This window comes from Eulemur rufifrons, chromosome 20, assembly GCF_041146395.1.
Source record: "Eulemur rufifrons isolate Redbay chromosome 20, OSU_ERuf_1, whole genome shotgun sequence".
In the NCBI taxonomy this organism is placed as follows: domain Eukaryota; kingdom Metazoa; phylum Chordata; class Mammalia; order Primates; family Lemuridae; genus Eulemur; species Eulemur rufifrons.
Genome location: NC_091002.1, coordinates 24,727,444 through 24,869,539, shown reverse-complemented (window position 1 = coordinate 24,869,539; position 142,096 = coordinate 24,727,444). Strand labels below are relative to the sequence as shown.

At 46.0% G+C, this 142,096-nt stretch overlaps 3 protein-coding genes and 2 pseudogenes across 8 annotated transcripts; 3 read left to right on the top strand and 2 right to left on the bottom strand.

Moving 5' to 3' along the window:
• Positions 1 to 31,405: 31,405 nt before the first annotated feature.
• COMMD7 (COMM domain containing 7) lies at positions 31,406 to 51,566 on the bottom strand. 3 transcript variants are annotated; one of them, XM_069495627.1, is made up of 9 exons: positions 51,412 to 51,566; positions 42,071 to 42,124; positions 41,869 to 41,971; positions 34,822 to 34,878; positions 34,701 to 34,738; positions 34,149 to 34,239; positions 33,784 to 33,833; positions 33,336 to 33,384; positions 31,406 to 32,773 (listed from the first exon to the last, which is right to left on the bottom strand). In XM_069495627.1, exons 1-9 carry the CDS (start codon positions 51,493 to 51,495, stop codon positions 32,697 to 32,699), a joined length of 603 nt encoding a protein of 200 aa, XP_069351728.1. In that variant the 5' UTR covers positions 51,496 to 51,566; the 3' UTR covers positions 31,406 to 32,696. The 3 variants fall into 3 exon arrangements, with proteins under 3 accessions (XP_069351728.1, XP_069351730.1, XP_069351731.1); XM_069495629.1 differs by having other exon boundaries at positions 42,071 to 42,121; XM_069495630.1 differs by lacking the exon at positions 51,412 to 51,566 and adding an exon at positions 42,798 to 42,909 and having other exon boundaries at positions 42,071 to 42,121.
• Positions 51,567 to 56,343: 4,777 nt separating this feature from the next.
• LOC138401329 (U6atac minor spliceosomal RNA) lies at positions 56,344 to 56,492 on the top strand (annotated as a pseudogene).
• A 19,465-nt stretch (positions 56,493 to 75,957) lies between these two features.
• DNMT3B (DNA methyltransferase 3 beta) lies at positions 75,958 to 101,227 on the top strand. 4 transcript variants are annotated; one of them, XM_069495444.1, is made up of 23 exons: positions 75,958 to 76,009; positions 78,101 to 78,248; positions 79,072 to 79,133; positions 82,106 to 82,213; positions 83,199 to 83,318; positions 83,988 to 84,209; positions 85,145 to 85,303; positions 87,365 to 87,472; positions 88,419 to 88,563; positions 89,094 to 89,153; positions 90,302 to 90,427; positions 90,513 to 90,557; positions 91,635 to 91,714; positions 92,018 to 92,130; positions 92,632 to 92,815; positions 93,357 to 93,441; positions 93,990 to 94,135; positions 94,458 to 94,548; positions 94,894 to 95,042; positions 95,824 to 95,909; positions 98,601 to 98,670; positions 99,421 to 99,539; positions 101,086 to 101,227. In XM_069495444.1, exons 1-23 carry the CDS (start codon positions 75,995 to 75,997, stop codon positions 101,225 to 101,227), a joined length of 2,583 nt encoding a protein of 860 aa, XP_069351545.1. In that variant the 5' UTR covers positions 75,958 to 75,994. The 4 variants fall into 4 exon arrangements, with proteins under 4 accessions (XP_069351545.1, XP_069351546.1, XP_069351547.1 ...); XM_069495445.1 differs by lacking the exons at positions 75,958 to 76,009; positions 89,094 to 89,153 and adding an exon at positions 77,892 to 77,921; XM_069495446.1 differs by lacking the exons at positions 75,958 to 76,009; positions 89,094 to 89,153; positions 98,601 to 98,670; positions 99,421 to 99,539 and adding an exon at positions 77,892 to 77,921.
• A 7,876-nt stretch (positions 101,228 to 109,103) lies between these two features.
• Positions 109,104 to 137,284, top strand: MAPRE1 (microtubule associated protein RP/EB family member 1). The gene is made up of 7 exons (XM_069495581.1): positions 109,104 to 109,152; positions 113,854 to 113,974; positions 122,337 to 122,482; positions 124,787 to 124,994; positions 127,764 to 127,885; positions 132,947 to 133,099; positions 135,401 to 137,284. The coding sequence occupies exons 2-7, from the start codon at positions 113,854 to 113,856 to the stop codon at positions 135,455 to 135,457; spliced, it is 807 nt and encodes a 268-aa protein (XP_069351682.1). The 5' UTR covers positions 109,104 to 109,152; the 3' UTR covers positions 135,458 to 137,284.
• LOC138401085 (serine/threonine/tyrosine-interacting protein pseudogene) lies at positions 116,050 to 116,717 on the bottom strand (annotated as a pseudogene).
• Positions 137,285 to 142,096: the final 4,812 nt, after the last annotated feature.

The window sequence follows — 142,096 nt, the reverse complement described above, 5'->3', positions numbered from 1 at the left end:
AGCCCAGGAGTTTGAGGCTGCAGTAAGCTATGATGATGCCACTGCACTCTAGCTGGGGCAACAGAGCAAGACCCTGTCTCAAAAAAAAAAAAAAGCACAAAACTTATATTCTGAAAACTATAAAACATTGTTGAAAGAAATTAAAAATGACCTAAATAAATGGAAAAATATCCCATGTTCATGGATCTGAAGACCTAATATTGTTAAGATGACAAGACTCCCCAAATTGATCTTCAGATTCAACACAGTCCCCATCAAAAATTCCAACTTGGTTCTTTGCTGATCCTAAAATTCATATGGAAATTCAAGGGACTCAAAATAACCAAAACAATCTTGAAAAATAAGAATAATGTTGGAGGATCCAATTTCAAAAATTACTACAAATCTACAGTAATCAAGTCAGTCTGGTATTGGCATAAGGACAGACATAGAGATCAATGGAATAGAATGAGAGTTCAGAAATAAACCCTCATATTTGTGTTCGGTTGCAAGGGTGCCAAGACAATTCAATGGGGCAAGGACAGTTTTCTCAACAAATGGTGCTGAGACAACCAGATATCCACATGCAAAAGGAAGAGCTTTGCTTGCACCCCTACCTCACACCATACACAAAAATTAACTCAAAATGAACCAAAAACCTACATGTAAGAGCTAATACTATAGAACTCTGAAAAGAGAACAGACATAAATCTTCATGACCTTGGATTAGGCAATAGTTTCTTAAATATGACATTGAAAGCACAAGCAACAAAAGAAAAAATTGATAAATTGGGCTTCAGCAATATTAAAAATTTTTGTGCTTCAAAGGACACCACCAAGAAAGTGAAAAGACAACCCATAGGATGAAAGAAAAGGGTTGACAATCATTAATCTGATAAGCGATTATAACCAGACTATATATAAACTCTTACAATTCAATAATAAAAGACAAATAACCCCATTTAAAAATGGGCATAGGATCTGAATATAGATTTCTCCAAAGAAGATATACAAATAATCAAAAAGCACATGAAAAGAAGCTCAACATCATTAGTTGTTAGGGAAATGCAAATCGAAACCACAATGAGACACCACTAGGTTAGTTACAATCAAAAAGATAATAACATGTGCAGGCAAGAATACGGAGAGATCAGAACCCTCATACCCTGCTGGTAAGAATGTAAAATGGTGCAGGTGTTTTGGAAAGCAGTCTGGCAGTTCAAAAGGTAACGTAGAATAAACATATGATCCAGCAATTCTGCACCTAGAAGGTATATATCCAAGAGAAGTGGGAACATACATTCACATAAGAACTCACATGACTTCACAGCAGCATTATGCATAAGAGCAAAAAAATAGAAACAACCCAAATGTCCATCAGCTGATGAATGGATAAATAAAAGATGGTATATTCATACAAGGGAATAATATTATTTAACAACAAAAAGGACTAAAGTGCTGATACTTGCTATAATGTGGATAAACCTTAACAACATCATGCTCACTGAAAAAAGTAAATCACAAAAGATCACATATTTTATGATTTCATTTATAAGAAATGTCTAGAATAGGCAAATCTATAGAGATAGAGAGCAGATTAGTAGTTGCCTAGGGCTGGGGGAGGGGACTGAGGAGAAATGGGTGTGAGGTTCTTCGGGGAGTGAGGACATTGTCCTAAAGTTGATTGTGGCGATAGCTGCACAACTCTGTGAATATACTGAAAGCCTTCAATTGTAAACTTCAAATATGAATTACATGGTATATGAGTTGTATCTCAATAAAGCTATTATTTAAAAAAAAATAAAAAAGCCTGTCCTTTGGACCTATGACTCCACTTCTAGAATTTCTTTTAGAAATCATTCAAGTGCACAAGGACATATGTATAAAGATTTTCATCACAGTATTGTTTGTAACAGCAAAAGCATGAAAACAATCTGCAGGGGAATGAGTCAGTGATGTCCACCCCTGCGACAGAACACTGGAGTCACTAAAAACAACCAAGAAGCCAGTGGTGGCTCCGGCCTGCACTCTCAGCTACTCGGGAGGCTGAGGTGGGAGGATCGCTTGAGCCTAGGAGGTCAAGTCCAGCCTGGGCAACATAGCAAGATCCCCCCAAAAGAAAAAATGATGGAGAGTCACATTTACTAACATGGATGGAGTGCAAGATACACTGCCAAGTCAAAACAACAACAATAAAAAAAAAAAAAGCAGGTTAAAAAAGTAGGCCTACAGATTAAAAGGTATTTAAGGAGACTTTTTTTTTATAAGAAGACAAAATTACAACATCTAAGGATGCACACTTGGGTGATAACAAGCAAGACAGCGATGAACTTAAAAGTCGGGATAGCTTTTGGGGGGCAACAGGGAGTTGTGATTGAGATGGGGCACACGGGCTTCTGGGGTGGCTGGCCAAGTTCTGTATCTTCACCCAGGGGGTGGTTCCGAGGGCGTTTGCCTTATAATAATTCATCAAGTTGGATGATTATTTTATATGTTCTTTCCATATGTGCTATATTTTATCATTAAAATGATTTAAGAATAAAGTATACTCATTTCAATTTTTTAAAAGCAAGTATCACAGGATTCCATTCTTGTAAAAAAAAATCTATATATGCACAGAAACACCTGGAAGTTTGGGATTTGGGGTACTCAATTTATATTTTACTGATTTTTCCCATCTTTTTACTGCAATGGACAAGAATTACTTTTACAGCCAGAAAAGATGCTACTGCTTTTTGCTGTGTTGTGGGCATTCTGTTGCCTCTGACATTGTGTGAGCAGACAGGGTTGGGCATAATGCCACTGAGCCTCGCACCTCGGGGCAATGGGGCAGGAGGAGACCAAGGTGCCTAGCCCAGCCCCCAAGGCCCAGCCCCTACTGTGGCTTCCTGGAGATTCACCCCCTTTCCCTTCAGGGAGCTGGTGGCAGCTGCCACGTAGCCACCCCACCGGCCCCATGCTCCAAAGACCTGGAAATGCAATCCTGGCTTGATGAAGGTCACCCCGCTCCCATCTGTACAATTCTCCTATCGTGGGCAAGGAGGAGGAGTCCTGGGCAGGAGGCCTGGCACTGGGCGCAGGTTCTCATCCTACCGGCACGGAAACACAGTCGTGGCTCAATGAGCACTCTGTCAGCACGCATGCCAGGTAAGTCACGTGGTTCATCTTCTTCCACCCTCCTGATGACCTGAAGCAATGGGTGGAACCCCCGTCTTCACTACACAAAGGGGCAAGCTGAGGCCCAGGGAGCCTAAGCTCAACATGGAGGTGCCTAGAACAGCCACCATCTCTGAGGCTAGACCTGGCCGGACCCCTCATGTGTGTGACCTCAGAGGGCCCTCCCAGGAACCCAGGAAGAGGGTCCTCTCATTTCCCAGATGAAGACTCTGGAAAATGAGGCTGAGAGAGGGAAGCCACTTGTCCACATCCCACAGCTACTGTGTGGCAGGAACAGGTGCACAGCCAGGGCCTCCCTTACCCGTGAGGGGCTGAGGCCGTGCTCCCCACCTCGTGGGCTGGCACTAGTAATAATAATAACAGATAACAACAATATTATTATTGCATGATATATTAAATATATTGTATTAAAATTATAACATATTATAATAATTAATAGAGTTGCTTTGTTCTAACCTCAGGAGTATGACAGTGGCCAACGTGCTGTCCTATACACCGGCTCATTTGCTCCTCTCAGCAGACCTGTAAATCGTGGGTCTGACTTTATTTCCCTTCACTTTAAAGCCTGGAGTCTGGAGAGCTGAGTGGCAGGTGGAGAGGGCACGAGGTGCCGTCACATGGTGCTGTTTCTGCCTTGCACCCAGGCGGCCTGGCAGGAAAGCGTCCAGCACCGTGCAGAGCCCTTTCCCATTGCATGGAGACAGGAGAGCAGCTCTCCAGAGGGGCTGGGCCTATTTCCCAGCTGAGCCCCCCAGCTACAGCGTGTGCCCTTCCCAGCAGGAGAAAGGACACCAAATGACAGAGTCAAGGGCAAGGTGCCAGCGACAGTGACCAGGGCCTCAGGGGATCCATAACCTTTTGCTGCCTCCTCAGCCAGCCCCAGCCCAAAATCACCCCACCCCCTTCCATTGGTCAATGGGTCAGCCAACTCAGCTGGGGAGCTTACACTGTGGACAGAGGGCCAGGCCACTGCCAACAAGAGGGGCTGCTTCTTGCCCAGTCCCCACCACCTGCCAGGCACTGACCGTGCTAGGCCATCTGGCACTGAGCCTCACATCACCCTTTTAAGAGGTCATATCGGCCCAATTCTACAGAAAAGACAATGGAGACAGAGAAGTCAAGTCACTTGTCCTAAGTCACACAGCCAGGAAGCCTCAGAGTTTCCTGGTGGCCAGTTTCCACCAATGAGGGAAAGAGGAAGGGACGATACAGGGTGTTGGGAGGGAGGAAAGAGATCTGCTGTGGAGGGAGGTGGGAAGAAGGGTGGGCCTGCATCATAAGCTCTGACCCTCTCAGGACATGACTTACTCACCAAGCCGCCGGTTCTCCGTGCATTTAAACAATAGTGGGCCGTCTGCATGTGCCAGTCTCTTTGCTGGGCATGGAGGGTTCAGAGGTGAACTGGGCCCATCTCTGCTCTCACACAGCTCATGGTATAGCAGGGCGGAATGGAAAGGGAAACTGAGGCAGGTGGCCATCACCACTCGCCTTGTCTGCTAGTATTCACTGAAGGTCTACCATAGGCCGGGCTCAGTGCTGGGCACTGAGGACACTAAGTGAATGAGAAGCTCAAGACCCAAGACCCCTGCCCTCCTGAAGTGTCTGATCTGGTGGTGTCCAGCCCCAGCCCTCCAGAAACCCTGAGCCCTGAACATAAGGCAGAAATTTTCTGGGAGGACTGAGGAGCAGCAAACCTAGGGGTCTCCATGAGTCATCCTCAGGCCTGGTTCCGGGCTGCTGAGCAGGGATCCAGGAAGGGCAGGGAAACCTGATTAGTACTTTCCCTGGGGACCAAATCAGGGGCCAGGGGAGGCCTGAGCTGTCAAAAGGGGTGGTCTGGATAACCGGAAGGTCAGCTAGGCCACCCATTCGGGATGCAGCCACAGACTCCTGGGGCTGGGAACACAGAATCTCAGAGCCAGGAGGGCTCCACAGCTCTAACAGGGGGGAGGTGCTCACCCAAGGGCCCTGGGCGAGCAGAGAGCAGTTCTGACTCGGAGGCAGCATCGTCTCATTCCATTCCGGCCACCTTGGGAGGCCAGTGTCAGCACGAGGCCCATTTCCCAGCCTACGAAACGCAGAACCCGTGCTGGGAGAAGGCTTGTCCGAGAGCACGCCGTCAACTCGTGGCGCGGGCAGAATCTGAGCTGGGGGCTGCGTGGCCCTGTCCACCAGCAGCTATGCCCCAGCAGGACAGGCAGGTCCAGACCGGTGGGCGGTGTGGGGCGGCACTCAGTCCCGGGGAACCCTTTCCCTGGGCTTCCCCGGCGGTGGGGAGGTTGTACTCTTTATTTTTTGGTCTTTCTACCTGCTAATCCTTTGCAGTCAGCCTGGGATGTTACACTGAGGGGCTCTCAGTGTGAACGGCAGGCAGTATACCCTGGAACTGCTCCATCTGGGCAGTCAGAAAGGAACAGCTGAATTTATATTTTTAAGTGGAATTTTTAAAACTGTTTAATTCCCTTGGTAAAAAACGAAAGTCAAAATAGGAGAATGAACAACAACAAAAAAAAAAAAAAAAATACGAGACTGGCTAAATAAATTATTAATAGAATATTTTAGAGTCATTAAATAACTTTAAAGAAAATGTTACTGCTATGAGGAAATCTTCACAATATAATGTAATGTGGGGAAAGCCAGCCGTAGAGGATGCTTACAGTTAAAATGCACACATATATACATATGCATGATCTGTATAGAAAAATAGAGCCGGAGAAAAATATAACAACACAGCAACCACAGTTCTCTGGGCAGTGGGATGACAGATGATTTTCATTTTCTCCTTTCTACCTTTCTTATAGTTTCCAAATTTTACAGTGACTATGAATTGCTTTTACAATTAGACATAAAACAAAAAAGCCCTCTCTGGCCAGCCCAGCCGGGCCACAGGAGGCCCAGGGCTGCCTGCAGGGGGGTCGCAGGATTCACCAGTCCCCTCTGCCCATACGGAGGCCGCAAGGTGCACCAGCTAGGGGACACTGCCCTCGCAGAATCTAGCTCCTGCCCTGGGCCCTCCGGAGGGTCACTTGAGGCTGTGAATTCCCTGGCTGGGGACACTGAGAGATGAACCTGTCAAGGGCTGGGAATCAGAACACTCATTATCTACTGTAGGAGAGAAGCTGTCATCTTTGTTCCTTGCTTTTCTTTAGGAACTGCTCAGTGTGGCAGGAGGGCCGGGGAGAGCTGGCCTCCTCGTCCTCTCTGCACGTGGCAGGCCGTCAGCTAACCCACATGGGCATGGGATGCCCGGCCCACCTGGTCTCCCTGGCCCCTCTGACCCTCATACTCTGGGTTTCTTCTAACCTGGGAGGTGCAGGCTGGATGGTCGCTGTCTTGTGTCGTAGAAAAGCCAACTGAGCTCATCCCAAAGCAGTGTTTGCAGGATGAGCAGTAGGAACCCGGCCTCCACGCTCCAGTAGAGATCCCACCCCGTCCGTCTCACGCTGGTGCCTCCTCCTGCCCCCACCTCCTCCTTCCCCTGACCCCCAGTGGTCTCCAGGCCTGGACCCAGTGCAGGTTCCAGGAAAGGGGCTTCCTGATCACCAGAGCCAGCCGTGGAGTCAGGTGAGTTCCCAGATCGGTGCCCTTGTTTCCTTCCAGCCCTGACCCTGGCCGCCCCCTGCTTCGGGTCCTGGAAGCTCCTGCCTTCCTCCCAGGCTATTTTAGCAATTGGGTCACCCTTTGGCTCACTGTGAGCTTGTGGTCAATCCAAACCCACAGGCCTTTTCCACAGCAATGGTGGTATCTCCCCCTTCCCCAGATCCTGACAAAGTCGGGGTCCTCAGAGTGAAAAGAGAGAACAAGGTGATGACTTGGCGATCTTCCTGCAGCAAGGGGCCCCCTCCTCACTCAGGAACTGAAGCTACACACCGTTACCCATCCCCATCACTGCCAGTGGTCCTGCAGATGTGGCTGACAGCGGGGAGGGGGTGCTGGTCACAAGGACACCTGTGTGTCTCTGCACTATGCCCCGCTGGTGCTGCACACACAGCCTCACTCTGGTCCTCCAGGGCCCTAGGCAAGAGTCGATCCTCATTCAGAGCAGAGCTGAGTGACTAACCAAGGCCACTATGCTAGTGTGCAGCAGGGCCAAGACAGACCCTGGAGCTGCCTCAGCAAAGCCCGAGTCCACCCTGGCTACGCCCAGGTCCTGGTACTTGGCAGCTACTGAGTGCCTGGTCCCTGACCCAGACTGCCAAATAAGTTCTCCTGATGAAGCCTGGGCAGGGCTTCGCATCCCTGTGCTGACACAGCAGGTTGCCAGGACCCCAAGGCCCACAGCCATTCTCTGATAGCCAGAGCCAGGTGCAGAGCTGAGAGCCTGCACTTGGGAGTCCCTGCTGTATGAGGGGAGAAAGACCGTAATCACGCAGATCAAAGTGCTCTGGTGATGGTGCTACGGAAGCCCTGTGGCAGGGGCACTGACACAGGGTGGTGACAAGCTATGGGAAGAGGGAGGGACACAAGGCCTTGCTTGAGGCTGGGAAGAGCCAGGTGCAATCTAGGAACCAAATGGAAGCCAGGGTGGCTAAGGCCACTCTGTCCAGTGGAGACAATGGGAGCCATCAGTGTAAGCCACGCAAGGAATTTAAAATTTTCTAGCAGCCACAATAAAAAAAGTTTTTTAAAAAAGGTGAAACTAATTTTAATGATATATCTTATGTAACCCAATATATCAACATGTAGTCAATATTAATGAGGCCAGGCATCAATGGCTCATGTTTATAATCCTAGTACTTTGGGAGGCCGAGGCTGGAGGAGCTTGAGGCCAGGAGTTAAAGACCAGCCTGGGCAACATAGTGAGACGCCATCTCTATAAAAAATAGAAAAATTAGCCAGACGTGGTGGTGTATGCCTGTAGTCCCACCTACTAGGGAAACTGAGGCAGGAGGATCACTTGAGCCCAGAAGTTTGAGACTGCAATGAGCTATGATTACACCATTGCACTCCAGCCTGGGCAATAGAGTAAGACTCTGTCTTTAAAAAAGGAAAGTATTAATGAGATACTTTACATCCTTTTTTTGTACTCCGGCTTCAAAATCCAGTGTGTATTTCACATAGACGGTGCATCTCAATTGGACTGGTCACATTTCCAGTGCTCAGCAGCCACAGATGGCTGGTGGCCACCGGTTGGACCACGTGGGGCTGGAGCTCGGTGAGCAATGGGGGAGGTGTGAGATGAGGTTGAAGTGAAGTGATGGGCCAGGGTCACCTTGGATTTATCCCAAGAGCTTTGAGAAGCCCTGGGAGGGCGTTAGGCAGGGGCGCGATGCCATCTGATTGCTGTCTTTAGAGGTGGACTCTGACTGCTGCTTGGAGGGCTTTGGAGCAGATGAGGTTGGCAGCCTGGAGAGACAACCAGGTGGGGCCGAAGGTGGCCTGGAGCTGCACTGATGACAGCCGCAGTGGAACCACAAGGAATACTGACAAGGCCGTGCAAAGGCAGGGAGACAGGCTCGGACATCTGCTTTTCTTCTCCCTCTCTTTGACCAAAATTCCACCCAAGTAAACCCGTCCCTACAGCTGTCTTCCTTCCAGAAAGAGATCTGCACAGTTGCTATTTAACAAAGCCTAAAAGAACCCAACCAGAAATTTTTTGCCAAGGGCCCAGAATTGAAACATCTGCCAGTTTCTGTATCTCATAGAATCACTGCATTTCTGAGCAAAAGAAAGAAATCTTCTAGGGCTGGGCGCAGTGGCTCATGCCTGTAATCCTAGCACTCTGAGAGGCCAGGGCAGGTGGATCGTTTGAGCTCAGGAGTTCGAGATCAGCCTGAGCAAGAGCGAGACCCCGTCTCTACTAAAAAAATAGAAAGAAATTAGGTGGACAACTAAAAATATATATAGAAAAAATTAGCTGGGCATGGTGGCACATGCCTGTAGTCCCAGCTACTCAGGAGGCTGAGGCAGGAAGATCACTTGAGCCCAGGAGTTTGAGGTTGCTGTGAGCTGGGCTGACGCCACGGCACTCTAGCCAGGGCAAGAAAGTAAGACTCTGTCTCAAAAAAAAAAAAAAAAGAAAGAAAGAAAGAAAGAAAGAAATCTTCTAGATGCTCAATATCACATAGTGACGAGGTGGTCTCTGGGGGCAGCCCCCTGAGTGTGAACCCCTGCTGCTGCTCTAACCAGCTGTGTGACCTTGGGCAAGGTACTTAACCCTCCTGGGCTTCATGTCCTCATCTGCACACCAGAGCATTAATAATCTCTCTCTTGGGGTGATTGGGAGGGCTAAATGGGTTTAAAGTGCTTAGACACATAGGAGGCTCTCATGTTATCTATCACTGCTGTTGCTACTATTATTAACAGAGGAGAATGTCGAGGCCTGGGGATAGGAAGGGACCTGTCCAACGTCACACAGCAAACCTGAGGCACAGCAGGAAGCAGAGTCTGAATAGTCTAACTTCTGGCTCTTGCACACATGGAGCCGCCTCGCTACTGAATTCGCTGGTCCCGCCTCCATTTGGACACTTACCATGTTCTCACCATGTGCCAGGCGCCACGTTGACAGCTTGGGGAAGATGCTAAGATGGTACAGGCTCCATCTCTACAGATTCAAGGTTTTCCAGTTCAGAAGAAAAAGCTCTTTCTCTACTAGTCTTGGCCACAGTGGGAGGAAGGCTCAGTGTATGGAGAGACACGTGCTGACACCAGGACAGTCAAGACAGTGCTGATCTGACCACTGGGAGGCCCTGGGCAGGGCTCACCTTTGCCTGACAAGCTCTGTGATGCAGACAAAACCTTCACCTCTTTGGACCTCAGTGCTCCTGGCTGCACAGATGTTAACTGAGCACCCTCCTCTGTGCCCAGCCCTGACTCCAAAGTTCTCACAGCTGGCCTGGGGAGGGGGCACCAACTGCCAGTCAGACAGACTGGGATGTGGCCTCTGAGGCCATGGACGCCATGGCCCAGATCCTCTGGAACATTTCTGATTGATCCACTCCCCTCATAAGAGCCACGTGCATACCGGACCATTACATCCTACTTTTTATAATATAACTTGTCACATAATAAAGTCATGAGAGTCTGGTTCAAAGGATTTCACAGACTAGTAACACTTCCAAAGAAATTGTAAAGAGCCAACAAAGGACTGAAAAATTATGATTCTGCCAAGGAAGGCCCTTAAAACCAAATGACAAATGGTGCTGGGAAAACAGAATATCCACATGCAAAAGAAATGAAATTAGATCCTTACACCACATACAAAAATCAACTCAAAATGGATTAAAGGCTTAAATGTAAGACCTGAAACTATAAAACTCACAGAAGAAAACATAGGGGAAATGCTTCGTAACATTGGTCTTGGTAATAATTTCTTGGATGTGGCACCCAAAGCACAGACAAGGAAAGCAAAAATAGGTGGGAAGAGATCAAACTAAAAAGCTCTACACAGTGAGGAAACAACCAGCAGAGTAAAAAGGCTAAGATGGGAGGGAATATTTGCAAACCACATATCTGATAAGGAGTTAATATCCAAAATATATAAGGAACTCCTATAAACTCAATAGCAAAAAAATAAATAACCCAATTAAAAATGGGCAAAGGACTTGAATAGACATTTTTTTCCAAGAACTCATAAAAATGGCTAACAGGATATGAAAACTGTTGCCCAACATCACTAATCTTCACGGAAATGCAAATTGAAACTACAATGAAGTATCACCTTACACCTGGTAGGATGGCCATCATAAAAAAAAAAAAAAGACAATAGACTATAACAAGTGTTGGCAAGTATGCGGAGAAATTGGAACCCTTGTGTATGGGTGGTGGGAGTGTAATGGCGTAGCTGCTACGGAAAACAGTATGGAGGTTTCTGAAAAAATTAAAAATAGAACTACCATATGATCTAGCAATCCCACTACTGGGTATTTATCCAAAAGGATTGCAGTCGGGAGCCCAGAGAGATATCTGCACTCCCACGTTCCTTGCAGCATTACTCACAATAGCCAAGAGGTGGAAACTGTATAAAGTTCCAGCGACAGGTGTATGGATAAAGAAAACATGGTGTGTACATAAAAATGGAATATTATTCAGCCATAAAAAGAAAGAAATCCTGTCATATGCTACGACATGGGTGAACCTGAGGACATTACAATAAATAAAATAAGCCAGTCACAGCAGGACAAATACTGCACAACACCACTTATGAGAGCATCTAAAGTAGTCAAACTCTTAGAAACAGACAGCAGAACGGGGTTGCCAGGGGCTGGGGGGAGCGGGAAGTGGAGAGCTGCTATTCCGTGGGTATAGAGTTGTACAGATAAACAGTCTTTAAAGGTCTGCTGTACACTGTGCTTACAGTTAACAACACTGTAGTGCACACTCAAAATTTAAGAGGGTAAATCTCCTATATGTTTTTTACCACTATAAAATTTTTAACAACCAAAGTATCGTCTAGAAAAGAACATTATAAAACCCCAAAAATAGGAAGGCCACCATCTCAGAATGAAGAATAGTTCTTCAAATTAAATAGCTTTAGTTGTGTGTGGGGGGTGGAAACGAACTAGAGTGTGCATGTTGTTCTCTCTCCTGCTCTGTTCTCTTCTCCTCCCCCTAACTTCCCCTACACTGGGCCTTGTGTTTGGAAGTCCAAGAGAAGAGGCCAAGGGCTCTGACCACCTCCACTCTCTCCTCTGCCTCTGCCAAGCCCACAGCACTTTGCACGTAGTTCCAGGAAAGAGCTTCTCCCCCGACTCTGGCCTGGCTCTGCTGTCTCCCTACTGGGCTCTGAGCTCTGGTGGCAGGAACCTTTCCCCACGCCTCGGTAGCCCCACATCTAAGCAGAACTGGCACAGGGTCGGGGCCTCGTGGACACTGCTGGGTGGGGTGGCCATGCTGCAGTCAGGGACTTGGGGAGAGGAAGAACTGGGGACTAGCAAAAGCAATGGGGCTGGAAGGAGTGTCCATAACAGGAGGGGTCACACCCCGAGACCCCTTGGTAGCAAGAGCTAAGCACCACTTTGTCCCACCTCACAGCCTAGGGGTGGGTGGGGAGAGGACTGGGGAGCAGCCTGGAAGGACTCTGAACTGCTAAGACCGAGGCAGGACAAGGCTGAGCTGGGCCCTCAGAGACACATAGTAGAGAGGGAGTTAAGAGGCCCTGCAGCCCCTGGGGGGACAGTCCCACTGCCCCTCCTGCTCCCCTCAAGACTGGTCCAGGATGTCTCAGCCCCAGCACCAACCACAGGGAGAGCCAAGGGCGGAAGTGGTGGTGTGTCAGCCCTGGCTGCCGGAGGTGGGCTCAACGGCCACACGGTCCCCACGTCGGGGCACCCCCGGGGCACAGAGGCCCAGGTGGGGCTCCAAGGGACGTGGGAGGGACAGGGAGTCTTGGACAGCGGTTTCAAAACCACACACTGATCTTTTTGCTGGCCCTCTCCCTCAGTCACCACACCGTGCTCTCAGGACGGGGACCCAGGCGGTATCTGGGCCCACCTGCAGGCCCCACTTCCCATGCTCATCTGTGCTGCCTGCCCCTGGCCATGTGGCTTCCTTTGCAATGACACATTTGTCTGTGAGATTCTTCAAGGGGACAGGGGACACATCTGCCTTTGCTCACGGTGGCATCCCAACACGGAGCAAAGAGCCCTGGCCTGCAGGACAGCAGCAGCTGGAAGGGCTGGGAGGAGATGGGCGGAGTGGGGCCAGCTGAGGGTTTGGGTATCAGACAGGCTTGAGAAGAAAATGGCCGACACCCACTGGCCGTGTGACCTTGAGCAGGTCCCTTTGCCTGGCCAGCCTGTTCTCTCCAGCCTCTGTGGGCTCAGCTGTAAATGAGCCCAGCCACGCCCACCTCAAAGGTCTGTGAGAGCAAAACAGGGGAGACAGTGTCCAGAGAAGACTGGGTCCCTCAAACTGGTGGCTGTTGTCATTTAAGTCAGACCTTTCATTTTATGGACAGGACACTATGGGGAAGTGACCTTCTCAGTCTCAGTGTTTTTTTTTTTTTTTTTTGTTTGAGACAGAGTCTCACTCTGTTGCCCAGGCTAGAGTGAGTGCTGTGGCGTCAGCCTAGCTCACAGCAACCTCAAACTCCTGAGCTCAAGCAATCCTCCTGTCTCAGCCTCCCGAGTAGCTGGGACTACAGGCATGCACCACCATGCCCGGCTAATTTTTTCTATATATATTTTTAGCTGTCCATATAATTTGTTTCTATTTTTAGTAGAGATGGGGTCTCGCTCTTGCTCAGGCTGGTCTCGAACTCCTGAGCTCAAACGATCCGCCCACCTCGGCCTCCCAGAGTGCTAGGATTACAGGCGTGAGCCACCACGCCCGGCCAGTCTCAGTGTTTAATGTGGCTTTCTTCTGTTTTGTTTTGTTTTTGAGGCAAGGTCTTGCTCTGTTGTGCAGGCTAGGTGCACTGATGTCATCATAGCTCACAGCAACCTCAAACTCCTGGGCTCAGGTGATCCTCCTGCCTCAGCCTCCCAAGTAGCTGGGACTACAAGCAGGCACCACCATGCCCGGCTAACTTTTCTATTTTTTTAGACACAGGGTCTCACTGTGTTGCTCAGACTAGTCTCAAACTCCTGGACTTAAGCAATCCTACCACTGTGGCTGCCCAAAGTGCCAGAATTACAGGTGTGAGCCACCACACCCGGCCTCATTGTTTAATGTTTAAATGCAGCAAAAAGGGAGTGCAAATTGGTGCAAACTTCTTTGGAAAGAGACTTTGATGCAATCTGCCTAAAAGTAAAATGCTTATGTCCAGCAACTCAGCCATTCTGCTTCTAGGAATTTGTCCTACAGAAAATATGTTGTATTTGGATTTATCAGATTGGTACTGGCCAGGTAGCACAACACATTGCTTCAATAAGGGGAAAAAGCAAGCCAGAAAACATCCAGTATTCTTAGAACCAACCACCAGGAGGCGCTTTTGGGTTGGGGTCCCCTCAGGTTAGCCCAGCACCTGAATTGAAATGACAAAAACAAATGACAATATCCAGCCCTTCTCAAAGAACATTCCAGCCTTTTACTTCATCCCACCCTTGAGGCTTTCATTAGAGACAGTATCTCTGTGTTTTGTGACCTCTCTGCTCTTCCTCCCAAACAACCCCGCTTCCAGAAAAAAGAAAACCATTCCATCTGGAGAAAGTCTAGGGGCCCAGTGTAAACCAAATGAGTTAAACGTTAGAGTAGAACCTGGACCTCGGCTCCGGGTATGTGCGCACCCGCCATTCTCTCCCGATGCCTCCCTTCATGGCTCTAAATCCAGTCATTCCTTCCTGTCTTCTGTGACCCGGCCGTTCTTCCTTCTCCCTTGGGTCCCTGTGTCTTCTGTTGGCCTCAGGTTTGGGGCCCCCCAACTGGGCCACAGTTCCTGCCACCTGCCCCCACCTGTACAGTTTTTGCCTCCACCTGAAGGTGTCCAGGCAAGCCTTTCTCACACCCATGAGGAAGGGCTTAGATGAAATCACCAAGAGGTTGCTCCCCCCACATCCCCTGCCAAAGAGCCCAGCCCAGCTCCATCTCCTCCTGACCCTCCCCAGGCGGGCTGCCGTGCACCCCTTTTCCAGGTGGAGGACGCTCCTCACCTTCACTTTTCCAATCACACTGGTGAGTGGGGTGCCCTCCCCACCCTGAGATGCGGGGGATGCACTTGCCCTGGTGGTGCCTCTCTCTGGGCCTCAGTTTCCCAGTCTGGAGGACCCCCGTGTCCCTCTCAGCTCAGACCTGCTGTACTTTTCACTACCCCCAGTGCAGTAGTTTTTCACTATGTTAGTCTTTCACAGAGGAAAAAAAGAATAAAAAAAGAAACTTTCTTGGCCGGGCGCGGTGGCTCACGCCTGTAATCCTAGCACTCTGGGAGGCCGAGGCGGGTGGATCACTCGAGGTCAGGAGTTCGAGACCAGCCTGAGCAAGAGCGAGACCCCGTCTCTACTAAAAATAGAAAGACATTATATGGACAACTAAAAATCTATATAGAAAAAATTAGCTGGGCATAGTGGCGCATGTCTGTAGTCCCAGCTACTCGGGAGGCTGAGGCAGTAGGATCGCTTAAGCCGAGGAGTCTGAGGTTGCTGTGAGCTAAGCTGACGCCACGGCACTCACTCTAGCCTGGGCAACAGAGTGAGACTCTGTCTCAAAAAAAAAAAAAAAAAAAAAAAAGAAACTTTCTTTTTCCTGGCCTTTAGACTATTTACAATGACTGTTACTGGGTTCTGAGCTAAAAACAAAAAACAAAAAAACTCTCCACGTTGGAGAGGGAAGGTCTGGAGGGGAAGGAGGGAGATGGGGAGGAGGCTGTGGCAGCCTCTCCTCCTCCGTGACAGGAAGGCCTTTAATAGCACAATTCTGGTTCTGATATTGCTGCCTCATTCAGAATCCTTCCGCCTTCCCCACTCTCCAGGAGTAGCACTGGGTGAGGTGATCAAGGCCCCAGGGGATCTGGCCTGGACAGCCACCCCTCCAGCTGTGGCTGTTCCCTCCAGCTCTGGGAGCCCTGAACCTCGAATATGGCATGACTCATCTCCCACCTTCCCCACCAGCCTAATTCCTCTTTGGGCTGGTGAGACTCAGGCCAGGTACCACATCTTCTGAGAAGCCTCCCTGCCCCACCCTGGCTTCAGGGCCAGGGCTCCAGGTTTCTCCCATGCCAACCCCCACCCCGCCCCATCCTGCACGCGCACACACACGGCCACCTGGGCATTCCAGGGAGGGGGTGCTGCAAGGGCAGCAAGGACCCCAACAGTGCTGACCCCCATGGTGGCTTCAGAAAGGCCTGTTCCTGTCCTGGGCCAGAGGCCCATGCAGCGGTGTGCTCCCTGCCAGCACGGCAAGGTCCAGGGGAAGGGGCTTCTGTGTGGAATCCCCCGACTCTGCCCCATCGGCTTCAGAATGAATTGCGTCCACCCAGGGCAATGAGTCACAGATGTGGCTCATTTGAGCCCCACAGCACACCAGCTTGCTCATTCATTCATTCATTCATTCAACAAATATTTATTTGGTGCCAGGCTCTGGGCCAGGGAGAGAAAGATGATAAAAAGGGCAACAAATACGTTGTTGCAGGCAATGTCAAGTGTCATAAAGCATAATGGAGCATGAGAGGATGCAGAGACAGGCGGTCAGGGAAGGCCTCTTGGAAGAGATGACGCTTGAGCTGAGACATAAGGAGGAGGAGTTAGCCTGGGAGGCCACGGGAGGCCACAGGAGGCCAGGCCAGCAGAGGGAGGGAAGTCACGGAGAGGCTGGTCAGACATGAGGCAAGAGAAGCAACAGGGGGCTGGATCATGCAGGACTGCCTGATGGGGAAACTGAGGCACAGAACCAGGTGACTCGCACATGGCCCTGTAGCTACTTAGATGCTCTCTTCTTAACTGCTGTCTACCCCGGGCACCCACCCCTTTGTTCAGATGGTTCTTAATCACCTGCTGTGGGTCAAGTGTCCACTCTGGGGTTTCCCAGGGCAGGGGCTACATCATATCCACCTCTGAAGCCCAGTTCCTGGTGTGTAGTAAGTGCTTAATAAATGCTTGTTCAACTGGATCTTGGTATCTCCAGGATGTAGGCCAGTGCCTGGGAGGTGGTGAGAGCAGACACTGCCCCAGGCCACACGGCCCCAAGTGCCAGCAGAACAGGTAGACTGTCTGGCAGCAGCTGTGTGTCATCTGTGCCCACTGTGTTTTCTAGCTCTCACTGCCACCGGTTAAGAGCTGTCGCAGACACGTGGGGTCGCTGGGATTATGTGCCCCAGAGAGCCCTGAATCCAGCTCCTTACTGCAGTTCCACCTCCACTTGTTATCCCTGTAGCTCCAGCCTGGCTCAAACCTCAGTGGTGGAAGCCTGCGTGTCAAGGTGTCTTTGGCAAGTCAGAGGACATTCCTTAGTCAGCTCTCCTATCTGCCTTGTCAGTGCCTGGGAGAAGCATGCAGCCAGCAGCCACATATTAAGCACCTCCTAAGTTCAGGCCTTCTAGAACGTCAGGCTGGGGGAGGTGCAGTAGGCAGTGGCTCTGGGCCTCCCCCTGGGTCGGTTTATCAGCTCCCACAGAGGGACAGAAGCCCCCAGTTCAGGAAGCTGCAGGTGTGCATGGAAGAGGAAGTGCATGGGCCACAGCCACTCTTCTCCTGGGCAATCTGGGTGACATCCCGCCTCTTCTGGTGTCACAGGGTTTCTGAAATGGCCACAGCACCCTCACTCTCCAAGGAGAAGCCTGAGGTAGAAGGGGAGGCACAGAGCAGTGCAGGGGGAGGGGTCCCCCTAAGACCGTCCAAACATCGTTCCAGCAATAATCGGTGTCAGCTGTGGGGTGTCGGACTTCCAGGATCCCAGTCCACCATCCGGTCGGGAGACAGACACCTGAAGAAGTGCAGTGCAGGCATCCGATGCTCGATGGAAGTCCCATCAGGGCACTGTGTCGTTGCTCAGGGGACAGCGTGCAACGCAGTACAAGAGGTGGGCTGAGCAATGGCTGCACACACTTGGCTGCATTTACTCCTTCAGCAGCCCAAGGAGGCACTGCTCCCATTTCAGAGATGAGGACACTGAGGCATGGAGAGGCAGCAGCTTGCCCTTGTGCCTCCAGGCAATAAGGACAGGGCTGCAAGGAGGAACCAGCACGCTGGTTCCAGCGAGGTCCCTCCTAGGTAACACTGAGAGGGGCTCCCAGGCAGCTGGTGTGTTTAAACTTGCCAACTTGCTCAAACTGCTGTCACATAAGGACCTCGGATCTTATTTCCAGCATTGCCAGCCTCCCTTGCTGTTTTCTACCCTCTCCTGGCTGGCAGGGTGGGGGCTCTTCTCAGAGACTTGGTACAAAGACCAGGATGAAGGAGCAGGCTTGACTTGGCCTGCAGACAACACGGTAGAGGAAGACCTGGACCCTGTTGCTCGAAATCCGGAGACTAGATTTTCTAGGCCCTCCAGAGGCTGCCTCCTCCCCCCTGCTCCCACTGCCTGTGGCCCGCTTGCAAACTGCTTCCAAGTGTTGACAGATACAGCAGGCCAGGCCCAATCAGCACTGGAGAGGGAGGAAACAGGAGGCTCCTCCTTCCATATGCCTGGCCCAGAGCCCTCTGACTTCCATCTTCTCCCCTGAGCCCTAGGATGGAGGCAAGATAGGATCACGGTCCCTGTCCTCTGAGGCCCAGGCAGACCAGGGACGTGCCCAAGTTCACACAGACCAGGGCAGGCAAAGCTGGGATTAGGGCTCGGCACTATTTACCAGCCGTGCCTTTCCCTTTCTGAGCTGAGCGAGCCTCAGGGGGCGCATGAAAGCGTGAAACAAGAACCGCAGCAAGGTGCTCTGGCAGGTGGAGATTTTCCAAGCAAACCAGCATCTGGGCCTCAGGGAGGTCCTCTGAGGAGGAAAGAACAACATGGCACTAGCAGGGATCTCAAACGCACCTGGCCCAAGCCGTCTGTGGTATAGATGGGGTAACAGGGGCAGAGAGAGAACGCAGGCTACCCCTGGTTGTGCTGCAGGTTAGACCTAAGCCCCTGACTCCCCATCCACCACTTCTCTTCTGGTGCCCAACAAGAGAGCATCTACCTCCCAATTCACCTTCTTCCCAGGGGCTTTCCCTCCAACAGGCAAGGAATGAAGTCTAACGAATGGCTTTGGGACTGGGCAGACTTGATTTGAAGCCAGACTCCCCCATTTAGTTGCTGTGTGACTTTGGGCAAATGAATTTCCCTCTCTGAGCCTCTGTCCTATTCTGTAAAATGGGGAAATAATTGCCTCTTTTTTTTGGAGGGGGGACAGGGTCTCACTCTGTTGCTCAGGCTAGAGTACCGTGGTGTCAGCCTAGCTCACAGCAACTTCAAACTCCTGGGCTCAAGCAATCCTGTCTCAGCCTCCCGAGTAGCTGAGACTACAAGCATGCACCACCATGCCCGGCTAATTTTTTCTATATAGTTTTAGTTGTCCATCTAATTTCTTTCTATGTTTTTTTTTAGTAGAGACGGGGAGTCTCACTCTTGCTCAGGCTGGTCTCGAACTCCTGAGCTCAAACAATCCACCCACCTCGGCCTCCCAGAGTGCTAGGATTACAGGCGTGAGCTACCCGCGCCCGGCCAATAACTGCCTCTTAATGTAAGCATTCAATGAAACACAGGCTAGAGAGCTCTGCACAGGCTGATGACAGGCATTCCTAAAGCCTAATAGGTGGTTAGACATTCCACAAATTCCCTTCCCTCTTTCCCTCCCTGATGGCACATACACCCAACCTCAGGGACACATGTCTTCTGCCTGGTCTTTGAGATAGGCCTGAAAACTCTCCCAGGCTGGCCACAAGCACTGAAGGGCATCTCTTTGGAATGATTTTCTGGCCCCAAGGAGATGACAGAGCCAGTGCTGGAACTGTCTAGGGAGAGGGGTCCTGGGGCTGGTGCATGGCGGGAAAAGGCAGAATCCCTCCCCATCTCTGTCTCCGGATCTCCCAAGAGCTCAGTCCTTGCCCACCCCGCAGGAGCTTCCTGGGTTCCAGGACTGACTGCAGAGGCCTGCTGGGTGGAAGGGTTCTTGGGGAGCAGCCTTCACTCTCCCATAGACACATCTGCTGGAGGCAGCGCAGGCAGGCGTGAGGCAGGCAGTGGAGCTGAAAGCTGCTGACAGCAGGCCTCCAAGGAGGAGGGGGAGAAGGGAAACGGGGAGGGGGAGAGGCTGGGTGGGTCCTGGCCCCTCCCCCACAGCCCACCCCGGACAAGCTAAGAAAAGCTCTGGGGGAGAAAAACTGCCAAGATGCACAGTTGCCCTCCCCTCAAAGCTGGGGGCCCTTCCTTCCCTCCCACCAGCTGCCCCAGGCAGATTAGTACTCAGCTCCGGAAAAGTAGGCCTGCGCCAGCCCATGGGAGGCAGCGGGCTGAGTCAGCTTCTCTACCTGGCAGGAAATCATTCATAAAAAATGACACCTGCCCAGCGCCCAGCACCCGGCCTCACCCAGCCACTGTCCTCAGCCGCGCAGCCACGCTGCCTCTGCCACCTCCTTCTTGCCTCCCCCCAGCCACTTCACAGAGCAGACCTCTTACTCTTTCTCCTGGGATGAAGAAGAATGAGACCGATGTGAAATAAGGCCAGCTCAGCCTCAGTAAATCAGTATTTACTGGTTGCCTGCCCTGGGGACAACAGCAGAGTCAAGAAGAGCAATGGCTTCACTCAATTATGAACAAATGTCAGCGATGTGGCTTCCAAAAGGCTCTCACTGCCCCGGCCACACGCACAGTGGGCATTTCTTTATCTTCAGTTTATGTGTGGATAGCTAGAGGCTCCCAGGACGCCTCGCTCGACATAGCTAGACATAGATAATTGGGCTAATCCTACCACAAAAGGAAACTGAGGTCCACAGAGGAGCCGTGACTTGTCCCAGGTCACACATAAGTTCAAACCTTAAGGCCATGTCCCTGAAACCTAGATGACATTCCATGTTCTTACTTCCCATCACCCAAACTTGATGCACTCTCTTACTGGCAGATAAAAATGCAGGTTACACTCCTGCTGAAGTTAATTCCTAATCACAGCCCCCCCTGACATCTGCCTCATTCACTCTCCCTTGATCTCCTCTGGCTGCTCTGGCCTTGCTTCTCAAACACAGAGCACGCGTGTGTCTCAGGGCCTTTGCAGATACCATGCTTCCTATCTTCCACTCATTATGTATCAGGCTCTTCGTCACCCTGCAGGACGTCCCCTGTCAGCTCCTCACAGTGACCTTCCCTGGCCCCCGATAAGCAACCACACCCCAACACATACACATTATTCCCTGTCCCTGCATGAAGACAGCTCCCTCCTAACTCCTTATGTACTTCTCTACCCATCTACTGTCTGTTTCCCCAGGCAGAGTCAGTCCATGAGGTTGGTTTTGGTCGCCCTGATGTCCCCCAAGACCTAGTACAATGCCTAGCACAAAGTAGACACTCACTGAATATTTGTTAAATGAATCACTAAATGACGTCTCATTGTAAGCAATCAGCTCCTCTTTAGCTGGCACTCAAGCCCCTCTCTCCTCTGACCATACCGCCAAGTTAACCAGTTAAATGATCAGAACACGTCTTGTTCATTTGTTTATTCTTATCCGATGTTCGCGAGAGAGGCTCAGAAGAGCACTGGTGGGTGAGTGTGAAGCTGGGAGTTTGGAGCCCAGGTGCAGGGCTATTCTACCCCACCTGCCCAGGTAAGCCCCCTGAGAGCAGAGCCTTGGTGATGGTGGATGGCAGCATTCTGTAGAATACTCCACAAACTGCCATCATTTCTCTCTCACTTGCACTTTTTTTTTTTTTTTTTAGAGAGGGGGTCTTGTTCTATCACCCAGTCTGGAGTGATCATAGCTCACTATAACCTCTAACTCCTGGGCTCAAGTGATCCTCTGGACTCAGCCTCCTGAATAGCTGGGACTACAGCTGTGTCCCACCATACTCTGCTAATGTATATATATTTTTTTGGAGACGAGGTCTCACTATGTTGCCCAGGCTGTCTCGAACTCCTGACCCCAAGTGATCCTTCTGCCTCAGCCTCCCAAAATGCTGGGGATTACAGGCATGAGCCACTGTGCCCGCAAGTTTGCCATCATTTCTATTTTCCTCTGTGACTCCAAGAGTGGCAGAGGTCCTCAAACACTTGCTGCTGCATGAGAAGGGTTTCACACTTCTGATCTATCTCTAATCAGCATTTACCAAGCACCCACCCAGGACTCAGACCTCCATTAGAAGCCCAGGACAGTATATCCAAAGTATAGGATCAAGGGTTCTCAACATGTACTTGTACATTAGAATTACCCACGGAGCCTGTTAAAAACACAGACACTCTGGCAGTCCCCAGCCCGTCCCATTTTGATTTTATGGGTCAGGGATGGGGCAAGGTGAGCTCCCCAGGGGATTTCAAAGACTGAGAACCGCTGGCCTAGGTCAGTGATTCCAGACCCTGGCCATGCAGGGGAGCTCCCTGAGGATCTTCTGCAAACACTGACCCCAGGCCCCTGTGCCACCAGAGACCCTCACTGAAAAGGCCTGAGCTGGGGACTCGACAGTGGCATTTTCCAAACATTCCCCAGGTGCTTCTATTGTGCAGCCAGAATTAAAAACCACTGGCCCAGATGTGTGCTTTCTAGACTATTCTAGTGACCAAGTCAGAGGACGTGGATCATCTTATGAGAGGTGGATGTTTAGGGTCAAGACCATCCAATTGCTCTCACCAGCCCCACTGGTGAACACTGACCGGGTACTTGCTATGGGATGTGCTGGACACATGCCTGCCCTGCCCCGAGGCCTTCAGATCCCCCCCTCTGGGTGCAGGTAGGAGGAGAGCGGGGCCAGACGGCAGAGCATGGGTGCTCCTGCCACTCACCTGCCACACACCTGGCCGTGACTCCTTTTAGGACCCTAAGGACCACCTGGGAGGCTCTGGCCCCTGACTGTCCCCTTGGCCTTCTCTCCTCTTGCCCAACACTCACCCTGGCCACCGCTGTGCCATGCTCCTCTTGCTCCCTGCAAAGGCAGGCAGGGGTCGGCAGCAGGGGGTAAGAAAGGCCAAGTTGTGTTTCCAGAAGGTTATTTTGACCAGGTCCAAAAGATTTTGTACTGGATGGAGAGCATCAGGCAAGGCCCTAGGAGGAGACTATTTAGTACCAACTCTAGGACTAGAAGGTCGCCATAGGAGTGAAAATCCAGGAGTTGACCAGCTAGAAGGTATTGAGATACCTTACCACTTGGTTAAAATCCAGACTCTACCACACATCCTTTGTGGGCCTTTAGGCAAGCGATTTAACCTCTCTGAGCCTCAGTTTCTCATCTGTACAATGGAGATAATTATCGTTCTAACTCAGGGTTGGCTAAAAGCAGTAAAATAAACGAATGTATATAAAGCACTTAACACAGTGCCCAGCATAAGGAATCATTCAGCAATTGTTGGCAACTATTATTGTTATTATTACTCACAGAACACCAGTGCTGAAAAGGCCTTTAGAGATCATCTAAATTAATTCCCGTGTTTTACAGCCAGGAACTGACACAGGAAAGAGGAAGGTCCTGCCAGCACCTCGCAGCCAGGCCTTGCCAACCCAGAGCGGTTCGGAGTCAGTGGGTCTCCTTCAGGGCCGCCGGTGAGAGCTGGAGAGCAGCTGGGGTCAGCCGAGGCGCCAGCAGAACCCCAGCCTGGAGTTCCTCCTGACTGGGAGCCTGACGTATTCCCAACCTCTCAGCTCATCTCAGGCAAAATTGTGGAGCATATTTTAGGATCAGCAAAAACCCACAATGCCTTTGGCTAAGCACTTTCCCTCTTCTTGTTGAAGCCCAGGGGTATTTTCTAGGAAATTGAGTCCATCTGTTTCTGATTCATTTGTACTTAACTCATCACCAAGCTGTTTTGTAAGAGCCCTTTGAAGTGAAAGCTGCCTTATTCCATAAGCCTCTCTAAGCCTTTATTTAGTCAACAGTAGGTAAATGGGTCTCTCCAAAGAGGCCAGAGGCAGCTTCTCAATCTCCCGCTACACAAAGGCCACATGACGGGACAGTGTGGCCCAAACGCCTGCCCTGTGGCCCTGAGACTCCCCAACTCTGACCCAGCCTCGGGTGTGGGGCTCAGCCACCCCAAGGACTCACTGCCTCTCTTCCCTGAGTGCTGCAACCCCAGCATCCTGTCCTCCTCCTGTATCACCCACAGCCTGTCTACATAGATTTACGATTTCCTGGATGTCGCTCAAGAGTTTCTTAAACTTGATTTCAAGTCCCTTGAGGATGAGAGGCCAGGTCTCTTAACTCATGGCATCCCCCCTACCCAGGCACCATTCCTTGTACATAATTACAGGGACCATTACTTCCAAACCAAAAACCTGTGCAAAAGCTCTAACCAGTACAAGGGTTCCCAAAGGACAAGGGGACAGCAGCTTTGAATTGGAGTTGCTTTATACACAGTGAGCATCTCATTAACTGTTGATTGAATTGGACTTACCCAGGTATGAAGGGAAGAGGCCCCTCCCTGACGCCCAGCCCACAGTACCCTATTAAGTCTCAAACCTGCCATATGTCGTACAGCAAGATGAAAAAACTGAAGAACTCTCTAATCCAAGAGAATGGAGGAAACTCTTCACTAATGTCAAGGGTGACTGAGTCATATGGGAAGCCCAGGTGTTTTAGGGGCTGTCTCTAACTTGGGGGTGATTTCAACGCCCCACAACCCACCAAAGGCATCTCTGTTGGAGGCAGAATCTTGGCAGGGCTCTCATTTGGCTGGTCATATTGTTTATTAAAGATGTATTTAAGGGGTCTCTCAAAGGCAGGGGCTGGTATAGCCTAGTGGTTCTCAAACTTGAATGTGCCTCAGAAATTACCCTGGAAGGGCTGGCTAAAACAGATCACTGGCTCACACCCCAGAGTTCCTGACTTAGTAGGTCTAGAGAGGGCCCCAAAATGTACATTTCTAGTAAGTGTTCAGGTGATGCTGATGCTGCTAGTCTAGGGACCACACCTTGAGAACCACTGGTCTAGCCATTCATTTAGTCCTGGGGTGGGGAAACTACCTACTGCCAAAGAATTTGCTTTGCTTGGTTTGCCTTTTTTTCCAAATACTGTGGCTTAGTAGTAAGAACCCGAAGATGAGTGACGGAGGTGGCCATGTGCCACTCTGACACGGGCACTGGGCTTGGGGTCCCGCAGAAACTGCTTCACTCAGTCCTCACATTTACCTTGGAGGGAGACACTATCGCTCTTTCACAGATGAACCTCAAAGGCACGGAGAGGTGGAGCACACCTCAAGGTTACACACTGCTTGGCAGAGAAGCAGGTGCACAGTGGGTGGCCGACATATTCTGACTGAACAAGTGCATCATGGGGATACAGATGGTAAGGGGTGGGTTTAAATCCAAGTCTGACTCTAAAGCTCAAACTCTTCTACCACATTAGCAAGAAGCATTAAATGAGGTAACGCAGACTCTGGGAGGAAGAGTCCTGCCTCCTCCTCCCTCCCTCTCATTTGATTTTTTGAAAGTACCGATACAACTAAAGCTTTTCTGAGTCTTGAGATGCGTAGGGTCTGACCTAGGAAGCAGCAATGAACAGAGATGGTACCGAGCTGGTTCCAGAGGGGCCACAAGAGAAGCAGGACCACCTGCCGGAGGAATTGAAGATGACTCCCAGGTTATGAGCCCAGAGCAGCCCAGGGGAATCACTGTGGCCTCCACAGGGACAAGGCATTTGAAATAATTTATCAGTGGCAAGGAAGTTGTTTTGGTTGAAAAAAGTTTTTTACAAAAATAATAGATGTTCTCAGTATCTAAGAGGTCTAAGCAAGTAAGATGATGGATCCTAGGCATATATCTAATAATTAATAAAACAAGGAGGTAGAGGGCTACAGTTCATATACCACAAAATAAAAGGCATAGTAATCTTGTATAAAGGTAAGAATCTCACTGGGCAATCCTAGCACTTTGGGAGGCCGAGGTGGGAGGATCACTCGAGGCCAGGAGTTTGAGATCAGCCGGGGCAAGAGCAAGACCCCATCTCTGGGGCACATGCCTGTAGTCCCAGCTACTCGGGAGGCTGATGCAGGAGGGATCCCTTGAGCCTAGGAGCTTGAGGTTGCAATAACCTATGATCTATGATGACAACACTGCACTCTAGCCAGAGTGACAGAACAAGACCCTGTCTCAAAAAAAAAAAAAAAAAAAAAAGGGCAGGGGGGACATAAGAATCTAAAATAGAAGCTATGAAAATAAAAAAAATTTAAAAATAAATAAAATAAAATGGAACTACGGACAGTGGCTACCTCTGGGGAGTAGATTGTTACTTTTCATCTTTCTCAGTTCTATAATGTTTGAATTTTTATTGTGTACGTTTCATGTATTGTCTCTATAAATAGAGCACACTAATTTATGCTTAAATTGGAAATTTTAGAAACTACAGATAAGAAAAAGAAAAAAATTAAAAATCTGTAATTCCACTGCCCAGAAATAACCACTGATAACATTTTCCTTTATATCCACTTTCTCTCCTTCCTTCCTTCTTTCTTTTCTTTCTCTTTCTCCTTCCTCTCTCTTTCACAGAATCTCACTCTGTTACCTATGCTGGAGTGCAGTAGTGTGACCACAGCTCACTGTAACCTTGAATTCCTGGGCTCAAGCATCTCTCCTGCCTCAGCCTCCCAAGTAGCCAGGACCACAAGTGCGTGCCACCACGCCTAGCTAATTTTTTTTATGGAGACTGGGTCTTGCTATGTTGCCCAGGCTGGTCTTGAACCCCTGGTCCCAAGTGATCCTCCCATGTTGGCCTCCCAAAGTGCTAGGGTTACAGGCATGAGCCATGGCCCAGCCTACTTAGTTTGTTTCTATGTAAATTTTTTTTACAAGAGAAGGTTCACCTTGATCTTACTGTTCTGTGACCTGATCTTTTTGCTTACACATCATGATCCTCTTCATAATACTGTCTTCTTCAGTATCAGTTATTCTGATACTGAAACAGGAGCCACTTGCATTGGTAAACAAATTTTAAAAACTGGGATGTATCCCTACTATGGAATACAAGCCAGCCATAAAAAAGAAAAAACTACAGATGCATTGGTAACATAGATGAATCTGAAAAACATTATGCTAAGTGGAAGAGCTAGGCACAAAAGTACAAACAGAATGATTTATTTATTTTTTTATTTTTATTTTTATTTTTATTTTTTGAGACGGAGTCTCCCTCTGTTGCCGGGGCTAGAGTGCCATGGCATTAGCCTAGCTCACAGCAACCTCAAACTCTTGGGCTCAAACAATCCTCCTGCTTCAGCCTCCTGAGTAGCTGGGACTACAGGCATGCACCACCATGCCCGGCGAATTTTTTCTATATAGTTTTAGTTGTCCATCTAATTTCCTTCTATTTTTTAGTAGAGACGAGGTCTCGCTCTTGCTCAGGCTGGTCTCCAACTTCGAACTCCTGACCTCGAGCGATCCTCCTGCCTCGGCCTCCTAGAGTGCTAGGATTACAAGCGTGAGCCACCATGCCAGGCCTAAACAGAATGATTTATATGACATTCTGGAAAGGCAAAAATCAGGTCAAAGTGGGGACAAAAATCAGGTCAGTGGCAGCCAGGACTGGGGCTGGGGGAGGGGCCGACTATAACCACAGAAGAGAAAGAACCTTTTGGGGTGATGAAAATAGTTTACGCCTTGATTGTAGTGGTGACTTCACAACTGCAGACATTTATCAAAACTCACTGAACCGTCCACTCAAAAAGGGTGCATTTTACTATATGTAAATTATGCTTTTATAAACTTGATCCCCCTCAAGAAAACAATCATGCTGTCCAAATATAAGGTATCATTAGACATTATCTGTAGCGCTTTTCACAGAAATTCTGAAATACTTTTGTGAAATGTGACAAATATAAAAATAAAAAAGAGAGACATAGATAAAATCCCAGACCAAATATCCTTCAGAAAAATGCCCTTCCAGAGCCACAACTCTGTTGTTGAGTTTTCTGCCGTTTGGAAAGGCCACTTCTCTGCTCTGCTCTAGCAAACACTCACGTGTGAGGCAGCTGGTCCCACCAGGCAGCCACTGACCACTTGGGCTATTTGAGGATTTTGTTTGTCATCACCAGCTTCTTTTTAAAGTTGCCGGAGTAAAAAGAAAAATACTACTGTCAGAACTGACCAGTGAAACCAACCTCCCTCCCTCCTCCTCCTCCACTGCCTCCCCCACCACAGCCAGACAGTCCACTTTCCTCCAGGGAAAGCATACAAGTATTTCTGGTTCCTGCTCTCTTGGCCTGACCATTACCATCTTAATGAACACTATACTCCAAAGGAAAATAAGAGTAACCTGTAGCCAAAGGCTAGGTTACCAGATGGCAGATTTCTGAACAGAATAGAAACATGAGTGAATCGATTTGAAGACGACGTGCTAATGGTAAGAAAGATCCCGCTCAAATCCCCCAGCATTGCGGCAAATCCCTGCCTAACGGTCTGCACGCCCTGATCAATGCCCCTTATTCGATAGATTATATTCGTGACAAAATTCCAATACAACACAGGCACTGGAGTGGTTGCGGAGTTCATAATGGGCTCTGAACTATGGCAAATGGGAGTGAGGCTGTAATCTACTCCTGCGTAGAAAAGACAAATTGTCAGTTATCTGTGGACGCAACTTATCCCCTGCTCTCAGGGGTCCCCGCAGAGCTCTCACCCGTGGGAGGCACTCCAGGAATGTTTGTGGCCTCAGGGAGCCAGGGGTGCCACTGCTCTTGGAAGATGGCCCGTGGGAGATGGGCACCCAGCCTTGCCCCTTACCCTGCAGAGCCACTTGCGATCAATGTTAAAACAGACCCACAATCAAAACAACCGCCCCGTTTTAGTCTTTAAAAGCCAGGCAGATTAGTTAACAGTCCTGCTAAGGAGGCTCTATGCTCCGTCTCATTTCATTTCAACAAAGGATAGGACCTGTGACAAGGCTTGGTGTGGAGGAGGAGGAGGAGTAGAGCTGAATGATGCTAAGCGTGGGGGTTATTGAGTTGAAAAACAAGACTCTTCTCGAGAAGCTCATGGGCTAGTGGGGAAGAGGACCCTGGAACAAACAATTATAATTATTTGAAAATGAGTAGTTCACCAGTTAGTTGAGCAGGCATTACGCTAAGTGATCTACCCAATTACCCTGTGATGTGAGAATTATACCCATTTTACAAATGGGGAAACTAAGGTTCTGAGAAGTTAAGGAGTTTGCCCAGGCTCACACAGTTAATAAGCAAAAGGGCCGGTATTGAAACCCAGGCAGTTCAACCCCAGAGCCTGCACTCCTGGCCCCTGAAGCAGAGGAATGAAGGCCCAAGGAGTGTTTCCTATGGCCCAGAACTGTCAGGGGAGGCCCCCAGAAGCGTGGGGAAGCATCATAGGCCCAAGGGGAGGAGAGACAGATGGCATCCTGGCTTGGTGGCTGCAAGCAGTCTGGGAGTCTAGACATTCCAGCATAGGAAGCTGCCAGGAGGAAGCGGAAACAGAGTGCTAGAAGGAGTAGGCAAGGCCAGATATTGGGGTCTGGTGTGCTAAGGAGTTTGGACTTCACCCTGGACACCACACAGAGCCATGAGCATGTGGATCTGTTGGCTGACATGAGACCTGCACCTAAGAATGCTCATGCAGGGAACAGGCTGGATCGTCAAAGCTGTGAGGCTGAAGTCTTGGGTGGGGCCATTGGGGAGCCCCTGCTGTGATACAGGTGGGGCAGCAGAGTCTGAACTGGGCAGGACAAGGAGCTCCCTGGTCAGAATCTGCCCAGCGGGCAGCTGGGTACAGCTCTCAGAGCACCTGAGAGGGACCAGCACCAGGTGGTTTGGCATGCTGGATCCCCCCAAGGCTCTCAGGAGTCCATTTCTGAAACACACAGGGTCCCATGGATCACAGGACAGCACTGTCTAACCACTAGCCAGTGATTACAGTTTCAGTCTCTAGGTCTCAGTTTCCCCATTTGTAATATGAGTGGGTTTAACTAGATTGTTATTTACTTACTTACTTACTTACTTACAGTCTCACTCTGTTGCCTGGGCTAGAGTGCTGTGGCATCAGTCAACCTAGCTCACAGCAACCTCAAACTCCTGGGCTCAAGCGATCCTCCTGCCTCAACCTCCCAAGTAACTGGGACTACAGATGCACACCACCATGCCTGGCTAATTTTTCTTCTATTTTTAGTAGAGTCGGGGGTCTCACTCTTGCTCAGGCTGGTCTCAAACTCCTGAGCTCAAGCGATTCTCCCACCTCAGCCTCCCAGAGTGCTAGGATGACAGGTGTGAGGAACCGCGACCGGCCTAGATTGTATTTATGTACTGCTTTCTGTTCTGACATTGTGCGAATTCTTTTTTAAATTATTTTTTATTTTATTATTTTTTTGTGGTATGAGTTCCTTTTACATTAGATCTCATGGTCTTAGGCACATGAGGCTCTCAGAAACCTCATTGAACACATTTAGATACTGTCCAAAAGCACTGAAGAGGTCTTCTTTGGCACTTTTAGACGGTAATCTTGCTGGTGAAAGCATAAATTAAAACAGTCTTTGCAGAGGTCAATTTGGCACTGTGATGGTTAATTCTGTGTTAACTTGGCTGGACCACAGAGCTCAGATAGTTGGTCAAATATTATTCTGGATGCTTCTGTGAAGGTGTTTTTGGATGAGACTAACACTTAAATTGGTGGACTTTTGAGTACAGTAGTCTCCCCTTATCGATGAGGATACCTTTCAAGACCCCTAGTGGATGCCTGAGACCACAGGTAGTACCAGACCCTACACATACTGTTGTTTCAGTGTGATAACAGAGCTGGCTACTGAGTGACTAATGGGTGGATAGTGTATACAGCAAGGACACACTGGTCAAAGGAACGATTCACGTTCCAGGATGGAGCGAGACAGCGTGAGATTTCACCATGCTACTCAGAAGGCTGTGTGACTTATGATTCCTATAATTTTCCATTTAGTATTTTCAGACTGTAGGTAACTGAACCCATGAAAAGTGAAACCATGAATAGGGGGAGATCTGCTATACAGAAGATGCCCCTTCATGATGTGGGTGGGTCACATCCAATCAGTTAAAGACCTTAACAAAACAAGCCTGACACCCTACCTCTTCCTCCTCCCCATCCCCCACCCCAAGAAGTTCTGCCAGCAGACAGGCCTTCGAACTGCAACTCTTCCCTGGGTCTCCAGCCTGCCAGTGTACCCTGCAGACTAACCAAGTCTCTACAACTGTGTGAGCCAATCCTTTAAAATAAAAAAAAATAAAATAAATCTCTCTCTCTATATATATACACATACATATATACCTATAGATATATACATCCTGTTGCTTCTGTTCTCTGGAGAACCCTGATTAACACTGGCACCATTTATTAAAATTGCAAATGCTGGTTATGATCCATCCACACACCACAATATGCTGCATTTTACAGCTCATATTACAGAAGGATGCAGACTCTTTATGTACTGATACGGAAACGTCTCCAACATATATCAAGAAAAGTGTGTATAGTGTACAATCATCTGCGTAAACAAAAAAAGGGTAAAAAATAAAATAAAAATTCCTGTTCTTCATATGTGTGGGGAAAACCGTCTGTAAGGATACCTAAGAAACTAGTAGCAGACGAGAGAAACTGTAAATGGGAGACAGGATAGAATAGAAGGGACCTTTTTGCTTTATACACTTTGGTAAATGCACATCCTCTATGACTAAGCAATTCCATATCCATCTAGTTACCTTATAAATACACTTCCATATATGCAAAAATGACAGGTATACAAGGATATTCAGTTGTAGCACCCTTTATAGGAGAAAAAGAATGGAAGCAACTTAAACCCCATCAGCGGGAAATCAGTTCAAGAAATCATCCATCTGAAGAAATGCAGTGCATTTGTTACCAAGAATGAGGCAGCTCTCTGTGTTCTGGTGTGGAAGGATTTCCGTATCAGTTAAGCGGAAAGAAGCAAGGTACGGGATGGTGTGTACAGTACGCTACCATTTGTGTGGGAAGAAAAGTCAAACCATATGCATATATATATTTGCAAATGCAGGAAATATCTCCAGAACACAGAATAAACTAATAACATAACACAGTTGCCTCTGGGGAGAACTAGGGAACTGGGAGATAGCGGCGGGGAGGGGAATTACTTTCCACTGTATCTTTTGAATCCTGGGCATGTATTAGCTATTCAAAACTTCATAAAACTTCTGAGGAGGAGGGGAGAGGGAGGAGGAGGAGGAGGAGAAGCCACATGCTGGGCTGGGGGCTAAAGCCATCTAAACACAAAGTATTCATATGTGATGCTTTTTCCTGATGCTTTTAACCCGAGTTTCCCCTGAACTGCTCTCACAAATTCCAACTTTGGACCACAGCTAACGTCACTGTAGACCCAGGGCCTTCACCAAAACCAGGAAGACAATTTTTGAAGATAAGTGCACTAGCTTTCTGCAAGGCACATGACTCTTTAATCCAGAAAGACAACTGGATTCAGACCTTTTCTTCAGAATCTTTTTTATTCATCATCTAACCAACAGAGCTGGTCAGCTTGAACCCAAACAAACTAAAACCGCCTCAAAAAGGCCTGCCTCATTACAACACATCAGGGCAAAACCAGAAGTGGGGACAGAATTTGGCCTTAGTTCTTTTCAGAGAAAAACAATCATGTATTTACACACAGGTGCCTCATGACAAACTGACTGGCAGTGCACCATGGGCACAAATCTAGCTGTGTGGGAATCCTTGTCATTCATACAACCGCCTCTTCCTCAGCCATAAACAAGCTCTTGCTTTTTAGGGGGGAGGGTGACCAGTAGGTTATCTTGAGCGATGGCACCGTTTGTTTACTCTGGAACTTTGATGGGGAGGCGACAACTTATTTTCTCCTTGAATCTGAGATGCAATAGCCTGTCAGAATATCTAAAACATGTCCTAGAAGACAGGTAGGTGGCAGCGGTTGACTTAATAAAGAGCTTATAGGGTAACTGTGTAGGGCCCTTTAAATACTTAATCCTATTGTTTTTCAGAAACCCTTTGTACCTGGGCTCCAGAGGCCTGTGAGTGAGGTGCCTCTCAGAGCAGTCACCCAGGGAAGGGAGGAGGGTGGGGAAGAGGGTCTGGGGGAGATGCAGGGGACAGAAATCAGCTGAAACACTCCATGCTGGTTCTGACTCGCTCCATCTCGTGCAGGAAGCTGTAGAACTGAGGCAAGGTTAATTCTGGGGAGAGAAAATTCAGCTTCAGGGAAATGTTTCCAACTCCACAGAATCATCCAAGAAAATTAATTTCAACCCAGAGATTTTTTTTTTTCTTTTTGGCTGAGTACATCTAAGCAGCTCTTCACGGGTAATCGATCAGAATAAAGAATTGAGAGCCTTTGAACACAGAAGGCTCTCAGCTCCATAGGAAGAAAACACGGGGGTGGTGTTAAAATGGCATAACTCCACAGCACCAAGAAAAGAAAGGGCATTATTCAGGGTGTTCAATGTGACTTCTACAGGAAGACCTTCTTGCTCTTCAATCTTCTTCTTCAATCCCAGCCATTCCTTCCCCCTTCCCTTTTTGAATAAGGCTCAACTGTGGAGTCCCCAGCCTGCCAATGGCTTATTAATAATGTTCCTTGTACCATCTATTACTAGAGGAAAGGCAGTGGAATGGCTACTCCACGGCTTGCTAATGACTGTTTCCCGGGAGGAGATGATTTGTGGTGAGCTTCACAAGCCCACTGACTGAAGAGAACATGGAAACAGTGAAAAGGTTTAAATGGGAATTCAGACTCACCTATATATAAATTTTCAGTTTGATTTCCTTTCTTAACCACCAACTTTAACTGATTAAAAAGAAAAAGAAATAAAAAATTCAAATTAAAATGATGACACTTGGGCAAAGAAATTCTTAAAACCCTTTCACCTAATTAAATGTCAAAGCATTCAGCATCTAACTTGAGAGTTAATATAGGAGCAAGCTGGATCATCCATCACCAAAAATTCTGATAATTCCCATGATTACAGGAACATTCAAACTTTAATGAACAATATTAGAATCTATTAATCTGAAAGTAGGCATGTCAGTGACCACGCCCTTGGCTGACCACATTGCTCTGAGATACACAAGGCACTTCACTAAAAACATCCATTTCAATGGATGTTTAAAGAAACCCAATGTCAATTTAACAATTTTTAACCAAGTCAAAAATCTACCCATTTTCAAGGATCAGGAGAAGACTTACTTGTAAAAATATACTTCCCACTTTTTCCAATTCGCTGCTCCCAGATGTCACTGTGACACAAAAGAGAAAAATAACAAGTGGCTGGTTGAGGACTTACCCTGAAGACCCAATTTTGCAAGGTGCCCAGCAGAAGCCGTGTGGGGGTGAGTATGAGGGCAGCACAGTGTGCTCTTCAAGAAGTCAACCTAGTGAGCCACAGCTGGAAGCAGCTGCTGAAAGTGGACAACAACCAGGAGGGCAGCTGCTGGCCCAGCAGTGCCTGAGGACTGTGAACACATCCTCCCCAGGGAGGCTAGACAGGGTAAAAGCCTCTGCAACCCATCCCACATCACCCAAAGGACCCGGGACTGGCTCTGCCTAGTTACCTCCAAATTTCCACTCCATATCTATGAGCTGGTTAATCATCAAAGTCTGACCTATGGCCCATTGGGCAAGGGTGGGGGCATTCTGCTTCCACTGGAACAAAAGCAAAAGGCAAAGTCATAACAATGGGAAAATTCTCCCCCTCCCCGTTTGTTCTGCCCCAAACATAACCATGGTTAGTGTTTATACAGTCAGTGGCAAGAATGCAGAACCAAGGGCTCAGCCCACACGCACATATCTAGGGACGGGGAGAGTATGGAGCAGCAGATGACAATGTAAATGTTTTCTTTCATTCCAAGATTTAATCTATGTTGGAACAAAAACTGTATGATTTTTATATTCCAGTTAAATCAGAGAAAAACATCAGCAATACACTGAATAGTGCTGGTTAAACGCTCTTTGTATGTCATTCACGTGAAGCCAAATAAAAACCTTAAGCTGAGGAAATGACGCCTATGATGGATGGTTGAGCCTTAGTCGGCATTTCCCATTTTTTTCACTTCACAAAATAAAAGCAAGGGATCATAATTAACCTTGATTAAGAAGAATTATACCTTTTCAGAAAAGTAAGTGGCTTTTTCCTCACTAAGACCTGTAAAAGAACAAAAGGAGACATTAACCTAGTAAAAAGCCACAAAGACCAGTCACCATGAGCAACCTTGGGCAATGACCTACCCAGAGTTATAAAATCAGCCTGGACCTGCTCAGCTGTAAGATTCTTCTTCAGTGCACCTGGGAAGCAAGGGAGAAATTGGTTAAAAAGGGCAAATCACTGAATTAGTCAGCAATAAGTATTTAATGGGTGCAACCCATGTGACATAGAGGACAAAAGGAAGACCCAAAGACTCCATGAAGTCTCCAGCCAGCTGGGGGAGAAGCAGCATCTGAAAAGACTGAGAAAGACAGCACCTTTTGTTTAGGGTACAACACATCCCAGCAAGTGTGAAAGACGTTAGAGACAACAGAAAAGACTTCATGGATTTGGGGATGGGGTAAGTGGTCTGAGGACTGAGGAAGGCTGCAGATCCCTGGAGCAAAGAGGCAGGGGAGCTCAACTGCCAGGTTGGGCAGAAGGGGCAACAGCCTAGGGCTGCACCATGCAATGTGTGGCCACTAGTCACATGTGGTTATTTCAATTTTAATTAAAATTAAATAAAATTTAAAATTCCCCTCCTCAGTCACACTAGCTATTTCAAGTGCTCAATACCCACATAGGGCCACGGACCACTCCATTGGACAGTGCAGATTCTAGGCCACTTCTGTCCACAGAGAAAGTACTACTGGGTGGTGCTGTCCTAGGAAATCAGCTTCCATGCAGTACACCAAGATGGTGTAACAGGGCCGGGCATGGTGGCTCATGCCTGTAATCCTAGCACCCTGGGAGGTCGAATCAGGAGGATCGCTTGAGCCCAGCAGTTTGAGGTTGCAGTGAGCTATGATGACGCCACTGTACTCTAGCCTGTCTCAAAAAAAAAAAAAAAAAAAAAAAAGATGGACTAAACAGTTTGGCCTCTACAACTCACAAGTCACTTTCCAGAGAGGCTGTCAAAACTTTCTCTCAGAAGCCCTAGGAACACTTCCCTGTGGGGCCACTTTGTTCTGCTGGGCTCCAATTCCTGATAAAGCCTGGCTTCTCAATGTTTAACCTGCAGGCTACAGCCTAGAGTCACAATTTGGCAACCACTTTAAAAATTTCCACTTCTTAGTCTGCCAGAAAATGACTAATTAAAGAATGAGAAGACATCCACCACCAAGGGAAGGCCCTAAACCTATACCCTAAACCCCACCCCCACCTCACTCTAGAAAAACAACCCTAAAAGCTGTTGTACCCAGTAAAATCAACCATGTAAACAAAGGGAGGAAATCTTTTATCTCCAAAATCAGACTGAGCGAGGAAGCCACAGGAAAATAAAAAAAGGCAAGACCCCAGGAAACCTTGGCCGTAAAGGCCCTCCAAGAAGGAGGCTACTTCCTAGCCAATCCAATTAACTCATAACTACCATGTGTACGGTTCCTTAGTTTATATCCAATTCAAATCCAGTATTTTATTTTATGATCCCAAAACTCTGTGAAGTGGGGTTTATCATTGTAACCTTTAATTCACCGGGAAACTGAAGATCAGAAAAGATTAAACTTTTAGGGGGAGAAAATTTGGCAAATGCATATAGTCAGAAGTTGTACTGCCAAGAATTCAGTCAACAGATATGCCCCCCAAAACACACTGAGATATACAGGGGAAGCTCTTTAGCAACATAGGTAGTAGGGATGAAAAGTCATGAATAGCCACGGTGATTTTAAAAATCAAATCAGACCATGTGTCTCCTCTGCTTAAAACCTTCTGATATTTCCTGTTTCACTCACAGTAAAACCCTTACATTACCCTGCATGATCTGGCATCCTCTAGAACCCCTAAGCTCTCTCTGTTGCTTACTCTGCTATTCCTATAATATGCCCGGCAGGTCCCAGCCTCTGGGCATTTGCCCTTGCAGTTCCCAGCGAACACTCCTGGGACATGCACACAGCTCATTCCCGGGTTGCATTTGGGCCGCCACCTGTCTCTCACCCCTTGGAAAGCATCCCTGACCATTCTACCTAAATTGCCAACACCCCTCACTCACACCCTTGTAGTGCTGTGCTTTTCTACATTGCTTTTATAACTACTCAGCTTTATGTTCTATATTTATTATCAATTTTCCCGGCAAAACATTGGTTTGGTAAGAATAAGGACTTGGCTCATTTTGCCCCCTGCTGTGTCCTAAGCTCTTAGGAAAGTATCTGGCACTATTTATTGGTTGGCACTCAATAAAAACATGCTGAATGGAAGAATCCACACAATGGAATACTATGCAGCCCTTAAAAAGATAGCTGTTGATGTGCCAATTTGCAAAATACAATGAAAAAAGAAAAGGTACAGAACAGTCTGCATAATATGATTCCTTTTGTGTAAGTAAAAAGGTTTATAATATATCCTCATTTATGTCTCTAATTATATCCTTATCTCATAGCTGAGCTGGCAGTTGCAAAACACATTTTTTCTTTTTTCTTTCAGAGACAGCTTGTTGCTCTGTCACCCAGGGCTGGAGTGCAGTGGCACAATCACAGCTCACTGCATCCTTGAACTCATGGGCTCAGCGAACAATCCTAGCACCTCAGCCTCCTGAGCAGCTAGGACTATGGGTGTGAGCCACCACGCCCAGCTCAAAACACATTTTTTTCTGAACGTATGCACAACAAAATTAAGAATGCATATCTTTGGGGAAAGGGATTGAGTAGGACTTTCTCCTTTCTTTCTTTTTGCCACTTTAAAATTTTCTAACCATGTGCATATAGAGAGTTTTTTTTGTTTCTCTCTCTCTTTTTTTTTTTAATGCAAAGGTGGTAGAATGGTGGGCTATTTTTGTTTCTTTTCTTATACTTTTCCATAATTAAAAAAATAAATGTTACTTAAAAACAAAAAACAAAAAAACGTTAAGTGAATTAACCGGGGCTATAATAGCCAGCAAGTGGCAGACAAGCTGCTTATAGGCCAGAGAGGCACCAGCCCAACTTCTTTCTACTCCAGGTCACTCTGATAGGCTATCTTGGTGAAGCAGGACCAGGCAATGCCTTGACAGTTACTGACAGCGAAGGCTACCAAGCTGCAGGGATACAAAGAGCAAGCTCTTCATCCTGAATTACCCTGGGTGGGCAAGACCCAGCCTTAAAAAATATATTTGCATCATGCTAGGCCTCAAGCTCTTAACTTATTTTTCCGCTTTTTTCTATGGTGATTTCTTTGAACTAAGCAAACGCCAGCCACAAGACAGATCTGCAGCCTTTGACCCTATGTCAGACAGAAAGAAAACTGTATAAACTCTAAGGGCTGGAGTTACCACAACATGTTACTTGGGAAAATTTAAGAATGTCCTTCTTTAAACACAGATAACCATCTGGGGTGGTTTTAAAAGTCCTTGGGCATCACTTCTCACCAGAACAGATGCCTCAGCTGTCAGAGAGTATGGGGGACAAACAGAGACAGCAGTGAGGGTGAGGGTTTGCCAAGACAGTTGGAAAATCAGCAAACATTGTTCTTCTAGCCAAAAATCTATGTAAGCTTATTCAGTGTAAGAAGGGAAGCCCAAGGAAAGGAACCAGGCCTTGGTGAAGACGCCTGGGGGAGGAAGCAGAGGGGCAAGGATGGTGAGCCACATCTATCCTGTCAGTGCAGACCCTGAAGGCTGACCGGCTGAGTCCATCCGTGAGGCTCACGGGAACAGAGGTCACAGTCACTATGCACTTATTTATGGAGCACCTCCCACATGCCAGGACCATACGAGGTGCTGCGAAACATCAATGAACCGAACAGACAATAAGCTCTGCCCTTGTGAGGTTTATGTTCTACTGGGAGAAGAAAGACTATGCAATAATGTAACACATAAGCAAGCCATACAGAGTACTATAAGGTGACAAGTGCCATTGAGAAAAGCAACAGTGCTGGTAAAGCTGGCAGTCCTTGGGGGACATAGCTGAACATCTGATTAAATACCATTTGTGACTACTGCTCAATGCTGATTATTCCTTTTCTGTCCAGTCAGAAAGAACTCCTTGGGGAGTGGGAAAGGGGAGTTACCACCTTTTCATTAACACACAAAAAGAAAAAAAAAAAAACCATCAAAAAACCCCAAGACCCAGTTACTGATTAGCCACAAGGACCAGATATCTTGTTAAGCATTAAAATAAAAACAGGCTTAAGCAGTAGCCCTGCTGCCAAGTTATCTGTAATCTTGTCTAGGAGGTATCGCATAATGATGATGGCAATCATAACACTAGCAGCAGTGCGGCTACCACTCACAGTGAAGCGAGCACTTTACAGTGAAGCGAGCACTTTACATTTATTATCTTCCTCGACTCTTATAACAAAGGATGAGGTACTATTAGCTCTCAGGTACCGTTAGGTCTCAGAGCTGTTTAGCAGCCACAGTGATTAAGCAAGCAAGCAGAGGATGACCATCAGGTAACCGAATGCTGGACCTATCTAGACCCTGATGGGAACAACCAACTGCAAACAAACGAAATTCATGAGATAATGGGGAAATCTGAACATGATTGCATATTTTCCTTGTAGATATGATAAAAGCATTATAGTTTGATAAGGGGAAATATCCTCTATCTTTTAGAGATCGAGAACTAGGTATTTAGGAATGAAACGATATGTCTGAAATGTGCCCTAAGATAATCCAGTGAGGAGACACAGGTGGGGTACAGATGCAATGATTTGGCCATGGGTTGATAATTGTTGAGTTGGTTTTAAGAATCACATGCTAAATAGTAAAATAAAAACATTTTAAAAAGAGACAAAAAAAAATCAGTACTTCACAAAGCTTTTACTTGCACCTCCCCCTGCCCCCCCCCAAAAAAAAAGAAAGAAAGAAAGAAAGAAAAAAGAAACAAAGGAGGGGTTCCATGGCTAACTATGTTTCACAGACGCTAGTTAAGCAGTTTTCTTTACTGCAGGACTTTTCAGAGCCTGAGATAATGTCAATGTGTATGTGAATCTCCAAATTTCTAAGGATGGGGATGTGGGGACAGTATTTTCTGACTTTGACCACTTTTTATTGATGGATGCACCAATTTGGGGAAGACTGATCTAGTGGGTTCTTGAGACCCCTTCAGCTCTAATAAGCTGCACTTCTACAATGAGGTCTTGCTGCACAGGCAGGACCAGGGTAAGACAAGAGGAAGGGGATGAGGGCCCACAGCCTATTATATTGCAGATTAGATTGGAAAAGGCCTAGAATGCCAAACCAAGGCCTATAGACTTCATTATGCACAGTAAACAGGTGAGAGGAGCACCATGAGCCCAGTTGTGCTGCAGCGAGTGCTCCAGGGCAAACTGGAGTCTGGATGGGAGAACAGGGGTGGAGACATTACTGCCATAACCAGGCATGAAGGGCTAAGAAACTGTTCCAGGATGGCGGCCTTTGGGACTGGAAAGCAAGACACAGGAGGCCAAGGGGTAAGAAGGGGCCAAGAGACTTCCAAGCTACAATCTCAGATGCTTAGGAAACACTCTAGAAGAAAGGGGAATTTAAGCAGGAAAGCCCTGCAGAAAAAGCATAGTCAGACAGCCATGGGAACAAAAAGAAGAGTAAAACCAACAGAAATTGTTGAGAGCAAACGGAGAAGTACAGCAAACCACAGAGCTTAATTCTAGGCCTCAAAATCTCTGGGATATTAACTAATCCAGAGATGAATTAAGATCCTCCGCATTAGGTGAAGAAAAGTTTTATCACCTAATTTGATACTGAGGCATAGGACTGAAAGCTAGTTGATCTATCAATAATTAAAGGTTACAGTTTGACCGGCACCATATTAAGTACTTTACATATATTAATTCATTTATTTCTAATACCACCACCATAAGCAGCTCTTATTACCCTATTTTTAAAATAAGAAAACTGAGGCTCCAAAAGGCTGATCTGTCCACAGCCAAATAGCTACATTGAGTGATATGACTCAAATCTGAGTGAGCCTGCAAAGCCCATCTCTTGACTGGTATGCTATGAGTTCCCCAGTGTTCTCTGTGTCTATAGAAAATGATCTGCTATTAATATAAACACTGATAATCAATCCTGCTCAAAAAATATTAACTCAGCATCCTCTGGGAGGGTCACAGCATCTCCCAAATTCAGTTCAAATCACTCGACATGTACTGATCACCTGCCCTATGTCATTCATTTGCTTGTACCCATGGTTTAGGAATGAAAGCAAGACCTGCCCCTGACTTTGAGGAACTATCTGTTAGACAGACAGACACATACAAAATGGGCCTCAGTCCTCAGACAAACCATTCCCAGAGGTGTAGGCTGGAGAATGAGGATAAAGACTTGTGGTTCTGCACTTTGGGTACCCAACCCACAGAAATACTCACACATGTGAGTATAAGGAGGTTGTAAGAATGTTCACTGCAGCATTATTCACAAGGGTGAAAAATGAGAACAATTAAAATGCTCGGCAATAGGAAATAGGCTAACTAAAAGAAGATATTAATACATTCGGGTCAGGCACAGTGGCTCACACCTATAATCTCAGCACTTTGGGAGGCCAAAGAGGATCACTTAAACCCAGGAGTTCCTGGGCAATGTAGCAAGACCCTGCCTCTACAAAAAATAAAAAAATTAGCCAGGCATGGCTGTAGTCCCAGCTACTCGGGAGGCAGGAGTTTGAGGTTGCTGTGAGTTATGATGATCCCACTGTACTCTAGCCTGGGCAAGAGAGCAAGACTTTGTCTCAAAAACAACAACAACAAAAATTCCTAGAAACATGAAATGAAAAAAGATGTACAAAATATAAGCCACAAATGGTTAAACTGGTAAATTTTATATTATGCATATTTTACCATAATAAAAAAGGCCCCATTTAAAAAAATTATTAGATTCAAGAGACACTGTCAAATTACTATAAAAGTTTCTGAATGCTTACTCTCAATTTCTGTACTCATTGTAGAGAGGACAAGAGGACAGTTTGGGGACTGAACCCAGGATGCAGACTGAACTTTGCTGCTCCACAGAACACCTCTATTACACTCTGCTGCCTTTTCCGGGTTCCCTCCCCAGACAGTGAGTCCCACCCATGTCTGGCTCATTACTGAAAAAATGCTCCCGCTCAGTGCCTTGAGCATGCTTTGATGATTCACGTTTAAGTTAATATCTCTGGCCATAGATGCCAGGAGAGGTTACTCACCATTTGGAACCAGGAGGAGGCTTTTCACAATGCTTCTGAGGGGGCCAAGACTGATCTGATTGGTGGCGGCAAATTCAGAGAGCTGAGCCAGAAACCTTTCTACCTGCAGAGAGGGAACAACACAAGCCAGGCCTTCACTTTGTGAGCATCTCAGGACCACAGACTCATGCTCAAGAACCCTCCTCATCACAAAATGCTTTACCTCTTTCGGCTCAGTTAGGAAGTGGAAAAGCACTTCTGTCAGGGCTGAGAACTGCTGTCAAGAAAATAACACAGTATCAGTAAAATTTCTACTCCTGCATCAGGGTGCCACATCTCATCCAACTATAGACGCTTGAGAGAGAATAACAACTGACAGGTGTTGGTACCTGTTTTGACCATCTTAAAGTTACAAATGTTCACAATACCCACCACCAGTGTCAATGTATCTGTGTTACTATATTGTCTGAAAAACACAAATATCTTATTGGGATACTTGGGAGATACACACTGTGAGATTGTGAGCATAAGCAAGCAGGTGCACATATACATCTCTAGGATCTGAATAAACACACACACAGACACACACACACATAAACACACAGAAATGCACGCAGAGAGGAAAAAGGTCTGAAAGAGGAAATCACCACAACATTAAGAGAAGTTACTTCTGTGTGGTGAGACTGTGGATGATTTTTATTTTCTTCTGTTTTGCCTAACCATGTGTTCTGGTCCTCCCCACTCCCAGGTCCCCCATAAATATCTTGCTACTTGCATAAACATATAGTAAAAAAAAAAAATTTTTTTTTGAGACACTGTCTCGCTCTGTCACCCAAGATGGAGTGCAGTGGTGTCATCACAGCTCACTGCAGCCTCAAACTCCTGGGTTCAAGGGATTCTCCTGCCTCAGCCTCCCGAGTAGCTGGGACTATAGGCACAGACCACCACACCCGACGAATTTTTTCCATTTTTAGTAGAGACGGGGTCTCCCTCTTGGCTCAGGCTGGTCTCAAACTCCTGAGCTCATGCAATCCTCCTGCTTCAGCCTCCCAGAGTGCTAGGATTACAAGCGTGAGCCACTGTGCCTGGCAAAGAAAAATATTTAATTTTACCACTTCATTTATACACTATCTTAGAACAGTCTCTTATTGTTTTGTGTGTGTTAATCTTCCTTTCTCTTTATTGGTACTGTGTGGTTGGGGACTGAATGTTTGCATTGTCCCTGAATTTATATGTTGAAGCCTTAACTCCCAATGTGACAGTATTTGGAGACAGGGCCTGTTAGGTGAAAAAGGTTAAATGAGGTCACAAGAGTGCGGCCCTAACCCCTTGGGGCTGGTGCCCTTATAAGAAGAAGAGACACCAGAGTTCTTTCTCTCCACCATGTGAGACACAGTGAGGAGGTGGCCATCTACAAGCCAGAAAGAGAGCCCCTACCAGTAACTGAATTGGCTGGGACTTGGTCTTGGACTTCTATCCTCCAGAACTGTGAGAAATAAAAGTCTATTGTTGAACCCACCAAGTCGCTGGTATTTGGTTATGACAGCTCAAGCAGACTCATGTTCCCTCCTAACAGGCAGTGTGTACAGCATAGTGGGAAAAATCAAGACACCAGAGTTTAAAAGACCCAGATGAATCAGTGTTCTGCCATTGACCACTAATGTGAACTTGTGCAATCACTTAGCCCCTGTGTCTGAGTTCTCATAGAGAAAACAAAGGCAATAATACATTGCTTCCAGAACAATATTAAAGGTAGCATGTGTGAAGCCTCTAGCACAGTACCAGGCTGGAAGCTAAACAAATGGTAGCAATTACCATAGCCATAATTAGAGTCACTATACCCGTTGATCCACCTTCCAGGAGCAATACAACTTTTTTCCCCCCTTAGGAGTCCTTATTTTCTATGAATAATACAACATCAAAAAAAAATCATAGGCTATGTTAAATGGACTTAACCCTTCTGCTATGACACCTTAAACTCTATATACACATCTGCCAGAGCTCTTTACTATTTTATTCTAAAATGTATTCTATTTTAAAATACAAAACTAGTTTTTGAAAATATAAAAGTAGGCCGGGCGAGGTGGCTCATGCCTATAATCCTAGCATTCTGGGAGGCCAAGGTAGGAGGATTGCTGGAGCCCAGGAGTTTGAGGCCAGCCTGAGCAAGAGCGAGACAAAGTCTCTACAAAACATAGAAAAATTAGCCAGGTGCGGTGGCACTTGCCTGTAGTCACAGTTATGTGGGAGGCCAAGGCAGGAGGATTGCTGGAGCCCAGGAGTTTGAGGTTGCAGTGAGCTATGATGACACCACTGCACTCCAGCCCAGGCAACAGATCGAGACTCTGTCTCAAAAAAAAAAAAAAAAAAAAAAGTAATTATGTGCAAGGTTTTAACACATTTACTGCCATCTGCCATGTGAGTTGTATTTAACTCAGGTTAATTTTGAACCTGGGGCACATGCAGTGAAACCCTGCAGTTGGTTCACAAAAATCTTACTTGCTGATGTTCTTATTGTTACAATTAATATTGACAGTTTAGGCCGGGCACGGTGGCTCATGCCTGTAATCCTAGCACTCTGGGAGGCCGAGGCAGGTGGATCGCTCAAGGTCAGGAGTTCGAGACCAGGCTGAGCAACAGCGAGACCCCGTCTCTACTAAAAATAGAAAGAAATTATCTGGCCAACTAAAATATATGTAGAAAAAATTAGCCGGGCATGGTGGCGCATGCCTGTAGTCCCAGCTACCCGGGAGGCTGAGGCAGTAGGATCGCTTAAGCCCAGGAGTTTGAGGTTGCTGTGAGCGAGGCTGATGCCACGGCACTCACTGTAGCCTGGGCAACAAAGCGAGACTCTGTCTCAAAAAAAAAAAAAAAAAATTGACAGTTTAATTCTAAAAACATGGTTTGCATTGCGTATAACTCACACACAGAAAACAATAAAAAATAACAAATTAGAAAGGATCGTTTTGTTTTAATAAAACATCGTGGCCCCAGGGAAAAAATTTTTTCTAGTGTGGCAGTCAATGTGTTAAAAATATCCAACCAGTACAAAGGAATATAAAATAAAATGTCTCTCTCCCAGGTCCCACTCCCCACAGGTAGTCACTGCTAACACCTTCTGTGCCCTTATGGTCATTTCATTTTCATTTAATTTTTTAAAATGCAAATGAGATCATACTGCACCTATTCCCTGCACCTTGACTTTTTCCACTCAATTACATTTTAGAGATTAGTGGTGTCAGCAGATATAAATCTATTTGGTTCTTTTAACAAGTGCAAGTCAACTGTATAGAGAGCATAATTTAGCTCCCTAGTGATGAACATTAGTGTGTGTGTGTTTTGTTGTTATTAGAAATATTGTTGCAAGGAATATCCTCCCACACGTTTCTTTGTGATATATACAAGTATGTCAGTAAGATAAATTTGTAAAATGTATCCTAAGTCAAAGGATATATGCACTTTAAATTCTGAGATAATGTTGCCAAATTGGCTTACAAAGAATTTGCATGGATTTACACTCCCACCAGCCAATGGCATAGAAGTGTAGGCTTTCTCAAAACTTCCTAAATAATCTCTGGAAACATTCTAATGAATGTTGGTCCAGGAGTTGTCTCTCTACAGTAAAATATTGGGTATTATCCTTGTATAACTGCTGATACTATATAGTAAAAACAGGAACAGTCAGGACTGGCTTAAGAATGTGTCCCCAAACGGTTTCTGAGTTTTCCTTTATTTCTTAATTTTTTTTTCCCTGCAAATCTGTGGAACTGTCAGATCTCTGGCCAACTGTACTTCCTATGCCACCCAGGGCCTTCTAAAAACCCGGCAGCTGAAAAGACCTCCAGCTGCTTTTCCATTTCCAGGCCTCGGCCAGCCCAGCATTCAGACCCAAGCTAACTTCCTCATCCAGTCTCTCTCCTCCCCCCACCAAGAGAGTCCTCAAGCTAATCTGATCTGTTGGCTGTTACTGCCCCCCCATCCCTATCTCTCCACCTTTCCAAATCCTCATTATCCTTCAAAGCTCTGCCCAAGATACCATGACACTCCCAACAATAATCCCAGCTACCAGGGAGGCTGAGGATAACTTGAGTCCAGGTCAAGGCCAGCCTGGGCAACATAGTGAGACCCTGGACTCAAAAAAAAAAAAAAAAAAAAAAAAAAAGAAAGAAAGAAAGAAAGGAAAGGAAAGGAAAGGGATTGGATCTACCCAGATTCTCAACATCAGAGGCTCCCTTTTGAAACCTTGCCTGAGGGCACCTAGAGTTTCCAACCCTGATAAGGAACACAAACTCATCTTAGCAGAGAAGCTGCTTCTTTGTAGGGTTTTGTATCCTCACAGCACCTTAAATACTGTAAGTGCACAGTAAGCATTTGCTGAATAAATCTCCCCTAAACACTTTCCCAATCCACCTGGATAGGTGCCTCTCCCTGGAATGCTCACCCACCTATGACTATCTATCCGTGCATATTAAAATCTTAACTATTCTCACCAGCAAACATATGAAGAAATCCTCGAGGTCATTCTAGACTAGAGAAATGCAAATCTGTAAAACAAGGAGATATCACTTTTCACTTATCAGATCTGCAAACACAAAAGTTTGATTAGGATGCCAGTACTGGTGAAAGTACAAGGAAACAGATAGGCTCCCACATGGTTTTTGAGACGATACACTGGGGCAATCTTTCTAGAGGGCAATTTCACAATACGAATATAATGAAATGACCATACGCCCCACCTAGTAATTCCACTGCAGAAGTATAACCCTCAAATGTGTTCCAAAAAGTAAAAAAAAAAACCCAAACTTTTTGAGACACGCTGTCACCCAGGCTAGAGTACAGTGGCATCATCACAGCTCACTGCAACCTCAAGCTCTCGGGCTCAAGCAATCCTCCTGCTTCAGCCTCCTGAGTAGCTGGGCAGGCCATGCCACCACGTCTAGCTAATTTTTCTTTCTTTCTTTTTTTTTTGTGGAGAAGAGGTCTCACTCTTGCTCAGGCTGGTCTTGAACTCATGAGTTCAAGCAATCCTCCCACTTCAGCCTCCTAAACTGCTAAGATGACAGGCGTGAGCCATCACGCCAGCCCCCGAAAGTAAATGTTTTAATTCAGATATGTTCCAGGCACACTTATATAAAGCTGCTCCTTGAAAGCCCTGTTCATAAAAACAAAAAACTGAAAGCAATTTAAGCGTCCATTAATAAGGAACTGGTTAAATAAATTGTGGTAGATCCCTTGCAAGGAATATACTATGCAGATATCTATCAAAAAGAATGCAGATCTGTTTGTGCAGAATTCAGAAAATATACATCATACATTAAGTTTAAAAACAAAAGCAAGATGAAGAAAAAAATAATTAGAGTGATTCCCTTTTTGTAAAAAACCATTTTAAAGCCAGGCATGGTGGTACATGCCTGTAGTGCCAACTGCAGGCTGAGGCAGGTGGAATGATTGAGCCCAGGAGTTGGAGGTTGAGCTATGACACCTCTGTGCTACAGCCTGGACAACAGAGCAAGACCCTGTCTCAAAAAAAAGGTGGGGGACAGGGAGGAAGCCAACTCTTTACTTCTCTGCTTTTATTCTGCAAAGAATAACATTAGTAAATAATAAAAAATTTTCGGCCTGGGTGCAGTGGTTCATGCCTGTAATCCTAGCACTCTGGAAGGCTGAGGCAGGAGGATTGCTCGAGCTCAGGAGTTCGAAGACCAGCCTGAGCAAGAGCGAGACCCCGTCTCTACTAAAAAAATAGAAAGAAATTAGATGGACAGCTAAAAACAGAAACAAAAAATTAACTAGGTATGGTGGCCAGTGCCTGTAGTCCCAGCTACGAGGGAGGCTGAAGCAGGAGGACTGCTTGAGCCCAGGAGTTGAGGTTGCTGTTGAGCTAGGCTGACGTGCGCTGGCACTCCAGGCCAGACAACCGAGCAAGACACTATCTGGAAAAAAAAAAAAAAAAAAAAATTTTTTTTTTGAAGGATACCCAAGTCTATGCTGGAGAGATGAAGACTTTTTTTTTCTATAAAGATACACAAGAAACTATGAAAATGATGATTTCTGGGAATAAAAGAACATTTTATTTTCCTTTTATGCCTTTGTATACTGTTTGAATTTTCTAACTGTGTGTGCTCCTTGCATTTATAGCTAGGTGGGAGGATTGGACCATTTGTTTTGTTCCTCTTTTTTTTTTTTTTTTGACATAGGGTCTTGCTTTGTCACCCAGGCTAGAGTGCAGTGGTGTCATCATAGCTCACTGCAACCTCAAACCCCTGGGTTCAGGGGATCCTCCTGCCTCATCCTCCTGAGTAGCTGGGACTACAAGCATGTGGGCCACCACACCCAACTAATTTTTCTATTTTTTGTAGAGATGAAGGTCTCACTGTGTTGCTCAGGCTGGTCTTGAAATCCTGGGCTCGAGGGATCCTCCTGACTCAGCCTCTCAGAGTGCTGGGATCACAGGTGTGTGCCACTGTACCTGGCATTATCTTCTTTATACTTTTCTGAATTTATTCTCTCATTCTAAAAATGGTTATTTTAAATTATTTTTATTTTTTAGAGACAGGGTCTTGCTTTGTTGCCTAGGCTTAAGTACAGTGGTGTCATCATAGCTCACTGCGGCCTCAAACCCCTGGGCTCAAGTGTTCCTCCCACCTCAGCCTCCCAAGTATCCTAAGACTACAGGCATGCACCATCATGCCTAATTTTTTTATTTTTGTAGAGACAGGGTCTTGTAATGTTGCCCAGGCTGGTCTCAAACTCCTGGCCTCCCAGAGTGCTAGGATTATAGGCATGAGCCAGGAGGATAGCTTGAGGTCAGGAGTTCAAGATCATCCTGAGCAAGAGGGAGACACCACCTCTACTAAAAATAGAAAGAAATTGACTGGACAACTAAAAATATATAGAAAAAATTAGCCGGGCATGGTGGCACATGCCTGTAGCCCCAGCTACTCGGGAGGCTGAGGCAGAAGGATTGCTTAAGCCCAGGAGTTTGAGGTTGCTGTGAGCTAGGCTGACACCATGACACTCTAGCCTGGGCAACAGAGCAAGACTCTGTCTCAAAAAAAAAAAAAAAAAAAAAAAAAAAAAAATAGGAATACCAATTACGTACAGTTCATAATATTTAACAACGGTAATAAATAACTACCTTACTAGTTTATGTATTTACTATACTATACTTTTTATGTGTTTGTCTTAGTTTTTAACAAAAAGATTTAAAAAGTTAAAAAAAAAAATTAAAAATAGAGATGGGGGACTACTTGTAAGCCTAGCACTCTGTCTGTACTAAAAATAGAAACAAAAAAAAAATTACTGGGGCTTGGTGGCAGATGCCTGTAGTCCCAGCTACTTGAGAGGCTGAGGCAGAAAGAGCTCTTGAGCCAGGAGTTTGAGGTTGCAGTAAGCTATGATGATGCCACTGCACTCTAGCCAGGGCGACAGAGTGAAACCCTGTCTCAAAACAATAAAAAAATAAAATAAAAATAAAAATAGAGAGAAGAAAGTAGTTTCGTGCAATTGTACAATGTTTGTGTTTTAAGCTAAATGTTATTGGAAAAGTGCCAAAAAATTTTTAAAAAAATTAAAAAGTTTATGAAGTAAAAAGTTACAGTAAGCCAAGGTTAATTTATTATTGAAGAAAGGAAAACATTTTTAATTTTTTTTTTTTAGAGATGGTGTCTCACCATGTTGCCCAGGCTGGAGTGCAGCGGGTATTCACAGGCACAATCAGAGTACGCTGTAGTCTCTAACTCCTAGGCTTAAGTGATCCTCCTGCCTTAGCCTCCCAAGTAACTGGGAATATAGGATGTACCACTGCACCTGGCTAGAAAAATATTTTTTAAAATAAATTTAGTGTAGCCTAAGTGTGCAGTGTTTTCATATAAAGTCTACAGTAGTATACAGCAATGTCCTATGTAGGCCTTTCACACTCACTCACTGATTCACCCAGAACAACTTCCATTTCTGCCAGTTCCACTCATAGTAAGTACCCTATATAGGTGTATCTTTTATAGTGTATTTTTACTGTGCCTTTTCTGTGTTTAGATACACAAACACTCACCATTGTGTTACAGCTGCCCACAGTGTTCAATACAGTTAACATGCTGTACAGGCTTGCAGCCTGGGAGCCACAGGATATCCCACAGAGCCCAGGTGTGTAGCAGGTTTGTGTGAGTACGTTCTGCAATGCTTGCACGATGACAAAAATCACCTAGCAATGCAGTTCTCGGACTATCCCCCTCATTAAATGACACAGGACGCTATGTGCCAATGAATTTCCCATTTTCTTTTCTTTCTTTTTTTTTTTTTTATTTCATCTTGTTATGGGGGATACAGAATTGCTGGTTACATACGTTGCTCCTGTACCGCCTTTCCCCCCAAGTCAGAGCTCCAGGCGTGTCTGTTCCCCAGGTCGTGCGCATTGCACCCATCATGTAGGTATAAATCCCTCCCTTCCCCACCCCCCCCTTCCCGAGTCAGCACCTTCAAGTGTTCCATTTTCTTTTTTAATTTTAAATGTGGCTACTAGAAAATATAAAGTTACCCACGTGGCTTACAATTTATTTCTGTTGGATAACTCAAGCTTTAGAACATGCCTAGCATTATAATCACCATTACTAAAGTCTGGCTTTCATTCCACAAACAAGCCTACTGCACGTGTGGGGAGTTGTGGGGGATACTGCGATGAAAGAGAGAGGGCCCACCTCTCGGGAAGCTACAACTTAGCGGGGGAAATACAGGCAGCTTACGGTGGTGCTAAGTGTCATTTTAACCTATTTATTTCTCCTGCCTTGGTGGTATGAAAGGGGCATTCCAAACAGCACAGGAGCAGGAAGGCTCCAAAGCTGACTTCGCTGGCACCTGCAGCCTGAGTAGAGAGAAAAAGGCTCTGCCACCGCCACCGCCACCGCCACCGCCACCGCCATGGGGGAGGGGCTCGGCTGTGCGGTGCGTACGGTTTCTCCCCGCCGAGACTTCAGGAACTGCCCGTAGCCGGGAGGCGGCGTCAGCAGCAGCCTGCCCCAGACCCTGGGCTCCGGCCTGGCTAATACCAACACCCACATCGGACCCCCGTACTGGCCGCCCGCATGCCAGCCCCCAGGATGCTAGGACTCTCCCCAGTGCCCCAGGCGCCCTGGGCCTCCCCACCGGACGCCTCCCTTTGGACTCCACGGCTCCCCAGACTCCCTCGGTGCATTCCTTCAGTCCCCCAAACTCCTTCGCCTCGCCAGAACCTCCCCCCGCAGCCCCTCTCCTAAGACCCGGCAAGCTCTCCTCGGTCCCTGGGTCCCCCCCGAAGTCCCCTAGTCCCATCTCTGGGCCCCCCCCAAACCCCTTAGGCCTCCTGAGATTCCTCGGCTCTCCAAACTCTTCTCAGACACCAACTCCCCTCAGCCCCCGCCCGGACCCAGCCCACACGCCCCAGTGGTGCCCCAGACGCCCCCTGGGTCTAGTCCCTCCAAGTCCCCACAGCCCTCAGACGCCCCTCGGCCGACCCCAGCGAACCCCCTGGGCCCAGCCTCGCGCGCGGCCTCCCTCCTCACCCCAGCCTCGGCGTCCCGCGCCCCGGCTCACCTGCGCGCCCAGCTGGTTCAGCTGCTGCATGTCGCCGCCCACGGCCTCGGGCACGGGGTCCTGCGTGCAGTGCAGGCGGCCCATGCTGCCCGCCCGGCCCCGCCGGTCCCGCCGCGGCCGCCGCCGGGCTCAACTTCCTCAGCCGCCGCCGCAGCCCGCCGCTCGCCTGGCAGCGCGTCCGCAGCCGCACTTTCGCCACAGCCGCCCCGCCCCCCCGCCGGCCGGGGGCGCCCTCGCCGGGCCGCGGACACGCGCGGCCGCTGGGCTTCGTGGGGGGCTGAGGGGCAGCGCAGCCCCCCGCTGGTGACCCCTGGGCACAGCGCTTGGCCTCTCTGAGCCTGTTTCGCTAGCTGTAAAAACGATACCTGGGGTGGCTGCTTAAATGACTTAATCCTTCAAAACCGTTTGGAGCAGAGCCTGGCACGCAGGAGGTCTTCAATCAATGGCTAGCTGCCAGCATTGTTGTCATCGTTGTTATTATGCACTCGGCAAATATTTATTGCACGCCTTAGATGCCAGACACTGGGGACACGGAAGGGAACAAGGCAGGCCAGGGTGGCCCTCGGAGGGCTGAGGGCAGAGCAGGGCACTAAGTCCCAAACTTGGGCAGGCATCAACATCACCTAGTATAATGCCCATTGCTGGGCCCCGCCCCCAGACTATCTGATTAGAAAGTCCTGGGGTGGAGCCTGAGAATTTGCATTTCCCACAAGTTCCTAGGGACCACACTTTGAGAACCTCTGAAGTGGAGGAAACTGACCCACCGAAGGTTACTCAAAATAGTGCAAGGGCTGTGACTGTGCGGGGCAGGGCGATGGTGAGGTGGGTGAGGGGACGTTATTGAGAGAATGATCAGCCCCTCAAACATTTTAACTCCCATGATCTCTCTTTCTAGGGACCCCCGCCGTCTCCAGGTGAGTATTACCCTGATTGCCATTGGACAGATGAGAAAATGGAGGCATGCTCCCCAGAGCCTGGGAACTGACCCCTAAGAGCTTCACTAAGCCCTAAGTCCAGACTCCAGGATGTGTGTGTGTGTGTGTGCTGGAATGGGGGAGGGAGCAAGGACGTAAATGGGAAGGGTTGGCTGGCCTCCCCCACCGGGTATGAGCAAAGGATATTGAAGGGTATGAGCAAAATGTCTTGTACCCAGAGGCCAAGCCCATCCCCTTTGGTCATTATTTTCATACATACATTCATTCAACAAATATTGAGTGCCTACTTTGGGGCAGATACCATGATAGGTGGTGGGGACCCCATGGTGACAAAACCAAACGCAGCTCCTGGCCTCTCAGAAGTCAGAGTTTACCCAGGGAGGCAGACATGTTGTGGGTGAAATTAACTGATGCCAAGAAGCACAAGGTGCTTCCAGAACGTATACACGTGGCAGTCCAAGTCAGGAGTGCCTGGAGGAGAGTAAACCTTCAGGTTACAGACAGGGATTGAACTCAGAGGCCCTAGTCACTGCCCAAAATATTTTTAACCTTTTAAAAAAGATTCCTGCTGGGGTATTATATTTATCAATAGCTTTAAGTGTTAAATCAACTTTGTTTAGATGTAACTTACATACAATAAAATGCACCTGTTTTAAGGTTTTTTTTTAATTTTTGACTTTTTTTAAACATCCTTAAGAAAACCAGTGGATTTCTTTAATTTCTGCTCCCACAGTAACTGATGCTGAGTCACTCAATAAATACTGTATTTGTGGAACTGAATTAGCCCGTGTGACAGAAAATGTTGAAAAGGAAAGATATTCACTTGAAACTGCCACCCAACACTGTAGTAACACAGCCACTATCTTGTTTTCCAGTCTTTTTCCACATTGCAGGTCACTGGGGTTTCTGTGACTTGTTTTGTTTTCACACATTCAGGACTCCCCCACTCCACCAAGCTATGTAATCCCTGATGCTCCCGGTGTGGTCCTTGGACCAGCAGCATAAACAGCAGCTGGAGCTTGTTAAAAATGCAGACTCTTGGGCCTACCAGACCTGCTGATTCAGGATCCGCATTTTAACAATCCCCAGGTGATTTGTGGGCACATTAAAGTTGGAAGTACAAACAATAACAACCTTTTTTTAATATAAATTTTTTTTTTTTTTTTTTGAGACAGAGTCTCACTCTTGCCCAGGCTAGAGTGCTGTGGCATCAGCCTAGCTCACAGCAACCTCAAACTCCTGGGCTCAAGCGATCCTCCTGCCTCAGGCTCCCGAGTAGCTGGGACTACAGGCATGACTACAGCCATGTGCCACCAAGCCCGCCTAATTTTTTCTATATATATTTTAGTTGTCCATATAATTTCTTTCTATTTTTAGTAGAGACAGGGTCTCGCTCTTGCTCAGGCTGGTCTTGAACTCCTGTGCTCAAAGAATCCACCAGCCTTGGCCTCCCAGAGTGCTAGGATTACAGGCGTGAGCCACCACGCCCAGCCAATTACAACCATTTTTAAGTGACCACCATATGCAGGGCTTGATTTTAACCACCTAAATGCCCACCATGTATAGTGATAATGATACTTTGCATTATCTACCTGTTGTCACTCATATTACTTCTTCTTCTTCTTCCTCTTTTTTTTTTTTTTTTTGGTGCCAAAACCCAAGAATGAGCCATCATTTCTGCTTTAATGTTTATCACTTTGTGTTATTGCTCTGGTATACACATCTGTCTCCCCCACTTACTAATTATGTTGTCTTGGGCAAATTCCTAATCTTTCAGTGCTTCGATTTCTTTTTTCATTTATAGAATGGAGACAATAACAGAACCTACTGGAAAAGATGAAATGAGACAATGCTTGCAAAGCACTTAGCACCGCTACTGGCCCATAGTAAGCGCTCAGTAACTGCTTGTTGTTATTTCAATTTTTCAATCTTATAAAAAGAATATGGCAATAAACATTTCTGTACACAATCCTTTTTCCACATCTGATTATTTTCTGTCAGAAAAATTTTTAGGAAGGTCAAGAGATATTATGTTCAGACTTTCTGGGTTCTAAATATGACATGGGGGAGGGGATGAAGAGAGGCTGGTTAACAGATACAAACATACAGTTAGATGGAAGGAATAAGTTCTAAAGTTTGAGAGCAGAGCAGGGTGACTATCCTTAACAATAAGGTAGATTTCAAAACAGCTAGAAGAGAGGACTTGACATATTCCCAACACATGGAAATGAGAAATACTCTAGGCGATGGATATCGTAAATAATCTGACTTGATCATGACACATTCTGTGCATGTCACAAAATATCACATGTACCCGGTAAATATGTACAAAAATTATGTCAATAAAAATTTTTAAAAATATCACAAGGATGGATAGACTTGCAAGGCAGACTAGATAATTACCCATAACCAGTCTCTCTGAGAATACCCAGAAATTAGCATTTTAGCCTTAACAGGTACCTGATGCATTTTCCTGCTCTCCTTCTAACCCACATCCCCTAAAACCCAAAAGAGAAGACACCCAGGTCCTCTAAAAGAAACCTCACAATCCCAGACAGTGCTATTCGTGGCTTCAATGATAAAATGTTACCTAAACATCATCACAAAAGGCTGTGTAATATTCTACTGAGCAAGAATATAGTAATGCCCACAACAAATCCCTATGGCTGCCCCATGATTTTTCTTTTTTATTAAGAACTTTGCAACTAATAAAGCAATAGATTAAAAAAAAAAGTCTTTCCAAAGTTCTCCTTCACAATCCACTTTCAGAGGAAGGAAGAAGCGGTGATTACTGTTAATGCGATAACTTTGTAGCAGGAAATGCAGGCCTGGGCCAGGCCTCCCTTCTAGAGAAACTCCCACCCCCACCTCTGACTTAATAAGGGACCCCACTCCCTTCATTCACTTTAAAATGTCCCTGTGGAGGGCTACTCAGTCCTCACACCCCTACCTCCTCCCCCACCCCTGCAAATGAAAGGAGTTCATTAAGGAGTAGTTTCTCAGGCAGGGAGGATTCCTGCTGGGAATTTCACCAAGGGGCCAGGTTTTCCCTAGGAGAAAGGTCTTACCCTTCACACTCTGAAATGGCAAAGGGCATTTTTTAAATTAAACTTTTAATTTTGAGATAATTCTAGATTCACATACAGTTGTACAATATAATACAGAGAGATCCCTTGTGCCTTTTACCCAGTTTCCCTGCATGTACAGATTCCACAGTATCAAAACCAGGATATTGACATCAATATAGTCAAAATACAGAACTTTTCCATCACTGCAAGGATGCCATGTTGCCCAAGGACAAGCCCCAGGTCTTCTTTATACCAGAAACTAGGGAAAAAAAAATAGTGTGGACATTTTCATGTTTTTATTATTGTTATCCTCATGGTAATCTTCAACATTAGCTCCCTTATTATAAAAGCACATAAGAAAAATGTAAAAATACAGTTGGTCTAGACTTTTGACATCTATGTTATAAAAGTCATTGACAAAGGAAGGCTGGGAAATTGTTCCAGAGTGAACAAAACTAAAAAAGACAAGATCATTAAATGCAATGTGTGATCCTGGATGGAGGTAAACATTTGCCATAAAAGACGTGACACTTAGAAATAGTTAAAATGGGAGCTGGACACAGTGGCCTGTTCCTATAGTCCCAGCTACTCTGGAGGCTGAGGCAGGAGGATCCCTCAGCCCAGGAATTCAAGGCCTAGGCAATATATTGAGACCCTATCTCTAAAAAATAAAAACAATAATAATCAAAAAGAAATAGTTAAAATGGTAAATGTTATGTGCTTTCGTTAAACCATAGTTTTTTTTTTTTTTTAAAAAAAGGCATTATTGAGAACAACAATTTGAACATAGACTATAGATTAGGTCATAATATTGTATCAATGTTCAATATCCTGAATTTGATAATTATACTTTGGTTATGGGAGAATGTCTTTGTTTTTAAGAAATACATGCTGGTAAAGGAGCATAGATGGTTCAGAAAACAAAATGAGCGTTGTATAAAAGGAGAGAAGGTTAGCACTCCCCTTGACAAGGATGGAAGAGGCTCCCGGGCCTGTACAACATGCCAAAAATTAAAAAAATAAATGAAAACAAAATGAGCCAACATATGGAGTGATGCAGAGATTATTCAGTACTTTTCAAATTGGCTCTGAGCTTGTTGGAAGGAAGCCAGAGGGAGAGGATTTTTTTTATCCTTCCACAGGTAAATTAATGTAGATACTTCTCTATTGTTGGACTTATGGGATAGTTCCAGTTCTCTGAGTTCTGTATAGGATGCGGTGAACACCACATGAATTTTTGCCTGTTCAGAAATTTCCCTCCAAATCCCAAGATTTTTTTGCTGAGATAAGTTTTAGAAGTAGAATTCCTGGGGTAAAGTTTAAGCCTTTTTAAGATCCTTGCACCTAAGCTGTCCTTTCTAAAAATTTGCTTTTTAAAGGGCCCTTTGGCAGTTCCTACTTCCAGGGTGGAGGTGATAATGCCTCCACCTTTTGGGACTCTCACCCTTCATTTCAAATTCATGGTAGGAATCACTTTGCCTGAGAATCTGCTTTGTTTTTCTCTGCAGAACAATTATAAAGTGAATGCCTGGCCTGCCCCGATTTAGGACTGCAATGCATATCTCTGCTGGGTGCTGTGAGCACAACCTGAGGTGTAACCTTGGGGGAGGTACCTCTAGAACTTTCTCTTCAAGACTGTTTTCATCATCTGAAAGATGGAGGAGTCCATTCATTCATTTAGACAGTGGATATTTATTGAGCACCTGTTATGTGCCAGGCCCTGTGCAAGGTGCTGGGGACACAGCAGTGAATACGCAGACTACTGCTCTGCCCTCGTGCTGCTCACAGTCTAATGGTAGACACACACCCTATGTGAAGAGTTACTCAAAGACGTCACAAAGGAGATAAATGTTAGGAAGGAGAGTGGGGAGCAACCCATCTGGCAAGGGGAAGCCTGGTGTGAGGAGGCCTGAAAGATAAGCAGAACTTAAGGGGACTGAGTTGTCACCCTCTGTCAGCCCTGGATGATGAACCATCCAGGATGGAGCCTTGGGGTCTTGGGCATGACACCCTCTACCCTCCCCCCCTACTCTGCTGGTCAGCATAACTCAGTAATGATTTACTGGCCGGCAGGCAGGGTTATCTGTGTATATATTCAGGAAGCTTGGAGGGAGAGGGCAGTGACCAGAGGAGATAAGGGCAGGTTTGGACAAGAGGGACCCATCCCTTCTATGTTTATCTCAAAACAGTAGACCAGGCAGAGGCTGGACCCAGAGCAAATCTGAGAAGTAGAATCCAGGAAATAGAGAGAGGAGTCAAGAATGACACTCAGGTTTGCAGACTCATTCCATTCTATATCATCTGTCCCATTTGACAGTGGAGGAGTTAGGAGCCCAGAGAGGGGAAGACATTTGCCCAGGGTCCCTCAGCCAGTTAATGCGTGAATGAGAACAGAATGCAGGCTGCTGACCTTCTCCCTTTAACCATCTTACCTCCTCAGGAGTCAAGCCTGAACCTCCAAAAATAAAGCAAGTAAAGGTCCAGGGATACTTTCTGGTGTGTCTGAGAGCAGGGGTGAGATATTGATGAATCAGGGCTTCAAGAGAATAAACATTTACTGAGCACCTAAAGTGGGATAGACGTGGTTCCTCCCCTCAGGAAGCTTAAAGTGTGGATGAATTATAGCCAATTAGTTTATTTCATGAACATCACCAAATTGGGAGGAGCCATGGGGTATATTCCAAGGAGCAGAATATACCCTGTGTTATGATGATGGTGGCTGGTGGAGTCAGGGATGCCATCTGTTTCAAGGCCCAGGATGGGTCACTTCCGGACCCCATGTCAAAAGCCACAAAGACAAATCACAGACTTTGATCTGTGATGGAGCTTCTACTTAGAAGGGCCACAGTAAGGAACCCAACAGTAATAACTATTATTATTATTATAGGTAACAATAATAAATATTTTAAGCATTTATTCATTTGCTGTCTGGAGAAATGGGGATAACATGTTATCTATAGATACAGAGACTATTGCAGCATGAAGGGAGGGCTTTCCTGTCTTCCATTAAGGACCACTGTGCCATGCACGGTGCAGAACACCTAACTCGGAACACCTAACTCGGATCTGATCGTGTTACTGTCCTACCTGCTGAAAACTCTGCAAAGACTGCTTAAGGTCTGTGTGATCTGGCTCCTTCCTCCAGCTATCTGCTCCAGCCACATGGGCCTCCCAGCAGTTCCTCCTGTGCCCCAGGACATTAGCAAGTGCTGTTCCCACTGCCCAGAACACATTTCCCCCCACCCTTAGCCTGCTTAACTCCTGCCTCCCTTCAGATCTCTACCCCACCTTCCCCCTTTCTGGGAAGTTTTCTCAGGCCCCGTGATCTAATTAATCTTCCTTTTCTAATACCCTGTCTTTCTCTTCTTTGCATTGAATACATTTGTAATCTCACAAGTACTTTTGAGATAAATTTGATTCATGTCTGTTTCACTTACTCAATTTTAAGCTCCAGGAGGGCAGGACAAGGAATGAGTGTTTTTGTTCTCAGCTTAATCCCATCCTCACCACAATGCCTTGCATGTACTTTGGTAAATTTGACAATTCAATAAATATTCACTTTTGCTTCTCCAAGGGTCCTCTTCAATGACAGAAACAAGGAAGGAATTTCCATGCTGGTTCTGCAGGGGATAGAGAGCATGGGCTACCAGGATAAGGAGGAAGGGTGCTCTCCCTCCAATCCCAACCCCTATCCACACCCCAGGGTTCCTCTCTCCTTTAGAGGCGGGGTGGAGGAGAAGGAAATGCTGGCAGCAAAGCCCCAGGATAGAATTTCCCTGCCTTAGAAGATGGGGGCAGATTCACCTCCCCAGGCAAAGAAAAGTCAATGGGTCTGTATAGTGAGCAAAGGGCATGGTTAGAAGTTAGAGACCTTAGGATTCATCTTCCTGCCCACAGATGACTTGCTGTGTGATATCGGCTAAGTTGCTGTTCCTTTCTGGGCCTCAGTTTTCTTATTTGCAAAATGAGGCTAATAGTACCTATCTTATATAAAAAAAAAAATGCATGTAAGGACCTCATACTCAGTGATAATAATAATTCTAACAATAGCTAATGTTTTTTAATTTTTCTTTTTAAAAATCTTTTTGCTCAGTAAGTTCTGAGCTAAAATTTAATCAGCACTTACCATGCTCTTGCTAAGACTTTTACAGTAGCAAAGTAGTCAAGACCAAGGTTGGGATTTAATCTTAGCTTCCAGCACACTCCCTGGCAGTATGACTTTGGAAGATCACTCTGGGTCTTTGGGCCTCAGTTTTCCCATGTGTAAAATGGAGGTAATACTCCTTCCTATTTCACAAGGCTGCTGTAAGAATCAAAGTGTAATACATGTAAAATGCTTAGCTTAGTGCCTGGCACACAGTAGGCTCTCAGCATCTATTACAAACTGGCTTATTTAATAATAACTAATGAATGCTACCTGGCCAGACTCTGTGTACTTGTTTAGCTAGGTAAATTTAAAGAAAATATTTCAACGACCCATTCTGGGATTTAAAAAAGGAGAAAGGAAAGAAGACCGGGTGTTCCTGTTGAAAATGAAAGGTGAGGAATCCACTTTGCAAATGAAGGTGTCCTCTAATGACACTGCAATTAAGGCTGAGTACTTTTACAATGGGGTTCTTTCACATACAAGGAATCTGCAATCTCCGCAGTCATCCTGGGAGGTAGGCATTACTGTTATTATTATTATTCCAATTAGACAGGGGAGATGCCTGAGCCCAAACTCCTTAGCGTAGCAGAGTGGGGGTCACAAGGAGTGGGGAGGGGGTTGAGGAGCTGGGGGTCTAGTCCCAGCTCTGCCACCAACCAGCTGTGGCTCTCAGGCAAACCACCTCACCTTGCTGAGCCTCAGTTTTCAGGACTCTAAAATGGGGCTTATTTTACTAGACATTGCTGTAGACCTACAGGTAAAATGTGCTTTCCCAAGGGACAGACAGGGTTGTCTGCTGCTGAGGAGGCCACAAGAGCCTTCATCTCTGCACCTGTCAAGAGCCCAGGCAGCTGGGAAAGTGGTGCAGCATATAGTCATTATTAATAACAATATATGTTTTCTTTGACACACACTTTTATGGTGTCTTCCATGTGCTGGGCACTGTTCGAAATGCCTTACATGTATTAGCTCACATTAACTCTCACAGCAACCCTATGAAGTAGGTACAATTATCTCCATTTGAAAGATGAAGAAATTGAGGCATAGAGAGGTAATGTTTTGTCCTGATAAAAACACCTACCATACATTAAGAACTATTATGCATCAGGCACTGTGCTAAGCACTTTACACATGCTATTAAAAACCTATAGCTGCTCTAAAGAGCTGAAAAGATGACAGAATAATTCAACACAAATGTCATATTTAACCACAACACAGGCGGTGTCAGTTCATCAATGTATTGATTCCTTAGCATAAGGGTGTCTAGGATGTATGTATGTACACGTGGCTTTTCTTTTTCGTGTTAATTTTTTGAGGAGTAAGTTTTTATTTAACATAATCTCTAATTTATAGAAGAGTTGTAAGACTAGTACAAGGAATTCACGAGTGTCTTTTTAACCAGATTTCCATTTGGTTTATATTTTGTTGCATTTGCTTTACAATCTCCCTCTTCCATGTATATGCATATTATTTTTCTGAACTGTTTGAAGGTAAATTGGTGACATTGTGCCTCTTTACTGCAAAATACTTCAGTGTTCATTTCCTTAGAGCAAGGACACTGTGGCTCTCTTATCTATGTGTTTCTGCTTTTTTTGCCTTTAATCAAGGACTTTTTATCTCCTTAATGAACATTGATTACCATCTTGATTATAATGATTGTGATCTGTTACAATAAATTTTTAAGTAAACGCTGCCAGCTATCTACCATATAGCAGGTGCTCAGTCATGGTCTGCCTGCACAGCTGACTCGGTCTGTATAAATCCCTTCCTTCTTAGTCCTTCCTCTGAAATGAGGCCCCCAATTCTCCTTGCCCCAAATCCTCATGGGTGGCTGTGAGGCTCAGATGAGATGGCGCTTTGAGAATTGGTAAAGGTCTGTGCCCAGGGGAAACATCAGGCCAGTTTTCTTCTACCTGTTCTCCAGGCACTCATGCTCTTTCCCAAATGATAGGGCTAAGACCACCTGCTCACTCAGACATTCTACTTTTTCTTCCTAGATTTAGGTGGCCTGTTGTCCCCAGGAAAGCTCACCATATCTCAGAAAAACCAGCTTTTTGGCATCTGTACTAGGCCATCCAGGCATTCCTGGTGGTGACACAGGCATCCTTTGCCTGGTGACAGGTCCTAGCTTAGGATTCGGGACACAGAAGCCCAGAGGCTCTTCCTACAGACCTGCCAATTCATATGTATTGTTTTCTTCGTTCCCATAAAGACATGCCCAAGATGGTGAGGACAAGCCACAGGTCCTTTCAAGAGACCCCCTTTTTCTTGCACCAACAGACTAGAACGCAATTTTGGATGTTTGTGCCAGACAACCAAGGAGTTCCTGCTATTCATTCACATGAGGCTGTCCTGAGTGCCAGGCAGGGCACTGAGTCCATATCTGTCTAGATACCCTTAGCCTCTCCCCAAGCTCTTAGGTAGAACAAGATCCAGTAAATTTAGGCACTTTTGCAGCTCCCAAGGAATTAGCCATTTACTCATTTATTCACTTACCTGGTAAGAGATACAGGGAGAAAACTGTTGTTTAACTCAGAGAGCTGGAGCCCAGGAGGCAGGAAACCTGACTCACCCATTCATTCAACAAAGTTGTATTGGGCTCCTTTTTGGTGCACCCCCCACTTCCCCTATAGGCACTGGAGATACAACTCGGAACAAGACAGACAGATGTGGCTTCTACCCTCACAGAGTGGACTTTACAAAGTGTGTGTGTGTGTGTGTGTGTGTGTGTAGGGGGATGTAAACGAGAAAACAAGAAATATGCAAAACAATTTCAGAACAGAATGAAATAGGATAGGAGTGATGGAGAGGGCGTCTGTTCAGGTGGGGCAGTCAGGAAAAGCCTCCCCAGAAGGCCTCCTTTTAGGAGAGAACCGAGTGGTGAGAAGTCGGCCATGCAGACATTTGGGCAAAAAATGTCTAGGAGGAGGGAACAGAGAGGGCAAAGGCCCCGAGACAGGGAAATGCTTGGTGTATTTGAGGAACAGCAAAGAGGGAAGGTTGAAGTGAAGAGAGAGAGGGAAGAGGGAAGGAAACGCCTTGAAAGGTAGGTAGGGCCATCTCAGGTAGGGCCTTGTAGGCTGTCATGTCAATCATTCATTTGCTCTTTCATTCATTCAACACATACTTATTGAGCATCTATGTGCTCTTGTTCTCAGTCTAATGTGTGGAGACGGACCACAAGCAGGTAAACAAGCAAATATGTAAATACAAACACCAGCTAAGAGAGATATTAGGAAGTGCTGTTTTCCAGTAGTTCAAGGCCCATTTCAGAGCAGAGACAACTCAGACCTGTTAGTTGAGTGGGGCTTCTCTCTCAGCGGGTGGATGCCTGCAGGGAGGCAGCCAGAGACCTGCTGGCCTTCTTTCCTCTCCCCTTCTCTCCCCTCCTCTCAAGATGGCTGACAAAGGCCGGGCTGGGTGGGAGGAAGGGAGGAAGGACGAGTCCCAGGGTCCACAGCAGGATGACTGGCAGGGGCACGCAGCGCCCAGGTGGCATAGAGGCTGAAGTGGGGGTAGAGGGGCACAGGGGAGACTGGGCTGCTGTGTGACTCCAGTGGGGGCCTTTCCCTCTCTGAGCCCGCGCATGCAGACCTGTGTGTATATGTGTCTGCGATAGGGATGCGGGGGCGGGGTAATGGGGCCCCAGAAGGAGTCTCAAGTTTGGGGGGATGTCTGGAGTCCCCCCTTGGGGCTCATTATCCCCGTAAGAGACTTAACAGGCCCAGGGCACAGGAGGCGGCGTCCGTGGAGGAGGGGCGGAGGGGAGGCTCCCGGAGCGATTTCAAATTTCCCTCGTCCCCTCCTCCCGATCCACCCGCACTCGGGCCGGGCTCTGAGTGGCTGCGGAGGGGGCGCCCGCGGGCGGGGGCGGGGCGAGGCCCGGGCCCGGGCTACAAGGGAGTGGGCACCGCCCCCTCCCCACCCACTCCCGCTGCCCCGTCAGCCCCGCGCCGCAGCCTCGCAGCAGTCGTCCCCGGCTCCGCTGCCGCAGCCCGCGTGGACGCTCCGAGCGCCCCCAGACGGACGGGACCAGCCCCCTGGCTGGCAGGCGAGCAGGCGGCCGCGCCCGGCCGGCAGCGCGGGGGTTAAGTGCCCCAAGTAAACGTAGCTCGGCGATCGGCGCCGGAGATTCGCGAGCCCAGCGCCCTGCGCGGCCGCCCGCCGGCCTCCCGCCAGCCGGTCCCCACCCGCGGCGCGACCGCGGAGCCGCGCCCGAGCCCGCCTCTCGGCAGGTGAGCGCCCCGCGGCCCCGGGAGGCTCGTCGGCCGGCGGCTCCGAGGTCTGGTGGGGGAGGGGACAGCGGAGGGCTCCCGGGTCTGCAGTGGGAGACCCTCTCCCGGGGACCTCCTGGGGAGGGGGCGCGCACCGGGCTGGAGACCAGGCACGGTTGGTGTGCCCCGAGGAGAGGTCCCGGGCCCTGTGCAGGACGATAGGTGGGAAGTGGGTAGGAAGCGGGGGGCGTGTGTCTGACCGGGATGGGGATATGAGTGGAAGGGACATTCACTCCTGCTGTACTCCGAGACCCCGAAGGGGAGAGAAGTTAGCTCTCAGGGAGAGGATGCCCGACCTCCGGGGGGTCTAGAGTCGAGGGGAGGAGGCGTCCCTTCGGAGAGCAGTGGAACAAGGGGTTTTGCTTATGGGGAAGGGGTGTCCTCACCTGGCCTGGGCCACTGGGGAGAGGCTGAAGGGCGAGGGAGGCAGAGAGGGGAGTTCTGTTATGGATGGGTGGGCGTCCGTCCCTTATGTCTTGGACCTGGGAGCTTCAGGCGAGGGACTCTTCCCACTCCGCCCCGAGTTTAGGAAGAGCTAGTGGGTGTGGGTGCGGGCGAGCAGGCGGCCCGCGGTGTACGCGCGTGTCGGGGGTGTGAGCAAGAGGGCGTGCTCCCGGGGTCCTCCGAGCTGACCGAGGGCCAGGCGCAGCGGGGCTGCCGGGACGCCCTCGGGAGCGGATGCCTTCCTGAGCACACCTGGCCGGGAAGGAGCCGGCCAGGGGCGGCGCCTCCCTGCCTCGGCCACGCTGCCTGCCCTGGGGGCTTACTTTCCATTCTTGGCCTTCGGGAGTGAGCCTGCCCCCACTTTCCCTACTCACAAACTGAGGCCTTAAAACCTTTAGCGCCACCTCCTAGAAGCCAGGTTTCCGTGTTCGTGGTTATATGGAGGGCGGTTGTTAACCCCCACTTTCAGGGGAGACTTAGCAAGTCAGCGCTGCCCTTGGGCCCAAGCTTTCTGCTGGAGGGTCTCACCTGTGGCAGGAGTGCGGGGTCCAGCCCTATGCCCGTGCCTCCAGCCTAACTCCTTTTTTCTTTCTTTTTTTTTTTTTTTTTCCTTCAAAAGTTCAGCTGTACAGCCTAACTCCTTTATCTTCCCCAGGGCTGGGAGAGAAGTTAGGTGGGCCCCTGTGATCCCTTCTCCCCCCAAAGTTGAGAGGTGTTTGAATTAAAGTGAATTAACGACAGAGTATGAACTTTGAACTGCCTCCTGAATTTTGGATGTTGTAGGTTTTGGTGGACTGATGGCAGTTGTCTTTGGGAGACGTTCCTAGCGGGGCCCTCAGAGCACTCAGGACGCCGACTTGCCTCTTGCCTCTCCAGGCCTGTTGTGGTTTCTTGTTGACGGGCCCTTGGAAACCCCAGATGCAGACTTGATATTTTTCCAGAGTTGAAATGATGTTACCCATTTTATAGGTTTGGTATACAGGAAACACTCAATACATGTTTCCCGTTGTTAGCACATGGGCTAAGCAGGCTGCTTTCCTTAGGGAAGCATAGGTTTTCAGCCTGTGTTTAAATCCTGTCTTAGCAAGTTCATGGCCCTCCCTGTGTCTTACTGATTACATCTGTGAAATAGGAACAATCCTACCAATCCCAGATTTTGTAAGGATGAAACCAGTTTTATGCGTGATTTAGCCTCTTCAAGCCTCTATCTTCCTCAGATGTCCAGGTGCAAGAGCCCCTGCAACACTGGGCTTGGGAAGGACTCAAGGGGCTGAGCCTGACACAGGGTCAGCACATTATGCATGTTGTATTTATTAACAAATAGCCCCTCACTTTAGAATGGTCATTACTGAGAACTGGGGATGAAGGGAGGCATCTCTTCTAGCCCCTCCTTTTCCTGCCTTCACGAAGGTACTCTATTCCTTTCTCAGCTATGAAAGCTTTTTCAAATCATTGTCCATGATTTGGGAATTGTCAGGAAGGACTGCCTTTGTTCCCTTTGAAAGGACCCATGGTTTTGTTTTATGGGTTGGGGCCATTTTTAACCCCCCACCCCCAAGCTTGGGGCCTACTGTGAAGGTATAATTGCAGAGCTAAGTGTGATCCTTTACCTTTCCCCATTGAGGTGGAGAGGGGCAGACAAAGGGGCCAAGGCTGGGGCCAGCCTCATCCTGTTCCTTAAAGCTATAGGCATAACCCCCATCCCTTGCAAAGGCCAGGGGGAGGGGAGTATCTGGGAGCTGCAGGGGGCTAAGGGAGGAGCCAGGAGGTGGGACTAGGGAGGCTGCTTCCTTCCCTTCCTCCAGCCACATGGAGCTTCTGACCCAGAGCCGCCTGTCACCCCTCATTATTGCAGCCCCACAGACCTGCTTCCAATGGGGGTTTGGGCAAGTTGTCCTTCTGGGAAAACTTACCTTGGGATTCCTTTGTCCTAGACAAAGCTCCCATGCTGGCTGCCTCACCTCCAGGCTCAGACACCTTCATCTGAGATAGTCCTTCCTAAATATGAAACTCTTATGGGTCCCATACTGTCGGATGTGTTCGTTCCCCCACCCCTAGCCCTTGATAGCTGTAGGACCTCAGCCCAGGTACATTTTTCTATTGTGTGGTTTTTTTTCTTTTTCTTAAATCATGAATTCAGGGTTATTTCCAGTTTCGTGGAGAAGCAGGGCTGAAAAAGTACAGACTTCCTTATTTCACGTGCAGACCTCTCTCTTCCATCGTAAAGAGTCTGAGCAGCCTTGTCTCCCCTCTTGTGGGAGGCTGATGTTCTCACTGGCCCCCTTTTACAGATGGTGGAACTGAGGCTCTGGGAGATCCAGTCATTTCTGCATCCTGGTGGTGAGCATTTTTCAGAACACTTTTCATCTTTTCAGAACCCATCTGCCACCAGTGCCACACAGGGATTCATTCCAGCAGGGAAAAAGCCCAGTGCAGATGTTCACCTGGCTGGATTTGCAGCCTGGCAAATGCAGAGGGAGCCACACATAGGGCTGCTGTTGTTACTTTCTTGACTCTTTCCTATCTGAAGTGGGTACAAATATACACTTATCTAGCTCAGTTGTTAGGGTTAAGTGGAATTCAGGGGCCTTTTAGCCTAGCAAAATTTAGTTTGCTCATTCACAAAATTAGTTAGGTGGGGACCCTGAATCTTGTAAAAAGATTATCTGTTGGGGGCTAGGCAGCTGAGGACGTAGACCAGAGGGGCCAGGGCTTTGGGGTAAAGTCTGGGTTTACGTTCCTGTTCTCCATTTATAGGCCCATGTCCTCAGCCTCATTTGCTACATCTGTAAATGAAGCATTTTTGGATGCATCATTATTGGATATAAATGATGCATTGTTGGCCAATTCTAGGGGATATTGAAGGTTTGTAGATTAAAGGCACACATTGAGGATTCCATAAATGTTGAGTGTTTGATGGAAAACACTAAAACTAGCAAGTGGTTATTATCTACGTCCAGGGAGAAACACAACACCAGTTAGCATTCCTGAGACTTTTTTCAGAGAATAAGGATGAAGAGGACCTGTTTTGTGTGGGGAACTGAAATATTTCAAAAATAAGACCTTCAACTGTTTTTATGTGAATGAAAATCAAACTTACAGTCTTCAGAGGCCAGGAAGGAACTAGATGTTGCCTGTAATTTCACCATCCCAAGGTAATCATTGTTTTGCTATTTTAGGCCTTCTCAATTTCTTCTAGAAATGGAGAAAAATGTAAATAGGACCAAGAGAGCACTTCCTAAGTGAAGGGACATGACCTAAGGCATGTACAGTGTGGCTGGAAAGTTGGTTCAACTGGTAAAGTTCTCCTTAGAGGGCACTGCAGTCACCATTGAGACTGGCTTCCTTGTGGACGGGACAGTTTTGGGGAGCAGTGAGAAGAGAAACTTTGTAATTAACAACGTTGGCTTCTGTTTCTTGTTCTTTACCAGTTTGCCATGGTCAAATTGCCTGTCACTTCATTCACAGATTTTTTCATTAATTCAAACGAACAGTATGGGTATGACCTCTGCTCCAGTTTAAATCCTTGTCTGTATGTGTGTCTGTGAATGTCTCCTCTCCTCTCCTCTCTCTCTGTCTCTCTTTCTGTGCTTTGTAATTTTGTCACTCAGGGATCAAATTTAAGTTTTCTATAAAACAGTCTCTTATAAGCTTTCAAAATTGAGGGAGAGTGAGTGGTAGCCACTGAAAAATCATGAGCAGGAAATTAGAAATGTATTTCCCAGAAAATGAGAGTTGATAGATGGGAGAGAGATGACTATAAGTCAGTGGGAAAAAGGTTCTTAACCAATAAATTTCCTTCTGGGGAGAGGTGAGAGGTTGATGCTGACCAGGTGTGTGTTGGGGAGAGCAGACGGTAGGCAGTGAAACATGGTTGGGAGCTCGTATTCTAAGTTTGAGGGAATAAACTTGGATCATCACTTCCGGATTTTCTGCTCTCATTCTGTAAGTCTTTTTCTTTTCTTTTTTTTTTTTTTTTTTTTAAGACAGAGTCTCACTCTGTTCCCCGGGCACTCGGCTACAGTGCCCTGGGGTCAGCCTAGCTCATAGGAACCTCAAACTCCTGGGCTCAAAGGATTCTACTGCCTCAGCCTCCCGAGTGGCTGGGACTACAGGCGTGTGCCACCATGCCCGGCTAATTTTTTCTATATATTTTTAGCTGTCCATATAATTTCTTTCTATTTTTAGTAGAGACGGCGTCTCGCTCTTGCTCAAGCTGGTCTTGAACTCCTGAGCTCAAACAATCCGCCCGCCTCGGCCTCCCAGAGTGCTAGGATTACAGGCATGAGCCACCGCTACTGGCCCTGCCTAAGAATATTAATTCTAGTGTTTAGTGTTCCGTCCAATATTTTTTATTTTATAGTTTTCATTTTTAATATATAATTGTTGAACTATTACCTCCATATTTGAGAAGGACCAAAACTTCTCTGTGGGACTTGACAACTGAACTTTTCTCTCGGACAGTGACTTGAACTTGTTTTTGGAGCTCCCAAAATCTGAAGGAAGTTAGCTGCTAATGAGTCTTATTCCCCAGAGCAGAGGAATCTTTCAGTGCCTTCCCTGGGAGGTACAGGCCTGGCTGTAGGGCAAGGGTACAGGGGAGGTCTCGGTTTTGCATCCATCCCACATGGCCAATCTGTAGTCTCTTGTGTTCTTGTCTAGAGCCTCAGCCTCTTAGTGGAGAAAGAAGAGTGGTTGTCTCCAGAACAGCTTGAGGAAGGGGACCTGGGAGAGGAGGGTCTAACGATTCCTTTTCCATCCCTCTGCAGCCCCACCTTCTGAGACTGTTCTGGAGTCCAGCAGCAGTTGCTTGGGCCGGAGCTGGGATCCCAGCTCTTGGAGAAGGGATGATGCCACCTTGGTGGGTGTTCCCAGCAGCCAGCAAGCACAGTGTTGGGCCCCCTAGCATCCCGGCTCCATGCTATGTGCAGTGACTTGTCTTAAGCAGCAACAGTGGGCATCGTTCCCCCATGAGCATCCTGTCCTGCAGTACTGGAACCCAGAGGAGACATTGAGGGTGAGTGGGAGGAGTGGGGAGTCTCATCAGGGACTCAAGAGAAATGAAAAGTAGAGTGTGAACTAGGCTGGACACCTGAACAGGCAGATGCTGTTGGCAGGGATTTTTCTGGGTTACATGGGAGGTAGCGTGCAACAGGATTTAGAAAATTCTATGCAAATATGCATAGAGGTGTGGGCACAACCTTGTCCTCTTGAGCTCTAGCAAAAGGGTTTCGAATGTAAGAGCAGTGCTGGTTTTTGGGGTGAATGTAGCTTGTTATCTCAGCTTGGTCTTTCTTGCCTTTCCCTGACCACTCTCTCCTTACCCTGCTGACAGCTCCTTGAGGACAGGGGCTATCTGGCCTTTGCCTGCCTTTGGCTCCTAAGTGCCCTGCCTGGTTCCTGAATTGTACCAAGAACCATATCTGAATGGACAGGAGTGGCTCTGGAGTTGGGACGGGGGAGGCACAGAAGAGGCCCCTCTTCTGTGGCAAAGATGGCTGTGGTGAAGGCTTGTGTGCCTGTTGTATGCCAGGGGTGCTCTTTCCCCTTAGTCCTCATGAGGACACTGGGAGGTAGGTGTCAGGTAGGGAAGTCTTAGCCTAACAAAAAGTGGTACTTGAGGAACAGACTTGAGCTTTAGACTCAGGCTTCCTCATGTCCTTGTCACAAATCTTATCTATGTCCTTATAGTGTCCTAGGAAGTTTTATGTTGAGCTGTAAGCACAGTGCAAAGTTAGAGGAACTGCTCACGTAGCAAGGAGTGGAATCTGCATTGAAATACTGTTGGAAATTTCTTTCTAAGACCTCTGCCTCCACCTGGGTGGACCCACAGAACTGGCGATGCACAAGCTGTGTTGGGTTAAGATGCTCTAGTTGGCGCCTCTGACTGTACTTGGTCTTCAGGCCTGCTTCACGGCTGTGTGGAGGTGGGAAGATCTGAATTAAACCTCCATATCCGAGAAGGAGCTGAACTTTTCTGCCGGACAGTGACTAGGTAATCGTGGCCAATTTTTAAAAAAGTGCTTTATGTGAGATCGTGGACTTCTTTTTTTACCCAGTTGTATATGTAGTTCCTTTATCTCTAGGCTTTTATTTTGACTTTTTTCCCCCTCTTTTTCCTTTTTTGTGATTATAGCATGCCTAGTTTTTCTTTGTATTGTGAAAATTTTATCCTTTTTTCCTATACATAATGCACAAGGACTTATGGTAGAAATAATATGAAATAACCTAAAAGTCTATCCATGTTGAAACCCCTAGAAATGCTGCCTAAATTTATCTTTGCAGAGGTAAGCTACCTGGAAAAGAAATCTAGGGACAAGAAGAGAGAACTAGAAATGAGAGAACACAAACAAAGGGATACTTAAGAAAGACCTTAAAGGAAAAAATTTAACTTTTCCTTAAGGCTGGCAGGCTTGCTCTAGAAGGTGTGAGCACTTATAAAGCTATAGTGATTGGAAGTAGTGGCAAGGGATAAATGCCAAATGGGAAAGTGAGCCCCCAAACATCCTGCATACATAAGAGGTAGAGTTGGGACATACTAGTCACAGGTGTCTGGCTTTTCCTGTGGGGAAAATATTAGATCTCTACCTCATACCATATACAAATAATTGGGTTCATTAAACCTGAATGGCCCAATTCAAAGAAATGTTTCTTGGACAGAGGAGTTAAGTCTGTTTTCTGATGTAAATGTAACACGGGTACAACATGAATTAATACAGTTAGAGAAAAAACTCTGGAAGAAAATGGCTTAATGCACGTGCTAACATTAACAAATGGGATTGCATTATGTGGATTTTGTTTCTTTTTTCCCCACTTCTCATGGCTTCATCTAACAATGGCTACCTCACGCTTTGCCCCTAGTGTGGCTGAATGTAATTGGGTTAACAAGTCTCATTGGCCATTTGTTTGTAGTTTTTGCTTTGACAAACAGGACTCCAGTGACTATCCTTGCCCATGCGGCGTGGTGAGAGCTTTGGGCTGCGTGGATTCTGAGCAGTAGAATCTTATGTGTCAGGATACAGGCACTTGGCAATTTAGGTGAAACTGTCAAGATGGCCATCCCCAAGGCTGAACCAGTATCCCCACTGTAGGTATTTAGACTTGAGATTTAAGGCATTCTTAGCCATAGCTAAGGGTACAGCCTACTGTGGGGGAGGGGCAGAGGCCCAGGGGGTGGTTTCCAGAATAGTGGCCTCCTTTCTTTCCTTAGCCCCCTTGGGAGAGGACCCTGGGCTATGTTTTTGCAAGGGATGGGTGGCCACAGGAAGTGGGCAGCTCCCAGAATCCTGTTCCTTGTGCTGCCCCACCCCTCATTCTCTGAGTAGCCTTGACCCCCCTGGGGTTGCCACACCCTTCCAAGGGTTTCCCAAAGTGGCCATAAGGGAAGGGGCTGGTTGCTTGCATTTTATTTATATGTGAAAAGATTTAGATTCTATAAATTGCCATACATTTTCAGATCTTTCTGTATGTTTCTAGGTTTTTATTTTTTTCCCCTATGAATTATCTAAAAGTTAATGATAATTTTATTCCAGTCCACTGACAAACATTTGGGTGTTTTTTGGTATTTTGCTTTTAATAACAGCGCCTCAAGGAACATGTTCATAGTCAACTTTATGTGCTTGTCCTGCTGTCTCCCTACTTGGACAAATTCTTTTGATAACTCTGATTAATATGCCGAGGCCCACTTTTACTGTATGATGACAGCAGTGCCTGCAGTTATGACCTAGAGGCCCTGCACTGTTCCCCAAACACCTTCTGAGTTACGGGGCAGGGGTAGAAGGGATGCTTCTTGATTTGCCTTTGTGAGGCAGAGCTGGGGAGGGGCGAGGTGACACATGGGACCCTGAGATCCCCAGGGCCTGTGATTGTGTCTTCTGCTTTGGCATTCTCTGCACCAACTACCCAGTGAGTTGTCTTATATCACAGATGATAAAACTGGGGTTTGAGAAAAACATTGAGGGCTTTTTCTTTTCTGCTTTCCTGCAAGTCTGATCTTTTCTGGAATTTAATGGAAGTTCCTTATCAGACAAAAGCACTGAACTGAGACCTTGTGTACTGCCACCAGCCAGGTGGACAGCCTGTGTCCGCCCCCTTTCCTTGGATGTGCTGTCTCTGCCGCCCACGTCTTCCCCCCTCCTCGCTCCCCTGGGTGAAGTGTCCTTCCCTGGGCCTAACGGTTGTAAGGAGACTTAACCACATTGTTTTATGATGCCTTTTAAGATCTGTCTCCTGGATTAGGCTTAAATCTCTGTAGCTTCGTAGCTGTGATCCTGGGCAAAGGATGTGCTTCCTCTGAACAGTTCACTTATCCCCAAAATGAAGGATAGTAAGAGGGGCTTGTTCTTTTTCACTGGGAGGTGCACGGTAATTGCCCCCTCTCGGCTATTCTCACGGAGTCTTGGGCAGTGGGAACAGTGAAGAAAGACTTGTGCAGAGCAGTTTGAGGGGAGAACTCAGGAGTTCAGATTTCCCTTCCACAGGCTGTGGAGATGGAATTTGTAAATTTGTAAATTTTTTTACTTCACCCTGGGGGGTTGGCATAGATGCCAAAGTGGCCCCCTTTCCCTCAGCTTCCAGCTTCATGCCCACTGACCACCCCCCTCCTGCACTGTGAGGTCTAATTAATATAATTAACGTTTACAAGGTGCTGTGAAATAGCTCTGCTGCTAGTGCCAGCCTGGAGGAAATGAATGACATCAGTTCTCAGCATTATTGCTGGGTTGGGGGGAGTCCCTGAGCCTCTTCTGAGTCTAATTGGGGGTGCCACCCACCCCTCTGTCTGCCACATTGCATTTGAGCACGTCTGACCTGGTTCAGTGGGGGCATAGGCACCCTGCACTAATGAGTAAGGCCCTTGGGGGAGAACCTTGCGGGTGGGCCTCCCCAGCGCTGCTGCCCACCCCTGAATCACATGCTGGACCCCAGCCTCTGGGAAAGGGTCATAGTTCACCTCTCATCACAAGGTTAGGCAGCCACCTCCTGTGAAGGTAAACGCTTAGCCAGTATATCATGTCTCTCAGCCTTGCAGCTCCCCTCATCCCTGGGATGGGTGATGCGCTGTACCTAACTTGTATAATTCCTGTTTAGTGTTCTCAAGGCACAGCAGTTACAGGCACGTGCCCTGGATTGCCTGGGCATGAGACTTGGCACTGCCACTTTGCTGAGTGACTTAATTAATTCAATTGAGGCTATTGAAGGCAGGTGGATAATAGGACCTGCCTCGGGATGGGGTGGGCGTTAAAAGATGTTGGACTGTTCAGCATGTGGTAGAGACCTGGTAATTGTTAGCCACTATTGATGTAAGGATGGTGGAGTAGTGGGATGGCACAGTACTAAAGCCAGCATGTCAGCTACTCGGGAAAGATCTCTTAGTAAGGTGCCACCTCGCTCAGGGAGGAAACCTAGCAGTTTGTCCTTCAGTGCTAGAATGATAACACTAGACAAAGCAGGTGGCTTGTGATGGGGGCCACATTATCTGGAAATGCACATCTTGAATCATTAGAAGCCAAAATGAGGTATGTGGGAAGAGGTGGGAGAGATGTGTATCTACCGGTACAAACCAATACACGGTGCTCATTTCTCCCTGTTTCTAAGAGCATGTAGTTTAATTTGTTATGGTTTTTTTTTTTTGTTTTTTTTTTTTTGTCTCACTCTATTGCCCAGGCTAGAGTGCTATGGCATCAGCCTAGCTCACAGCAACCTCAAACTCCTGGGCTTAAGCAATCCTTCTGCCTCAGCCTCCTGAGTAGCTGGGACTACAGGCATACGCCACCATGCCCGGCTAATTTTTTCTGTATATGTTTAGTTGTCCAGCTAATTTCTTTCTATTTTTAGTAGAGACGGGGTCTTGCTCTTGTTCAGGCTGGTGTCAATTCCTGAGCTCAAACAATCCACCTACCTTTTACAGGCGTGAGCACTGCACCTGGTCAGTTTGTTATGTTCTTACCTACTTCCCTGGACATTGCTCAACTATGTAGTATGTTAAACTCTGTGCCTCAGTTTCCCCACCTGAAAAGTAGGGATAATAGTACTTACCATATTTAAAGATTCAATGTGTTAATGTAGGTAAAGTTAATACTGGGAAAGCACAAAACAGTGCCTGGCATATAGAACTAAAAAAAAACTGTCACCTTATTTTCAGGTGAGGGTTTATACACGCACACACACACGAGAAGGGCCAGATTACTTTTGAAGGAGAGGCCCTAGTAGAGAAGTCATCTTCTTTTCCTGGCTTTTGAGCTGTGTGTGGGGTTTTTTTTTTTTTTTTTTTGACAGAGTCTCACTCTGTTGCCCAGGCTAGAGTGCCGTGGTGTTTGCCTAGCTCACAGCAACCTCAAACTCCTGGGCTCAAGTGATCCTCCTGCCTCAGCCTCCCGAGTAGCTGGGACTACAGGCATGCGCCACCATGCCCGGCTAATTTTTCTAAATATATTTTTAGCTGTCCATATAATTTCTTTCTATTTTTAGTAGAGATGGGGTCTCGCTCTTGTTCAGGCTGGTCTCGAACTCCTGAGCTCAAACAATCTGCCCTCCTTGGCCTCCCAGAGTGCTAGGATTACAGGCGGGAGCCACTGCGCCCGGCCTGTGTGTGGGTTTTGAAGTCAGAAATAGGAGGCACGAGGTAGGGAGATGGGGAGGTCTTACAAGCTGACAGCAGCACATGGCGTATGGGCTCCGTTTGTTTGGCTGGTGTGTAGAAGAGGAGCGAGGAGAGGACCTGCGCTAGGCATGTTTTATTCACAGGTAAAGGTTCTGGAGCTAGTGTGCCAGCTACACAGTCTGGGCAGTAAGGGTAGTTAATTTTATTAATGAACCCAGAGTGATGATAAAGATGGAGAATTGTTAGTGGAATCACATTTAGTTATGAAATGGGAAAGAGGTGTATTTTATCTGCTCAGCTCACTCCTGGGCACCCAGGTAGCTGGTGGCATTTATAGTGAGTTTCCTTCCCTGAATCTTTGTCCAGTGCTCATAGGTCTGGCTCTAGGGGCCTAAGGGTTTTCCTGAGGTCCAGGTCAGACAGGCTGGCAGCAAGTTGGCACAGCTGAGGCCCTGCGGAGAGGTCTCAGGTAGTTAATCATTGTCAGCTCTGGGCTGCAGGGTCCACCTGGGCCTGTCTAGGAGGGGACACTGCTGTCTGGGTTCTCGTCCCAGTTAGGGGCCATCTGAGGGGCTGTCTGTCTAACGCTGCCTTTGAAACCCACCACCCACCTGAACCCCGGGCCCAGGTGAAAGGAAAGACAGTCATGGCCTAAAGTTTAGGCCTCTGCTCTGCTTCCAGCTCCTGGCTACAAGCCCTGTGTCCCCTCTCTCCTCCCTGCAGAGCTCCCTGAGGGTGGTGGACCCTTCTGAGCCTCACACCCTGTGGCCCAGCCTGTCATGCCACGCCGGGCCACCCAGCTTACTTAGTTCACTGGTTTGGCTTGAAGTGAAACACTTGAAATTAATGATTATTCCGAGCCACACTCCAGCAGGTTTCCTGGGATTCTGGCGGCTTGGCCTCACAGGAACTGGCCATAGGTCAGTTAGCCTGTTCTTCCGGGTCACGACCTGGGAAAAAAGGGGCTGAGAAGCAGCTGATGGGGCTGGCTCAGGCATGGCCGCAGTCCTGGGGAGTTGGTGAGGGAGGATCCCTTCACTTGTGCTGAGAGACCACTAAGAGCCCGGGAACCGGGAACCACACAGTCTGGACCATGTCGGATCGAGAAATACCTCATGCTATGTATCAATGTGTGTGTTTATGATCGGGGACAGTGCTTACTTAACCTGAATGTTAATTGCTTAGGAATCTCTTGAAAATGTCTTGTTAAAATCCTGATTGGGTAGGGACAGCATGGTACCTGAGATTCCGCAGTTCCAGACGGCGCCCAGGGGATGCCAGTGCGGCTGGTCCAAGGGTGCTGATTCCTGAGTCACACAGGGTCTAGTTGCCCTGTGCCCACTGCTGGGCAATGGGCAGGTGCAGAGGATGGAATTGGGACCCCATGGGACAAATTGCAAATCCGCCCGAGGGCGCCACAGGCATCTCCAGAGCGAGCGCCACAGCGCCCCCTGGTGGGCTTGGCGCCCCTACAGCTCGCAGCCCAGCGGCCCAAGCTGCCGTTTCTAGAATATACCCCGGGAGGCTAGCGAATGTTCTCTCCTGAAGGCTGGTGAGTCTCCATACGGGGCACAGCCGGGGCAGTGGCTCACATCTGTAATCCCAGCTACTTTGGGAGGCTGAGGCCAGAAGTTCAAGACTAGCTTGGGCAACATAGTGAGACCTCATCTCCAGAAAAAATAATTAGCCACGTGTAGGGTGCACTGCTGTAGTCCCAGCTACTTGGGAGGCGGAGGTGGAGGCGGAAGGGTCACTTGAGCCTGGAAGTTCCAAACTAGGCAACGTAGTGAGACAACTTCTCTTTGAAAAGCAAATAAATCATCTGGGCGTGGTGGCGTGCGCCTGCAGTCCCAGCTACTTGGGAGGCTGAGGCGGAGGAGGATCACTTGAGCCCATTATTTTGAGGCTGCAGTGAGCTGTGATTGCACTCTAGCCTGGGCCACAGCATGAGATGGGCCACAGAGGTGGGCGAGGTGGGGCCCAGTACAGATAGGGAGCTGGTTACTGGGGAAGCTATTCCCAGGCAGGGTCCGAGGACAGGAGGATATGGAGCAAATGACATTTTGGAGCTCTAGGATGGGGTCTTGGGGTTTCTGTGCCTAGGCTTAATTTTTGCCCAGGGAAGGTAAATCAAAAAGGAAAAGGGACCTTTGGAAATTACAGTTTGAGCTGGCATTTGTGCCCTGGTTCTGTTTATCTTGGTCTATTCCTAATCCTGACCCTACCTCTTGAATGGGATATTTGGCCTAGGAGACCAACCTGGGTCTGTGTGTCAGTTTTCCTTTTCTATAAAATGAACCCACAGTCTCCAGGCTTTTGCACCCAATAAATGTCTAAGGGCCCACAGTGTAGCAGGCAGTGGGCCAGGCCAAAGGTCATACAGCCGCTCACCCCCTTAGAGAAGATCTGGCCCTATGTCTTGGCTAATGTACCAAGTGATGATGCCCTTAACCAGCTGGGACAGCACTGGGGAGACTGAGTCCTAGAGGTGGAGGCCAGGCTATAGCAGGTCAGGGGCAAGCCCCTCTTGTTAACTGCCCCAGCCCTTCTGCCTGTGTAGCCTCCATCCTTCCCTTCTTGGGAACTTGGGACTCTGAGCCCCAGCTGGTGAGGGAGGAGGGGGAGTGAGTGACAGACCAGCAGACCAATAGGCCTTGGAGGCTGGGGTTGGGCGGGGCTTGTGCTGCCATGGAGAGGAGAGAAGCTGTTCTGTGGGGGAGGAGGGGGCGGTGGGAAGAGGACCTGGAGATTGAGGGGAAGGGAGAGAGCAAACAAAGGGGTCAGGAGAGAAAATAATGCATTGGCTTCCTGAGCCCCTGCAGAGGCTGAGCAGGGAGAGGGGGCCAGGGCCAGAGGGGACTGAGTCTGGCGGCAGGCGGGCAGGGGCAGGCAGGTCCTAAATGGCATTGTTTGAAGGGCCGGCTAATTGCACAGAGCAGTCTGAGCCTTAGACCCCAGCCCCCTCCTCTGTCCTGGGTGCTGGCATCTGAGCCTTCGGGACAGCCTGGCCACATGGAACCAAGTCCTGAGCCTCCGAGTTTGGTGAGGGGGCAGGCTGTGGGGGCAGCCTGGGCGGGTCCTTGGGCAGGAGTATCACCCTGAGAATGGCTCATGGGCCTGTCTTGGCCAGAGGGCATGGAGTCAGCCAATGGAGGGAGGTTTGGGGGCATGCTTGCGCCCCTGTTTCCCTTCCACCCTACCCATCCTGGCTTCTCCCACAGGAAACAATGAAGGGAGACACCAGACATCTCAATGGAGAGGAGGACGCCAGCGGGAGGGAGGACTCAATTATGATCAATGGGGCCTGCAGCGACCATTCCTCAGACTCGCCCCCCATCCTGGAGGCCATCCGCACCCCGGAGATCAGAGGTGGGGACCAGGGGGTAGGGTCAGGCACTGATGGCAGTGGGCAGTCCCTGCAGACCACAGCTGGGAGGGGAGACTCCTGGCAGGCTCAAGGGAGGCTCTGGGGAGAGGCTCTACCTAACACACCCGCTGGGAGGGGAGAGGGCTGTGAGGACAGCCAGAGGCAAACCCCCTGGCACCTGACCTGGGCCTCTCACCTCAGCTGGGACTCTGAGGAGAGTGACAGCAAGGGTGAAGGACGGTTCCCTGTCCTCATCCAGTCATGACAGGGGTTGTCCTGGCATAGGCCGGGGACTTTGGCCCTTCTGCAGTGGGACCCCTCTACCCTCAGAGCCGGTACTCCGGTTGGGCAAGGATAAAAAAGACTAAGGAGGGGAGGTCTGAGGCTTGCTTCCTTTTTCACTTGGGGTTCTTCCCCAGCTGGCTTGGGAACCCCTATACTGTCCTTACCAGTAGAACTTCCTGCAGTGTGGGAGTGTGCTATTTCTGTATCATTCACTACAATAGGCACTTACCACATGGGAGCACTTGAAATGTGGCTGACAGGGCAGACACTCAATTGTTCCTTTATATGTAGTGAGTGGTCACTGGATTGGGCATCACCCTTCTGGAAGGAATTGGATGCCTCCCGATCTGTGCCTTCAGTGTTGTTTTGGGTCCTATCTTAGCCTGGCCCTGTGCCCCATTGTCTTATGAGTGCGTGGAGAGGACTGTGGATACTGAGGGGCTAAGTTAAGCCCCGAGGATGACGGTGGTTTGGGGCAGATCCCAGGCCACAGAACAACCGCTTCCTCCAAACACAGACTCCTGGCTGTTTCCTCCACAGGCCGCAGGTCAAGCTCACGACTGTCCAAGAGGGAAGTCTCCAGTCTGCTAAGCTATACTCAGGTATGGTCTCTTCTGTCCGTTTTTCAGGGTTCAGGGACATTGCCTTTAGCTTTCATCAAATGAGCAACCTGAGGCACATGAAAATTGGTATCAGTAAATCAAATGTAAAAAATATTTTTCGTAAATGATGAAGTTTTACTGGATATATTTCCTGTGTATATTCACATTTTTTCTCAATCAGGATGATCAATTACATTTCTACATTTCTAATACAGTAGTCCTGCCTTACCTGCGGTTTTGCTTTCTATCAATTCAGTTACATGCAGTCTACTGTAGTCTGAAAATATTCGATGGAAATTTCCAGAAATAAACAAGTTAAGCACCATTCTGGTGGCACTGTGAACTCTCACACTGTCCTGCTCCAAGATGTGAATCATCTTTGTCCAGCATATCCACACGGTATATGCTACCCGATCAATTGTTGAAGTATTACAGTGCTTGTTTGTGTTCAAGTAAACCTTATTTTACTTAATAATGGCCCCAAAGCACAAAAGTACTGATGTTGGGAATTTGCATATGCCAAAGATAATTGGTAAAGTGCTTTCTTTAAGTGAAAGTTCTCAACTTAATAAGGAAGGAAAAAATTGTATGCTGAGGTGCTGAGATCTATGGTAAGAATGAATCTTCTATGCGTGAAATTGTAAAGGAGGAAAAGGAAATTCATGTTAGTTTTGCTGTTGCACCTCAGACTGCAAAAGTTACAGCCACAGTGCATGATAAGGGCATAGATAAGGTGGAAAAGGCATTAAATTTGTGGGTGGCAACATGTCGTGCCAGAAAGCATTAATCCTGTATGAAGACTTAAGCCTGCGATCCCCTGAAACCAGTGGCACCAAGCCAGTTACTGCAGGTGAGGGATGTTACACAGACTCAGGAATAGGTCTGGAGTGAAAAATTCCTAGAGAGGCCGCATCTGCCAATAAAGAAGTTGCTGCCATATTTTTAGCCGAGTTGAAATTGATTAAGGAAAAAGGATACCATCCAAAGCAACTCTTCAATTGCAATGAAACTGGGCTCTTCTGGGAGAAAGATGCCCACTAGAACCTACATTCGCAACAGTGCGGAGGATGCACGAGGGCACAGCACATGGCAGAGCAGATTAACTCTGGTGAGTTCAGTGCAGTAAGATATTAATATTTTGAGAGAGAGAAATCCCATTCACAAAACTTTTATTACACTGTATTGTTATAATTGCTTGACTTTATTAATTATTGTTGTTAATTTTTTGCCATGCCTAATTTATAAATTAAACAATCATAGTTATGAATATATAGGAAAACTAGTATATAGGGCTCAGTACTATCCAAGGTCTCAGGCATCCACTGGGGGGGGGGTCTTGGAACATACCCCCTGCCGTAAGGGGGAGATTACTATATAGCAAACTGTCCTTTTATTCTTGGAATGAGTCCAACATGGTCATGGTATGTTTTGAAGTTGATTTTTATTCATTTATTCATGAATAAAATGGATGTGTGATTTTTATGTCTTTAACTATAATGCTGTCTTTTTGAGAGGACTGTGTGACCTCAAAGTATCTTTTTTTTTCTTTTTTTACAAGTTGGAAAAAACTTGCCTAAGCTTATTTTAGGGAGTTTTAAGCAATTGTTACAAAATATTTCAGACTTGCTGTAATATCAAGGTTTCTACCTCATTAGATTTTTTTCCCATCATATTTTTTCCCCTTTTTTTGTGCCTTCAGTTTTCCTATTAACCTTAGAGTTTTGTCAATTTGGTACTTTATTTTGAAGAGCCAGTGTCAGGCATTGGCAACAGTCAGAGAAAAGCCCTGAACATTGAAAACCCATCCTCAGCTTCCGTTCCCTTGGTGCTGGGCAACTCACCGAGGAGACCCAGATCATGAGGAACAAGGAGCTGTGTGAGGAATTAAGACAGTGTACTGGTCACAGGCGCAGGACTGCGGTTTTGTTTCTGGTAGGTAGTAAGTCATCAGTGAACGTAATGAAATCTCCTGTCTGAGCATTTGCTTTGTGCCTGGCTCTGGGCTGTGTGTGCATGATTTGATTCTCTAACCGTGTTATGCTATGAGGGAAGGAGTGTTATTCCAGGATTAAGAGAGGGAAATGGACTCACTCAGGGCCACACAGTTGGTGAAAAGTCAAGTGCTTAGCACTCCAGCCAGACCTCGCCACTTACTGCTTTAGATTTTGTTTGGTTTAGGGTAGGTTTTGGTGAGAGGCATGGGGCCTGCCCTTGGGGTTCTTCATGACATGAGCAGGGCAGTGGCATTGCTGCCGGCTCAACGTATCAAGAAGCATCTCCCGGCAACCAGTTGGCTTCTGTCTTCTCCCATATGTTGTGTCTTGGAATAACTGACCGTGTCTCCCTGCTAGGCATAGCCAAACCTCATTTCTTTGGCTTGAGGATTCCACGGGGTTTTATTTAAATGGTTTAATACTGTCTTGAATTCATGCTCCCATGGCAAGCTGTTGTAAAATCTTATTGGGACAAATGAGGTAGTTGAAAATATTTGTACAGCCGGGCGCGGTGGCTCACGCCTGTAATCCTAGCACTCTGGGAGGCCGAGGCGGGTGGATCGCTCGAGGTCAGGAGTTCGAGACCAGCCTGAGCGAGACCCCGTCTCTACTAAAAAATAGAAAGACATTATATGGACAACTAAAAATCTATATAAAAAAAATTAGCCGGGCATGGTGGCGCATGCCTGTAGTCCCAGCTACTTGGGAGGCTGAGGCAGTAGGATCGCTTAAGCCGAGGAGTCTGAGGTTGCTGTGAGCTAAGCTGACGCCACGGCACTCACTCTAGCCTGGGCAACAAAGTGAGACTCTGTCTCAACAAAAAAAAAAAAAAAGAAAAAAAGAAAATATTTGTACGTCTGTCTCTTGGATCAATATTAATATGGGTTTCAATATGATTGACTCTTTATTTTCAAATATTTTACTTGTGTGGCTTCTTAATTATTACATTGAAAAGTTCATGATGTTTCCATCATAAAGGATCTGACGGGAGATGGAGATGGCGAAGGGGAGGATGAGGACGGCTCTGACACTCTGGTGATGCCAAAACTCTTCCGTGAAACCAGGACTCGATCGGAAAGCCCAGGTGTAAGTCCCCCCACACCACGCAAAGGCAGTTTGCACCACGTGTAGGCCTGCAGCACGAGCATGTCTTAGGGGATTGTTGAAAAGAGGGTGAACAAATGTTTTGAAATTGGAAAATGACAACAAAGCTCACGGACTAGTCATTGTTGGAAGGTTTTCTTTCATGTGCCATTTCTTTCACATGGTAGTTTTTTCTTGCAACATTCTTGGTAGTGCTCAAGTGCGGTAAGAGTTTTCAGGCTGGATGGCTCAGCTGCCCATTACCTATGGGTGTCAGTCACTTCTGTGGGTGGATTTGATGGCTCAAAAAGGCTGTGAGGTCTGGAAATGAGAAGACAATTACTGTTCACGATCACCCAGCCCTTTAGAGAGCAGAGTGACACTTGGTGACTATTCCAGGTTCATGTTATAATCTTACTTTCTCAGCAAATGGTGTGTATTATCCTGTTTGAATAGATGAGAGTAGATTCTAGTAACTTACCCAAGGTTAAACATTAACTCTTCTATGCAGAATTTGAACTTGGGTCTAAAACATCCGAGTTCATGTCACTTTGACAAAGAACATAGAGCCTAAGGGCTTCTCTTTCATCATGATGATCCAATCCCTTCTGAAGAACCCAATAATTGGCTTTATCCTTTTTTTTTTTTTTTGGAAAAAAGTTCGTGTTAGGGTAAATAGTAGATTTTATCTTTCATTGCCAATTCGTAGGTGCCATTTATAGCTGGAGCAGTTTGCCTGCTGGGACAGGCAGAGCAGAGTCTGTTGGGGACTGTCACGTGGCCCCGCTGGCCACCCTACCACCCCTATTCCATGAGCTGGGGAATTCTGGATGGGGAGTTACCAGTCCAGAGTCCCCATCTACTTAATTACCTGTTCATTTCCAGTTGGCCTAAGGCCACCAGGTCTCCACAAGACCGAATCTTGGCCCCACCCCGGACCTCACCTCCAGTCTCCTAAGCCCCAGTGCTTATCCTCTCTTGCTTCCAGGTCCGAACCCGAAATAACAACAGTGCCTCCAGCCGGCACAGGCCCTCCCTACGTGCCACCCGAGGCCGGCAGGGCCGCAATCATGTGGACGAGTCCCCCGTGGAGTTCCCGGCTACCAGGGTTGGTTCCCCAGATGCCCAGACCCGGTCCCCAGCCTCTAGCTGGGAGATCTGCCTCACTCACTGCACCACTGGCTGTGGCTGGTGGATAATCTGTGTCTTTTCTTCACACTCCTGCTTTTCAGGGTCTTGCTTTTCCTTATTCTCCCAGATAAGCTTCCCTTAGGCTGTTGACTTCTCCCCTGGCCTGAGCTTGGATGGAACTATGTTGGGAACAGAAGAATTCTCTATTGCCTGGGTTCTTGTCCTACCTTGGAAACCACTGGAAAACACTGACTTCCACAACTGTCTTGTCTCCCTATGTCTTCAACAGTCTAGAGGCCACCTTAGTGGGGACAGCAACACTTCTCTCTTGTTCCAAGGCTGGGTGCACAGTAAGCGCTGAAAGAAGCCAGTGACCCTCTCCAAGCTTGGCTCCATCCCTCGTCATTACCCACCATTGTGCCTTTGTCCTCTGTTTTTGTCTCTGTGTCTCTGGGACGGTGACAATGACTTTGTCCCACCACTTAAGGAATACTTGTTCCTGGAAAACTGTCCTCGGTGTTGTCTGTTCTCCTGAACTTATGTTGTCACTCTTTCTGCTTGCCTGGGAAGCAGGTGGGGGTACCATTGGTCTCTGGTCACCAACCTGTCTTGCTGTGGTCCAAACTGTGTGTCCTTCTGTCCACAGTCCCTGAGGCGGCGGGCAGCAGCATCGGCAGGCACGCCGTGGCCGTCCCCTGCCAGCCCTTACCTCACCATCGACCTCACAGATGACACCGACGACACAGATGTGACACCCCAGAGCAGCAGTACTCCCTACACCCGCCTGGCCCAGGACAGCCAGCAGGAGAGCTTGGAGTCCCCACAGGTGGATGCAGAAAGGAGAGACGCAGACAGTACAGAGTATCAGGTACCACCAAGAAGGGCTCCTGCCGACCCATGGTGGCCAGAGAGGCCAGCTACAGTTGGCTTCTTACAGTGACTAACTCCCGTTAGGATTGTTGTCGTTTTTATCATAAGTGTTACCCATAGGCAACATTGTCCTTCTTTAACCTCTTCCCTTCCCAGACACCAGTTATTTACCACATGAATATTGATTTTTCTGAACATTAAATATTTGTACATAAGAAAGTACATACGTGTTTCTGTTCCTGTTATATGTACAGTTGTAGACTAGCTTTTTCCCATCGCTGAGCTGTAGCATTGCCTCACTTTCATGTATGTATGATACATCCAGTTGTCTGGATCACAGCTTAATTAACCCATTGAGCTTGTTTATGTCTCATTCAAGCAGTGCTGCACGAAGCCTCGTTACACGTGTATGTACATGTGTGGCATTAGGATTCCTTTTTTCTGTGTACATTACATCAGAGTACATCATACTATAGACACATTTTAATAACTTATGTGTTTTCGTGGGCTTCTTGCATTTTATGGCAAGGTTTTTTATTTTTTTGTTTTGAGACAGAGTCTTGCTCTGTCACCCCAGGTAGACTGCAGTGGTGTCATCATAGCTCTCTGAAACCTCAAACTCCTGGGCTCAAGTGATGCTCCTGCATCAGCCTCCCGAGTAGCTGTGACTACAGGCGTGTGCCATGACTCCTGGCTAATTTTTCTACTTTTATTAGAGACAGGGTCTCTCTTTTGCTCAGGCTGGTCCCAAACTCCTGAGCTCAAAAAGTCCTCCCACCTTGGCCTCCTGAAGTGCTAGGATTACAGGTGTGAGCCATTGCGCCTGGCACTGTGGCAAGTTTTTATCGTCCTCAGGGTCAGTAGAGTGGGTAGGGCTTGGTCCAGGGTGGTCTGTCTTACTACTGGGCTTCCTTCATGTGGTTTTTCTTCCAGGATGGGAAGGAGTTTGGAATAGGGGACCTCGTGTGGGGAAAGATCAAGGGCTTCTCCTGGTGGCCTGCCATGGTAGTGTCCTGGAAGGCCACCTCCAAGCGACAGGCCGTGTCCGGCATGCGATGGGTCCAGTGGTTTGGCGATGGCAAGTTCTCAGAGGTGAGTCCAGGGCAAGGCAAGGTCTCTAGTTGGACACACAGACCCGAGGTTGTGTTTCCTCAGCTGTTGGTGACAGCCTGTGATTACTTAGTGCAGGTGAGTGGGCCTGTGTCTTCACACTGTCTAGAAGGAAGGACAAAAGCTTTCCTTGTTAACCAGCTCAAACAGATTATTAGGGTCTTAGGGGCCAGAGCTCAGTCTGCTCTCACAGGGACAAAGAGCTGGAATGTTCTCTGGATCCACAGCCACTTGGGTTTTATTTTATTTTTTAGGGTTATTTCTCTGGGGCAGAATCACCAGCTAGGACTGTAAGGGGTCTGGAGCGGCTGCCTGGGCAGGCAGGCAAAGGTGTTCCGTGGAGAAACCTGGAGAAACAGGAAGGATAGCCACTGCCTCTTTGTGTCATTTCACCATGGAGACAGGAAGGGTTTAGGTCATCCCTTGGTGGGCCTAGGGATCGTGCCATTGTTAGTTGTGTAAAAGTTCTTTATAGAGTTGGTTACTTGAGAGTCTTATTTATTTATTTATTTTTTGAGATAGTGTCTCCCTCTGTGCCTAGGGCTAGAGCACAGTGGCATCATCCCTAGCTCACTGCCAACTCAAAGTCCTGGGCTCAAGTGATCCTCTTGCCTCCTCAGCCTCCTGAGTATCTGGGACTATAGACATGCACCCACCATACCTGGCTAAGTTTTAAAAAATTTTGTAGAGATGGGGCCCTGTTATTTTGCTCGGTTTGGTCTTGAATCCTGGCTTCACGTAATCCTCCAACCTCAGCCTCCCAAAGCGCTGGGATTACCGGCCTGAGCCACTAGCCTGGCCTATTCCAGAGCCTCTGGACGATTGATGTTAGCCATTTAAAATCTTCCTTGATGATGAGGGCTTGTAGGAGAAGAGCTCTGTTGGGCATAAATTAGGCTATTTTGATTCTTAGACCTTGTTGAAGGCACATTCCAAAGATTTTGATTGGAGGAGTGCAGACAGAATACCTTCAAAACCCCTAGCTGTTAGGTGAGTTACTTACAGTCCTAAGGCAAGTTGGGCCGTGCAGGATGGAGGCTAATGTGGAAGTGAAGGACCATCTAGTACATTCCTGGGATTCAGCCTCAGGACAAGGTTCTGGTTTTCCTGTTGAATTGAGCTCCCTTGGGTCCATTTGCCATAAGCACGTTGAAGTTTCTCCAGGGCGGGAATAGTAGGATGCGGTCTGCCTGCTGACACCCCTTGCGGCCAACAGAGGGAGCAGAGGGACTGTGCTAGGCTCTGCCGCCCCGAAGCGTCTAAGTCCAGGGATGGGTGCAATGACTTCTGTGAAACAAAGGAAAATGCATTGTTTGTAATTACTTTGGCCCAGTGAGACCTACAATGTGCTTTGCATGACTGATGCTATTAAGGGTCTGATGGGTCTGATGCTATTAAGACGCAGCACAGGGCTATTAGCATTGAGAGATGAGATTACCACGTGGGCTCTGGCTTTGGCCCCATGTGTGTGTTGTCGGGAGCAGCACCTGCATTTTAGCAGTTGTTTACCTACCAGAGGTCCAGTTCTACACCCCTTGTGGGAGTTCAGGATCTCGGGTACAAAGAGGAGAGGTTAGTATAAGTGTGAGCACTCTGTGGACAATGGAATATTCTATGTATCTTTCTTTCAGTTCCTATTAGCATTCCCTGAACTCCCAGTTTCAACTCCCCCTGGCAACCCGAACTGCTCACACATGTATGTCCTGGGGACCTGGGGCATCAGGAGATATGTAGAATGTGGGTCAAATCACAAGAAGTAAAATCAAATAATCACAATAACTAAAAAGTACATACTCTGTGTCAAACACTGTTCTCTAAACACATACGTTAAGTGAGCTCGTTTAATAAAAGGCTAAAGAGTAAACTGTTGTAATCACCCACAGCAAGAAGGGGGAACGACCTGTGTTTAACTCCCAGTGCTCTAACATTTATGAACTTTATCCCCAGGTTAAATAAAGTATGTGAAAAATCTTCCCCTTCTGGTGGACCACCCCGTGAGAGACACAGGTATAGGTGGATGTTGATCAAGGCTTTCTCTTGTAGGTCTCTGCGGACAAACTGGTGGCCCTGGGGCTGTTCAGCCAGCACTTTAACCTGGCCACCTTCAATAAGCTGGTTTCTTACAGGAAGGCCATGTACCATGTCCTGGAGGTAACTTGGGAGTTGGGAATCAGGGCCAGGCCAGGAGAGCAGTGATGAAGCAAGAGTCCTACCAAAAGCTAGTTGAGAACAGTGTTGCCAAGGGTGGCTTGTAGGGCGAGGGCGGTCAGGGAGGAGGTGAATGTCAGCGTGATTGTGGCCTGATATGGCGGGCATCACTGGGAGGGGAGACTTCCCATGACTTGCTAGCTTCCACCTCATGGCTGTGGGTACTGCCAGGAGAGTCAGGAAGGACAAGCACTGAGAAATGGGGTGCAGCATTCAAATCAGGGAATATGCCTGTGCAGAGACCTCAAGGCCTCCTTTCTTTCAGTGGTGGGGCGCAAGGCCAATCCTGGGCAGCAGCTGAGGCCAGCTGCCTGGTCCCCTTGTCTCTGGGCCATGTTAATCCCCTGTGAGCCACTAGGCTTTGTCCCTCCCTCCACCTTGACTTGGAACTGCCTTTATGAGCCTGCATTTACGAGCCAGCCCCTGTGCTAGTTTCCACGAGCTTAATTAGACTTGTAAATCCTCATGGTCCTTCTTAATACAGGACACTTGATAGCATCCCCTTCTTTATTAGGGAGATAAAACAAGAAATCTGGCCCCTTCTCAGACAAGGTACAAAGGAGATAAGACAGGTGCTGGCTGAGCCTTTGCATCATCAGCTAATTCTGATCCCTCTGCCTTTGAGAGGAAGCTGACTGTTCCAGTTCTCAGGGGAAAAGAGCTCATATTTGGAGCCTGTATGGAAAGGCTTCCCCACCTACCCCTTTGCCTTGCCCTCCTGCGGGTTTCCCTGCACAGGCCCCTCCCTCTGTCACATACCACAGCCCAGGGCAGCTGTCTGGCTATGAAAGGGCCCAGTGTGAGGGGAATGTAGGCCCCAGCTGGGGGAACCCTGGGTGTGGCCGACAACCACCCTGTCCCTCGTTCATCACAGACTCTGCCTTTGCAGAAAGCCAGGGTGCGAGCTGGCAAGACCTTCCCCACCAGCCCTGGAGACTCATTGGAGGATCAGCTGAAGCCCATGTTGGAGTGGGCCCACGGGGGCTTCAAGCCCACTGGGATCGAGGGCCTCAGACCCAACAACAAGCAACCAGGTGGGAATGAGTCCCTAGGGCAGCACCTGCTGCCACTGCTGGTGGGACCACCTTGAGAGATTCAGCACCCCCCACCCGCTTTGCCCTTCATCCCAACCAGCTGTCTTTTAGCTGGTCTCAACCCTGAAGCCCACCTCTTTTGCCCTATGAACCCATTTTTCTATGGAAAAACAGTCTAGGGCATACGAAGGCTGTGTCAGCCTTATCTGGTTTCCCTGGTCACATTCCAGTTAAAGAAAGGTCACATGTGTATAATTTGGATTGAATCTGTCCTGAAAACTCAAGTAAACCAGAAGTCAAGATGCAATCTTCACTAGCTTAACCTTTTTTTCTTTAAAGGAAAAGTTAACTTCATTAGAGAAAACTTGGAAAGTGCTTTTTAAAAAGTATTTAAGCCATCTTGGAACATTTTGAGCAATGTCATATTTCCCCCACTATAAGGTACTTGTGGTTTCCTGAAATCCGGGCAGTGTCTTACCATCCATACATTTAATGTAATGTTTTCTGTTTTTTTTTTTCTCCCCAAAAAGTGGTTAATAAGTCGAAGGTGCGTCGTGCAGGCAGTAGGAACTTAGAATCAAGGAAATACGGTATTCCCTTCCTTCCCATCTTTTGACTATGAACTGTTTTCTCTACACTTCTTTTGATTTCTTTGCACATACCGTGATCACTGAAAAAGAATCAAATTTCTTCAACAGTCAACCTGAACTCCCACCCGAACCTTCCACCTCACTTCCCACCCTCACGAATGCCCTTAGGTTAACATTGTTGGTTGCACATCCTTCCAGCTTTTTCTGTGCACTAGTTGGGTTCCTGCTTTCCCCTTTATTTCTCATTATTAATAATATATGCACTGTCAAATGTCATGTTGTCACTAAAGGGCCTTGTGATTTTTAATGGCTGCATAATTTTCTTTCCTAGGGCCAGAGTCGAATTTCACCATATCCATTATGAGTCACTGTATAGATTGAATAGAAATGTAAATGGGGTTTGTAGTATCTCAATATAATTAAATATTATTATGGTAGCTTCATTGAAAAAAATAAAAAGGGACGGGTGAAATGCATATTAATCAAATTTTATTTAACCTCCAATTTCTAAAGTATTAACATTTCTACAGTCAGTATAAAAATTGAGATATTTTACATTTCCTTTTAGTATTGTCTTCAACATCTCACGTACGTTTTGCACATTTTACAAAACTTCTCATTCTGATGCTAAATTTTCAATGGAAATACTTGATCTGTATTAACTAAATACAAACTCTTAATTAAATACAGATAGATTCTTAACTGCATATAAATAAACTAAATTCATAAAATTTATAGTTGAAAAGGTAGATTCAATGTAAAATTCCATTCCTTATGCACTAGTTGAATTTCAAGTTTGTGGCTACCATGTTGTACATAATAGACATAAATGTGTCTTAGCCATGGATTGAGCTTTATCTGGTGTTCTATGAAGCTGGGTCTAGAAGGATGGCTTCTTTCATACATAAAGATGTTTAAAACCCCATAAACATGTGCTAGACATGGATCCCTGTGTGTGAGGGGATTTGAATTGGCTCCTGTCCCGAAATGCGCATCGAGGGGCCGTATACACCCAGCATGTGTACCCCTCATCACGCCCCAGATGCAGCTGGTACCTGGGCATAGCCAGCCCGGTTTTGTCCGAGCCCACATGCTCTTTGGACCATCCTCCTATCAAGCCTCGGCTGTGGTCTTCTCACCTTTCACAGAGAACAAGACAAGAAGACGCACAGCTGATGACTCGGCCACTTCTGACTACTGCCCTCCACTGAAGCGCCTCAAGACAAATTGCTACAACAACGGAAAAGACCGCGGGGACGAGGACCAGAGCCGAGGTGATTGCTGAACCTCTGCAGAGCATGCGGTAATCAGCATGGTTTGCTGACCCCGTCTCATACCTTCTCCCTGTTCTCTCAACAGAACAAATGGCCTCTGATGTCACCAACAACAAGGGTAACTTGGAAGGTAATGTTCTCTCTTCCGGTCCTCCCCTCTCATCCTGGCCAGGGCTCAAATCCACCCTGTTGGATTTAACCTCAGGTCAAGGCCTGTTTCTGCTCCCTGCATCTTATTTGCTACATTTTATTCAACTGGTTGCCTGATTTTAGCTGAGACAGATTGTGCCCTAGAAGAAGTGAGTGGGAGGTGGGGTCAGAATGGAAGCTGGGGTACTTTGGCCAGGAGAACAATAGCTCAAACCATGATCAGTGGCACCAGGAGCCTTCCCAAAGAAGACCTGGAACGAGCATTTACTTGAAAGTCAGCACACTTAGCCATTGTCAGGATAATTCCAGTCTGTTTGCCCTGCCTTAGGATTGCCAGTGGGTCTGATCCTCTGCCTAGAACATACCTAATGACATTCAGAGTTGTGAGGATCAATTCTTCCTCAATTCCTCAGCTTGATATCTGAGTGGTTGCTCAGTGCAGGGTAGGAAAACACTGGCCTTGAACCAGAGAACCCTGGGGAAAGCGTTGGGTTTGGAGCAGTCCTGACGACACTGGCATTTCCTTCCTGTTCGCCAAGACTCACCTACCTGTTCCTCCTTCCTGGCTAGGGAAGCTTAGTCTTGGGCATTAGAAAGGTCCTGTCCACATCGTTGGTGATGCAAATCAGTTGTGGCCTGGTGTGGCATGGTATCCTACTGGTTAAAGAACAAGGTTCTGAAGCTGTAGTCACGTGCTATATTTGTAGGATGTCAACATGAGCAACTCCTATCATGACTAATTCCCCAGTGTCCTGGTATTTAAAGGCTCTCAAGAGATTTTTCAAAACAGGCTCTCAAAGCCTGTCCCTCTGCTGGAGGGACCCCTAGTCATGGTTCTGCCTCACATCTTATTGGGGCAGTGCTTTGCCTGTCTTGACTTTCCCAGTCTCTAAAGTGGGACAACTCATTGCAGAGGGTATGGACTGGGAGGCACAGCATAAAGTCCATGGCACACTGCTGGCCTGGAGAAAGTGGTCGAGACCTGGGAGAACCCAGGCTTCAGGAGCTGCTGTTGGGGCCTTAGTTGCCACAAGTTGTGACCCTGCCTTTCTTACAGACAGCTGCCTATCTTGTGGCAGGAAGAACTCTGTGTCGTTCCACCCTCTCTTTGAGGGGGGCCTCTGCCAGACATGCCGGGTAAGTCCCCCCACCCCAGACCTGGACATTCCTCCCCTTCTTTCCTCTACAAACTCCCTGTACTTCCCAGATAACAGCACCTGTGTGCAGGTGTCAGACACCCTCTTGGGTGCCTCCCACCCTTTCTCTGGTGGGGGTTGCTGGGTCAGAGGACAGTGGCATGCAGACCACAGTTGTCTCTGTAAAGGACACCAAGCCACCACAACTTGTCCTGTAGCTGGGTCCTAGGGCCTCAGCCAGCCAGCCAGCAGGGCCTGGTGTCTCTGGTTTCCAATTTCATGGGTGTTTCTTTCTGGCTGCCAGGATCGGTTCTTGGAGTTGTTCTACATGTATGACGACGATGGCTACCAGTCTTATTGCACTGTGTGCTGTGAGGGTCGGGAGCTGCTTCTCTGCAGCAACACGAGCTGCTGCCGGTCAGCACGGGACCCTGCGGGAGAGAAATGAGTGGGCCCCGAGGCTGCAAACTTGTGCCCTGTGAATGCTGCAGTCTGGAGACAGCTGCCTGTGTTTGATGGAACCCCAGGCACAGGGATGGGCAGGCAGCGTGTGGCTGTGGTTCTCACATCGTGGGGTAGAGCTGGTGTGCAGGGAGGGGTTTGGTAGGTATGTCTGTGAGGGAAGGGGAGGAGTAGGGTGTCAGGGCAGGCTTCCCCCCTGGAGGCTTGGCAGTTGGCCCGAAATCTAAAGCTTCCACGGGGATTGACAGAGGTGGTCAGAGAGCATTTCTGTGCAATGAGCCTGTGGAAATAGGGGGTGCAGGTGTCCAAGAATGAGGTGTATCCCACGTCACGTACCTGAGACCCCCAAGAAGGTTTTGGGCAGTGGGTTGCTATCTCATTGGGGAAATGGGGAAGGGGCAGAGCGGGGGACTGTCATTGACAAAGACGTCTCTTCTCCCCTGCCACCGGGCACAGGTGCTTTTGTGTGGAGTGCCTGGAGGTGCTGGTTGGCTCAGGCACTGCGGCAGAGGCCAAGCTTCAGGAGCCATGGAGTTGCTACATGTGTCTGCCACAGCGCTGTCACGGTGTCCTGCGGCGCAGGAAGGACTGGAATGTGCGCCTGCAGGCCTTCTTCACCAGTGACATGGGGCGCGAATACGTAAGCCACAGGCTCCTGTCTCCAGCACCCCGGACCCCAGGGCAAAGGGCAATGGAAGGCGCAGGAATTCTCAATAGTGGGAGTAATAGAAAAGATCCATTGTACAAGTGGACCCTCTTGGACGCTCCAAGGCTGAGAGACCTGGCTAACTGACGCTTGCTCTGTGCAGTTCTCAGGCTTGCAGTGTTCACCCCCCTCTCGGTGTATGGACATGCAAGGGCCCGATGAAGAAATGGTGTAGCCTTCTGAGTTAGAGCTGAGCAGAGAGGGAAGATGAGTGAACTTCCCAGTTTGTAGGTGGTGGCCCTAGGTCATCTTACCTAGGGCGGTGTGTTTATGTGTGCGTCTGTATGGGTGTGGTTATCTCTGGCGCGTGCGTCAGAATAGAGTGGCCATTCTGTGCAAATGCAGGCCTGGTATGTTGTTTCTCGCCAGTCCCCATCACAGCTCCTATGGTGGCCACAGCTGGGTTGGAAAACCTATGAGAAGGGTCAGTACCTCCTCCTTCTTTGTCTCCTTGACCCCCTTCTTTACCTGGCAGGAAGCCCCCAAGGTGTACCCTGCGATTCCTGCAGCCCGAAGGAGGCCCATTCGAGTTCTGTCTCTCTTTGATGGTATTGCAACAGGTGAGTTTCGGAATTATGTTCTGGGGCTGCACTGTGGCAGGGTAGCCAGGGAGGCTTCGGACCTGGTCCAGGTGTCTGACACCAATGTCATGAAAGACTCCGGGGGGTTTCCTCTTTGTACCTGTTTTGACAACCACTGGTTCCTTGTTTCTCTCCACCTTGTCACTCACCTGGCACTCTTTGTCCTTTTAAAAGGTTCTATATCGTAGCTTTGTTTTTTTTTTTTTACTATGTACAGATATCTTACAATTGATTTTCATTCCACATTCATGAATATGTTAGAGATCAATTAGGCAACAATAAGACTGCTATCCCCAGTCTTGGTTCCCTTCTGTTCCCCAAGGTTTCCCCATATATAGAGTTAGCACAGCCAATATGCATGGCACCCCTGTGGGCTTTGCCCAATTTAACTCATTTGATCCTCTAAACTGCCCTGTGATGTACTCGTGAGGAATATCCTCATTGTACCAGAGCAGGAAGCACTGGAAATACGCCTCCCCGCACACTCGCCTCACTTGTGCTTTTATGTGTCTGCCTGGCCCCCACAGGGTACTTGGTCCTCAAAGAATTGGGCATAAAGGTTGAAAAGTATGTCGCCTCTGAAGTGTGTGAAGAGTCCATTGCCGTCGGAACTGTTAAGCATGAGGGGAATATCAAATACGTGAACGACGTGAGAAACATCACAAAGAAAAATGTGAGGGCAGGCTGTACCCTTGGGGGTCATCTTCTGTTCTCCCCACTCCTCCCCATGGTGAACCCCACAATCCCATGGCACACGAACCCCATCCCCAGACCTGGGGTCCTATCAAGTTGTAGCACTGAGACCCACAGCTTAAAAGTTGTAACCTTAGGGAATCCCGAGCATTAGGTTTTCTACGGGCAGAAGTAGAGTTGGTGCCCAAGCAAGTTTCAAGAAGTAGGTCTCTCTGGGCACGTGACCTGGGGATCCAGGCTCTCCTGTGCCTCTGTCCACACCCCTCTCCCTTTCCTCATCCTGACTTGTTTTTCTCTCTCAGATTGAAGAATGGGGCCCATTTGACTTGGTGATCGGGGGAAGCCCATGCAATGATCTCTCAAATGTGAATCCTGCCAGAAAAGGCTTGTATGGTGAGCATCCTCCTTTCTGACCCCCAGAGGGCCTTTGTCACCTGAGTGCTGGTCCAGGTGGAGGGGCCTGAGCAGGAGTTGTTTGCTTCTTGCCAGTTTACTGGGAGCTTCAGAGCCTCTTGCTGCTGTCCCTGCCCCATTGTAAATCCTCAGTCCACAGAGGGAAAGATCAGTAAATACTGTGTCCTTGCTCAGTCATTCCAGATGACGTCGGGTGGAAATGGAAAGTTAGGCATTGACAGTAATGTTAGGAGATCATTAAGAACTTGTTTGTCTCAGGGAATATGGCTGGTTGGGCTGGAGGTTTTTGAGTGAACCCTGCTCTGTCATCTTCTGTGGGTGTAGAGGGGACAGGCCGGCTCTTCTTTGAGTTCTACCACCTGCTGAATTACTCGCGCCCCAAGGAGGGGGATGACCGACCGTTCTTCTGGATGTTTGAGAACGTCGTAGCCATGAAGGTCGGCGACAAGAGGGATATCTCGAGGTTCCTGGAGGTGAGGACCTAGAGGCCTTTCAGCCAACCTGGGTAGGGAACGCCTGCTGGCAGTGGTTGGTGGCTAATGTTGAGTGATTTCCTGGTTCTTGGTCTGGCTGGATCCTGGAGTTGGGGATTCAATGGGTTCTCTTAGTACATGGGACATACTTGATCTCTAATCTCACCCCAACCCATTGAAGGCTGCAATGATAAAACCATCCTCTGCTTCTCTTGGGCTCATGAGATTTGATTTGACTTTTACTCTAGCAAGTTTTTCCTGATTCTTCTGAAAACTGTTTTAGGTGTCACAGGAAAGTTAATTATTTACTGTTCAATATGCATCTAGCACTACATTAAATAATTTTTGTACTCCTAGCTCATTTAATTTTTCCCAAAACTTGATAGCTTAAGTTCTGTCTCAGTCTTTGGAACTGGCTGCTTTGCTTTCGAACTGACATCCAGGTGGAAGGAGCCCTGTGTTGTCCACACTATGTTCCCACAACCAGGGGCTTAACTTGGAAGATCACATTTTTTTAATAATCTGGCATGTTCCAGGAGAGATGCCTTCTCCCAGAACTTGCAGTATTACCTGATCTCTTTACCACCATCAATACAGAGACATTGGCTATGTCCTCGAGCCAGGCTCTTGAAGGCAAGCAGGCTCTCCCGTGGCCAGGAGAATCCATCCATGCCTCTGCCATAGCCAGGGGCAGCCTTGTCACGTGCACAGGTCAAGCCCCACTGTTGTTGACACCTGAATTCTGGTGTGGGCTCCTAACAGCTCGATTCTCTCCTTGCAGTGCAATCCAGTGATGATCGATGCCATAAAAGTATCTGCTGCTCACAGGGCACGATATTTCTGGGGCAACCTACCTGGGATGAACAGGTAACAAGGGGCTCTGAGTGGGACAGGTACCGGCCAAGGTAAACATATCTAACGATGTCAGCTCTGATGTTTGAGCCCTCTAGAAAGAGCCGGCTCTGTTGAGAAACAGCCCCACCCTGGGTTTCAGACCACCTTGTGGTCTTATGGGTGGATCCCTGTTAGGGTGTGTGGGAGATACCTGGAAATCTCAGGAAGGACTCCCCATTTCTACTCTGACTTGTTCAAGCTCGAGATGGGCCACGTGCTGAAGCTAGGTCTAGTATCTATCTATTTCCCATCTCTTCTCAGATTTTCATAATCAATACCATTTTCCACCTTTTTTTAATCATGTATCAAAGGTAGTTCAGTCATCCAGTGAGCAGTGGGGCTGGGACCCAAGGGGTCCTGGCTGTCCCTTCTAGGGCCTAGTCTATCCCTGGCTTTGGCACACAGACTTGTGCTCATGCTGGGGTCATTTTCATCATGTAGCAAAGGTAGTTCAGCCATCTTTAGACAGGCAGCTTTGCTGAGGATTAATCTCCCATACAGGTGGTTTCAAGAGGAACAACTTGCTAATTAAGATGCAATCTGTGATGGTAATATGACATTCCAGACTTGCAAATGAGTTAAGCTTAAAACATTCTCCTTTAGAAAGAAGTGTTGGAAGCATAATAACTTTCTGGCATTTAGCAAAGTGTGAACAGAGGTGAGTGGGTCCTGGAATAGCTTTGAGGATTTTCATTGGCTATCTTGCGTTTTTAATTGGGTAATTACTTTTGAATTAAATGGGCTTATCCACTCAACATTTGAGATCTCAATCTGCCAGGCACTGTTATACTGCTGTCATTTTGGTGAAACACATCAACGTCAGTCTTGGCTCTCATGAAGTTGACATGTTAATGAGGGAAGGGGAGAGAAAACAGTAATGATTTGGGGTTTATTGCTGGAGGGGGGCATTGGAAGGGTTGATGGGGAAGGCTTCTTATTCCAACAGGATCCTAAGTAAAGGAATGGAGCCATGCAGTTATTAAGCATTCCATGTAGAAGGCATTGGGTAAGGGGTGTTGCAGAGGCTGGGAAGAAAAGCATGGAGAACTCCTGGTATAGGGCCAAATAACGTGGGTTTTAAATGTGATACCACATTATCTTTGCATGGGAAGTTATAGGGAGTTTAACACATTAACTGCCATCTGAGTTGTATTTAACTCATGCTAGTTTTGAGCCTGGGGCCTCCTGAAGCAAAACCTTGCAATTGGTTTGTGAAAATTTTACTTGTTGATGTTCTTATTATTAATATTAATTAACGAAGTAATTCTAAAAACATGGATTAAGTGAATAGAAGTCACTAAATTTCATTTTTCATTAAATTTTATTAAATTAGAAAGGATAGTTTTGTTTCTGCTTTTATTCCATTTTCATAATAAAACACCATGGCCCTAAGGAAAAATACTTTTTTTCTAGCATGGCAGTCAGTGTGTTAAGCAGATGGGGTGAATTGTGTTCTAGGTTCATGGTGGTTTCTGGGTGGAGAATAGACTAAAGCAGAAAGAGGGGAAAAGTGGGGAGACAAGTTAGGTGGCTGGACACGAGTGGTGGCCTCTGGTGTTTGTGGCACAGCAACTTGTGGGTTTAGCAAGAAGGGGTCAGGGTAGGGTGTCTGATGCATTGGATGTAGGGGAGACGGTAGGAAGAGTGAGGCAGGATGGTGTGGCTGAGCTGTACAGCCTCAGGGTGGGTATGTCAAACATCTGCCAGGGGGCAGAGGCCCAAATCGTCTGGTTTGTTTGATCTTAATCCTCGTTAGCACAAGGCAGGCCTGTGCCTTGTCCTTTTATCCCTGGTCCCTCAGCTCCCTTGGGTCCATGGAGGAGGTTGGGATGGCATTTGAAACCTAGCAGGTGAGGCCAAGGAAAGTTGACAGTCTAGGGAAATGTTTTGTGTGATTCCTAGCCCCTCTTGTGGGCACAGTTTTCATTCTCACATCTGAGTTCTTTTTGGCCACAACAGCCCTTCCTAACACAGGGGTTTACTGTGGCCATCAACTCGCGCATTCAGACCTCTTGCACTGGTGTCTGCTTTGCAGCTGCTCAGCTACTTTCAGGTTTATCCCTTGCCCGTCTTTGGCCTCTGTTTGCCTCTCTGTATTTACAAAATGCATTTCAAGGGTGAAAGTTAAATAGGGTAGTTAATTTTACAAACTTCCTCCTGTCCTCTCTAATGAAAGTACCTCCCACTTTTAAAGCCTCCTTAGGCTGCATCACCAGCAGTGAGTCACCAAATCATGGGTGTCATGTGCTGATGGATCAAGTAGACCCACAAAGATTTAATCTAAGCTCCTCACTTTAAAATAGGCACAAAGCCCAAAGAGGTAGCTTGGTGCCTTGCCTAAGGTCACTCAGCCAGTGAGCAGTGGGGCTGGGACCCCAGGGGTCTCCTGACTCCCTGTCCTGTGTCCTTGCTTTCCTTTGTGGGAGCCTGACTTTGACCAACAGGCAAAGTCAGGAAGGGGAACGTTACCTCCTGGCTGTTGGTTTGTCCCCTCTAGGGCCTAGTCCATCCCTGGCTTTGGCACACAGAGTTGTGCTCATGCCAGGGTCATTTTCTTCATGTAGCAAGTTCATTGCCAGGGCACATCTCACGCCCACCTTGTGAGGTGCCTAGCCAAGGACCCTCTACAGGCGGTAGAAAGTAATGGGTTTTGGCTGTTCCCAGGCCCGTGATAGCATCAAAGAATGATAAACTCGAGCTTCAAGACTGCTTGGAATACAATAGGACAGCAAAGGTAAGACGTGCTCACAAATGGTCTGTGCCGTGGCCCTCTGGAAAATGCACTTGGTGACCCTCCAAGTAGGGGCTTGGGAGATGACCTTGGTGTCCACTTGGTCCCTATTCCTCCCCTCACGTGAATTCCTGGTGCTGGGCCTCTTTCCTCACATAATTGTTCTGTCCAGTCTTCAAGTACAGACAGTAGGAGACATTGTTCGTAATAAATAATCTCTATGAGAAAAGGCAACTAGGCTTCCCAACTTTAATGTTGGATATGTAGAGACAGAATTTCAGCTGGCTCTCTCGGTAAGCAAGGAGTATTTAATGCTTTTGCCAAAAAATGATGTGCTGCCAAGCCATAGATAAACACATTCAGACCTCCATAAACCTAATTATCAATGTTTGCATCAAGCGAAGATCCATTTGTCCAAATTTTAGTTGACCATTCTCTGTATCTGGGGGGTTTTAACTTGATCTTGCTTGATCAGTAACTCTGGTGTCTTCTGGCCCCCATGTGATCTCATTTGTGGTTACTTTTCTGTTTATCTCATTCTCTCTGAGACTGGTCTTTCCTGCTAACTTCTTGGTGTTTGTGGGAAGCACACAATGTTCTTGTCTCTCCAACCCTTCTTTTCTCATTCCTTCTGCCACCGTCTGTCCACGCCTGCCCTCTCTGCTCCATCTCTCTCCTAGGTGCTTTTGAGCCCTGACTCCACCCAGAACCCTTCATTCTGTGCTCACTCCATGATGTCGTTTTGTTCTCCAGTTAAAGAAAGTACAGACAATAACCACCAAGTCGAACTCGATCAGACAGGGGAAAAACCAACTTTTCCCTGTTGTCATGAATGGCAAAGAAGATGTTTTGTGGTGCACTGAGCTCGAAAGGTGAGCAAAGCTGCACTTGGAGAGGGAAGCGGTGCAGACAGAAACAGAAAGGGAAAGGGCATGTGCTTAAGGCCAGCAGCACACGTGGGCAGGCACTGGCCTTCATTCTCCAGCTTAATCCTCAACTGCCCTTTTATGTTAGTGGGGCTGGGAGTGATACCTTTTAGCGTTCACCCATATTTCTTGGCAGAATTGGTGGAGGGGTGGTGGTGAAGAATTGAGACATGAGGTCATTAGATGGCACCATCTGTCTGTTGGCTGCACTGCCCTGAAATCTGCCTGTCCCAGCATGCTGGGACACTAGGATGTATGAGGAACCGGCTAAAGACGTGCCGTTCTTGAAAGGTTTCTTCTGCCAAGTTGCTCCTTCTATAGCATGATTCCTACTTAAGCACATCTGTCCTCTCCCTCTTCTCTTTGTTTGGCTAAGTTTGCCTATTTTGATGCAAAGAACCATTTCAGTTCTGTTGGGTTTTTTTGTTTTTCAATCCTGTTTTTTCCTTACCATTTTTAAATTTTTGTTTTCTTTACCATGCTTAACAGGTATTTGTTTTCCTTACTATTTTATAATTACTGTTATCATTTGCTAGGAATATAGTTGTTTAAGGCTATGAATTTTCCTCTTTTTTGGCTGTATTTCAAGGCTTGGATACAGAGTATTTTCATTCTAGATATTTCTGTTCTACATCTTGGTTTTATTTCTTCTGTGACACCACAGTAGTTTTCTTGGTATAAAAGTAACTTCTGATTAGTAGAAAGAAAAACTGGTGGGCAACCTTGCCCAATCTATTTATGCTGTGGATGATTCTGTATTTTGAGACCCAAACATAAAATGTTGGAGCTGTGACACTAGGGTTGGTTCCAAGGCTGTCATTATGAAGATGCCAAGGCAAAGCAAGACACAGGGCTGAGGTGTTGCCTCTTGCCATTGGCCTTGTGGTATTGGATTGTAAGCCTGAGTAACCCTGAGGCTCAGCGTATCTGCAGTCTGTTTCTAGGCCTCTAGAATCTCGTAGAAAGACTCTTAGATATTTGGTGCCATCTGCCTGAAGTCCAGCATGGTCCTTAACTTAATCCATCAACTGGGTTTGAAGAGGGAAGGAAATCTCAGGATGCTGAGGTATCCTCGCTCAAAGTTGCCTGAGCCTGTGATGATTCAAAGCCCGGTGTGTTTTTTGTGTGACCTTATTAAGAAAATTGCTTACCTTCTACCATCATTGTGTTTTGAAGACAGATGCATGTCTGTTTGCTGGCTGGCTTGGCATTCATTCATATTCATTCATTCTTTCAAGAAAGGTCACCTGAGCACCAACTACGTGCCGGTAGCATAGTGCCCGTGCTAGGGAGGCACAAAACAGGTGCCCTGGACCTTCTGGGGCTTATGGAAGGGCTCGTTTGAAGTCCAGGTTTCCTGACTGAGGGATGGCACTAGGGAAGGCATGGGCAGCAAGTACGGGACCTCTTGGCCAGGCGAGGGTTTCCCAGAGGCTCCAGCATGCCGGAGGGGCACTTCTGACTCACTGTCTTTTTACCCTGGTGCCCCCAGGATCTTCGGCTTTCCTGTACACTACACAGATGTGTCCAACATGGGCCGAGGCGCCCGCCAGAAGCTGCTCGGGAGGTCCTGGAGTGTGCCAGTCATCCGACACCTCTTCGCCCCCCTGAAGGACTACTTTGCATGTGAATAGTTGCACCCAGGTGCTGGGCGCCCTGGGGTGTGTGGCAGAGCCCAGGCCCTGCCCTTCCTCAGCTCAGCTGTGCGGGTCACACTGTACCTCAGTTCTCTCCTGCGCAGTGGGAGCAGAGCCGCCTGACTCTGGCAGGGGGAGCCCGAGGTGCCACCTCCTTGTGCACAATTCAGACCCAGCTGCTCGGAGCAGCTAAACACGGTGCTCATTTTTCTTCTCCTAAAACTTTAAAACTTGAAGTAGGTAGTAAAATGGCTTTTTTTCCCCCTCCTGGGTTTACCACTCAGAGAAACGGATGGCTAAGATACCAAAACCACAGTGCTGACAGCTCTCTAATACTCAGGTTAATGCTGAAAAATCATCCAAGACAGTTCAGACAATACTTTTTTACTTTAAATGTCTGCTGCTCCACATTTACAAGAGTGTGCAGTGGTAGATATGTAGCTAAGGGACATTTTCAAGGGCCCAGGATGTGTTGTTCCTAGGGCTAGCAGAAGAGGAAACGATGTATATGTCTTTCTTGAATTTTGCCCGGCACATTCCCCTTGCCTCAGTTATGAGGGCTGGAGTCTGCTGTCAGGGCCGTTAGAGTATTTTCCACAGTGATGATGATTTCAGCAGGGATGGCATCATCATCACATTCAGGGCTATTTTTTCCCCACAGACCCAGGGCAGGGGCCACCCTTAGCTAAATCCCTCCAAGTGACTGCAATAGAGCCCTCCGGGGAGCTCAGGAAGGGGAGTGCTGAGTTACATGGTAAATGCTGCAATATGCCATGTAGACGAGTATGGCTCCTGTGTGTCTCTTCCCTGTGTGAGGGGTGTGAAGGAGGGAGCTTAGGTAAGACCTCCCCACCCCCTCTCCAAAAGATGCACCCTCCAGACTCCTCCACGCACAGGTCCCCAGGTTAGATGGGTATTACCTAACTCCTCAGCCTTTTTCTAAACTCAGAGGCAGTGACAGCCAGGGGCAGAAGCACATTCCCCTCATCTAAGAGATGGCAGAGGGGAAAACTGCAATAAAAGCTGGATCCTCCCTCCGGAAATTTTAAAATCCTTTTTAAATTCCATGATAAGTCGTTTTTAGCGGGAATGGGAGTTCAGACAAGCTGCATTTCAGAAATGCTGTCATAATGGTTTTTAACACCTTTTACTCTTCTTACTGGTGCTATTTTGTAGAATTAAGGAACAACATTCAACAAGTTTTGTGGGGCTTTTTATACTCTTTTTTTTAAAGTCTCAAAGTTCTATTTTTATGTTTAACATTTTCATTAAAATTTTTTTTGTAACTGGAGCCACAATGTAACAAATATCGGGGGAAAAATCCGTGCCTTGTTTCAACAGGTTTTGCTAATTTTTAGGCTGAAAGATGACGGATGCCTAGAGTTTACCTTGTGTTTAATTAAAATCAGTATTTCTCTATAACAGTCTGGTGTCCCATTTCTTCTGCAGGTAGATGGATGGGGCATGGGGGAGGGAGGGCCTGGCTAAAGTGTAAGGGGTGGGTGGTTGGAAGTATGTGATTCATTCATTCAAGCACAGTGTGGGAATACCTTGTTGACCCCAAGCAGATGTGGAGCTTACTTACATGGTGCAGTGCACTGGTCCTCAAACTCCAGCCCATCTGCATCCCCAGGAGAGTTTGTTAAGGCTGTGATTGCTAGGCCCAACCTGCAACCTCCAGCATTTCTGATTCCGAAAGCCTAGGGTGGACCCTAGGAATTTGATGCTGCTGGTCAATGGATTATGATAGGCTAGTGAGTAGGTCGCTGTTTGAATTCATTTAAAGGCTTGATGTCTGAATTACAGACTTTATTCCTTCCAGCTCTTGGTGAGCCATGGAGGTGATAACTACTTAAATAGAGAATCTCAGGGCTGATGCTCACAGTTCCTCCTGCTTCCGTGGGATCCTTCTGCACCTTATTCTGTAGCTCCCAAGCTGTCATGTTGCAGGTCAACCACCTGTGAGGGGACTGGTTGGAAATGGCTCTGCACCCAGGTGTGTGAGCTGACACCCAAGACTAAAATGCTGCTGTTCAATGAGCACTTACTCTGTACCTACTGCCCATCTCAGAGTAATTATGTAACTCCCTCCAGTAGTTCATCTCAGTTTACCAGGGACCACCCAGGCATGACTCCCTATCCCAGACCCCCTCATGCCAAAGGCAAAAGGAGCCGACAAAAACTTGATGCCTTTGCAGAGGTTAATATTGGTTAGCTAGTGTGCGTAGAGTAAGGGGCAGAGCTGGGATGCACGTGTGTGGTTCATCAATTGTGCATCAGACTTGGCACCTCCGGGTCTCAGTTTCTTCATGTGTGCTATGGATTACAATCATAGCCATCTCTTCAATTAGGGATCAAGTTCCTAAAGAGTCTGACCCAGAGTTAGGGAGGGAAGAAGCTTCGGGATTGGAAGGATGAGAAACCGAATGTGTGCTGGGCTAGGACAGCCCTGGTGTGCGTTGTCATGGTGAGATGACTGGCAATTAGCAAACTGGGCCTGCACTCCTCCCTCTGAGGTTCTGAGGCCCCAGGTGCCTCTGCTGCCCAATTAAGCCATCTTGTGTACAGTGCTGCAGCAAATGCCAGGACAGGATGAAGCAAAATAAACAGCCCAGGTCTCGAAACCCCAAGAGAGGAGATGGACTAGCCCTCCAGGTGAGGGGCTGTTGGGTGTCCTGGCCTGCTTGCAGGGCATGCTAGGGGGTGGTAATTCTTTCTATGTTTTCTCAAGTTGGGGCCAGGCTCGCATCTATCTGAGTGATCTGGGGCAAGGGGAGAATGCTGTGAACGTTCTGATCTGGGGGAAGAGGTTGGAGTTGGAATCCCATGTAGGCCTTTTCTGAAGCAGTCTTGTGGTTGCCTGGATTTGTGTCTGGTGTCTGGCATGTTGCCATGTAAGTTGGAGCAGGTAACTTAACCTCTTTCCATCTCTCATCTAAAGGTTGGAGATAATAAATCATAACCTACTTCCTAGGGTTGCTGAAGTTCAAGGGCCAGATCTAGGTAAAATGCTTTGCCTGGTATCTAGCAGGCAATAAGCTCTTCATATGTATTAGGTGATATGCTTATGAAAATGAGAGCTATTAGTCAATGCAGTGCTAATGGCAAGAATGGGTGCTGGTATCAACAGTAACATCTGACACTTACTAATAATAAAGTCGTAAAAAGGTAGGGTAATACTTCCCCAGTTGTTGCACAGCAGCTGGGCTGACTTATGCAAACTGTAGCAACAGCAGCCTCTTGTGTTGAAGTTGTGCCTCTCACCACCCCCACATCATGTTGGGGACCCATTGCTCCTTGTTAGGGAGAGGGGATGGGATGGCTTTGGCATCTGGGACCCCTGAGGCTTTGTGGAAGGGATCTTGTCTGGGGGTGCAGGAACTGGCCTCTGGGTAGTTCCACAGCTGTGTGGTGGGGGTTGGGGGCAGCACCGATGGCCAGAGTCTCCCATGCTTACTTGGTCCCTCTGGTCTTGCAGCCAACTGAATGCCTCCATGCCAGGCCTTTGCTTCATCCTTGATTCCTCTCTGGGGCCAGGCTGGGCTCCTATCCTGACTTCACCTCCCACTAACGTGACCTTGTATGTGCTCCGTAGCCTCTCTGCCTCAGTTTACCCAACTATAAAATAGGGATAATAATATCAACCTCACAGGGCTGATGTGTGGATCAAATAATTCAGTGTATGTGAAGCATATGGAAAAGTTTGGTGGGAAGTGAATCCTGAGTAAATGACAGCTGCCTTTCGTTGCTGTTAGAGGACACCCTGGCCACCCTGCAGTTAGACCTGATCGCCATCATTATAGATGGGACAACTGACTCCAAAGAGCTCCCATCACATGCCCAAGATCACACAGACACTAGCACAAGGAGTAGGGAGTAGGAGTCTGCTCTGTGAGGCCAAAGTTTACCTTTTCTCCTTGGTCTCACCTGCATCTTTTTGTGTTGTTTTTGTTTTGCTGGAGCTTAAAATTACCTGGTACCCTTTGTAGCATTGGGTACAACTTGCCTACCTTCCTAGCTTCCTTCCCTTACTTTTATCCTGCTGAACTTCCCTTCCTCCCTCCTTTTTCCTGTCCTTTCTTACTGCCTTCTTTCTGTTTAACTTTATTGATTTTTAAAAATTTTTAATTTTAAATATGTAATTTTAGACTTGTAGAAAAGTTGCAAGAATAGTACAAAGAATTCCTAAATACCCATTACCGACATTCTTCAATTCAGATATTAACATTTTGCCACTTTTACTTTGTCATTCTCTCTATATATTAATATCGTTTTTCTCCGAACCATTGGAGAGTAAGTTGCAGACATGAGGCCTCTTTACCTTTGAATCCTTTAGTGTGTATTTCCTACTAACCAGAACATGGTCTTCTATAATTCCAGTACACTTATCACAGCCAGGAAATGAACATTCATCCACTTAATTTATCTAGTCTATAGACCTTATTTAGATGTTGCCAATTGCTCCAATAATGTCTTTATAGAGGAAGAAAAATAAATACTTGTATTTTTTTCTGGTCCTGTATTTCAGAATTACATGTTGCATTTAGTTATTTTTGATTTGTAAAACTCTTAATAGTGAAATATACAAACAATAGTGCATCAACCCTGGTGCTTTAGACTTTGTAACCTGTCTGTGTTCTCTGAGCTTTGGATCATTCTGAGGTCTCAGAATCGCAGAAAGAAAACACATTGGTATTACTGGAGCTGGTGACTGCTCACTGAGTCTTTGCACATGCTAGTCTCAGCCTGGAACAGCCTTCTCTCTTTCCGGACTGGTCCTCCAGTTCTTACTACTTTCAGGAAAACTTCCTTACCCCGATTCTAGGCAGGATTAGGAGCCCTTCCCTAATCTGAGTCCTCGTTCCCTGTGTATAGATATCTCAGCACAAAGCACTCTAATTATTACTTATTTTTGTAGTCATCTCTATGAGTTTGTAAGCTCCTCAAGGCAGCAGAGATCTCCCAACACCATTTTATTTTATTAATTTTTTAAAGAGATGGGTGTCACTATGTTGCTCAGGCTGAGGTGCAGTGGCTATGTACAGGGCGATCTCACTACTGATGAGCACGGGAGTTTTGGTCTGCTCTGTTTTCAACCTGGGCCAGTTCACTCCTCAGGCAAACTAGTGATCCCTGCCCCTCACCCTCTGCTCCTGGGAGGTCACCATATTGATGCCGAACTTAGTGTGCTCGCCTGATAGGCATAGCTCACTACAGCCCAGGACTCCTGGGCTCAAGAGATCGTCCTACCTCGGCCTCTTGTGTAGTTGGACCTACAGGAGCATGTGCCACTGCACCCAGCACCCAATACCATTTTTCAGTTCAAAAAAGTTGTCATACATTTGTAAAACTCAGGCCTTGAAGTCCTAGTTTTTTGGTTTGTTTTGTTTTGGGATAGGAAATTCATAATTTCTATCTTTGATAATGAGATTACTTCACATATTAAAAGCTGGTTTAAAATGCATATTAAAATCTCCAAAGGTATTTCTCTTTGCAGGATGGAGATTCTTATTTATTTTTTATTTTTTTGAGACAGTGTCTCGCTCTGTTGCCCAGGCAAGAGTGCCGTGGCATCAGTCTAGCTCACAGCAACCTCAAACTCCTGGGCTCAAGTGATCCTCCTGCCTCAGCCTCCCGAGTAGCTGGGACTACAGGCATGTGCCACCATGCCCGGCTAATTTTTTCTATTTTTAGTAGCAATGGGGTCTGGCTTTTGCTGAGGCTGGTTTCAAACTCCTTACCTCAAGCGATCCTCCCGCCTCGGTCTCCCAGATTGTTAGGATTATAGGCGTGAGCCACCACATCTGGCCTTATTTTTTTATTTTATGTAGTTTTAAATTTATTATTTTTTTGAGAGAAAATCTCACTATATTGCCCAAGCTAATTTCAAACTTCTGGGCTCAAGTGATGCTCCTGTCTTAGCCTCCTGAGTACTGGGAATACAGGCACTACACCAGGCAGGGGAATTTTTTTTTTTTTTTCTTTCATTTTATCCTCTGGCCTTTTGCAGTCAAAGGTCAATCTGACCCAGATAACCTTGGCTAGCTTCCTTCTCAGAGAAGAGAGTGTACTCTGAGCAGCTTATGTGCCCTGTTTTATCTCTTGGGAGGGGAGATGAGTTTTATTTTAGAGGCTCTTGCTCAGAAACCTCCTGTGACTCCCTGTGTCTACAGAACCAGGTCCAAATTTTCTAGGCTGGCACTAGAGGCTCGTCTTAACTTGGCTTTCTCCACTGATCTCATCCCCCACATTAATGTCCTTGCCCCCAAACGGCCTCTAGGCAATGCTGACAATTATGCTTGACATAATTTGATAACTGACATTAAGCAAAAGGACTCAAATCACTAACATTTATTGAGCACATACTATGTGCCAGGAGTGGTCTGAGAACTTCACACACATGTCATTTAACTTTAACTCCTACAGAGCCAGAGTTTGAACCCAGACCAATTTCATTGCTGCTTATGAAATGCACTTAGCTTTTGGAAACTGAATGTCTTCATGTGCAAAATGGTGGTAACAGATGTTGCCCTGAAGCACTTATCAATATCTTTCCTTGATTATGTATGGTTTACATCAATTCACTGTAATGCTGATATGACCACTATTGCTGTAATCATTTGTTACTGGGCTCTTTGCTGTTGCCTCTTGTTTGCCTTTTCCTACTCCAACCCTTTTGCCAGTTTAACTCCTCATCTTTCAGGGCAATTGTCACTTCTGGGAAGCCTTCTCACACCATCTAGGTGAGGTCAGGTCTTTTGTGATGTGCTCTTGGAGCACTATATACCATAGAAACAACCAGCAATTCTGGTGGTTGAAATATTGAAATGCTTCCAGACCAGTTGATAAACAGCTCCTGCCCCAGCTTCCGCCCATCGTCTTTCTTTGAACATCTGCCCCGGATGAGACTTGGTGTAGAAAAGTGTCTGTCTAGGCCCCTGCTCCACACAATGCAATGCCATCACCCTGGCCACATATTAGTCCTGCCTAGTGCTCAGTCTTGCTTGAAATCAAGGGGGTTTTGTGTCTCAATTGTGTCCTCTTTGCCTCCCCTGCCAGACTGGAAACTTTAAGAGGTTGGAGGCTGTGTCTGGTTTTTGCTCACAAGTCCCTAGGGCCTGATGGATTGGTCAGGGAAAATATCTGTTGAGTACATGAATGAGTGGTATCTAGATAAAGCAGTTCAAAATCTGGACCTACCTCTGACACTAGGCAAGTCAATTTGCCTCTCTGAGCCTCGGTTTCCTCTGCTTTAAAGTGGTGCAGTTCATTCTTTCAGCAAGACTTTACTGAGAATTTATGTACTGGCACTAGGACACACCGCGAACAGGACTGACAAGGCCCTTGTTTTGCAGACTGTGCAAAAAGGAAGACAGGTAAAAAAATAAACAAAAAATCAAAATGCCTTCTTAAGGTATTAAAGAAAAGCCAGATGATATTACAAGGTCATTACAGATAGGGTGGTCGCAGAACGTGTCTCTGAAGTGACTTTTAAGTCTTACCCCAAGGCGCCTATCAAGAGTCTTTATTATCCAATAATTCGTTCTTATAGAAATTCAGCGTGCAATTTTCTTCTTGGCTACTGCCATGGAGATTTTGTAGCAGGACCCCGCCTTCTGGGCGGAGTCACGCCCGGTCTGAGGCGGGACTTCATTGGCTCTGGCCGACCACGTGCTGCAGTCGCCCCCGGCAGTGAGTGTCTCGCCTCACAGGCGTTCCAGCTGTCGATCAAGGGCCGGGCTCCGCCCCCGGCGCGCCGCTGAGTCTCTATAAAAGGAGCCGGCGGCCGATGACGAGCCTTTACGCCGGCGCGTGCGTGTGAGGTCATCGCGCGGACGGGCGGGCGGGGTCGGCGGTTTGAACGAGACGAAGACGGAACCAGAGCCGGGCGCGGGCAGTGGACACGGTTCCGCCGAGAGCCGGTGAGTCGTACAGGGGGGACGGGGCGGCGGCCTTGGGGGCGGCGGGTGGTTCAAGGCTGGGCAGGCCAGGGCCGGGCAGCCCCCGGTAGGCCCTGCAGGCGGCGCCCAGGCCGCTCCACACGGCGGTGCCGTTCGAGCCGGGTGGGGGAAGGGCGGGGCCGTGACCCGGCGCGCGCGAGCTGAGCGGGGGGCGCGCGCTCCGTTCTGCCTAGGGGGCGGGGCCTCGGGCCGGAAGTGGGGGCTGCCCCTAGGCGGCGTGGGGCGTCTGGGCTGTGGCTGAGGTGTGGAGCCCACGCTGCCGCTCCCGAAGGTCCCAGGGTGACTGGGTCCCGGAAGGGGGTGTGTGGGCGAGATGGGCCCTGTTGGGAGCTCTGGGGACCCACATTGTGAGAGGTGGTATCTCTTGATGGTCGGGTTGTGGATTCAGACCCCGGGATTTGATTCCCTGCCCGGCGACCTTGGGCAGGCGCTTTAACTGCTGTGGATCTCAGCTGTCTTATCTGTAAAGTGGGGACGATAATACTGCAGACAAAGGTCTTAGCGCGGTGCGTGGCAAAAAGTAAGCCAGCTCCGTGGACTCCTTTCTTTCTTCAAGGGGTGTTTGTTGAGTGCCTGCTAGGTGCTAGACACCATGCTAAGCGCTGGCTATATACACCTGGGAGCAGGCGGGCTGTTCTCCAGGAGTCTGCATTGTGGTGGGCAGACAGGAAATAAAATGAATACAGGGACGAGACAATTTTGTGTAATTCTAGGAAGACAGTATAACAGGGTGATATCAACAGAGCTTTTTCAGTCCCCGCTTCGCAGCTGCCCTTGCGTGCTGCAGGGCAGAGCTTGGCCTGGGCCCCATCTTGGGAATGAGGATGCTGAGGCCCACTGAAGGAAGTTCTGCTAGGCCCGCATCCCCTTCTCTGATGGGATATCTCTAAGAGTAGTAATAATAAGAGCAGCTCTTTGTTAATTGGCCATTTGCTGTGTGTTAAGCATTGTGTTAAGTGGCATTGCCATTTAATAGTTCACATTGTCTTTAAGAGATATTATCTTATTTTACAAATGAGGAGTCTAAGTCTGAGAGGTTAAGTTGTATGCCTTTTGCTGCCCAACAAGCGGCTGTGCATCTGTGGACGTCTGTGACTTTGGAGTACAGGCTGTTAACCTCTTTATTACACGTTTTTCCCGAGGTCCAGAGCTAGAGAGCATGTTTCACTTAGGTGCACCCTTTGTCATTGGGTATGAAAGTGTCTAGCAGTTTCTGGTACATAGGGAACCTTAGGGCATGATGTGCTTTTCAGTTAAGTGTTTTCACTTAGATTCTCATTTAATCCTCACCACCACTTTGTGCAGAAAATAGTGTTTTACCCATTTTACAGGTGAGCTATTTGTGATTTGGAAAGGTGAAGTGTTTTACTCAGGGTCACATAACTATTTTCTGGTAACGCCTCCCTCCCCATCTTTCCATAGGGCTCAGTATGGTGCCTTGAAAGTAATAGGGTAGGTTTTAGTAATAGAATAGGTTTGAGAGCCTGCTAGAAGAGCTGCTGAAGGAAGAGATAACATGACTGGGCAAGAGGGAGACTTTTCATTGTTGAAACCTCAGTCAGGGAACCTTATAAGGGTGAGGTTTTTGTGGTAGTCATGGGTCTTCCATTGAGGCCAAGCAGTGGAATTCTTTTGGAGGAAGTGTGAGCTGTAGCTGTAGCTCTGAGAACAAGGCTCTGTTTTGACTGTCTGGAAGAGGCAATTAATTGGTTGGGTCAGTAGATGTTTATTGTACAACCACAGGATGTCTAATCCTATGCATTTAGTGGCTGCAGAGTTTTCAGAGCACGTGGGACCAGTTATTAATGTACTGCTAATGAAAGAGTTTTAAATTATATGATGATGAAAGGCCATTAACGTTTTCTGAGCTGGGGTGTGGTCAGGAGACACGTGGCTTTACCAGCTGCTACATTTTAGGGTAGCATGACACACACAATACCTGATATATACATGAATGTCTCCATAATAGATTACAAGTGCTCAGCTTGGGACCATGTTTTTTGCTTGGATGTCTCTGCTTGGTACCTAATAATAGCATTTTGCACAGAGTATACATTTCATTTATTTATTCATATAGGGATTTTAAACAGGGGAGACACGATGTGATTTGTGATTCAGAAAATTCTTTTGGCTGCTGTGTAAGAACAGATTGAGACAGTGAGACTAATTTGAAGACTGTTGCAGTGTGTCTGGATGAGAGATGGTGGTGGCAGGTCTCAGGCACTGTTTTTAGCACTGGAGATAGGCGGATGAGTGAGACAAGGTCCCTATCCTGGACCTTGTTTGTTTAATACCTCTTATGTGTTGAAACCATACCAAATATGTTATGTACCTTGTCTCGTTTAATCTTTTCCATGATCCTTTTCAGATAGGTGGTATTAACTTGTAAGACAACTGAGGTACATTAAGTAACTTGTCCAAGGTCACACAACTAATGAATGACAGCCTCACATGCAAACCTAGGTCCTCCTGACTTGAACTTCTTAGCTCTTTGCCTTGAGTGAATTGTCTCCTGGCCTAAACCTGGTCTGGGAATGGTTCAGAAATGAAGAGTTGATGACAATCCAGTGTGATAATTCTTGTCATAGAGATTTGAATGAAGTACCTTGGGAACATAAGGATTAATTTCCCAGAGGATTAAGGAACTAAATTGTGTAAGTGTCTTGCGTAACATGGTTTTATCAGCTTACTTAGGGAATGTAGGAGTGTTGATGGTTTGCTTTCTGAAAAAAGTTTATATGGATATATTTTTCTGTCTTTGGCACTGTCCTGCCAACCTGAAAACAAATAGCATTTTACTGAGTGCTCATTATGGGTAAGTTACTGTGTCAAGTGCCATGAGGAATGTGAAGGGACACAGACCTGGTAAGTCATTTACCTTTATAGACCTCAGTCACCCCTGCTCATAAAAAGAGGATCTGTGTCTCTTCTGCCTCTCACCTCCTGTAGCTGTGTGACTCATGATGCTTGCAGCAGCTTAGCACAGGAGATGGACATGGAAAGACCAACTCATACATAGTTACTAGGTGGAGGGAATGAAGTGCCACAAGAGTGAAAAAGGCTGGGATCTCGTGGTTGTTCTAGATTGCTCTGTATCTCTCTATCCCCGTGCCCGCCCCCTTCCCCGCCCCGCCCCGCCCTTAATGTTGCTGTCTGTGAAATCAAGAAAAAGCGTCAAGGTCACTATGAAATCTAGTATTGTCTAGTGTGTCCTTGTGTTGACTGCCCAGGGAATTTATTTAGATCTGTATTAGCCTGCCTTTATCTCATATTGCTTATGTCTTCCCTCCCTACTATCTGTTCTCCACCAGCAGTCTGGATGATCTTTTTCAAACTTTAATGAGGAGGGAGATTCTACCCCACTTAATACCTGACAATGGATTCCTTAACAGTTAGAATAAAGTCCAGACTCCTTCCCCTGGTCTGCAAAGCCTTAATATGATCTGGCCTCTTGACTTCTATTCCTGTTCCTGCACTCCCCTCTTGCTCACTGGGCTGCAGCACCCTTCTAGATCTCCATGTGGCTGCTTCCTTCTGATTCTTAAGCTCAGCTGTCATCTCAGAGAGGCTTTCTCTGACCACATTCCCTAAACCCCATTGCCTGAGTGGTTGGTATGAAATGGTGTTTGTTAGTGTATTGGGTCAGACTTGCGACTACTAGAATGTGAACTCCCTGTAGATGGGCACCTTGTCTCTTGCTTGTCTATTTCCCGATCCCTAGAACAGTGCCCAGCATGTCATAGAGCTCAGTAAACATTTGCTGAATGAGTGAGGGATGACTGAACTGGTGCTCATTGACCATGGCACCCACATTTGCTAGCATTTTACATTAGATTTGTTGCTGTTTATTGTTTTGAATTTGAAAGCCTAGCAGAAAGGTAAGGGGAGAGAATGCAGATGATCAGGCTGGGTGAGCTTGGGTGCCAATCTCCAGGGCCTCTCTTTTCTCACTTTTAAAATGAGGGAAATGAGATGAACCTTGCAGTGGGTTGTCAGAATTAAATGACAAGCGTGTGTGAAGCACCTACACTTAGTAGGCCCTCAGATGCCCTCTTGTCCCCAGGTGGCTCTGCAGAAATGAACTACCAAGGCCTCTTCACTTGTAAGGTAGTTATTTGACATTGCCTTTGTAGTGCCTAGGCACTTAAAAGCTTATTTACTTTTCAATTATGAAAGTAGACACAGTCTTTAAAGAACATTTGGGGAATAGTGAAAACTATAAAGAGGAATTAATAAAAGCCTGCCATCTGAAGAAGACTGCTGTGAATATTTTGATATCTTAATGGATAAACTTGGACTGATGGGTTTTCTAAACAGAATGTTCTTGTTTATGCATTCACCTCCCTTCATAAAGCACTTACTCATCCCTTTACTTAGGGCTTTTTGTAGTTTAAAATTTTATATCAATCACATTAAAATAGGGCCTAAGTTTTAGACTGACTCATGTTGGGCAACTCATTTCAAGTCATGTTTATATGTGGAAATCCAGGCTTATGGCTGGAATCCTAGTGTCTCTGGTTTGGCCTCTCTGGGAAGAAGGTGAGGCTTAAAAATTGAGTGTTCCCACAGGTTTGCTCTAGGTGACTCTCCAGGAAACGCTTGCCCTCACTTGCATGCCTACTCTAACTTGAGCCCTTCTCTTTTCGTCACATGCTGTAGAAGATGGCAGTGAATGTATACTCGACATCAGTCACCAGTGATAACTTAAGTCGACATGATATGCTGGCCTGGATCAATGAGTCTCTGCAGTTGAATTTGACAAAGATCGAACAGTTGTGCTCAGGTAAGAGAAATCTGTTAGACCGCTTTTCTAGGAATGCCTGCAGGTCCTTCTGGAATGTGCAGGCCTGTATCTGACTGCAAAGCCACACAGAGAGGTTCAGGGTCTATTTTGGGACCACTCAACTTCTTCTCTCAGCCCTGCCTTGCTTCTGCTTCAAAAAGGAACTGTGCTTTGGCCTGTGAGCCCACCATCTTACACTGTAGAGAGACTGCATTCTGAGGCCTGCAGCCCAACCCTGGCTTCTTAGTCTGTACTCTTGTGCATCCAGATTTCACGTTTTATTTGAGGACAATTATTGTACTATAATTCTGGTTTTATATTAGTTCATCAGTGTCATTTATTATTCCCAAAAAGCACAAGACCAAAGTCAAGAAAATGCCATTTCAGCCACAGTTTTATTGAACTGCTGTTTAACAGTTTGGCAGAGAAGTGATGATTTAAAACAAGAACAAAAGCACGCTCTCTTTCTAGATAATTGTATAATATTTAGAAAACTAGAAAGAAGAAAATAAAAAATGCCTGTAATTCCATTATTCGGACAAAGTCACTATTTGGATATTTTTTTCTTTCTGTCACCTTTTTGTGTATGTTTTGTGTCACCTATTTGTATGTATTTAACCTTCATTTAACTTTATACTGTGGATATTCTTCAGTGTCATTCAGTAACTTGGAAATAATTATTTTTTTTATTTTTTAGTTTTCTTTTTTTTTTTTATTTCAGCATATTATAGGGGTACAAAAGTTTGGGTTATGTATATTGCCCTTGTCCCCCCTCCCCCCACCCCGAATCTGGAAGTAATTATTTTGAATGGCTATATACTTTTTCTGTGGATGTGCTGGAGTTGTTTAATCTCATCACAATTTTTGGACATTTAGGCTGTTTCTAATTTTTCCATTATGTGTAATGGGTAGGTTGAGTATCTTTTAACATAAATCTTATCTCAGTTTATTTCCTCAGTAATTCCTACAAGTGGAATTACTGAATCAAAAGGTGTGAACTTTAGGCTCTTGGTAATTATTTTTCATAAAGCTGTTATCAGTTTATACTTCCTTGAAAGACTTTTGTCTTAAACCTTTTGAGAGTTTTACTGACTGTCGTTGAGTCCTGACATGGTAAGGAACATGTCAGGGTTATTAAAACTCGATCTACCACATGTAAGAGATGGAGTCAGGAATATGGATTTTGGAATATTTGCATATACATAGATATCTTGGGGATGGGACCCAAGTCTAAACATGAAATTTATTTATGTTTCATATACTCTTTATACACAAAGCCTGCAAGTAATTTTATAATTTTGTGCGTGAAACAAAGTTTGTGTACATGAGGTCACGTATGGAATTTTTCATTTGTGGCATCATGTTGGTGCTCAAAAAGTTTTTGGATTTTGGATTTTGGGGTTATGGATGTTCCACCTATAGTGCTTAAATTCTTGTTCATGGGATAGAGCATCAGAACCCTTTGCTTCTCTAGTAATAACTAGTCACTTAATTGACCACCTGTGTGCCAGGGTCATGTAAGTGCTTTTAAAAGTCTCCTTCATTTAATTCTCAGTGTGCTTCCATTTGGTAGGTATGATTATTAACCCTGTTTTATAGATGAGGAAGCAGGCTTAGAGAAGTTGAATAACAAGTCCAGGGTTAAACAGACAAGAACAGAATTGGGATCTGAACTGTGGTCCGAATCCAGAGCCATGTTCTTCAACCCTTACGCCCTACTTGCTCTTCAGGCTGTTTTTTTTTTTTTTAACTGATGACAGTTTGGATTGGTTTAAAACTATTGTTATTGCTTACATGATTTTTTTTTCTTTTTGCAAGTCCAAAATTCTTGGTTTATAATGAAACTTGTAAAGTGTTTTTTTTAAAAAAAAGAAAAAGGAGTAAAACCATCAGTGCCATCTATTGGAGAAGTCCAACACCTTACAAATGTTGCTTAACAAGTTGCATAGAAACATGTCTGGAAGCAACCTATAATTGAAAAGAAACTACTTGTTTTTACCATTTTACATTATTCTTGTCTCTAGTATTTTCTCCTTCCCAAATAGAAATTCACACTCTATAGTTTTTCTCTTCATTCAGCCATTCTGTGCAGTTGCCACTTGCGTATTTCCAAAATCATCATCTTCATGTGTTCTCTTCAAACTGCCTGTGGTTCCAGAATGAACAGATAATGACCTTTCTATCTGGAGAGGTGACATCATCTATATTGTTAATTTTGCTAGCTAGATGGCTTCATATTCCTGAAGTTGATGGACAAATCCAGTATTAGGATTAATACAAAATCTTCTTTCTTGAACATAAGCAAATGCTTCTCTGTACTTCATTCCAAATGTTTCCATAATGTATGCAGTAACAAATGCAGCACTTCTGGAGATCCCTGGATTTCCCATGCACAAGAACTTTTCCTCCAGTTTGTAAATTCTCATCAATAAATTCTTTAGTCGTAGGGACAAACATATTTTATTTCAACTGGATTATCTGCAGTATCCAAAACTAAATATTTAAATAATTGTTGAAAATTTGGTTTAATAAAGTTTGCTTCAATATTTTGTTGTATGCATGTTATATGGGTTATTCCATGTTTCTGTAGTATAGATAGCTTGCTTTTCATAGCAGAAGAATACGGGCCTAAGAACAATCCGGGTAAAATTTCCTGCATCTTTCCTTTCATAGTGTAGGTCCACTCCTCAGTATCTTCTTTGCACTGTGGAAGGGAAGGGAACTCCAGCTTCACATCCTCCATGGTCCCAGCCTGCAGGCTGATGGGTGGGTGGGAGGGTGTTATCCTGCTGGCTTGACCCTGGCAGTGGCAGCAGCGAAAGAAAGGCCGGTAGAGCACAGGGTTGACAGGCAGGCGGTGAGCTTACAGCTAACACAGGCAGACTAGAGGGTCCCAGCAACCCAGTGGTGGCAGTGGCAGCGGCAGCAGTGACAGCAGGGAAGAGGAGGGTTAGGAGTCTTATACCCGGCCGCCATGCCACTGCTGTCTCCTTCCGCCTCTGCTTACATGATCTGTTTTTGAGTTTGGCTTCTGTACTTCCTCATTTTATAGCTGGGTCCTAATCTTGGTCTTAGTTTCATTTGCTTGTCTTGTTACTTCCCCTGTGAGGTTTGATTTCAGTTTTGCAGATGGTCAGAGGGAGGCTACCTGTGAAGCTGTACAGTAAAACAGTGGTGCCCAAGAGGCATGTTTATTGGACATTAGTTACTTTGTTGGTTGTAGACATGGGTTGTTAGCTTTAGATCTGTGCTGCCCCCACCCCCTTTTCTATTAGTTTTCTCAGTATTCATCTCTATATCCCCATTTGTTTGAGGCTTTTAAAGCACTTGTTTGCCCTGTGATCTGTGACTAATGTGGGGATGAGGTCATCCTAGTTTTCATTGGAGACAGCTTTTTCACCAGCAATTTCTCCCTAAAATTTACCTATTTCTATAAATATACTCCAAAGTAAATTTCACTTAGTTAATTAGAAAATGGTGATTTCTTTTCATGTACAGATAAGTTGCACATGTGCCAGTCTGGCTCCAGGTTTATCTCATGTAGGCAAGGAGCTGTCATGGACAGGACTGGGCATGAAGAGGCTTCAGTGTGCTCTGAGCCATGTGACTTTGGACAAGTCCCTTAATGTTCTAGTAGTTCTTCATCTGTGAACTGAGGCAGTGGTACCTGGCCCACTTGTTGGTGGTTGTGAGGATCACCTATAATAGTAACCCTCAGATATTGATTCTGTGCCAGACCTTAAAGGTCAGTATAGATCTCTTGAGGGGGGAGGCACGTCCTTGTTTTTTTTCACAGAGGGGGAAACTGTCCATGGGCACAGCTCATGTATCCTGGTTTTGAACCCAGATGTGTCTGAGCACACAGTCCACGTACTTTCTGCTGCATGCATGTTAACATCTTTTAAAGAAGCATTTGGAGGAGAGTTAAATAAATGTAAATTACATATAATTAGTTATAGTTATACTGTTTCACTATAAAACCTGTGAGGTATTTCAATTTTGCCTGTTGCTTGCCTAGCACTTTTCTTTTCTCAGATAAAGTGCTTTTCCCCAGTAGAAAGTAAGTGCAGGACATTTAACTGCAATTGGTAAACATACTTTTATTCATTCATAACTAGCTCTCTTCTTGCAAGCTGTGTAGGACCTCTCTTGGAGTATGTAGATGGTTGCGTTGTGTTTTATGTTGGTGTGTGGAAAACCAGGCCTCACTTCCAGTATGAGAGAAAACACGATGAGCCAGACACTGTGTCCCTGAAGAAGGCCTGTTGCCAGGGATGGGCATGAGAGAGAGAGCGAAGTTTCGTAGGTCCTTGTGCTTACTGAGACCCAAGGAGAATTCCAGTAGTCTTTAACACTGGTGCCCCATCCCTTCTGATCTTAGCTCTGATGAGCAGAGGATCAAGCAGACCAGAATTCTCCACTAAACATAAGCTTTAAAAGGTAGGAAAGGTCTTCCCCTGAGAGTGCAAAGCCCTATGGCCCTATACGGTTGATGTGCTGCTGCCCGTGAAGTGGATGAGTTTTGTCAGCACTGTGGGCTCTCCTCCCCGCAGTGTTGAACTTAGCCTTTGCCTGGCCCTGGTAGGGAGATGAGGCAAGGATAACTTTCAGTGACAGAGTTGGCCCGTTGTTTCAAAATTCACTGGTACATTCTGTAGTTTCTCTATTTTGGAAAGATAGTCATCAAGAAAAAAAATAAGATCACAGAGAATGATTTGGATGAGGGATTGTTTTTGTCAAAAAGGGAACATTGGGGTGGCTCACGCGTGTAATCCTAGCACTCTGGGAGGCCAAGGTGGGAGGATCACTTGAGGTCAGGAGTTTAAGACCAGCCTGAACAAGAGTGAGACCCCATCTCTACTAAAAATAGAAAAAATTAGCTGGGTGTGGTGGTGTGTGTCAGTAGTCTCAGCTACTCAGGAGGCTGAGGCAGGAGGATGGCTTGAACCCAGGAGTTTATTGAGGTTGCTGTGAGCTAGGCTGATACCATGGCAACAGAGCAAGACTCTGTCTCAAAAAAAGTAGCGGGGGGGGGGGGGGGGGGAGGGCACTGGTTGCCTTTGTCAACCATTCCTCTGTTCCCCCAGTTCCATTCAATATTCAGGACACTCTGCATTTTCTTAAGAGCCTGGCATGGTGTTTAGCACACATAGAGGGGTCTTCACTGAATGTTCTGGGCTCTCCCCTTCCCTTCCTTGTCTTCTTCCCGCCAGCCTGGCCTTCTTCATAGTTCCTATGCTGCAGAGAATAGGAGATATTACCAGGCAAATGCTAGATTCCTTTTTCCTCAGCTTACTGTGGGACCCTGACAGCCCTTGAGTTGTGTAAGACAGCTTGTCGATCTTGTTCATGCTGCACTGTTAATGACTGGTCCTCCTGTTCTGAGAGGGTATTACCATGCCCCTAACCAACTCCACTGCTCGGATCTGGTCTGGTATTTTGTCCATAGGGTACTTTTCCCCCACCTCTCATTACTTAAGTTTCAGCTTTGTTTCTCTTCAGGCATGCTCCCTTTTCCAGGTATTCTACTTAGGGCCATGATTCCACCTGTCTTCCAGTGTCCCAGGCCTGAGGGGCATCTTTTCAGGCTAATTCACAAAGTCCTATTTGTCTTTTTTCTGTTTGAAGGCTCTTTTGGATCCAGCCCCTTCTCAGATAGCTCAGTGTTGTCAACAGTGGCCTCATAACTGGGCAGTAGTTGCAAGTCCCCCAGGCCTCAACTTCTCTCTTTTTTCTTTCATTTTGTTTTTGTTCCCTCTCCTCCCCAAATTCCTAACTCCAACTTTCCTCTTGTCACTAAATAAGTCTGCAGCCTAAGAGCCTTTTTTTTTTTTTTCTTTTTGAAACAAGGTCTCAACTCTGTCATCCCAGCTAGAGTACAGTGGCGTCATGATAGTTCACTGCAACCTCAAACTCCTGGGTTCAAGCGATCCTCCTGCCTCCTAGAGGTGCAGGCCACCACACCTGGCTCATTTTTTCTATTTTTAGTAGAGACTGGGTCTCACTTTTGCTCAGGCTGGCCTCGAGCTCCTGACCTCTAGTGATCCTCCCACCTCGGCCTCACAGAGTGCTAGGATTATAGGTGTGAGGTGTTGTGCCTGACCTATTTTCAAATTTTATCCATCTTTAAGATGACTCAAGTCTCACTCCCTAAAGCTGGAACATACTTGCATTTAATAGTCAGTGCATGTTTCCTATGTGTTAGTGTTAAAACATTGGGAATTCTTAATCTGGAGTCTTCTGATAGATGAGCGTCTATTCTATGCAGAATGTTGGCTGCAGCTTTCATTTAATTCCCGAAGGGACCATTGACCTGAAAGGGTTGAGAGCCAGTGTACTTGAGATATGGTGATTGTTTGGCACCAGGGCTGCATTGTGCCCTTGTTTTGTGGTCTCTGCTTGTAGCACAGAGCCTGTTAGAATGGAGCTATGGCAGTCAGTGGAGACATGGCACTTGATGCAGCTTATCCTACCCTAAGTCTGTCTACATCCTCATGCCACAGATTTTGTGGGCCAGTGGCCACCAAAGAGGGGTCCTCTTCTAGCCCTGCTTGTGTTGCTAGCCTTTGCCCTGGTCATGGCTATATTTATTATTAAGACAGAGGCTGGGGGGAAGGCCCCATTTTTAACCTGTTCTGTAGTAGTTGAGACATGAATAGGCCAGGAGTTTTCAGCTCTTTTTCCTATAAAAAGCAGCTTACATACTTTTTTCTTTTAAAAATGTACCTTCTTCTTTTGTGTTTTGATTATAAAAATAATATTCCCTATAGTACATAATTAAAGTTTTAAAAAAATAGAATACATTCAGTACCTCCTCCCAGGGATGGCCACTATTGACTATTTTTGATCTACAAAACAATAAATTTATATGGCTTACCCTGATAACATTGTGTTTTCTTTTAGTCTTTTTGTGCACATATATTAAGATAGAAATTTTTACATATATCAAGACATTTTGTAGATTTTTTTTTTTTTGAGACATAGTCTTGCTCTGTTGCTCAGGCTAGAGTGCCATGACATCAGCCTAGCTCACAGCAATGTCAAACTCCTGGGCTCAAGCAGTCCTCTTGCCTCAGCCTGCTGAGTGGCTGGGACTACAGGCACAGAGGCGCACACCACCACGCCAGGCTAATTTTTTCTGTTTGTAGTAGAGATGAGGTCTTGCTCTTGCTTGGGCTGGCCTCGAACTCCTGAGCTCAAGCAGTTCTCCCATGTCCACCTCCCAGAGTGCTAGGATTGTGGACGTGAGCTACTGTGCTCAGTCTATAGTTTTTGTATCTTGTTTTTCCTTTTAGTATTATATCTTGAACTTTTCTCCAAAATGTAAAAAATGTTTATATAAAATTCTATCAGTAGGATTAGATGCTAAAATTTATGTAATTAATTGTTCCTACTTTTGGAAATATGGAAATGTAGAGTTTCTGTTTTTTACTCCTGTGAATAAAGTTTCATGCATAAATCTTTGTCCGTTATTTATGTATGTATGTATTTATTTATTTTTGAGACAAAGTCTCACTATGTTGTCCTCGGTAGAGTGCAGTGGCGTCATCATAACTCACTGCAGCCTTGAACTCCTAGGCTCAAATGATCCTCCTGCCTCAGCCTCCCAAGTAGCTGGGACTACAGGCACTTGACACCACACCTGGCTAATTTTTCTGTTTTTGTAGAGATGGGGTCTCAGTCTTGCTGAGTCTGGTCTTGAACTCCTAGCCTCAAACAGTCCTCCCACCTCGGCCACCCAAAGTGCTTGGATTACAGGTGTGAGCTACTGTGCCCAGCCTAAAAGTTTTTATTAGAGGAACACAAAAATGTCTTCTATTCAACTTTGTTTATAAAATGATAGGTTAAGTATATTTAGAGATGTAAAAAGCCCAAGGAGACAGACATCTTAGGAAAAAAATTTCTTTTTAACCTAGGTCTGAAGATCAATCTCTGAAATCCCTCCTCTCCCCAGTGGAGACAAAGATGTGTCCTTGTGAAAAATCAGAAAATCTCACCTTTTTTCTATCATAGGCATTCACTTTTCTTTCTAGTGGTCATTTTATCTTCATGGTGATTTCTAATGAAGAACAGGAGTTATAAAATTTTATAGAAACATTCCCTTTCTTGTTATAGGCTTCCAAACTTCAAGTGTATTGTAGAATTTATAAGGTAAAATCAGTCTTATTATAGGTTTTAAAAAATTGACTTCAAATTCAAGTAGTAATTAAGCTTTTCGTTTTTGTAGGTCCACTTTACAACTTTTTAGATTGTATTTTGGTTAAGTGGCTCTGGGAAAAAGCTCATCATACTTCTTTAATGGTAGCATTCAGTGACCTAGTCTAGTGTTTATTGTATTTTTCTGTTGCTCTTGTTCATTCAGGGGCTGCCTATTGTCAGTTTATGGACATGCTGTTCCCTGGCTCCATTGCTTTGAAGAAAGTGAAATTCCAAGCTAAGCTAGAACACGAGTACATTCAGAACTTCAAAATACTACAAGCGGGTTTTAAGAGGATGGGTGTTGACAAAGTAAGTAAATGTTATTCTTTTATTTAGGTTAATGTTTCTTAACTAATGATTGTTATTAAGGCTACAGATACTAACCTATGACTTTGGACTTTTTTTTTTCCCTTTTTCCAATTTATGTAGTAATCTTTTCTCTGGTTAACATTGAATTTAATTGGAGTGAAGTGTCTCTCTACCCTCCTACCCCTCTTGCTGTCTTCTCTCTTCATCATCTGTGAAGTTAGTAACTATTTGTAGCAGTTAACCTGTAAATCTGGGCCAGTGATTTTTTTCTTGTTTAATTACTGTTGAATCTTTCTTAGTCTGAGATCTAACTCTCTTAATCTTTGGATTTACTTCTGTAAAGCACACTGTACAAAGAATTAAATAGTTCCAATAGAGGAGATTCCAGAAATAGTTGCTTTTTATGGCAGGTTACAAGGAGAATCCCTGGTAGGTGCTGGGAAGCTCCCTCCTGCCCCTAAGGTTATTTAAAGTTATCAGAAACATGGTCCACCAGGCTTCATTAGCACAAATATTAAATCTGTTTTAGCAGATAATAGATTATTATAAAATTAAGCCGTTTGGTTTCACCCCTCCCCCATTACCCCATTAGAAAGGTTTATCCTTTTAAGCCATTTTGGGGAAGATAACAGTTTTTAAGGGATAAAGTTTGTAATAACTCCTAATTATCGTGTTGGTGTGTCTGGTTTTTACTTATTTTGAAGTTGGTCTTATTTTAGTTTTGTCTCTGTATAATACATAAAATAAGCATTTGTGGTATAAGGATATCATTTAGTTTCTAGGTATAGTTTAAATAGGGATAGCTTATGTATAATTTTCTATTCCTTTTTATGGAATTATATTTTATATTTTGAATGTAGAGAATTTCTGAAGTATACAAAAGTGGTAGTAGTGTATAAATAGTAAATAGTATAATAAATAGTAAATAAGTAGTGTGATGATCCTTCATGTATCCCAGCAGTTAGCATGGTTGATTTTGTTTCATATCTACCTCTATCCCACCCTGTGTATTCCTGGGTTATTTTGAAGTGAGTCCAGACAGTATTTTATTTGTAAATATTTCAGTATCATACAAAGTAATTTTTTAAAATTACATTTGTCAGAGGGGTGAACATAGTTTAGGTTATTACATATATTTTTATAATAAATACCATTGCAGCTGGGATCCTTGAAGATTAAAAGATAGTTATTCTAGGCCGGGCGCGGTGGCTCACGCCTGTAATCCTAGCACTCTGGGAGGCCGAGGTGGGCGGATCCTTTGAGCTCAGGAGTTCGAGACCAGCCTGAGCAAGAGCGAGACCCCACCTCTACTAAAAATAGAAAGAAATTATATGGACAGCTAAAAATATATATAGAAAAAATTAGCCGGGCATGGTGGCGCATGCCTGTAGTCCCAGCTACCGGGAGGCTGAGACAGGAGGATCGCTTGAGCTCAGGAGTTTGAGGTTGCTGTGAGCTAGGCTGACGCCACGGCACTTACTCTAGCCTGGGCAACAGAGTGAGACTCTGTCTCAAAAAAAAAAAAAAAAAAAAAAAAAAAAGTTATTCTCAAGTCAGGGAAAAGGCAAAAGAATAATAAATAAATAAATAAAAGATAGTTAAACTCTGGCCAACACCTCAGTGATTTGAATACCTGGTAACACTATTTTTTTTTTTTTTTTTTTTTTTGAGATGAGTCTCGCTATGTTGCCCAGGCTGGTCTCAAACTCTTGGACTCAAGCAATCCCCTTGCCTTATCCTCTCAGGTAGCTGGGACCATGGTGCCTGACAAGTATGTTTTAATAGGATTGAAATTACTTGAAAAACAAGTCATTTTGTAGAAATCTATCTGGAGACTGCTTCTGCATCTTGTCCTATTTTCAAGTCAGAACTGTCTTTAACACAGTTCACTGTAGATGCCTGTAGTTGGTTTGTTTGTGCTATGGATTTCATGCTTTGTGATAGGCACTATGGCCATGCAAGTTATGTGGGGGATTTACTCTTTATAGTGAAATAATACTTGTACCACGTCTGAGGGTATGTTTGGATGTGTGTATGTGACTTATATGGTACTTGTTCTTTTTTGTTTCTGATTCCTTTTCACAGATTTGAGGGATTGGAGAGGGTTTGGTAGGTGTAGGTACTCTGTTGAAGGCAAACTGAATGAAACTTGCTTTATAAATTTCTAGGGCCTTAGAACTAAGTTCTCTAAAATACTTTTTTCTCCTTTTGGCAGAGCTTTGTACCGATTTGCTGCATGGACAAGTTTGATGCTTGCCAAAAGCTTCTTGCTTTGGGCTAAACAGTCTTGATTTTTCTCTGCAGATAATTCCTGTGGATAAATTAGTAAAAGGAAAGTTTCAGGACAATTTTGAATTCGTTCAGTGGTTCAAGAAATTTTTTGATGCAAACTATGATGGAAAAGACTATGACCCTGTGGCTGCCAGACAAGGTCAAGAAACTGCGGTGGCTCCCTCCCTTGTTGCTCCAGCTCTGAATAAACCGAAGAAACCTCTCAGCTCTAGCAGTGCAGGTAAAAAAACAACCACCCAAAAATGTTATTTCCAAATAATAGTATTCTAGGTACTCATTCAACATTCAACCAGAATTTTTTGAGTAGCCACAGGCTTGGGGATCTTAAGCATGATCCCAGGCTTGTGGCAGGTGCATGGAATGTGGTGTCAGGGAGACTGTGTTTGTCCTCAGATCCTCGTAGCTCTCTGTAAGGAAGCCACTTCAACTCTGCTTCACAGTTTCCTCCTCTGTAAAATGGGAATTTTAATACTTGCCCCAGAGGGTTGTTTTTGTTACTGTATACAGTTTGCTAAAGCTTTTTAGTTGTATGGAATAGAAATCCCTCAGGCTAGCTCACATAAGAGATATTTAGTTCAGAAACAAGGGCATTTTTCACAGAACTCTAGGATGGGAAGTTACAATCAGACCTGAACTCCAAGGACCTGAAGAAGCTGTTTAGATCTCTCAGAAACCGTTCTTGGCTGTCTGCTTCATCACTCTGTAGATCAGCTTCCTTTGCTTACTCACGGCTTCCCTGCTTTCCCTAGAACTTTAGCTAGTAAAGAGTCTTGGCTTGCCATGATGCTAACAGAATCTGGGAGGCAGGTTTTAGACTGATTTTAGAGAGCTTCTTGAAAAGGCATTGTCTTGATAAGTTTCCCAAGATATGTTTGCAGTAGTATATTTGTAGAACATATGAAATTTTGGGGCAGGGTAGATGTTCTGCAGTTGCTAATTCCTCCTTTTCCAGAGGATGGCAGGATCCCACAATACCTTGAGAGAGGCTGATCCATCTGGTAGGTAGAGAGAGGGTAGGTTGAGTATTTTGTAAACAGCTTTATGGAGATATGTTTCATATGCCATCCATTTTACCCACTTAAATTGTACAATTCATGTTTTTTAGTATAGTCAAAGACTTGTATAACCATTACCACAATTTTGGAACATTTTCATCACTCCAAAAAGAAACTTCATGCATACTGAATAGCAGTCACTTCCTGTTTTCCCCCAACTCTTCCCCCTTCCCCCACCCTAGGCAACCACTAATCTGCTTTCTGTCTCTGTGGATTTGCTTATTCTGAACATTTCCTGTAAATGGAATCATAGAGTATGTGGTCTTTTGTGCCTGGCGTCTTTTACTTAGCATTATGTGTTCAGGGTTCATCCATGCTGTGGCATGTGTCAGTACTTTATTCCTTTTCATTGCAGAATAATATTCCATTGTATGGTTATTTTATTTATTTACCAGTTGATGGTCATTTGGATTGTTTCCACTTTTTGGCTCTTATGAATGGTGCTGCCATGAACATTGACATACAGTTTCTCTGTAGACATGTTTTAACATCTCTCAGATATAGACCCAAGAGTATATACTCTTGGAGCAGAATTGCTGGCCCATATTGGGACTCTGTGTTTAACCTTTTGCAGAGCTGCCTGTTTTTCAAAGTGGCTGAACTGTTTACATTCCCATGAACAGTATATGAGGGTTCTAGTTTCTCTAGATATTGAGTACTTTTATTCTTTAGCTGTTTAGAATGCACATAGATGATTGTGTGCATTTCATATTTCAGATGCTGCTAACAGGTGAGTGGAGACTTGCATTAAGCATTTAGACTTTGGGATAAACATATACTACCAAGAGCCATCCAGAGAAAATGCCTTTTACTGTAGGTGAAAGGCCTTATGATTATAGAGTTTGGGGTATCAGGAAGATTAGATATTTCCAAGCCTGGCATAATGTACAAACTTTACAAAATAATTGCTAAGTGAATAAGTAAATGAGATCAGGTGTGGTGGCTCACGCCTGTAATCCCAGCACTTTGGGAGGCCAATGTGGGAGGATAACCGGAGGCCAGGAGTTTGAGGGCAGCCTGGGCAACACAGCGAGACCCTGCCTCTACAAAAAATAAGAAAAATTAGCCAGGCATGGTGGTGGGTGCATGTAGTCCCAGCTATTCAGGAGGCTGAGGAAGGAGGATTGCTTGAGCCCAGGAGTTCAAGGTTGCAGTGAGCCATGAATTTCGCCACTGTACTCTAGCCTGGGCAACAGAGCAAGACCCTGTCTCCAAATAAATAAATAAATAAATAATTTTAGTTTATGGATACTTTACATCTTTTTCCTTGTCTTTGTCTGCTTTTGGCTATAAATACTGAGAGAAGTCTAAATCCTAGGCAATGTGATGTTTTTCTCTCCTGGCTCTTCTATAGACCTTCTAAAAGGCGAGCAAAGATACAGATTTTGGCGTAATTAATGGTAAGAGTAGGCTTTCCCACCCTTATGGACTCCTTCCTTCTTCCAATCTAAGTAGTCTGAGGTTATGAGTTCAGAGGGATCTAACTTTCCAGATGGGGAACAGTGGGCCCCTGGCAACAGCTGGGACTGTGAGCTCATGCCTGGCGTGAAGTTTGCCATTGCTCCATAAAGCTGCCCTGTTAGTGGATTATTGGGATCCGTGTTAAGGTAGATCATCTATATGCACCAAAATGACTGTACTTCTTTCAGATGATAGTCCTATTCACCCACCACAGCAGAGAAAAGATCTCACCGAAGGACTTACTCCCAACACGAAAGATCATGGCTACAATTGGTACTTAACTGCTGCCAGGATAAACACCACTTTAGGCAGATGTGGGGGTGTTGTCTTGCATGCTGGGGCTCTCTAGCATTGGTTCCCTTCACTGAACACCTGTGGAAGGCAATTGGTCATAGATTTTCCTTGTTGTCTTGTGAAATTTTTTTTTTTTTTTTTTTTTTGAAATTTCTCCTCTTCAAAAACATCTCTCTCAGCTCCACAGAGGCCCATTTCAACACAGAGAACTACTTCTACGCCTAAGGCTGGCCCCGGGGTGGTGCGGAAGAATCCCAGTGTGGGCAACGGAGATGACGAAGCAGCCGAGTTGATGCAGCAGGTAGGCACCTCCAGCGTCTAGGATGTGGGTCACTATGGGGGAAGGGACACTTGCTGCCATGACTAGTGGAGGCTTGTCCATGTTCTTAAAGGAAGATTTGCCTTGTCGGCTTTCCAGAGCATATGACATGTGTGAGTGCGTCAGGTGCTGTGTGGGGAGAATGAGTGTGGAGGGCAAAGAGGAAGGATTAGGCATGTCTGGGCTCTCTTAATGCAGGAGAAACCTATGTCTGTTTGGACACCAGCACTTAGAATCCCTGTTGAATGTTTCTGGAACACTGTCGGGGTTCTGGGATTCAGAGAGTGAAAGATAAAGGAAGGCTTCTTTCTGAATAATGATTTTTAAAAAAAGATTCCACAGTCTTTCTGCTGAGTCCTGGGTCCCTGGAGTTTGGAATTGAGAGTGGAACTGGTACGAAAAGCCTGTGTTGCTTTTCTGATTCTGTTCTTAATAGTTCAGTGATTTCAAATGTCTTCTTCGGGATTAAATATCCTCAGGTGCTTGTCACAGGTCTCTGTGTGTCAAAACAAGTTTTAGACTTTTAGATACTTTCTCACTAATCCTCATATTATAGTTGTTTTATTTGTTTGCTTTTCTTTTTTTGGATGATTCTTTTGGTTAATTCCATTTTTTACATCTAGGATGCCCTGTAATTCCAGAGAGTTTAGGGTTGAACCCTTTTAGTTTCCCAAAAGCCAAGTTCTAAAACTTGGGGCAAATGACCTCTCTGTAGTGCAGAGTCTCTCGTGACCCATATCCATGCTGCTAAGAGATCAGGACAATGAGAGCCTACCCAAAGTTCCTTTTGATTTGTTTTGTTCTTTTATTATGTGTGCCCCACGGTCTTAGGTGCCTTGGGAGTGTTGAGGTGATTGGGCCACCTTCCCCATCATTGGAGTCAGTGTGGCTGACTTGAGCAGTCCCTGAGCACTGTTGCTGTGAACAACAGAAGTCCTAGCGAATAAGGACACTTCCCTGTAACTACTTAATATTTCAAGGTGTGGGGTTGTACAGAAGAGTGGTTAATGCCGAGACTGGGTGGCCAGTGAGCTGATCTTGTGCTCTCCAGGAGGACATGTGCCAGATTCTGTTTCACTGCTGCCCTCGCCTCAGCTCATGTGTCCTGTGTGGAGCACAGGCTTCGGTTACATAGATTTGGGGAGAAGTAAGAGTGGCTTTGCCACGTAACTTCTACCTGGGCAAGTCAGTTAACCTCTATGAATGTACTGCCTCGTGTGAAGTGGGGCTAATACTTGGTCGCAGTTGAGCAGATTGCCCTAACTGGTGTTAAGTCAGGTGCCTGGAATGGAGTTCGGGACCAACACCCTTGGGATAAATGGAAATGGATAAAAGACAGTTGTGGTTATTAGGATTCTTGTCTGTGATCTTGATAGAGTGGAGATAGGTTCTGAAGTGTGCTTTAAAAATTCACAGGAACCAGAAATTTTTTTTTTGGCTTGTATGAAATAATGTGCATGAATAGTCATAACAAAAATAGCTAACATTTTTAAAGTGCTTATGCCATGCACTGTCTAAGCTCTTTAATTTTACTTTTGAGGTAGCCTTGTGTAATTTTACAGAATAGGACAGTATGGCTTGGAGAGGTCAAATACCTTGAGCTGGGATTTCGACCCAGGTATGCCTGGCTCCAGAGCCTAGGTCACTCAGTCACTGCTGAATGGGAACTCAAAGGGGAGGTTGTATGACTTATCTAAGGAATATAGAAGTTTCTTTCTCTTACTTCCACCATTGGAAATTGTAGTTATTCACCAAATAATTACTCTGGGCAAGTTGCTGCTAAGCATTGCCGAGAATACCAAGGCATGAAAGGTCTGGTCTGGGCCTAGAAGGAGTTTTTGATATATTTGGAGAAGATTTACCTGGTGCCAGCCTGTGATGCAAGTCCCAGATGAGGAGTATGGAAAGCAAGAACCATAAGTCTTGCAGGGGTGGGATGTGGTTGGAGTCAAGGGGGGCTTCCTTCCCCCGGGTGGTGACAAAAATTAGCTGGTTTGGATGGTCAGTGCAGTAGAACTGTAGCTGTGGAGGTTGGGAGGAGTTGTGGTCTTGAAGAGAGGGTTTGGAACTCTGTGTGATTGCGTGTCTCCATCCGTGCTGTGGAAGGGTGGGAGGCTAATGTTGCAGAGGCTGACAGTTCACCAACCAGGTACTGCATTGATCCTGGAAGGCTGGATCACGTCATGGCCAGCTCGTCCAGCCCTGTCATCTGTTTGGCCTGCACAGGGTTTTAATTTTTTTTTTTTTCTTAATTTGAAGGATTTTAGTCTCTCCAGTTTGCCACAGCTTCACAGCTTGTTACTGACTCCCATACCTCCTATACCTTATCTGTCTGGCCCTCTCCCCACAAAAGTATTTGAGTTTGTAGCCCTTGGTAATTATGGGAAATAAAGCCAGATGGGCTTGTTAGGCTAAGAGAAAAACAGTGTATTCTATGCAAATTACCTTGTAGTATTCATATCCTTGGAAGATCTGCAAGGAGTCCACTTTCTTAAGTTGTCCTGGAGAAATTAGCTTTTAGTTGATTTTAGTCCAAAGCAGTGCTATCCAGTAGAAATAGGATGTGAACCAGAAATGTGAGCCACAGAATTTAAAATTTTCTAGTAGCCACAATAAAAAAAGTAAAAAGAAACAAGTAAAATTAATTTTAGTAACATATTACCTGATATATCAGAAATATTCTAACATATAATCAATAGAAATATCAATGAGATGTTTTACATTTGAAGACTGAACTAAGTGTTTAGTACTTGCAGCCCATCTCAATCACACTGGCCACATTTCAAGTGGTTATGTAGCCACATGTGGTTGATGGGTACTGCGGCCAGTGCAGGCCTGAAATGTTCTCCTTGGGCTTCTTACATTATAGCTATTGCTTTACTGTAGGAGAAGGTTCTAAGAGTGACCTTGATTACTAGCCACAGATTTTTAATAACCTCATGAATAAGCATTTAGAGGAGTACCAGGTGAAAACCAGTGACTTAGTACATATCTATTGAGTGTTTCTTGTGTATACAAAGTTATTGAGTGATATCGTGGACAAATGCTGCTTTGGCCTTACAGATGTGACCCAGAGGGCTTGGTGTGTTCCCTTTGGTGGCCTTGATGATTTGTAGTACAGAGAAGGTTTTAATGGGTTTGTGAGGGTGGCATTGGTGAAACATGGTGTACAGGTGGACTCCAAGATGGCATTCCTTTTTAAACTGTTTTGATTTCCTTTCCTTCTCAGTCACTAATGCTTCCAGGCATGTGGTTAGAAGGATCATGGAACTGAAGCTCTGAGGTAGCTTCCTACTGCTAGGGGTTGGTCAACTCTTGCCTTTCTGTCCCCTTCTTGTACCCTGCTTAGGGGCTGTTCCAGGAAAGGCAGCAAGCCCCAGCACAAGCAGGGGTTGGGGAAAGTGAGGGAAGCAGAGTATGTAGCTTTGCTGGATGCTGGGCAATAGTAGTACTTTATTGAAACTTTATTTTTGAAAGTGATTTCTGTGGTTGGTAAAGGTATTAATAGTGAAAGGCTGTTGAGAACTGTGATTCTGGTTTGGTGTGTTCTGGACTTTGATGATGAACTTTGAATTTAGGGCTTTGACAAAGTTGTCCTGGTGGTCCTAGTCACTGTTCCTCATCTCTGGATGCTTCTTGACTGCAGGTTATGAAGAGGAGCTTCCTTCCACCCTGGGATGAGACTTGATCCCCTGTGTTATGTTTGGCTTCTTCATTAGGCCACAGGGAAGCTAGATAAGCTGTTTGCTTCATGTTGTTTTGTTTGTTTTGCTTTTTTAGTGTTTGTTTTTGTTTTTTGAGATGGAATCTTGCTCTGTCACCCCAGCTAGAGTGCAGTGGCGTCATCATAACTCACTGCAACCTCAACTTCCTGGGCTCAAGTAATCCTCCTTCCTCAGCCTCCCGAGTAGCTGGGACTACAGGCGCGCACCATCACGTCTGGCTAATTTTTCTATTTTTTGTAGAAATGGAGTCTCGCTCTTGCTCAGGCTGGTCTCCTAAGCTGATGTGATCCTCCGGCCTCGGCTTCTCAGAGTGCTAAGATTACAGGCGTGAGCCACTGCACCCAGCCTTGTTTTGCTTTTTTAAAGAGACAGGATCTTGCTATGTTACTCAGGCTGGCTTCAAACTCCTGGGCTCAGGTGGTCTTTCTGCCTCAGCCTTCGGAGTAGCTGGGACCATTGGTGGGCACCACTGCACCTGGCTTGCTTCTGTTTTTGCAGCTGTACATTCAGAAGGTTGGACTAGATGACTTCTGTGGTCCTTTCTGCCTCTCAGAATTCCCTGCTGCCCAGATTGTTCTTAGCAGCTGCACCTTTTATTTCCTGTCTTGGCTTTCCCTGCTGCTCTGTGGCCCTAGCCTGTAAATACAGGTTTTTATGAGAGTTTCATGCTGCGTGATATGCCATGCAATTTGTATTCAGTGAGAGTTAAATTGAATTCAGTTGTCATAGATTTGAATATAGTACACTGAAATAAAGGTGCACTGTGGTTAAAGTACACAAGACTGTGAGTGTTATGACTTTAATTGCTGTTGGCTAGATGGAGCCCTGGCCTAAGCACTGAAATTTATTTCTTCATCACCTCTTTATGGGGAACAGAGCCTCAGTGGGGCTCATGGAAGATCATACCTCCCTTTCCATTGACCTCCACACGCACCCAGACTTGGACTTGACTGACCAGTTCCTTGGTTAAGGACTCAATTTAGTCAGCCACCTTGCTGGACTGTGTTGTGGATTCTACTTCTTTATCTGTCCCAAGCTTCCCTAGTTCTTTCTCCCTGATCCTCTTTTAGTCCCCGAGAAGTTCCTGCATGTTTCAAGGTGTAGTCTGCACTTTCCTGGGAGCTGTTATAGTATAGGTTGCCATGAACAAGTCCATACTGTTTATCTGGGGCTGAAGAAAAGTGACATTAAACTGCAGTGGTTTTTGTCCATGTTGGAGTTTGATCAAAGACCACATCTCCTTTTGAGTAGAAGTCTGTCTGATGTTTCATTGTTGCACTAATGCCAGGTATCTCACCCTTTTTAATGTTTTGTGCAGGTCAACGTATTGAAACTTACTGTCGAAGACTTGGAGAAAGAGAGAGATTTCTACTTCGGAAAGCTAAGGAACATTGAATTGATTTGCCAGGAGAACGAGGGGGAAAATGACCCTGTATTGCAGAGGATCGTAGACATTCTGTATGCCACAGATGTACGTGTTGACATAAGGATATTTTCTATTTTGCCTCCTGAGAGAAAATAAGTTTTATCTAGCAGGTTTCAGCAAACTCTGTGCTGATGCTTGTCATGTTCCAGTGTAACATTCAACAAGAGACTTCATCTTTGGCTGGGTGCGGGGGCTCAAGCCTGTAATGCTAGCACTTTGGGAGGCTAAGGTAGGAGGATCACTTGAGCCCAGGAGTTCAAGACCAGCCTCAGCAACAGTAAGACCTTGTCTCTACAAAAAATAGAAAAATTAGCCAGGTGTGGTGGTACACATCTGTAGTCTCAGCTACTTGGGAGGTTGAGGCAGGAGTATTGCTTGAACCCAAGAGTTTGAGGCTGCAGTGAGCTATGATGACACCACTGTACTCTGGCCTAGGCAATAGAGTAAGACCCTGTCTCAAAAAAAAAAAAAAGACTTCATCTTTGACCCTCTCAAAGTCAGCCAGAGGGAACTCTGCTCAGCTTCAGCCTCTGCCTTGAGGTCTATGAGCCTTTGAGGAAGGAGTAGGACAGGGAGGAAGTGCTTGGCTTGCCCATCTTCTGTAGTTTGTGGCCACTAATAGGTAATGAATGTCACAAAATGCTCTTGGCCAGAAGTAACTCCCAACCCCCACTCCACCCCCTGCAGCTTGGACCCCTCAGCATGAGGTGCTGCATCCATTTTATCAGCGCCCCAGGCATGCCCTGGAGAACCAGGCACAAGGTCCCTTTTTCTACGTCTATTGCCTACAGCAGCTGTCAGGGTGTGCTTTTGCACCTCCCTCCCAGGAGTTTGCCTGATTCCTGTTCCTTCAGAGTACTTTGTGATCAGGTTTCTTTGGATCCATGTTTATTACACAGCCATATCTGCACATGTTAACGATGACATGTTAGGTGATCAGGGAAGACTGATTTATTTTCTGGATTTATGATTTGATATCTTGCTGTATCCGCTGTTTAATGGTTGTATTTATACTACTTCTGCACGCCTAGCAAGGTCAGTAGGATCAAATTACAAACTAGCATGTGTAGCATTATACAAATATAAGGTAACACTAATGCTGTTTTTATCACTGTCCTCTAGGTATATCTTGTGAATTTTGGGGGATTAAGATTAGTGACTTTTTAGTTGGAAAAAAGTTGATAATATGTTGAATAAATTGTTATTTAGGACTCACTCTGTGCCAGATAATGAAAACAAAGACGATGAAGTTATAGGGGTTCTTAGTCTAGTCTTTAGTGGAGTTAGATCTTAAGTGAGTTCAGCCATAGGGATTTAGTTAAAAAAAAAAAAAAAAAGATAATAGTTGAAGGAGAAACTTAATTTTTACAGTAGAGTAGTGTAGTCATTTCCTGCTATAAGTACATGCCAGCATGCTGTGGAGTGAGGATGAGGTGGGAGTCACAAATCTGCTTTTTCCTTACATGCTCAGTTTTCCCATGCCACTAATGCTGGGTTGGTCTTGCTGTTGTGGGTGTTTGAGGGAAAGCAAGGCTCCTAAGTACAACCAAAGGACATTGTCAAGGAAAAGCTGGTTATGTAGACAGTTTGTTGAGAGGAGATGGTAGAGTACTGAACTTCATGGGAGACTTCAGGGATTTTTTGAGGATAAATTTTCTGTCTTTTTAAAGACAACTTTATTGAAGTATAATTGACGTGTAATAAACTGCACATATTAAAAATGTACATTTGATTATGTGTGAAATCATCACCATAATCAAGACATTGTACATATCCATCACTTTCAAAAGTTTGAGGGTAAATTTGATTGTGCTCAGTTTTTGCCCTATGTGGGATGTGATTTTACTGTCTAAGAAATAAAATAGTGGTCACCTGGCCTGTGTGATTAAATACCAACTGTGTGGTAGAACCAGGAAGAACCACTGACTTTGAGAGGCTTTAAATATGAGGAAAGTGAGCTGGCCGTGGTGTCTCACACCTGTTATCCCAGCACTTTGGAGGCCCAGGCGGGAGGATTGCTTAAGGCCAGGAGTTTGAGATCAGCTTGGGTGACATAGTGAGACCCCAGCTCTACAAAAAATACAAAACTTAGCCGAGCGTGGTGGTGTGTACCTATAGTCCTAGCTGCTAGGGAGGCTGAGGAAGGAGGATCGCCTGAGCCCAGGAATTCAAGGCTGCAGTGAGCTGTGATTGCACCACTGCATGCCAGCTTGGGCGACAGATTGAGATACTGTCTGAAAAATGAATGAATGAATGAATAAATAAAAAGAAAGTGAACACACAGTAGAAACTGAACTTTATATCAGTGTTGAGTGATAGCTTTTCCTTCTCATTTTTCCATTTCAGGAAGGCTTTGTGATACCTGATGAAGGGGGCCCACAGGAGGAACAAGAAGAGTATTAACAGCCTGGGCTAGCAGAGCAACATCCGAATTCTTCACTCCAAATCATGTGCTTAACTGTAAAATACTCCCTTTTATTATTCTTAGAGGACTCACTGGTTTCTTTTCGTAAGCAAAAAGTACCTCTTCTTAAAGTGCACTTTGCAGAAGTTTCACTCCTTTTCCAATAAGTTTGAGTTAGGAGCTTTTACCTTGTTAGGAGAGCAGTATTAACATCTAGTTGGTTCACCTGGGGAACAGAGAGGCTGCCATGGGGCTCACCGTGTGGATGCAGGTCACACTGATCACTGGAGAAGGTGTTCTGTAATACGCTGAGGTGGCGACCTCAGTAGAGAAATGTAAAGACTGAATTGAATTTTAAGCTAATGTGAAATCTTGGCAGAGAACATTGTAATAAATAAATGCCTTAAGAGTATTTAAAATATGCTTCCATATTTCAAAGTATAAAATATGACAGGAGATTTTATGTGTTTGACATTGTGTCTGGGAAGGAAGGGCCAGACCTCAGAACCTTTGGAAACTGCTGTCACGGGTCTTACAGGGCCGCTTGAATCCTCACAGGCCTAGGCTTTGGCCCAGAAGGAAAGTTTAGAAAAAGTTGCTCTGTAAAGCCATTTGGTGTCGTTGACCAATTGCATCCCTGCTAAAAAAGCAAGAGGCATTGTTGCCTGGATGAATAGAGGGTGTTTCAGCCCTGAGATGTTAGGAGTTGAAGAGCTCGATTTTCATTGAGCATTTCTCTGACGACTTTTCTGATTATCCCTGAGATTTCTATGTATTATGCTTTTTGGGAATTGAGGTGTGTCCAGTTTTTTAATCTAACAACTACTTTTGGGGACTTGCCCACATCTCTGGGATTTGAATGGGGTTTGTGTCCCATTTTACTGTCTTTTAGGTTTACATTTAACATGTTTCTCTTCTCTGTTCCCCTTGCCCACTGGGGACTCCTCTTTGGCTCCTTAAAGTTTGCTGCTTAGAGTTGAAAACGCAGCAGGCAGGTAATCATGCTGCAAGTTTTTTCTGGACCTCTGGCAAAGGGAGTGATCAGTGAAGGCCATCGTTACCTTGGGCTCTGCAAGGCTGGGGTGTTTTCGGTATCTGCTGCCCACAGCTCTCCACTGTTAGCTGAATACTTTGCCAGTGCACTAATCTCTTTGGAGATAAAATTCATTAGTGTGTTACTAAATGTTAATTTTCTTTTGCAGAAAATACAGTACCATGTCTGAATTAATTATTAATATTTAAAATATTTCCTTCCTTAACTCTCCCTCATTTTCTTTGCCCACAGCCTATTCAATCCCTTTGTTTGGCAGAATTCTGCAAAATGTGTGTCACCCACTACTGAGATTGTTCAGCCCCTGATGTATTTGTATTGGTTTGTTTCTGGTGGTAGCTTGTCCTAAAATGTGTGTAGAAAGCAAGTATTTTATGATAAAATTGTGTAGTGCATGCTTTGTGTGGAATTCAGAGGAAAACCCAGATTCATTGATTAACAATGCCAAAAAATGCAAGTAACTAGCCATTGTTCAAATGACAGTGGTGCTATTTCTCTTTTGTGGCCTTTTAGACTTTTGTTGCCCTAAAATTCCATTTTATTGGGAACCCATTTTCCACCTGGTCTTTCTTGACAGGGTTTTTTTCTACTTTAAACAATTTCTAAATAAAATTCTGTATTTCAAGAGTGTCATGTCTTCTGAAGTTTGTCTTGCCCTGGGTATATGCTTTTAGATTCGAGTGATAAGGTACCAGTGCTTCTTTCTTAAATTAGGACTGATCTTTTCAAATGCTTCACTGCTTTTTCAGATGTGCTTATTTCTAGGCCTGCTTCCTTTTTTCTTCTTTCACATTATATTTCTCAGCCTCCTGCTGTTTTAAATTCTCGTATTGCTATGAGAAGGTTTTTCCTCTCATAGCAGTATGGCCTCGCTGCTGTATGCAGCCTTTTCAGGCCATTTCTTCCTGAGAAATGTAGCAGAACAGTGCTTGGCAGATGACCATGGGAGATATTTTGTTTTTCCTGACAGTGTGTTTCAGAGGCAGTTAACATAATCTCAACCTATAAAATAATTTAAAATTGTTGCCATGTTTTCCTTCCTTGTAAAATTCTATGCCTTTAGAAATGAGTTCAAAAGGAGACCTGCTGCCATTTTCAGCATGAAATAAAGTTAAGTGGCATAAAGTCGTTTTGTTGTATGATCTTTAGAGTACATACCATAATTTTGGATGCTCTGTAAGCCCAACTTGATGGTTTTTACTAGGGTTTTACCCACATTACTTCCTCTAGAAGTTAATGGTATGAGACTTACTTTGAAATGTTATATACCTTCAGAAGGAATTTGACACCATGTGTATTGGTCATCTACAAGAAGATACCTCCAGGATTGCATGAAGCTTGTGAAGAAGATACTGTTGGGTGTTGTCAACTGAGAAGTTACTTTGGTAAGGTGTGAAGCTGATACTGTGTGTATCTTTGACCAAGTCCATTGACCTGGCTCTAGGCAGAGGGACGTAAAGTCTTTGCTGCTTGATCTGCTTGGCAAGTTCTGTGTTGCACGGAGGATAGGGAAACAGATGGGTTCTCCGGCTAGATTTGGATATAGGATTCATTCCTCATGCTGGTGATCCTCAAACTGATAGACTTCAGAATCACCTGGGGAACTTGTTTGACATGACATTTGTAAAGTCCATTCCCAGAAATTCTGAGTCAGGAGGTTGAAAACCTGCATTTTAACATGGACCATAGGCGACCTGTATTTGGACCTTACCTACAGGCCTGCAACTTCAAGTCTTCATTCTGGCAGGGGAAACATCAGATTTGAGTTCTTTTGCAGGTCCCTCCTAGCTCTGTGAGTTTTGAGCTAATTGACCTCTCTTGTTCCTACTTGCAAAACAGAGATGAAGTGCCCTCTCTCACTGGGTGCTTGTTGGGATCCAAATGAGCTGATGGACAAAAAAAAAAAAAAAAGGCAACTACACATTGGAAAGTTCTGAACAGACAAAAGGCATTATTTATGCCATTGGTTCTTCAGATCCAGTCTGAAATTCTCTTCATAGATTAAAAAAGCTTAGGATAGGGTTTTTATATCCTGAGAATTTAGGAGGACATTCCTTAAGGTAGACTTTGGATATTTTGTAAATTAAGTAACAAGTTCTTTTAATGTTTCTTTTTCAGCTTGGTGGTATTGACAAGTCTGCCTCCTTTCTGTCTTCAGACTATGGTTTTCATCTTGTTTTTCCCCCAGGTGAAATTGAGGTCTCACTGCACATTTCACCATTTTCTTTTAAATGAAGATTTAGTGACTCAGATTCATTGATTTAAAAAAAGAAAATCATACTTTTCTCCCAAGTTTACTCTCTAGAATGTAACAAGGTTTTGAAAAGGAAGCAGTTTCCTTTTGCTATAACCAATGTGATTCTTTAGAGAAATTTTTATTTAAGGATTGTTTTGTGAGATTTAGTATAAACCACTCCTTTTGTGGTTACCATAGTTCATTGTGTTTTCCACAAAGAAAACCTAGGCTTTAAGCCTGATCAACCTAATCAGATTAGTTTGCTAGCATGTGGGTGACCCATATCTGACTGTTGTCAACAGAGAGTGGAAGTAATTGCTTTGAACCAAGCTGAACCTTAGTCTGTGATCAGTGTCATGAATCAGCAGTCGTTCTTCTGGTCTGGCACTGTTGCTGTTAGCACTATGTCATACTTTTGAATTCTCACATTCAATTTTTAAAATTTTAAAACCGGATGAATTCATATTTATTTCTGTATTTTCATGATACTTGCTTTTTTTTTTCATAGTTTTCACATGTAAGGATGTAGCAATGGGCAGAGTTCTTCTCTGTACTTCTGTATTGAACTTGACTGTAGTTAGAACCATTAACCTAGATGACTTCAGCCAGATTGTTACAGAGTTATGACTTGTGAAGGTCTGTTTCCCCTTTGGCTTTTAACTCTTTTTTTTTTTTTTTTGAGACAGGGTCTCGGTTTGTTGCCTGGGCTAGAGTGCCGTGGCATCAGCCTAGCTCACAGCAACCTCAAACTCCTGGGCTCAAGTGATCCTGCTGCCTCAGCCTCCGTGGTAGCTGGGGCCACCATGCCTGGCTAATATGTTTTCTATATATATTTTTAGTTATCCATATAATTTCTTTCTATTTTTAATAGAGATGGGGTCTTGCTCTTGGTCAGGCTGGTCTCGAACCCCTGACCTTGAGCGATCCTCCCGCCTTGGCCTCCCAGAGTGCCAGGATTACAGGCGTGAGCCACCGCGCTCGGCCAATTGGGAACCTTAAACCTCTATATACATACATATATATATATATATATATTTTTTTTTTTAAGTAAAAATTAACCCTCATTTCCTTGTATTGGAGGCTTTCAGGTTTTGAAATGTGAAATGGAAATGGCCTTCATAGACATGTTTCTGAGTGTGAGGAGAGACAATTCCTTGTCTTGGGACCGTTTGAAAGCAAACCAGATTACCCACCAAAGCCCAGAAGTTTGTAAGTGGCATCAAGAGATAGATTTAGAATTGTTAAATGGTCTGTCAGCAGCTCGGGATTCTGTAAGATACCTTGCCTTATTTACTTTTTAAAAATTTCTCCCTTAGCTTTTTCCTGGATACTTTGAATGTTTTTTTGCAGTCTGAGGGGATTGTTGGTGAGGCTGAGTGGCTGAGTACAGGTTTTGTGGCAGAGGAGGAAAATTAATTTATTCTGTCTACTGATGTCTTTAGTATAACTTTCAGTTTTGGCAGTAGAATGAGATGTGGGAAGCTTCCATAGGTGAGATTCAGTCCTTCGGGGTAAGTCTTAAAGTTGGCTTTTTGGCTCTTACTAATAGTTTCTGGTGGGGACAGAGATGAGTTTTTAAGATTTAGCCTTAATGGTGATTCACAAATGCAATGTAGACTATTGAAGTTAAGTCCAAGGTCAAGCATATAAGTGGGCAGACTGACTTTATGAAGTGGTTGTGTGACTAGAGCCCCCTCTCTGGCCTTTACCAAAATAAACAAAGGAGATGGTGCTGGAGTTGGAAGGCCATGGACTAGGAATTGAGACAGGGTCCTCCAGACCCTGCATCCCGGCTCTGCAGAGGATGGCTTTTCACAGGCTTAGTGAGGAGTTGAGGCCTTCTGGTTCAGAAAAAGTTACCTAGGTCTGTAAAAGGCAGTAGGGTACTGGAACAAGAAAGAGTGGGAGAGTGCACAGTTCCCAGCAAAATGTTGCCTCTGGAGGCTGTTTCATCAGTTGAAGGACAGTTTTGATCGAAAGAAAAGCACAATGTTTCTCAGCATCAGCTGCATATATCTTGCATGTGTAGTTTTGAAAAAACTCTAACAATGAAATTGTTGTAAACTGTAAACATTGTATTTTAATACCTACTTTTGGTTTGGACTCTAAAAAAGGAGGCTTTGAAGAGGAATAGCACAAGAACACAAAGTCGTTTAGCGTGTTTGGCTCTTTCCACAGGCTGCGGGGAGAGCCCTGCTAATACCTCCTTCCCTGAGTCATCTAAATGTATGTTACCCAGGACCTCTCGTGGTTTGTCCTTATCTAAGCTTGAGTGACCTTCAGATTCCTTTCCTCTCTTCTTTTTCCGTTGTGTTATCATTTCATGATTATATTTCTCATAATGGGGCCTGTTTATATATTTTGAGGTAGTTCTAGTGATTTTAAGATCTAGCATAACTTCAAGGTCATCTGGATTTTAGGCTTCTATTTACGTTTTCTAATCTGATACAGCCTTTTGGGGGTATTTTACATGTTTCTCTAAAAAATAATGTGAGAGAGTTACATGTATAATTATATGACTTTTTTTTTTTTTTTACTTTGAAATATTAAATCTTGCTCGGGAGAATCGAATAAGCTATCATGTTTTTTACAGGCAGCTATAGGTTACCCCAGTTTGCCCCTCCGTTTCCATTAATTTTAAAGCCTGAGAGAGGAAGTAATAATTTTAAGATTCAGTGTAGAATAGAATAAACATTATTTTAAAAAAATTCCTAAGAATTTTTAACTCTCTGACTTAATATACGGACCTCACCCTACTGCCAGCTGAAGGTGTGATCTTGATATTGATCTTCAGGGTCCTTGCAAGTTCTAGCAGTCAGGGACTTCTATCTCAGTTATTCTTGTTTGAAAAGGAAAAAGTCTCTCTTTTTGGCTATCCAATTGCGTCTTAAAATTTTTGAAAAATTACATAAAGCTGAAGAAGGATACAAATTTTGACATCTTAAAATCCAGTGTTAAGGCTTGAAAGGACAATATTGGCATTACTGCTCAGTGGGAGCACGAGGAAGTGCCTTTTCTAGAGCAGATAGTCGTGTCTGTGTTAATCGTGCCCCTCGCCCACCTGAGTTGCTTCCTTCTGGGAACATCCCTTCTCATTAAGATCAGATTAGCAAGTGATGCCTGTCTCAAGTGGGACTTGGTGTTTTTTTCTAGAATTATTTTTGTGCAGAGGTTTGTCCAGGAGATTTTTCTTCTGTCTTCCTTCTGACTTGGTATTTTTGTAGTTTTTTTTAAACCTAAGTTATTGGTGATAATATTTTCACTCTTTTTAGGTGGGAGTTTTCTGAACTTTTCCTTAACTAAAAAGTGGACTGCATCTTAATATCCTCCCCTCTTTTTTGCCTCATGTTT

Bases quoted from the DNA above. Each gene is read 5' to 3' on its own strand.
- MAPRE1 (XM_069495581.1), top strand. From the start codon at position 113,854: ATGGCAGTGAATGTATACTCGACATCAGTCACCAGTGATAACTTAAGT. The intron at 122,483-124,786 runs GTAAGTAAATGT...TTTTCTCTGCAG, and splicing joins AGAGGATGGGTGTTGACAAA to ATAATTCCTGTGGATAAATT. The intron at 133,100-135,400 runs GTACGTGTTGAC...TTTCCATTTCAG, and splicing joins ACATTCTGTATGCCACAGAT to GAAGGCTTTGTGATACCTGA.
- DNMT3B (XM_069495444.1), top strand. The intron at 95,043-95,823 runs GTGAGGACCTAG...CTCTCCTTGCAG, and splicing joins ATATCTCGAGGTTCCTGGAG to TGCAATCCAGTGATGATCGA. The intron at 98,671-99,420 runs GTAAGACGTGCT...TTTGTTCTCCAG, and splicing joins AATACAATAGGACAGCAAAG to TTAAAGAAAGTACAGACAAT.
- COMMD7 (XM_069495627.1), bottom strand. From the start codon at position 51,495: ATGGGCCGCCTGCACTGCACGCAGGACCCCGTGCCCGAGGCCGTGGGC. The intron at 34,739-34,821 runs GTAGGTCATTGC...GTTCTTTTACAG, and splicing joins GGCTGATTTTATAACTCTGG to GTCTTAGTGAGGAAAAAGCC. The intron at 34,240-34,700 runs GTATAATTCTTC...CTTTTGTTCCAG, and splicing joins CCACTTACTTTTCTGAAAAG to TGGAAGCAGAATGCCCCCAC.